General features: G+C 40.0%; 4 protein-coding genes across 12 annotated transcripts; 1 reads left to right on the forward strand and 3 right to left on the reverse strand.

Moving 5' to 3' along the window:
* Positions 1 to 363: 363 nt before the first annotated feature.
* Positions 364 to 12,741, reverse strand: LOC119743003. Of its 8 annotated transcripts, none has more exons than XM_038219306.1 (7): positions 12,615 to 12,741; positions 9,567 to 9,800; positions 8,455 to 8,619; positions 7,121 to 7,240; positions 4,943 to 5,147; positions 1,274 to 1,356; positions 364 to 681 (listed from the first exon to the last, which is right to left on the reverse strand). In XM_038219306.1, exons 2-7 carry the CDS (start codon positions 9,723 to 9,725, stop codon positions 502 to 504), a joined length of 912 nt encoding a protein of 303 aa, XP_038075234.1. In that variant the 5' UTR covers positions 9,726 to 9,800; positions 12,615 to 12,741; the 3' UTR covers positions 364 to 501. The 8 variants fall into 8 exon arrangements, with proteins under 8 accessions (XP_038075234.1, XP_038075232.1, XP_038075231.1 ...); XM_038219304.1 differs by having other exon boundaries at positions 12,567 to 12,663; XM_038219303.1 differs by lacking the exon at positions 12,615 to 12,741 and adding an exon at positions 12,258 to 12,389.
* Positions 12,736 to 25,237, forward strand: LOC119743002 (WD repeat-containing protein 20-like). The gene is made up of 4 exons (XM_038219302.1): positions 12,736 to 13,013; positions 21,620 to 21,805; positions 23,108 to 24,274; positions 24,672 to 25,237. Exons 1-4 carry the CDS (start codon positions 12,768 to 12,770, stop codon positions 24,708 to 24,710), a joined length of 1,638 nt encoding a protein of 545 aa, XP_038075230.1. The 5' UTR covers positions 12,736 to 12,767; the 3' UTR covers positions 24,711 to 25,237.
* A 12,402-nt stretch (positions 25,238 to 37,639) lies between these two features.
* On the reverse strand, positions 37,640 to 83,007 carry LOC119742595 (MAGUK p55 subfamily member 5-like). The gene is made up of 15 exons (XM_038218704.1): positions 82,877 to 83,007; positions 81,926 to 81,983; positions 69,213 to 70,117; positions 67,480 to 67,603; positions 66,421 to 66,629; positions 62,532 to 62,609; positions 53,967 to 54,113; positions 52,376 to 52,537; positions 51,740 to 51,823; positions 50,230 to 50,429; positions 49,801 to 49,919; positions 49,427 to 49,591; positions 47,653 to 47,855; positions 43,420 to 43,530; positions 37,640 to 40,610 (listed from the first exon to the last, which is right to left on the reverse strand). Exons 2-15 carry the CDS (start codon positions 81,939 to 81,941, stop codon positions 40,431 to 40,433), a joined length of 2,703 nt encoding a protein of 900 aa, XP_038074632.1. The 5' UTR covers positions 81,942 to 81,983; positions 82,877 to 83,007; the 3' UTR covers positions 37,640 to 40,430.
* A 48,026-nt stretch (positions 83,008 to 131,033) lies between these two features.
* Positions 131,034 to 143,846, reverse strand: LOC119743625. Of its 2 annotated transcripts, none has more exons than XM_038220037.1 (3): positions 139,129 to 139,287; positions 132,979 to 133,234; positions 131,034 to 131,277 (listed from the first exon to the last, which is right to left on the reverse strand). In XM_038220037.1, the coding sequence occupies exons 2-3, from the start codon at positions 133,147 to 133,149 to the stop codon at positions 131,146 to 131,148; spliced, it is 303 nt and encodes a 100-aa protein (XP_038075965.1). In that variant the 5' UTR covers positions 133,150 to 133,234; positions 139,129 to 139,287; the 3' UTR covers positions 131,034 to 131,145. The 2 variants fall into 2 exon arrangements, with proteins under 2 accessions (XP_038075965.1, XP_038075964.1); XM_038220036.1 differs by lacking the exon at positions 139,129 to 139,287 and adding an exon at positions 143,711 to 143,846 and having other exon boundaries at positions 131,036 to 131,277.
* Positions 143,847 to 144,179: the final 333 nt, after the last annotated feature.

Raw genomic sequence — 144,179 nt, forward strand, 5'->3', positions numbered from 1 at the left:
AAAAAAGTCTCCGGTTTCTGGTATGGAGCTTGCCCAAAAGTGGTGCGGCGACGCGGAATGTTTTTTTTTTTTTTTACCTGATTTTTTTGCTTCAAATGTCGGCTGATGACTGCAAATGGTGCCCGACTAAACTTATTGCAAATATATGGGAGTCCAGAGAGGCCACATAAAGCTTATTCTCGACCATAACCCAATCTAAAAACACGTTAAAATTGTGCAGCAGCAGGATTCCAGTCAAACCAGTGAGTTTGGCGGTTTTGAGACATCATCTTTCATTGAAAAAAAAACCTTTTTTCATTTTGCCGACTCGCATGGCTACGGCGACGCGCGCGCATACCAGAAACTTTTTGGGGGGCCTAATGTGCCGAAACACAGTTCTTGTCAGACTCCAAATCCACCATCCACCATGACGTTGAGGCTGTGTTCAGACCATGAGTTCTGTTGTATGAGATCCATTAGTACATGATGAAATGTACAGTTAATGACTGAGGCAATCCATTGCTATGTAATCCCTGCCGCAGCTGGAGCGTTACGATTCCTAATCTTACTGTCTATTTCCCGAAGGATCCACTCGTACTGGTAGCCCTGTAGACTGCTGGTACCCGCTACCGGGTTACCCATCAAAAAATCAAATGCCATCCATGTGCCCGACAATGATCTGAACTGGCCCTTGCTGTCGACCTGGAGCAAAAACAACAAAGTGGCATAAGTGGAATATTTCAAAAGCATCTGATTTCCAAAGTAAAATCTTTCAATTTGTTATTTCCAATTAATTATTAAGTATATTTTATATGGTGGTATTCTCTTTTATCTTTGCTCCATAAAGGCCTTCAAGGGTGAATCCAAGGGGGACGGTTAGGGTGGCTAACCCCCCCCCCCCACCATATTGACCATTGTTACCATCATACAAGGACGTCCCTTTTCATTTCTATGGTTCTCCTATTTTTTGCCTCTGAAGTAGGGTCGGTCAGTCGGCAAAAAAATAAAAATCTTGTATAGATGCTAAAAATTACGTTTTTGATGTAAAAAAGTTTGATGTAAAACATATTGGGTAAAACAGAATCGATGTAATTTTCTGTACTTTTTGTTTAACTTGCGGATAAAAGTGTAGGTTTAGGCCGTAAAAATAGGGTCAGTCGGGTAACCAGAAACAGAAGAAAACTTTGGGGGGGGGGGGACCTGAGGAATACTACGCTACAATGATGTGGAATGTCTAAAGATTATTGTCGGAAGAATGTCCATCAGGCTTATATCAACATGGCCAGCTAAATACCTCCAATAGGTTCTCTACTCTGATGCTGTTCTCTCCAGGAAGCAATGTTCTTGCAATGGGTTCAGCCTTCAGTCTCTGGATACCTACAACAACAAGCAAAGTCCACAGGATTGTAACAAATCACGCATATATATCATTTTTAAGCTAGTACCAGCCTAGTGTCCTCTTTGTACCTATCTGACTGACAGAGCTATGCCTAAATGCCAACAAGACGAAGGATATGTACATTGGAGACATTCCACATACTGCCATTTGTACAACAGCCGGCGTCACCCTTGCAGCATGTGATCACCTAGGATGCAACGTGGCAGATAGCAGAAGTGCCATTCAGCGGCGGCGACAGCTGGCGTGGGTCGCGGCATGAAAACTCACACCTGTGTGGGACGGAGTAGCCAGCGATAGTGCCAAAATGCAGCTGTTCAAGTCCACAGATGAGACAGTGCTACTGTACAGTTGTAATGCCCTAGCGATCACCGAAACCATGGCCAGGCATCTTGACGCTACCCACCGTGCTCTACTACATTACTGCCTTGGTGTGCACTTCCCAGTACGGCTATCCAACGTCGACTTGTACGCTCCCACATGCGTAGCACCTGCCACAACCACATGCGTAGCACCTGCCACAACCACCCTCCTGAGAAGTCGCCTTTGCTTAATTGGTCACGCACTGCGGAGACCCGAGGTGCCTCTTGCTGTCTTCCTGAACCCCAAAAACCAACCATCAGAGCCCTTCCGACAGGGAGGAGGCCTGCGTCGTACCTACCTCTCACAGATCATAGACGACCTTAACGCCATCGGCCTCTTACACGATCAGGCTGTTAGTGCTGCACAGGATCGGGCTGGATGGCTGAGATGAATCGCAAGCATTACATGTAGATAAAACATTGGTCACAACGTCTCGAGTCGAGTACGACTCCAGTAGCGTCAACTAGTAGACTGACAGACTCGCTGACTTAGTCACTGACTGGCTGTCATTTGTGAACTGGGCAGTGCCCCATTCTGAATCAGTCGAATATAATTGAGTGCACTCTGGGACCAGCTTACTAGGCTTGCCTTGTCTTCTTTCAGGTTTCTGTCTCATTGGCAGAGGAAATTCCAAGACTTATAAGTCTCTCTGCAGTATTTTTCTTTTTAGTTTCAAGGATAAAATGTGCTGTAAAAAATTGAGGAAATCAGCTGATCCTAGGAAAAGTTGCATACCTGGTAAATTGATTGAGCACAGAAATTATGTGGCCAGAAAATAATTCAGGTGGATTTCTTTTTTTTTGCATTAGAGACACCAAAGCAACAAAAAATAAAAGATTTTTAACAGAGGCTTTCAGATGCTCAAAATAAAAGAAAAAGGGTTGTTAAAATAAAGCATACAAATTGAAAAAATAAACCGCAACAACATGCAACAGCATGCAACACATATTGAAATGAGAAGCCTACTCAGAACCCTAACCCCCAAGTACTTCCTCAGGACTACCCTGCTAAATCCAACAGAGTCCAACCGGACTTTCCTGCTCAATTCACTGTGCCTCATTTTCAGTTGTCTGCTGAATCCAACGGAGTCCAACATAGCGTTATAATGCGGTTCAGTTGCCTGCTGAATCCAACATTTTGCATGAGGAATGTACACAAGTCGTTAGTTAACTGCTCAATCCAATAGGCCGTCTGATGAAAGTCCCGATTGTCTCTAATGCATTTCCATTGACATTTTCATTTCTAAGTCGGCCTTTGTAAGCCGCCATTTCGCCTATGTCGGCGTGTTACTTTCAGTCCCATTTCCTCAAAACCACGAAAATTCCTCTGTATAAGTCGGCATCGTGCTCTGCGGTTTGCAAGAAGTGTCGAGTGAAAAGTCCCACACACTGCTAACTGGCATCTGTTTATCAATGGCATGGCCCGTGATTGATGCATTGGCCAGCACGTATGTACACTAATCGCACGTACTGTTTCATGCACAGTCTGTACATTGTGTGCATCGTTCGCTTACACGTGCGCGATCAAAAAGGGGTTTCCTGATAGCATGATCAATACCAGTACCCCCTCTCGACTGCACGCATGCGCTCTGTTCATTTTGGGGGTCCCCTTATTGTACCAGTACCATGCACACATTTAATTTGTGACTGTACGTACGTGCACAATGTACACTACATGTACATGGACGTACAGTATGCAAGCGATCTGTATATCGTACCACTGTTAACCTTGCTTCGTACGTACGTACATGTACATGCATGACTTTCTGTGATCAATACCACAGCCTGTTTGTGATGATAAACATTGAGGATATATTTGGTGGAATCAACCATGGATGTAGAAATAAACCAGGGTAAATCAAAGCCTTTGAATTTCAGCCAGGAATCTTGTTTGCATGATCCAGATACAGATGCGCATAGGCCATTAACCCTTACCCTACTAGACCCTCCAACGCATGCCAATATGTGCCTCAAGAAAATCTGCTATGTTTTTTGCATGGCCCTCCAATATCTGCCATGTCATTTCAAGGGTAACTGGACAGGCACTCCAATACATGCCACAGAGAACAATGAGAGTCCTCTGATAACAAAGTGAGTGCCCCCAGCTGGTCAGTATCAGGCACCCTCCAGGGCCTCCAACTCCTGCCAATTGGAGCCTTCACTGCTACATCAAAGTATCCTCCAATAAACTGCAGCTGGAGGGCATTGGCATAACCAACTGACATGCAGTAAACTACCCTCAGAGAGTAAGGGTTAATTCAATCTATTTTTTTCACTCCGTGATTCAATTTGTGTATTTGTGTAAGTAGGCAAAATGACGACTTGCAGCAGAAGCCGACATTCGCGTAAGTCCTCACAAATTCTCTGGTCCCGAGAGTGCCGTCTTAGCCGGAGTTTACTGTAGTTGGATCCTGTTGGATTCAGCAGGGTTAGGGTTATTTAGTGTAGCAAGATCCATCAGGTCAAAAATCACAAGGCTACAATGCCTCAGAGTCTTGGTCACCAACTGTAGCAGGATACAACTGTGGCATCGTTCAAGGGGAGTCAGGTTGGCACAGTGGTACTTGCCTCGCCTTCCACCGTTGTGACCCGGGTTTGAGCCTCACCTGGGTCAATATGTGGATTGGGTTTTCAGTCCCTACCTGATTTGCTGGTTTTCCCAAGAATATTCTTCTGGGGTTTTCCTCCCACCTCTAAAACTGTTATTTCTTCTCATTGTCTTCTCTCTTCAGGTTTCTTCAAGCTTGCGAGCTACAGTACCTAGGGCGCTTTTGAGGAGTCCTTGGTTTCATTACCAGAAACAATTAATAATAATAAGGGACTAGCTCTCAGTGTCTCAGAATTGGCAGTTCAAGCACTGGTGTTAATGGCTCAATGCAGCACGGTCCCACATACTTTTAAGGCATGCAACTGGGAATTTAGAAAAACAAGTAAATTCCAAACCACACAAGACGTTGTACGATGTTTTTCAATTTGTAAAGGCCTTCATGAGATTTGAAGGTTTGCATGGTGGAAAGATACTAAGACAAGATAAGTTTGCGGTAGCACCATGTGAATAAATCTCCTTTGTGAGTATGGCATTCATGAGAAGTAAAAACCAAGAAAATCAGCCGATCCGAGGAAAAGTCGCATGCCTGACTTTTACACCCGCTGCAGCACTGTAGTGCATCTGGCTGGATTAGGGTTCAAGAACAAGGATCCAAACCTGGGAAATTGAGAGCCTGTTGGTTCAAGACCCTCCTCTGCTTGGCCTCCTTGAGTATCAAGCAGAACTGCCGGAGTTTCTTGGCTACACACTGCCAGTAGGTCCTGTTGAAGTAGACCCTTTGGAGACTGATAGCCCTGGTCTGGGTACACACTGCCATGAAGTCACACCAAGGGGCCTCACAGATACCCATCTGGCCCTGGATCTGAATCCAGAAAAAGAGACAACTTGTTTGTGTTAATATAAGATGGAATTTTGCGTCGGGGTGATATAAATCAAATTGGGTTTTGCCCTTCACCGACGTTTAAACACTGTATACTCAGTGTGTTACATCCCAAGTGAAAGTTGGAAAAAATCACTCGGGTAGGACTCGAACCCACGACCTCCTGCTTTCTAGTGCAGATGTCTTACCACTCGACCACCTAGCTAAAGGGATCAGTTCGCTGGTTTTAATCCGATGTACATAGCAGCGGGTACCGCATAAACTATTATAAGATGGAATTTTGCGGTCAGTGGTCGAGTGGTTAGACATCTGCACTAGAAAGCAGGAGGTCGTGGGTTCGAGTCCCACCCGAGTGATTTTTTCCAACTTTCACTCGGGAGGTAACACACTGAGTATACAGTGTTTAAACGTCGGTGAAGGGCAAAACCTAATTTGATCAACTTGTTTGTGTCCCATCACCACAAAATGAGCATAAATTCTGACTGACATATACTTTTCCATAGGTTTGTGCACTAACATGGAAATACATGTATAGTGAGAAAAAAAAGAGGAAAAAAATAGACACTTTTGACTGGTTCAAGGTCCCATATGCTTGTGCATAAGTTGTATTGTTTACATACAGCTATATTAAATTACTAGAGCGCTAACTCCTCATTCTTATGTACGGAGACACTTTAAAACTGTCCTGGACGCAGACATGTTGAATTCATGTGCATGTTTGCAGAACATAATGAGATTAGATGGAGTGAATGGATGAAGATGGAGTGTACTCTAAATGCAACGCGCAAGTACAACATACGCAAACAACTTAAGCACGTCACGACGGTAAAAAAAACGTCACGACAAAAATCATCTGCAGCGGACACGCGCACAGCCCGGGTTTGCGTTGTTTGAGCAGAGCAAAATGAAACGCTCTAGTAATTTAAAGCTATAGTCCATCATTTAAAGCCATCCGAAAAGTAACTAGCGTAATTATTGTTGAAAAACAAACTTGGTTGAAAGATAGTAAGGGAACTAAACTCCCTGTGAAATTATTCTTTCTGGGAAGCTGTCATTTTGAAGTAATCAACGAAAGAAGGCCTTTCCAACAGTGCGTCTTAAGACGCACCGTAGGAACATTTAAATTAGTAGTTCGTTTTGTTAGTCGGCGAAGCGTGCGCAAGCATTGGCACGACGCACACGCGCGCGCGGTTGCTATAATTCGTCGGATCAGTGCGCGACGTCGCGTATAGCTGCAATTCAAAACATGATTCAGTAACTTTTGATTTGAAATTGAGATCCTAGAATGCTGTTTTTCTCGGAATATACAGCTGAAGCTTAGCTGAAACTTCATCAGGTTAGTTGTTCAGTATCCTTCATTAGATTTTGAACACTTTTGTTGCTTCAAACGAACAAAATGCACAAATTACAAATGATGGACTATATCTTTAATATAGCTCTCTGATTGATTGTCATTCATGTATGCTGTGGAGATGTCAAAAAGTTTTCAGGCAACATGTATCTTTCAGCAAATGAGGGCGCTTATAATTAAAAAAACACCCTTTTTATAATCTTTATTTCTATGAATGAAATAAAGTTACTAAACTGCTTCAACTGTTTGTAATGTACCCAGAACATGGAGTTGTAACAGCCATGGGCGTCAATCCTGGGGGGGGGGGAGTTTTGAACTCGTGCCTCATTTACAGGGCCCTATTATGTACTACAATGTATCTTTTGCTTAGAAAATATTGGTTAAAGTGGTCAGAAATTGCCTCAGATCACACCACATGAGCATCTAGAATCCAAATTTTTTCGGGCCCTTAAACGGGCCCCAAACCCCACGGTGTAAGGGCTTTGCACTTCGCGCTTGCATTATTTTTGATCAAGGTATGTCCCCCCCCCACTTTTGAGAAGCGATTGACGCCCCTGGTAACAGCCCCCTCGTTCACTGGAGAATATGACTCATTAGCCCTAACCTGCGCCATGTAGTGTCTAGGTATGCCGTGTGGATGTTTGGAGGGATCATACATCCGGTAGAAAGGAGCTTTGTATTCCACTAGTCCCAGGAGCTTCACTGGCTCATCAGTTGACAAAATCTGAAAAACCAAAAAGTCTGTTTTCTCAAACTGTAGTCACATCTGAGCTAAAACTTTCACAGGTTAGTTGTTATGTACCCTATTTAAAGCCCCTGTCACACTTTTGCGTATCCCAATTCCTTATGAGTTCCTTATCAAAATTGTTCAATATGCAGCCGTACGATCAAAAACGTCGAAATTTTTTGATTACTTTGACTTGTGTGCGACGCACATCTAGCGAACAAGTAACGAATTCAGCGCATCCACTGCGTATGAGATGCGTACGAGTTGCGTATGCAGTGCGCAAGTTCGCTATCTGTGCGTTTTTCATAAGTTACGAATAAGTATGAATATTCTGTGCTGTTAACTACAAAATAATAACAGTCATTGGAAGTAACAATCCTGATTTATGGGATGGCATAAAAAAAATGCCAACATCCATTTTAAGACACTGTTCATTTCTGCACTAGGTAGCAATCACCTTTAATAAATATGTTTTATCAGCTCACATGGCTGAGGGGCCATACTACGTGGCTAGAGTTTTTTTGCGTAAAATTTAAATGTACACATTTTTACCATGGACACTACCATTTCCAGGAGATTTTCATGATTTTTCCACTCCCACCCCCTCACCTCTAACGAACAAAATTTTGCTACAGACCAATCTGGGCATGCTGTCATTTCTATCACGAAGGCTCCATTCAGTAGCAAAATCAGTGTGCTAGCTTTTTGTTTCTTCGGATAATCCGTCACGGGGCAGTAGCTTCAATTCGGGCGATTCACAATGCAGACCGCCACCAATAGTTTGCCACGGAGAGTTCATTTTTCCCAGTGCATTGTGGGAGATGGTCGACAAATTCGCAGCGCGGGACATTTGAAATTGTTCGTTTTTTCCGGTCAGTAGTTTCGTAAGCGTATGATTCAAGTATATGTTTGCCCTTTTCTTTTCTTTGTATCAATATGGTGATTTTTGGTAATGCCGCAGAACGCTATGCCCCAATCTATAACAAATTAGCTCAAGTGTCTACTGACACTCATTCAAATGGGCCATATTTTGTCGACCGTAAACTTGAAAAGTTGACTCTCCATGGCAAACTTTTGGTGGCGCACTGCATTGTGAATCGCCCGAATTGCACAATAATTTGCAATGCATTCACAACTGAAGGAGCCGTGTGTGTGTACAAAGATCACATGCTGGGATTTGTCTTCATGTTCCTTCCATGAATTACACATACTTTGCCATCAGGTGTTGCTCCGCACAGGCCATGCAGTATGCTGCCCTCTGGTGGCTGCCAAAAGCCAGCCGCATGTGTCGTGTTTCCAGTCAAGAGCTGATAGGCCTCGTCTATGATGGGCTCCATTTGCGTGCCGTGCCTTGTGTGCTCGCTCTCTTCATTCTCCTGTAGCAGGATTGGGACAAAAGACATCAGGCTTACACCGCTGCTTGAGCTGTGCCTTGTTTTACTATTAAGTTATTCAAAATGGAGTTGATCAACAATTAACCCTAACTCCCCAGGCATTTTTGCTAGCATGCAACCTCAATCCTGCTAAATCCTCCAACTGTCTCCATGTAAAAATTGCATACTGCCTCAATCCTGCAAAATCTTTCAGCAAACACTGTCAGTATGAGGCTTCAAGTATAATCTAGGCCTAAATTTATGCACGGCTGAGCATAAACAACACAAGGTCCGGTTTAAGACCTTGAAAAAGCGCATCCTCCAAAATCAGCCACACATTTTTGCCATAAAAACCTAACTCCCTAGGGGGTGTGCAAAATCATATTGAAATTGGAGGATTCAGGACTGTTAGGGATAGATCTCAATCCTGCAACATCCTCCATTTTGCAAAGTGGATCTCAGAGGATTGGGAAGGTTAGGGCTAACCCTAACTCCAGGCCTTTTTGCTAGGATGTAGCCTCAATCATGCAAAATCCTCCAATTGGCCTCATGGAAAAATAGTATATAGCCTCAATCCTGCAAATTCCTCTATTATTTCTTGAATGTGGTCTGTGGAGGGGGATCATTGCCTGAATCCTGCAGCAGTGACTGTCAATATGTTGAGGCTTGGCCAGTGACATCCTGGAGCAGTACGGAGGATTTCAAGCATAATCCAGGCCTATATTTCAGGCCTATATTTATGCATGGCCGAGCAAAAACAACACAAGATCTGGCCCAAGACCTTGACAAAGTACATCCTCCGAAATCAGTAATGTACTTTTGCCATGTGACCTCAGTCCTCCAAATTCCTCCACTTTGGCAAAGAGGATTTTGAAGGATTCAGGGCAGTTAGGGTTAAAAGAAGTTAATCTGTCATTCATACAGCCATTTCCACTCTTTTTACCACTTACCCGAGAGCAGGCATCGTCTGAGAGCAGCGATAAGAAGAAATCATAGGGTCGTCCCTGTCCCACACCGATTGCGTCTCCAAACTTGGAAGCAGTCAGCTGCATGTGTTGCCTCAACTCAAACCACTCGGAACTTCTCTGGATCACTGAAGTCTCTGGCATTGTTTGGTTGTTACTACATGTACGATGTGGTGTCTACGTGTCCTGTTTTCTGGCATTCAACGTCCCAGTTTGCGCCTTAGAATCAATAAAATTATATCAGAATCAATTAGTTATAGCTTTTATCAACATGCATTTGCTGTAATTTCAGAAACGGATGTATGTTGGGGTTAGTATTTTATAGCAAATACGAGTATCATTCCACTGCTCTGTTTAAAGTCGTGTGTTCATGGATGCCAAAAAATATAAAAAGAAACCATTGTTCTTGTTCCCTGACCCGAAGACTTGTGGAACAAAATTGTTGGAAATTTAAATTTTTTACTTGTTTTGACTTTTGGACCAAAAAGTCTTGATTATAGTTTGACCGAAAAGGTATTCATGAATGGGTATAAATATATACTTGGCCGGTATCAAACACTTTGTTTAAGACAAGTTGGAGTCTGGATGCTGATAATTACCCTCGCAGCATCCAGACTCCAACTGGTCTTAAACAGAGTGTTTAATACTGGCCAAGTACACATTTATTCCCTTAATCAAACACATTCATGCAAATGTCTGCACCCAGGATGCACCCAAAACCATGAGGAAAGAGTTCCATACCTGGACTTCACTTAATTGACACCCTTCAAACAAACCCTGTGAGACTGGTCTAAAAAATTCAAAAGGTTTTCTCAGTAAATGCTAGTATTTTCCCTGCTAAGTTTGACTTTTTAGGACATGTTATCGCTTTCTGATGACTGATAGGTCACTGCAGGGAAAAAAATAGTGATGTCCATGAATGGAATTCTTCTCAAGCAGGACAGAATGTAGTTACGAGCTCTGTTCCTGTAAAAGAATGAAAAACCATTTTCAATAGCTCTTCTTCTTGTTCTTCTTCTTCTTCATGTTCTTCTTCTATAAAGTATATCCCTCTCAGGAATTAAATAGCTCCTGAGGATTATCATACTGGATACGGTGCAAAGAGTGCGATGTGGGGACACAAATTCCCAAAAAGATGAGTGCCAAAAAAGTAATGACGAAAGGCAAGTAAAAAGGGGATGATTACAGAATTTACGTAGAGACAATGGACTCCGGAAGACCTCCAGTGATGGGCAGACCAACTGAGTCTGGTAGTACATTTCACGAGCATGACGCTTGGGAAGAAGGTGTTTTGCTATGATTGGATTGTAGTGTTGTTGTCTGAACTGCTGAGTGTGACCTCTGGTGAAACCGGTAGTTGGGAGAAGATCAGACAGGGCTCTGGAGTGCTCTGAAACGTGCAAAACTAAATCAGGCCCACTTTACTCACCGTTTAGCCAGCAAATATCTCCAAAAATTCCCCTGGGGCAAAGAAAATGTTCTCAGTATTTCACCAAGTTTGCAGACTCAATTCAATTTTTAAAGGAGACTTTTCTTCAATATTTTGCACATGAGAGGGAAGTCAAGTGATTTCAAAATGGGGCTAAATACTAGACTGGTACATGTCCAACCATGGTCCAACTATTTGTACTTTAGACTAAACTCTTCATTCAGTGTCAATAGTCTGGTGGCTTGACTATGGAGAAGTGTGAAGTAAATTGAGACTAGTTCCCGCTTCATGCCACATGTTTCTTCAATTCTTTTGGTATGATTGATTGATGCAGTGCTGAAGCTGTGTTGGACTGGTTGTTTTAGGTGCCAGTCTATTTTCTTGTTTTGCATGTTTTTAATACCTTAAGTTTTGGGACTCTCATACACAGTATTGAGAGTCCCAAATTTTCGGACTAGGAAAAGATATGATGGAGGCATGGGATGGCTACAACAAGTCCATGGACGATTCTGTATTTAAAGCATAATGACCTTGTTGTGGGCATGACGTTCACACAGAGTTTGCCAGGAGGTCAGTGAGCATCTTAGTCACGCTGTGTCTTGGATGGTAGGTAGTCTGATTGAACACCAGGTCTTTAGTGTGAGTGTCCCACACTGATGAGGCATACGCTATAGTCTATAGAGCTGGCCCGACGTATGTTTTTTTTAGTAGTCTCACCCAACTGTTAGTTTAGTAAAACGTTGGTAAAAAGATGATGATGACAAAACATAAGAAAACAAACGTGGCAAAGAGGATATGCAACGCACGGCATGGCATCAACTTACAAATTTGTCAGAAAATCACATTTTCTACCAAAAGATTACCCCCTATAACCTAGAACTATGGTACCAAAAGATAGGGTTACTCTGCATTTAAAGGCCAAAAAAATAATAGTTTTGCTCCGGTTACCCTACCTACATGACCTACCCTCCCCCCCCCCCCCCCCAAAAAAAAATAGGCCAACCATGCCAACCTCGCAAAGTGATGTCATTCAACTCATTGGCAGCCATTGGATAAAAAAAAGGGCTCAAACCAAACATCAAAACTAAGTTATAACATAGGCCTAACAGCAGAAAGGCACCCAGTATCTACATGATCTACTGTGCATGTAGATCATGTATATATATACAAATGTAGATGCCACGAGCGAGGCCCACGCACGACCGACGACTTGTTCTTCAATGATCCATCTTTAAAAAAAAACTTACATTTGCGCTGGGTCGAGTATGAGGCAAAAGACGTGGGGGGGATCGCTCCGGCCGGGTGCGGGTACCGGGTACACGCGTACGTCACGTACGTGCACCATAGAGCTGTATAATATAGCTCTATGACGTGCACGCACGTATTGAAGTTGGCGGGCATTTAGTGCGCAATCGATTTATTCGCTGGCGATCCATTCCGCATTACGCATCCACTTCCTGGTTTTAGCACGTGGTTCAAAGGTCACTATCGTACGGAGGTCACCGCCCAGCAAGCTTTTCTCGATGGATATGGCAAGCGAACAAGAATCATCATACCAAAAAGTGTTAATTGTCGATCATTTACGCTCAAACTTGAACGTTTACCACGTCTAGGATGATTGTTCTTGGCCGTGCCATCTTCAGTTGGCATTCTGATCGTCAGATGGCGGTGTAATAGCGGCATTTTATGGAGCAGATCTCGGTCGCCGCTGCGCCGATCGTTGGACACACATCCGGGAAATTTGTGACTCTCCCAAAATGGCGGCTTCGGAAGGGGGTGGAAGGGACGAAGTCAAGACCCAGTTTGGGACTCGGGAGGGCACGTATAAATTGATGACTTTGTCTGAATATTCCTGGCCGTCTAGAGCTCCATATAATGTCCAGTGCTGCCACCCAGTTCGAGTGTCATTCACGAGTGTGGAGGATGGATCAGGGTGCAATGACAAAATCTGTTTCAATGTGGGCCGGGAACTTTATTTTTACCCGTACAAAGGTGTACGGAAGGTGAGTTGCGAATACCCCCGTCATGCCCATTGCATTGCTTGCGGCTTCTGTGTGCTTTTAACTGAGCTGTTTGGTCGTTGGCTCTAGCCCATTAATATTTTGGGTGTCATTATTCCTTAGAAAAAAAGAGGGGACCAAAAGCCAATTCGGTAGGGCCTATTCCAACTGCGAATGTGCACATCAAATGATCAAGATTTGACAATTTTTCAGTGATCCTGTTTTTACAGGCCCCTCTTTAGTTTCGATCAAATTATGCGCTTATCAAATTGGGGTAGAAATTACAATTATCGTACACGGTTTATGGTTGGTGTTATGGTATTCAGTGCACCTTGCGCGTTCACGGTACATCGCGGTGATGCCATCTCTATTTTCATGTTACTTTTTGTCATGTTTGTCGCCATCATCACTTTAACCCCCAAATTTCCCTCAAATTCAAAACCCTGCCCTCTATCTATGCATGTTCTTAATGTCACCAACTAGTTTGGTAAGTCAAATAGATTAAAGGCAATGGATATTTAGCCGGAAACGGCAAACCTTTAGTAAACGTTAGCTTGCCAGATATGCACTGAACATGCGCAGTTACTGGTTTTTTTTGTACTTAGACATTTTCAGGTGACAAATTTTAGTCTGGCTCCATGCCAACATTATCGTTGTAACTTCGTATTCACAAGATGGGAAACGACCATTTTACAATTTCAGACTTTTTTTCTCCAGAGCCACAAATCTGAAAAAGAAAATGTAATACTCTGCAATAAAATGTTTGAGACATGTTAAAATAATAAAAGAATAATATTCTTATTTTTGGGGGATGAAGAAAGAAAACCTGAGAAATGTCGCCAGCGGGGATTGGGATCGAAGCCGGGTCTTCCCGCTCATGAGATCCGTTGCTTATCCACTACATGTAGGCCACAGTTGCTACACAATCGTTGGTGGTAATTTAATATATCTTATAATTCAGCCCTATCTTAGAGAGTACAGTGCCCTCTGTTGATACGGATTGCCGCCAGCAAACCTTTAGTAAACGTTGGCTTGCCGGGATTACCGCCGGCAAAATATCCACTATCTAGATTAAAAGTGGAGTTTGTTCTCTTGTAGGGAACCGGGCCCGTAACTACCTGATGGCCTTTTCTTTCAGGATAAAAGCATCTCATGGTATGCATGCAAAGGCATAGCATTAGCAGGGTCCCAGCGAAATTGAACAGATGGTCATGTTCTGAAGTAACATTTTGCAAAAAACATTTGGACAGCGAAGTGTTTTTAGGTGTCTTGTCTGTCCAAACTTTTGTGCAAACTTTTGTGCAAACAAAAGTTTCCATCTCTTTTCAATTGCACGAAAAATTACCCTGAATGCAGATTTGGTTACCACGTCCCCATAGTCTGGTGTGCATTTATCTGAGTCCGAGAACCATTCAGTTGATAGTCTGGTTCCAACAGCCAAAGATTTTGACCTTGAATACTATTAGGTCAGGGAACCAGACGGTTTATACAGATTTGCAATGATGTTTTTGCAATGCCATAACGATAGCGGTTGAACATTGCGTTACAGCTGCCGTAACAAAAACCAATTTTGTTTTAAAAATACTAAGATTTTTTTTTTTGGGACTTTGTTCACAATCAACCACTAATGTTGTGCGGGACACTACATAGTTTCCAAGCAGACAATTGACATTGAACATGAATGGTGAATCTCCCACCTCCAATGCCTTCATGTCAGATTCAGGGTTTTACTTTGGTCAGCGTTTTGATGATCATTCTTGGATCTTGGCTATTGGATTTATTACTCCGTGAAGAAGTTTTAACTGGAGGTGCAGTTGGAGTGGTCGACTAATTTTTAGGGTTAATTTTTTTTTTTTAAGGCTTTATTATTAGAAAGAGCTGTCTTGAAGGAGGGAATTTTCACTTGTGCAACTGGGGGGAAAATGGGTTTGCATGCAGGAGGGTAAGCCTGTAAGGTCAGGGAGGAGGAAACACACAGCGGTTAGGGTAACTCTTTATCAAAATCCTCATTGTGCAGTGACCCAGTCGTATATCAGAGTACCAAGCCCATAGATGTGAAATGTTTACCTACTGATGTGGCCAAAATGGTCACGGTGTTTGGGTTTTACAACTAATCCATCAAGTTCATAAGTAATGAAAGGTTTGCGGAAACACCATGTGCGAATAGTTTCTCAACTAAGAGAATGGTTCTGAAAAGAACCAGAGGTATACAGACGTTCCGGTCAGTATGCTCTGACCGTCTTCAGGAGAATTCTTCCTGAAGACGGTCAGAGCATACTGAAGACGGTCAGAGCATACTGACCGGAACGTCGAGTTTATACCTCTGGTTCTTTTCAGAACCATTCTCTTAGTTGAGAAACTGTTCGCACATGGTGTTTCCGCAAACCTTTCATTATTTAGTATCTCCACCATGCAAAGCCTTAAATCTTACTCATCAAGTTCATGCAAAAGCAGTCGTTGAATTTTGAAAGAATCTAAATAATGGGGGGGGGGGGGGTTGGGGTGGGGGGGGGTTGTTCTTGAAGCTTACATTGTTTCTTGGATTCTCAGGTTTCACATTAAATTTAATATTTGAGGTTCAAACCACATTTGTACATGTCTGAACAAAAATGCAGCATGCTGAATGACACCCGGCATCTAAAGAGTATGTTTATTAATTAATGGTACATGTGTGTGCATGTAACATAACAATTACAGACTTTTACATCGAAAAAAGTTTCATTTACATACTACCGTATATATTTGCTTTCATCTCACGCATGTGTGCACATGTACTATGATGGGTCACTCAAACTTGAGTATTCATGTGCGTACAATGTGCCAGTATATTAACACGTGCAGGTACTGGCGATAACCCGAAGATAGGGTAATACAGAGTTCATGTGCATATAAAATAAACATTCTAATAATAATAAATAACCTTTAGGGCAATTCCGTGAGAAAGTGGACATGCTTGAAAAGTGGAAAATGTAATGAAATCATCACAACCTCAATGTTCATTTGAGTGGGGTACCAGTGAGATGGGATATGGTTAAGTGGTTGTTTTGTTTTTATTAAATAATTCAGAACAGGTTTCAAGCAAAATTACCAAAGAAGTTGGGGTTTAAGGTTTTTCCTTCAGTCTAGCTTGCCAAATTGACTTCCGAGAGCCATTTTTTTTGCTAGCTGATTCAATTGAAGTGTGGCATTGCATTTGATGACATGAATGTGAGGATGGAGTTTCCATTCAGTGTCAATGATGTATATTTCGTGTGCTCTTTGATGCGAATCCACCATAGAGCAGATATTAAATTATACGAGAACGCTGACTCTATGTACAAAGTGATGCCTGCTGGGCGCATCTATGTTGCAGAAACCCTATGGAAAACTCAATATTTTGTACAGCTTCTGTATGGCTATTTGCATCTGGGTTTGTATTCTATACAGGTGCGTCATCGAAGCTGATAAACCCAAAACCTGAAATGCACAATCAGTAAATGAGCGTTTCGTTTTGCTCTGCGCAAACAACGCAAATGTGTGCAGATGATTTTGCCGTGACATTTTTTAACCGTCATGACACGCTTAAGTTGTTTGCGTACATTGTATGCACGTTGCATTTAGAGTACACTTTCAAAATTCACTCCATCTACTTGATAATGAAAGGTTTGCGGAAACACCATGTGCAAATAATTTCTCATTTAAGAGAATGGTGCTGAAAAGAACCAGAGGTATAAACTCGACGTTCTGGTCAGTATGCTCTGACCGTCTTCAGGAGAGTCAGAGCGGTCAGACGGTCAGAGCATACTGACCGGAACGTCGAGTTTATGCCTCTGGTTCTTTTCAGAACCATTCTCTTAGTTGAGAAATTATTCGCACATGGTGTTTCCGCAAACCTTTCATTATTTAGTGTCTCCACCATGCAAATCCTCAAATCTTATCCATTTACTTGCATTATGTTCTACAAGCATGCACATGAATTCAAAATGTCTGCGCCCAGGACGGCTTCAAATTATCTCCGCACTTAAGAATGAGGAGTTAGCGCTCTGGTAATTTAATATAGCTCTATGGAATCCACACACTTTGCATTAAAATGAAAACGTCTTGCTCATGCAATGTGATCTCCAGGTCTATGCTATGGTTAAAGGAGCACTTTTGAGAGTAGTTGTGTGAAGTGAAACACGGATACCTGGGTACCTGTAAAAGAAAGCCAACCCCTAAGTTCAAGGACTTCATACTGGCAGGTTTGCGGGTTAAACTGCAACTTTCACGAGCGTCATCTGTCATGCCTTAAAATGCACATAAACGTGAAATCTGTATTGCTTTCGGTTTTCCATGTACAATGTACATGTAGCCTGGTTTTCATTTTGAAAATTCCCAACAAATGGCATTTAAAATATTCCTTTTACAGTGTCTTAGAAGTTGCTAAGTAATTTGCAAAATTGGGTGAGGGTACTCGATTCCATAACCTGGAACCGGTTACCGACATCAGCAGTCGGGTACTCGGGTACCCGGTTCCGATGCACACCCCTATTCGAGAGAAATAAGCCCACATTTATCAATAATGACAGTTACATGTACATGTAGTTTTGACAGTTGAGTGATTTTCCTTGATAATGGAAGCTCTTTATTACGAGATGATGTACAATCTGTGCTTCTTCACCTGATGAGGTTTCAAACTGAATGTTTTATTTTAACAAAAAAAATACTTGTTTTCTATTTTGGGTGCCTGCAACCCCCTGCCAACAGGCTTTTTTTTATTGTGGAGTTGACTGGTTCCCAGTCATTGCATTATCCATTCAGTTAGGGGTTGGGAACCAGACTGCAAATAATTCAAAAGCTCTTACTTTATTTTTCCATAACCAAACACAGGCTGATTTTGTTTGTGTTGCTCGATACAGTCAAAAGTGGAACACTTTTGCATTGCTTTAAAAATAGCAAGTAATAAAAATATGTTTTTGAGGTGAAAATAGCACAGACAAGACATCTTTAATATTCATGTCTTAGTGCTATCAACCAAGTAATTCCCTGGTCGATAAGCCTTCTTATCAGTCACCTGACCCCATGGGACCCAAGATATCACATAATCTGTCTCAGCTCTCAGTCACTTAATGTCTGTAATATTGGGGGGGGGGGGGGGGATGTGGTTGGCTATCTTGTCTCTGTTTCATGTTATCTATTGTGCGGTCTTCATCCATACTATACTTTCTAAACAATGCATGAGCAATTCTACAGTTATGTCCATGCACAAACATGTCCATACATACACAGATGCTCATGAATTTATCTAACAGGGTACGAAAAAAAAAATGACAGCAGACTAGAAGCATTTTTACCAGGGCACATGCCACATTCACAGTTCGTCGTATGCCTGGCAGAAGGATGTATGCGCTTACGCCCCTACGCGCAAACGCGTTATCACCAAAATCTTTCCAGCCAAAGAATACTGCCTCTATTTTAATGAAATTTAAACATTTTCATTGGAAATGAATATTATTATTATTATTATTATTATTAATCATTTCTGGTAATGAAACCAAGGATTCCTCAAAAGCGCCCTAGGCACTGTAGCTCGCAAGCCTGAAGAAACCTGTGGAGAGAAGACAATGAGAAGAAGTTACAGTTTTAGAGGTGGGAGGAAAAGGCCAGAAGAATATTCTGGGGAAAACCCACGGAATCAGGCAGGGACTGAAAACCCAATCCACATATTGGCCCAGGCGGGATTCGAACCCGGGTCACAGCGGTGGAAGGCGAGGAAAGTACCGCTACGCCAACCTGACTCCAAGTTGTTCCAAAATTATGATTCATACATGTACGTGTGACAAATTAAAACTTCGAGCGTGGGTGAACATTGGATTCATAATACGCGTGGGGGGATATTGGAGCCTTTCAATGCAATTTTCTTGTAGTGATTTGTCACCACAGAATGCTCATATGCCCTTCTGTCGGGCACCCGACAAGTTTTAAATGGAGAAAGGTGTGTGTTTGGAAAGGTTGAAGTACTGTACAAGAACATTCTCTTTTATTGAAAATGGTTAAATTTCATCCAACATGCACATGCATGCAGTATTAGGAGAGTGGAAAACATTAAACCATTGATGTACAGTAGATAAGACATATAGAAAGCACTAGACCGACGCTTAAACCAGTCGACTCGGTCTAGCAGTCCAGTGGATAATTCAAGCCTTGTCTACATGTACACATACACCTGTAATATATACCGGTATAGAGTGTGCCGCGTATTCTGGTTCACGCACATGTAAACATGTAGCTTAAGTGTGTGAAGGCATCAGCACGTGTACCAGCGCGTGAGCCACAACAAAGACAGCTGACGTCAGACTTTAGGTAATCTACATTTTTACAAGCAAAGCAAAAAACCCAAACATCAACAACAATAAACCCCCCCCCCAAAAAAAGAGAAAAACAGAGAGAAAAAAGATTTATACATGTATGTATGCACATGTACAGACACAAATTCCATTGCATTTGCATGTGTTTACTGTAACCAGTGCCCACTGGTGCCGATCGTCTTAAGATTGTTGCAGTTACACTCAGGTCGAAAAAAAAAATCTGCGACTGATATGTTCCCAATGGTTGTGGCTCAGACGCAGCTTGATCCTAAAAAGTCAGTTGCCGACTGTTCTGTGTCGTCCAAAGGTCGACCTGAGGGCGGCCTTAGTCTGTATACTTCTATGTAAATTCACGTTTTATAGTAATGTGCATGGCAAGCGACTATGGTATGCATGCAGATCATGCAAAACAACACTGCATCGTGACCTCCAGATTCTGGCCACGTGTCTTCCTATGACCCAAATCATGGCAGCTATTGACCAATCAACAGCTTTGGCCGACTTTCTTCTCTAAATACGTCACAACTTCTAAAGGCGGCTCTGATTGGTTGGCGCTCTGGGTCGTATACATTTTACATGCACAGATATCAGATGTTCAGAGTGTGGCTCTCCGCACGTGAACGTCTGATCCTCAGACTAGCGTACGAGTGAACTGCAATATTATTTTTTGGAACGGTGTGCAAAAAATTTAATTTCTTCCCTTGATATGAGCTATTATGTGAGATAACTGTAAATTTGTAACAGCTTTCATCTGTTGAAAACAGAGAAAAATGTGTACAAGTTTCAGTGCTGCCTGTGGACTTTTTTTTTTGGGGGGGGGTGTGTCCTGTTGTGGTCTTTTAGCATTACATTGTATTTAGAGGTAATGTACACATAGATCATGCCCAAAAAGGTTTTTTTTTTTTGTAAATGAAATTGTCTTAAAATCCCTAGCTCAGCCCCCCTCCCATGACCAATGTTGATTAATGCAAAAAAAATCCTAATTTCCTTCAGTCTCCTCATGTTGTCATTGCTCCATATTGCATATGATTCATTGCTTGAGGCCGTTGCAACGTTAACAGCTCATCCCCTTCCCTCAACACCCCACTCCAAGAATCTTGGACTTCAACACCCTAGCCACCCTCTCGGTAGACTTGAGGACAAGTCCCTTCACAGTCTTGTTTTGTCTGTCGGCACCCCCAGTGTTTACTAGCACAGCGCTGTGTGTCACGTTTATTATCATTGGCTGGCCTCAACATGTCTAATGACTTGACTAATATGATTTCGGACTGATATTCATTTATGCGCCCTAAAAGCATGCAGTTCGTTTCCATAGAGGGCCAATGCTAGCTCGCATGTGCCACTGAGGAAGCATCCATTATTTGAGTGGGGATATCTTTCTCTTGATCAGTGTACATTCTCCCTTTTTTGTTAGATTTTCATTAGAATATTATAAAACTCAGTGGAATTATAATGTATAAGACCATATAATATGCCAAATTATTGTCTTGAGGAATGGGATTTGCTCCACGTTGTATTTTATTAATCACACACATAACATGTAGCGTGCATGTGCAAATAGGCATAAACTGTATGGTGTAATATGAATATTCATATTCTCCTGATTATTAATCAATCAGACCGCTTCATCTACATCTGGTAGCGATTGCCATACATGGTGTACATGTGTAGCCGAGAGCAGATTATTCAAGTTGGTAATTTATATAGTACACGCATATTGGGGACGAGGATGCACGAACCGTCCCCGCATGTAAGTGCCATACCGCACGCTACATGTATACCCTGGATGGTATGCTGTATCTGTCCATGCAGGTGCGGCGAACTACACCCGATCAATTACCGACTTGATTACAAATCTACCCCCTTCTGAAAATCCTGGATTCTCCACTGTAAAAATGCACATCAAGTCCTTTGTGAAACCATCATCATGTATTTTAATAGTGGACTTTGCTCTTCAGTCCAAGTTTTTAATAAACACTGTTAGTGCTGTCCGAGGGCTTAATTCAGGGGAGAGGAGGGGGGTGGGGAGGGGGGGGGGAGGACAAGGTGAGCATGGAGGCACCTTGTCCACCTATATGTACATGTACCATGCCATTAATCATCCTTTTCATTACTTGACTTTCCATACAGGCTGCCGATTTGACCAAACCCTTGAATAAGAAGACCCACAAAGGTGGCACCTTGCCCACCTACATGTATACCTGTACAAAGGTGGCACCTTGCCCAAATACTGGTACCATGCCATCAACCATCATCCTTGTTATTTCTTGCCTTTCCATACAGGCTGCCGATTTGACCAAACCCCTGGATAAGAGGACCTACAAAGGTGGCACCTTGCCCACCTGCCATGCAATCAATCAGTTCACAGCCAGCGCTCAGAGCATCTCCTTATTGGTTGGCTTCTCGGCTGGCCAGGTGCAGCTGATAGATCCTATACGCAAGGACATCAGTAAGATTTACAATGAGGAGGTAGGTTGGTCGGGGCGGGGGTAAGAGTGTTTGGGGGATTTGAAGGTGCCCTGGTGGTGAAAGCTTCATGTTTCTGAGAGTTGCAAAAGGTTAATAAAGTCACTTCACCAGTGACAATATTTTGCAATTGACATCTGTGGATGTAGATGGCACTGGGGGAAATACTGTTGAAGAACACAATACACAGATCCATCAAGCTCCGCCCAACGTGTGCATACGCGCATGACATGCAGTGTGGCATTGAAGAGGCGCACATGTTGTTGCCTCATGTGCGCAGTGGGCGGGGCTTAACGGATCGGTCTATTGTGCACACAGTAGTTCATGCACATGTTCTGGTGTACATGTTCTACATAACCCCCGAGGACCGACACACAAAGGGAGAACAACAGATCCTTTCAGTCCTCGGGAGTCGGGTCTTTTGTTGGAAACGGTCCTCTGTAGTAAGTCTGTGTGCATAGTCTGTGGGAGAGTGTTATTTTACAGGGACAAAGGGAAACACAAAGCATTGTCCTCGAGAGTATAGTAAAACATGACTATGTGTGTGCCTGTGTATGTAAGATTGCCCATCTCCTTACCCTTCAATCCCCTGTCTGGGATTTCCTAGTGCATCTTCAGGTCCCTCAGCTGGATATCGTAGTTAATTTTGATACAACTCTCAATGTATTGACTGTGAGATCTGGAGATGTACTGAAAGGGTTACAGTCTGGATTAGTATAGACTTGAGACATTATGACGTCACAGTTTGTTTACATGTGTGCTTTCCCATGGGAGCCATGGGGATGAGAGCCACTAAGCTCCCATTGAAGAGTGTGACGGTTTTATGTCTCAGGTCTATTGGCGACTGGGCATATAGTCATGAGATTTAGGCCAAAAAAAAAAATATGTCGGTCTCTGGTCAGCGCGCGCGTCGATTTAAATCATGCGCGTCGATCTTTTTTTTTTCCAAAATGTTCCGCGGTAGCTCCAACAGCGCCCCCTATTTCCGCACCTCCTCAAATTTTTTTTACCAAAGAGCACCAAGGAATGGGAAATTGCACCAAGGCAAATGATTGAAAGCACCAAGGCAAATTATGGAGGACACCAATGTACATGAGGACACCAAAAATACAAAATAGTACCCACCTTGTCTGTACAATCCAAGCTTGGAGAAAAAAAAAAAAAGCAAAACAAAAACAAAAAAGCCGCGTGGCCGCGTCAATTCCGGAACTTTGGTCTGACCAGAGACCGAATATTTTTTTTTTTGGCCTTACTAAAGGCAAACAATAATTTCGAATTTCTGTCTATTTGTAATTGGCAATGCAGAGGCTTATCGACAAGACAAAGGTTACCTGCTTGTCCTGGGTACCAGGAACGGAGCACATGTTCCTAGCGGCCCACTCCAGTGGCCAGATGTACCTGTACAACGAAGGGCTTCCCCCTGTGAACACACCACCCCATTACCAGCTCCTCAAGCAAGGAGACGGCTACCAAGTCCACACCTGCAAGAGCAAGTCCACGCGCAACCCCGTCTTTAGGTGGGTTCTGGGGGAGGGCGCCCTCAACGAGTTTGCCTTCTCGTCAGATGCCAGGTACATTGCTTGCGTGTCGCAGGACGGATTCCTAAGAGTCTTTGATTATGACACCATGGACCTGCATGGCAGTATGAAGAGCTACTTCGGGGGACTATCGTGTGTGTGTTGGAGCCCCGATGATAAGTATATCGTGGTTGGCGGTGAGGATGATCTAGTGACAGTGTGGTCGTTTCATGAAAAGAAAGTGGTGGCCCGCGGTCATGGCCACGGCTCGTGGATCAGTGTGGTAAACTTTGACCCCTTCACCACCGCCGTGCTGCAAAACGAAGCAGCGTTGTACGGCAGCGACGATGACTTCAGTGGGATGAACAGCCGGGAGCGGACATACAGCACCCACTCAAGAACTTCTATCATCAGCGGGGAGAACAGTGTCCCGCAGGTGTCGTACCGCTTCGGATCCGTTGGGCAGGACACCCACCTCTGTCTATGGGAGTTTACGGAGGACACCCTACGCATGTTCCAGCCTCCGATACGGGTACGGACCAACACCGCGCTGTCGGTGGGACAGACGTCCATGTCACAGTCTAACAACATCGCCTCTCATAAATCCATCGGAAATGCCACAGGGCACCATACAGAGACCGGCAGCATCAGCAGCAAGTTCTCCAACCTGTCGCTGTCGGACAAACACAAGGACAAACACAAGAAGGACAGTGTGAGCAGCAAGAGCAGCGTCCACTCCCACGGCAGCAAGATGCACCTGCGATTACTAGCGGAGGAGAGCTACCGCGTGGGCAGCCAGGCCTGCCCACGGCTGGACGAGGTCTTGATGCTGGAGCCCCTAGTGGCCAAGAAGATTGCCCAGGAGCGACTGACTGCCTTGGTCTTCAGGGAGGACTGTATAGTCACAGCCTGCCAAGAGGGCTTTGTTAGTACGTGGGCACGGCCGGGGAAAGTGGTGAGTATCAGTAACTGTACATGACCCTGCCAGATCCTTGAACCATTACCCTCCAAGATCCTTGAACCCTTAACCTCCAGGATTCTGTAGATTCTAATATGTTATGAAACATGAAAATGAATAAAACTACTGCAAACTGTTTAATACTGACCTAATTCACCTGAAATGTGTAAACCAACAAAATTAGATGGCCTAACGTTTCAATGACAGTGGTACAGAAATGAACAAGTAGGGGACAGAAACGAACAAGTAGGGAACCCCTACTTGGTTGTTTCTGTACCACTATCATTTTGCCTCTGAGAAACATCCTACAAAGGATTGAAACATACGGCCATCTACATTTAGTGATTTATATGTTATGAAACACTCTGTTGATTTTTTTTGTTTCAACTCTCAGGGAGTTGTACATTCAGCGACGGGCGGGACGGTTGTATGAAGCAGCTAGACACACATGTAGGTACTTCAAGTTTAATACAGAGACAGTTTTGTCGACAAAGCATCAAGGGAGGAAGAACCAGGCACTGAAGCCTGGTAGACAGACGGATGACCCATGAGACAACAAAACTTCAGGACGTGAGAGGAAATTCAGCAGGCAACAAAAACCACCATCAGATAGATATGCAAACAGTAACAGAGTCATTAAAATATCCTGGATGATTTGCCGACAGGTTTAACCGCAACAGGCCAACTGTTTCGGGTATGAATTGCAAAATTCTCCTTGCAATGAAGTTATTGGCATTATTTGGATGCCGATAACTTCATTTCGGTAAAAATTCTACCATTGCGGATAAATTGTTCAAAAGTTATCCCAGATGTTTAAGGGAAGAATGCAAAATTAAGCAAGGGGTAACTCCAGGTTTTACCCTGAGGTACCCCACAAAACCCTGTTGAACGTGGTAAAACATTGAGGTAAACCTCAAGGTTTAACCCTGACGTAACCCACAAAACCCTGTTAAACCTCATAAAACCCTGTTAAACCTCATAAAACCTTGAGGTGTTACCCTGAGGTAACCCACAGAACCCTGTTCAGCCTGGTAAAACCTCAAGGAAAACATCAAGGTTTTACCCTGAGGTACCCCACAAAACCCTTTTAACCCTAATTTCCTAACTCCCTAGCATGATTTACTAGGAACCATATCCATCCTGGTAAATTCCAACACCATATGGGAAACTGCACACACATATTTCTGACTTTGATTCTGGAGGTGTGCCAACCCAGTGTAAAAGGGGTACTGTACCCATCCTGACAGATTCCAACAAAACATGCCGTTTGGGTTTGATGGGTTGAGTTCTGTTAGGGTTAAGCCTGGTAAAACTTTGAGGAAAGCCTCGAGGTAAACCTAGAGGTTTTACCCCGAGGTAACCCACAATACCCTCTTAAACCTCGAGTAAAACCTCGAGGTAAACCTCGAGTTACTGCCTGTTTAAGTTTGCATTCTACCCTAATGAGAAGACGCCCAAGTTTGGAAGGCCAGTTCGTGAGTAGGGTTTGTGTTGGGATACTCTCGGATAATTGAATGATTGATTTTTTCTTTTCAGCACGATTGTCAGTTCTGTCACCACATGATATGAATGTAGAATATGTTGTCTCAAAGCTGTAAGATCGCAACTGAAAAATTTGGACAAAAGGTTGTTATTTTAAAAATTTGGTTAAATTAAATTGTCAAACTAAGCACCCCCTTCCACACACAAATATATCCAAACCTAAGTAAATTGTCCAAGAAAATATAGTTTAATAATTGTATTAGTCTGAAAGTTGTCCCAATTCAATCTTTCTTAAGACTTAATATTTGAGTCAAGAGCCTTTGCCAGAAATTTGCTGTATAAAGGCTTTTAGCTCTCAATCCATGAATTGTACCATTCCTGGCTGCATTCTGTATGTTGATGGCAACTTCACCCCAGGATTTATCCGCAGTAAAATAAAAAAAAAAGTACAGTGTGCGGTCCACTGAAAGCTATTCATATAAGCAGTTCCTTAATGTATGGATGTTCCACATTAACAGCGCAATTTGAAAATTGTGTGTTGCTACCGTGAGAAGTCAAATGATTCTGGACACTCTGGCCCTGCACACTAGGGCTTTACCTAGGATTTATTAAACTCGACCAAAAAAATGGGAATCCAAAATTCAAAAATTAAGTTAAATCATCCTTAACCCTTGTCAGAATCGTTTGTCTGGTCCTTCATATGTCAAAACGACAGAACTTTACTTCAGATTTTTTTTATTGTAAAAAGTGCACTGGTCATTGATTTGCTGTATTTCAAGATGTTCTGCCTGTGCCACTTGTATTGTGTAGTTTCATGCCGAAAACCCAATTTCGTTTTTAAATTGCTATTTTTTGTAGCAATACAATACAAACATTATTTACTTTCACATCGGACGTCTATTCAAAAAAAAAAAAAATCGGCTCACATTTAGATAAAATAATTTTGTTACAAATTGTTGAATTATTGTGACCTGATGATAGTCGCATGGTAAACTGGTCCCTGCCTCCTTTTAGAATCGATAAGGGGAGGACGGGAACCAGTCTACTCGCAGATGGATCTGTTTGTGCACAAAAACAAGTCAAATAAAAAGCATCTTTTAAGGGGTTAGAATTTTTTTTAAATTTTTTTTTGGGGGTGGGTTTAAATATAAAACCTTCATAGATCAAAAATGTTTAGGTTAAAAAAATGGATTTGTTGAAGAACATAGACAGTATACATATATCTTTTAGACCCATAACTTGAAGTAAACCCACCAACAATCCTAGCACTCGATGAACAAAGGTTAACAAGGGGGCTGTTCAGACCAGGTTGGTAGAGCACCGATGCGGAAACCCGGAGGTCACAGGTTCAAATTCCATGCCTGTCACTTTCTTCGTCGTTCACCAGATGCTGAACAATCAAGGCTATTCACTCTTACAGTCTAAATGTCAACTAATTAAGGATCCCGTGCATGAACAGTCGGGGGACGGATCGCTTGTGCGCACTGGTACACAAGCATATGGCGCGATGTAGGCACAACTTATTTAATTTTGAATGTTCACAAACCCATGGGGCGTATTCACAACCCCGTTCTCTAGTGACCCCCGAACAGTGTTTTCGGGTTGCCGATTATGAACGCCCAAGTGCGTGTGGAGTGCAGCTGGGCGAAAATTCAAGATGGCTGCCACCATATAAAAATGCCAAATGACAAGAAGGGACAATTGGTGATCTTACAAAACTACTTGAAATCCCGGAACAGCTATACAAATTGGAACAGACAAGGCTCACAAGCCCACTCTATGACCATGTAATTTTTTTTTTTAACATTGCTGCTCCTGCACCGAATGAGTGCTTTAAATTTCATGCACAAAAAAATAAACGCAAGTTGCGGTACAGTAGGGGCCTAAGTCCGCCATCTTTGTTCTTGGCGTTCCTCATCTACTCCCCAAGTGAAAATCCTGTTCGGGAAAACCGTACGCGTGTTGGTTCCCATCATTCGGAACACCATTCTCCTGTCCATTCAACACGAGAGCGGGGTTTCTAATATGCCCAATGTATCTTGACGTGAGCATCGGGTGCCATGTGGTACCAAGAGTCCCTCCCAGTGGTCTTCCTCGACTCCCTCTTGGGAACCGCTGAGGAGGCAAGTGTGCACGGAGTCCGTATTTCCATAAATGCTATTGTCACAAGCTTGCATTGTATTGTGCAAAGGGCGGTCTTTGCCCTTATGCCCAGCTACGCACAGAAGACGTGACGCTTGCTTGCTAAGACAAACATCGGAGGGAGGGTGGGGGGGGGGGTGGAGGTGTGGGAAACAGACTTGTAACAAGTCAGTCACAAGTCACCACAAGTCCTCCAGTCTCTAGTCAGATCACAAGCTTTTCAAATGAACTGTGGCAACAGCATTCCTCTGTCATTGATCATCCCCTGCTATGTGACGTGACTTGTGAACTGACATGTAAATTGGCTCAATTACAATTCTTGGGGGAAAAAAACGGCAATAATGTGGCATTCATTAGTAACTTAATGTGCAAAAAAATTTATATACCTGTACAAATGTGAATTTATTAATTTTATATATCGGTGTGATATCAAAGATGTAGAGAATTCATTATTTTATGTTTTAGTTGGATATAAGACACTGAGCTAGAAAGTTTTTTTGTGTTGATTATTTCTGCTTAATTATGATAATCTAATAGTGCCTGTGATGATTTATTTAAGTGAAAATATAAGAAAATGGAATTAATAGCTTTTAACATTTCTATGCGGTTATTTCAATGAAATCATCAATGGAATGGGAAGTCTCTTTGTTTTCTTTCCTCTTTTTTTATTTTGGGTTTTTCTTTTGTGTATTTGCTTTAGTAACTATTAACTGCTCATTCTCAATTATATTCATAATAATGGCAAGCCAACAAATGGTATTAAATCTCGGTCACTCCTTGACTTGCAAACAGTGTTGAAGAAATCCCACAAAATGAGTCTTAACGACACTTTTTTATTACACGTACTCAAATTAGTTTGTCCTGTTCATCAAGGCCTTTTCTTGATTTCTCACCTACCTGTGTTGAGATCAATCAGGGTCAGTGGGGTCAATACAGGCCCAACACAGAGATAGTGGACTGCGTGAAAGGGTCATTAGCGTGTTCTGCCCTGTATTTTGATTATCACTGCTTGACATCCTTATGAAATATGTGAGGCGTTTTGGCAAAATGAGACGGACAATTTTGAGTGGAGAAAAATGCGACACACCAAAATGGGGCGATTTTATTTTTTCCAGATTTATTGATATTTGTAATCTTTGATATGTTTAATACTACACACATTTAAAAAAAGAGTATCAACATTTTTGACTAAAAGTGTTTTTAGTAGGAAACAATTGGCATCTTTCATTTCATGACACCCCCCCCCCAAAAAAAAAATGTCGAAATTTTAAAGGCCTTTTCTCGGTATTTAACTTTTTGATATGTTGATACGTGCAAACTTTAAACAGCCGTGACTTGTCAACGGAATGTCCGATTGAAGTGCAACAAACGGTACTGTAAGGAAAATTTCATGTTTACTAATACCTGCAAACTCTCATCGCGACTTTCTGCCCAGTTCTGTCCCATTTTGCCAGAACCCCTCACATATGGACGTTGTGTGGATGATATTTTTCATAGTTCCTGTTGATTTCCATATTAGCTCTTATCTGGTGACTTCAGACTGATGTATGGCTGGGTTGGATCCTGTTTTTGATTTCACTAAATGTACATAAACATGTAGCAATTGCGTTACAGAGGTTTTTCGCAAACCACGTCTTCAGCTTTGGCTTCACAAGATTTAAGACACCTGCTTTATGAACATGAAATGAGGGCACAGTTCCCAGAATGTCCATTTTGGTTTGGAAATTTCATGATTCTCAAGTGAGAGATACACTTGTAGCCGGAGACGAAGCCAGGGTTTGGAAAACCTCTGTAGCATTCCTTTCGTACTTGGTTGGTTCTCCCCAAAGCTTGTTTGATCTCTGGTTCTGTTCTTGTTTCTTTTGCCTTTTACTTTTCTATCTTGGTATGTAGTTATTAAATTTTTTTTTTAATTTCGAGTAATTGAAATCAAGGATTACAAACAGGTATTTCATAAATGTGGGTATTTTGTTAAAAAAGAAAAAAAGAAACACCTAATGTATGTACATGTTCATGAGACAGCATATGGTTATAAATCCTTGTGCTATGCATCGGTATAAAGTTAGTTGATCTGCAACGGTCATTTTCACGAAACTAATTAAAAACACGAAATTTCAGCGTTCAGTAGGCACTTTTTATGAAAATACGTCGGTGTCGGGCAAAACCCAACATTGAATTTACATCACCCTGATGCAAAATTTCATCTGCTGAATACATGTAATTTGGCTGTGGTCCCCGCTACTAGGCCTATATCAGATTTGAACCAGTCAGTCGACCCCGGCAAATTTGGTGGTTGAACGGTGAGACATCTGCACTAGTAGGCAGGAAGTCATTGGTTCGAGTCCCAGTCGAGTACTTTTAAAAAAACAAATTCTCACAAACACTCGGACAGCACTGAGCATGCAGTGTTTATAAAAAAAAATATGTTAGTGACGGGCAGAACCCAATACTGAATGTACTGTACATCAGCCAAATGCCAAATTCCATCTTCTGAGTCGTGGGGATTTTGTTATAAAGGAATTGTTCATGGTATGCACAGTTTTCTCAAAATGCAGTCTCCAGTACACTGCATTGCCAATTTAAATCATCCTAAATTTACATTTACATGCACCTACATGTGTTATTGGAATATGGTGTGCAAGTCTCCCCAGCTCTTGTCTTGGTACCAAATGCTGACTGTATAGTCAAAGGCTCCTGCATTAGAATTTACCCAGTTATCTGCGTGATTGATTAAATGGAAGTTCCCGTCAAATTTTGATTATACCATTTGTCATCAATTTGCAATAATTTCAGTATGTTGTAAATTTTAACGACTTCTTTCCTTAACAGAGCCCATCTATTGCCCTTGACTGGATCCGTCCAGTCAGGACACAAAATCAATCTAAAATAGGACGTTGCAAACTTTGTAGATCCTATACATGGTGCCCGGGTGTACTGTATTCCTGAAAATCTTGCAGGTGTTTGAGGTCAACTTGCACGGTTTATTGCACATGAACCATTGGTGTTTTTTTACCTGTACTACATTTTGTTACATTGTATTACACTGTATTTATTCCCTGATGAATTCATTAATCCCTAGAGTGCTTCGTTGGTGTGGGGCAGTACAGTAACAGGCAGGGCGGTTGGGGGCGGTACAGTAACTAATGGGTCAATTAACAAATTGTGAAAAGCCCACCAGCGTGTTACTGCCAGTTTCCATGTAACATATTAAATTAGGGTTTTTTTTCTTTATCTTTTTCTTAATCACACCTGAAACAGAAAAGTATTTGTTTGCTTTCACTTTTCTTTTTCTTTCTGTAACAGGTAATTTTACGTGAATTTTGCCATTGTACTTAGGCGTCTATGCTTTTGGAAGCAACAGATTCTGTATTCTTAATACTACAGCTGACAGTGAGTGACATTGTATTTAAATGTCGTAGCAATGTAATTTACTCAACTATTTTTTCAAAGAAAAAAAAAAAGATTCAAATGATTATTTTTTAATGTAATGTCGTCTTAGGGTCTAACTTGCTGAATGCCAAAATTACACATACTGGATGTGCAGGCTATGTCCCTCTGCTTATATATGTACATATACTAAGTCACTCGGTTGTTATTTAAAATTGGGGGGATGGTGGAACAATAAAACTGAAAAAAATGATGAAGAAAAAAATGTAAGCCGTTGTGGTTCTTTGTGTCCAGTATGTTGTGTGGTTATTTCCTTGAACCTTTTCATGAAGAGAACTATTTAATGTTAACAGGAAACGAATTATGCCCCTTCATAAATCATTACAGTATCATCAATCTAACATTTTTTTTCCTAAATCGCACTGGCATTAAATTTTGTGGGAAAAAAAATCTGAAGGTTTCCTTCTCCAATTTCAATTATTATTAACTAATGACTCATTTCCCTTGATCTGGCCTTAAAAGTTCCTCTACGCAGAGTTTCGGTTTCACAGCTTGGCAACTTGATCAAAAAATGTCTTTTCAAATAATCGGGTTCTGAGCATTTTCAAAGGGGAAAAAAGACAAACCTAGCAAAGCTAGTGTTACAGTCGAGTACTTTTAAATCCTAGTACAAAGTACTGCCGAGTACCAAGCTATTGAGTACCACTCGCATCCAAGTTCTTTGACCGTTGAGAACAAGTACAGGTACCAGAGTCCAAGTACCTGGGCCTTCGAGTAAAAGTTTTGTAAAGTCCGAGTACGAGTCCGAGTACTTAAACATCCGAGTTAAAGTACGAGTGCATGGACCTCGGAGCACAAGTACTTTATGGAGTACCCAAATGAAAACAATTAAAATCTCAAGTAATGAGTGGAAACTGAAACTGCCAATTCAGCAGCATGGATTTATGGACTACTTTTGGGCGATACATTCTGAAAGCCAAAACTACTTACTTGATTCCCCCCCCCCCCAACTCAATTCAGAATGGCTACTCAATAGAAGTGTTTACATGCAGCAGGTCTACACAATGGGTGGAATTCAGCCCCATTCATTGGTGTTACAGGGTAATCCTACAGACCATGTGCCATTTGTTCATAAAATTGGATGTGGTGGTGACATGATGCAACTTTCAGTAAACTGTTTTCTTCTTCCCTTCATGTACATGAATATCTCTTGAAATACGAGCGGTTTTGAAGTGTTTACATAAACTGTTTGATGTGGGCAAAATGACATGCAAAAGATGCTTGAATGTTGGATTGCTTGTCGGTATGATGTCACAGGTGGCATGGTCCACAGACCAATCCAAACATGTTATCACTGTTTCACTGTTGTCATGGAGGCCCCCTTCAATGGCGGACACCTTGTGCTAGCTATTGTTCAGATAGTACATCATGGGCAGGTTGCTTTGTACAATAGCTGATTCAATGCTTTTCATATACATTTGCAAACATCAAAAAACAAAACTAACAAATTATTATGAAATACCTTACTTGACTGTATTAGTCTCAAGCATTCTGTGAAATCATGGCACCTGGTGTACTGTCATTTTCAAGAAAAGTGGAAGTTTTGTATCGATTTTCAACGATGGTCGGCCGTTGGAAAAAAACTGATCTTTCTTTTCAAATACAACCCCCCCCCCCCCCATGTACCAAATTTAGTTAGTCCACATTTTGTTTGCAATCGGTTACAAATCTATGAACGGTTGCAAGCCAGCTAGTCTGGTTTGCTGACCTGACAATTCCCCAACATCTATAAATTGCTCCATTTCATCTGAAGTAGGGTCAGGGAACCAGACTACAAGAACAGCATTGTTTTCTTTGTTTTTCCAGCATCTAAGAAAACAAAACTTTAAACAGGTCAGTGTAACAATAGTTGCAATAAAATACTAACCCCACAAATCCATCCATTTCTGAAAATTACAGCAAAAGCAAAATGTTGCATATTCCGGGGACCTCCGTGAAAGTGACCGTCAATCAGCCAGTCAGATAGTTACAAGCAAAAACCCCAAAGAGCAGACGGGATCCAAAGATGAACTAGAGCTAGGGGACATGATTTCTTCCCCTAAATGGAAACTTCATTTAAAAAACACACACAATTGCTTATAACAGACACAAAACAACATGTTCAAATAATGCCTGCACTGGTTTTATTGATATAAAAATTTGAGATCATCAGGAAAAAAATCAGTCTATACAAACATTTTACAACTATAACGTGTATAAATGCTAACATGAATGGCCCATACAGAGCTAGATAATATAATAATCTGTCCCAATACCGATTATATCATTGGTAAAAAAAATTGTCAATCCTTAAAATATTTTTTTTTTTTTATTCCAAACAATTTTCTTTTTCAAATTCTCACTCGGTTTTGTAGTCTCAGACCGTCTTCGAAATACAATTTATGAAACAATGTGAATAAGCTCTTATTTAAAATACAATCTGAATCTTCCCAGAAAAAAACACTATTTACAGATACAGATACCAATATTCTGATTTAAGCCCAAATATTAGTGAAACATTTCTTAATCTTTGAATATCATTAAAAACAAAAATATGCTGAATACTGTTCATTTCTTAAAAAAAAAAAAGTATTACACATGGATCAACGAAGAACAAAAACAATGTTGAATACTCAACAAAATCATAAAAAGGGGGATTTCCCTTAATTCTCGCATTATTATGTACTGGTTTTTATATTTGGTTGAAGTAAAATTTTAAAAAGAAATTTCATTGTAACTTGGATAAATAACACTTGACTGAATTTCGAATACAATGAATATTGAGCATTAACACGCATTTTGTAACTTGCTGAAAAGAATGATTTAACAAATATCATTCCAACCAAGAACATGAACAATGGAATACAAACATGACCTTCACGTCAAAACACTTTTCCTCTGAATTTACCTTAAATTAATATCAATCAAAGATATGTGTGCTCTAGTATAAGTCGAGTTGAGTTACAGTACTTGTATTAAATGTGCATGCACTCTCTGCAAAGAATTAACAAGTCAATAAAGTTGGCCCCTCTAGTTTGGACATATCAATATAACTAAAAAAAGCGGGATCATTTTTAAGAAAATAATGAATGGCCTCAAATGATACTGAATGAAAGGTAAGGATAACGCAATGTAAATGTTTGTGAAGACTTGTACGCTGACAAGATATTTGCTACACAAAGTCATTGATGAAGGCTACATGAAGTTGAGTGAAACCAAAAATGTTTTACATACTTCACATTTTGACTCAAGTTCAGTAGAATGTCGCTATAACAAACACATTGGCGTCTGCAAAAGATGGTTCAGTTTAGCGATTAGGCCGGTTTCTCATTGTAGTGATCTTTGGTCACTAATGCTCGTTATAATTGCACATAAAAATTGGGAGCCCAGGGAATGTATGTTAAAAGCCGAATGTTTGGTATGGCAACATTCTACTGTAGCCTCTTCAATCAGATAATGTGGTATTTCAACTGTGCCTGTGTTAAATATAGCAGTTCATAGGTCATTCATGATTAAACATAAACAGTACTCCAAGAAAACGAAGCTGTGTTGGTACTCTGTGGTACCTGCAGTTGGGCTTGGTTAGTGCCATACTTAAATTTTAAAGTAAGCAGCAATGTTTCGTACTTTAGATAGTCACAAATCTTTATCCTGAAAGACCTTTGACCCAAACTGCTTCATTACACAGTTACTGAATACCCAAATTTAGTTTTAAGCAGTACATTTCTGCCTGAGTTTGAGAGACAACCAATATCGAGTAGGTCGCGCTGTGAAATTGGCTGGCACATCCAAGTGAAAAGTGAAAGATTTGTGTAACTTTATGTTCCTCAGATTGATTACAGTAGAACTCCGACATTGAGTTTATGTCACTATTAGTGGTACCGCTTCAGTGGGAACACGTTTTGGCCAGTAATTTACAGACGCCGTAAACTACTTAGTTCCGGCCCATCACTCCAGGTAAGTATTCCATTATGGGGTTATATTTCCACTTGTAAGGCAAGTAAAGCTCATCCTAGTCCGGGGAAATCCATTAGCTGTCAAAGACAAAGGTGTCTACAAGATGCATAATGACACACGATCCTATCACGAGTGAAAACTACAGAGAGTTTGGCTAAAAGGACCGGCTCATATTTCACACAAAAACGAAAGCGCAGTGAATTTTATATCAACAACTTAAGTTTCATTGTGAAATTCGCTGTTACCCTGACCAATTTGCCTTGCATGGAAATTCACATGAAATCTGAACTTTTATTTTTTGAGACTACTACTACTTTTGCTGCACAGATTTCACAAAAGCAACCGAGTACTCTTCCCAGCTTTGACAACAGAATGCATTAAAAAGTTTCCCCTTGGTTTTCCCTTGTTTTTTTTCTAATTTGTTACTTTATGGGGCTTTCACACAGTTAGAATGAAAGTAAGACATGCTGCACTGATATTAAGCTTAAAACAAAAGAATGGGTTCTTATATAATAACTACGTAAGTACCGGTGTTAAGTCCAACATTTTTTTTGTTACAAAATATTAGCTCCCCTGCAAACAGCAAAGAGTACTTAACAGCAACATGGCTGAATATGCACTTACTGGGTTTTGGAACACAATGGATGCTAGAAATGCATAACTTGACAGAGTTGTAATCAGGTCAATCACAAGTCTTCATAAGTCATCATAAGTCAATCACAAGTCAATCACAAGTCAATCACAAGTTATCATTAGTCAATCACAAGTCATCATAAGTCAATCTCAAGTCATCACAAGTCAATCTCAAGTCATCATTAGTCAATCACAAGCCATCATAATGCCAATCTCAATTCAAGTCAAGTCCTCAGCTATTCAAATTGTTCATCTAATGTTATACTGGGTAAGTCCAAGAAAAAGGCCCCCTTTTGTCCCATACGTAACGCCATGTATTCTGTAATTACATCATCATCGCAAAGACTAAAAACAGAAAAAGGGGTATTCTTGTTACAGATGCCAAACAACAGAATAAGAAAACCCCCACTAAAACCCATGAATATCTTAGAGGGTTAAACTTGCGTTACGTGTGGGACAAAGGTTGCGCAAATTCTTAGAGTTGCCCTACTCGTGACCTGACTTTTGATTCGGTTTCTGATTTGACTTGAGATGGACTTGTAATTCGGGCGATTCACAATGCAATGCGCCACCAAGAGTTTGCCACGGAGAGTTCATTTTTCGCATTGCATTGTGGGAGATAGTCGACAAATTCGCAGCGCGGGACATTTGAAATTGTTAGTTTTTCCGGTCAGTAGTTTCGTAAGCGTATGATTCGAGGATCTGTTTGCCCCCCTTTTTTTTTTATCAATATCTTTTTTTTTTTATGTAAGGCAGCAGAATGCTATGCCCCAATCTTTAACATATTATCACAAGATGTCTACCGACACTCATTCAAATGGGCCATGTTTTGTCGACTGTAAACTTGAAAAATGGACTCTCCGCGGCGAACTCTTGGTGGCGCACTACATTGTGAATCGCCCAAATTGATTCGCTTACAACCCTGAAAGAGGAAACACTAACACAGACTGCTCAACCTGATACAACAAAGTGAAAAAAGTACTCCAACTCCGTAGCACCTTGCGTGTATATGACTCCCAGTTGTAGGCTATCCAAATAAAACTACATTAGCAGATAATATGACAATAATGTAATGTACATATTAAACAATGCAGACAATTAGGTGCTACACTTTGTACATGAATTGTGTCAAATGTTAATTCTATCTGATTTGGGAAAGCTTATCACATTACTTATGGTAGTTAATATAAGGCACTGGAAGACGTTACAAAGGCTATATTTATAATGTAGGGTACATGGCGATAAACTCTCCACATTAAGAATACATTTTCTTGCAATAATCTTCTTACAAGTAAGGTTGCTCGCAATAATCGCATCTTAGGGGCTTTGCACACTGTCGTCTGGCCTACCCAGGTTGAAATTGACATGGGTCCACCCTGAGCAAAACTGGGTCCCATTGAACACATACATGTAAGGCAAAGCATACAGTTCACACTTACACGATGTTTTTCTCGGGTCAGCTGCAGAGGTTTGGATTATCTAGCCATGTAGAGCGCGCGCTGGACCCATGTACAAACTGTGTTGGGCTCTTCCTAGTGTGAAAGGGATTCCTAAAATCTCCATGGTGGAACCAAGTCCAACGCGGAGGTTTTGGACAGTGTGAAAGGTCCCATGTTTCTGTTGCCAAACCATGATCTTTACTATAAACATTTTATTTTTTTTGGATTCCAAAAAAAAACCCGTGTTCTTTTCCTGATGTGAAACATTCGTGTTGTGTTCAGGTTTTTTTTTTTTTTAAATGTTATCAATTTGTCAAGCCACCTGTGACAAGTTTTAAGTATAAGGCAAATATAGGTGGGTTTCTTTTCAACAAAACGTACTTGTACAAATATTGACACCGAAAACTTACTGTACATGTTCTCAAACTATGAATTAAAGTAAACAAGAGTGAGTTGCAATAAATTAGGTTCACCATCGTCAGGCCGATTATGAATAGTATTTTATTTATGTACAAATTCAATTGTTTACTGTTTATCAAATATAATTACAACCGACGGCAACTCAAAACTAAACAACAAAAAAAGCAAAAGTAATAATAATAAAATATTGTTGAAACCAGGCAAATATATTGATGACTGCCAACTGTTTATAGGTGATACAATAACTTAAAAGTAACATTGATGACTACAAAATACTTATGGCTACATATACATGTACAGCTGATGGGAAAATTAGGAATACGATGTCTGTACAAACGTGGCTCAATCAGCCGATTTACAATTATGATAGTACCTTCAAAATTATTGGTTTATCGCAACTCAGTGTTGGGCTTCACACTTGCCAAGTTGCAATTTTTAAGTCTATACAGCAGTTGTTGGAATACCTTCAAGTAATAGAATTGTGTTCAAAAGTTTACACACTATTTCATTTGAAACTACACTATAATGATATCTTGAAACAGTATCAGCGGATGTATATATAAAAAACCCACTGAATATTTTCAGTAAGCAGCACAGTATATGGAAGACGGTATTGGCACATTTTTTTTTTTTTCATCATCAAACACGTTTGTAAAGCTAAATGTTGATAATTGAATTCGAATATTTTTTTCGGAAAATAGTTTTATCAGCAAACTTGTCTTCATTTACTGCTGCAGTTATTCCTATACAGAGTCTTTGGAATATGAGTGTTTTTGCAGGCTTTCAGTGATGCTAGACAAGTGTATCAACTTATGACAAGCTAGGGCGCCCCCTTTTGGAGATTCACAAATACAGCATGTTTTTTTAACAAAGACATTGACCGATGGGGAACCGCTAACATAGATTAGCCAGCTGGATAGCTCAGTTGGTAGAGCACCGGAACGCCAATCTGGAGGTTGCAGGTTCAAACCCCACTCCAGTCAATTTCTTCGTTCAACTTTGAAACAAATTACACCTTATACATATTCAGTTTCATGATTACAAATGGAAACAGTTCTGTGGGAAATCTTCTGAAGGAATGTGCATAATCAATTAGTCTACCGTGACGGTTTTAGCGTGGTACCACCAACCTCCTCATTTGCGATCATGACTGTTGCCTAGTCAGGAGTCCAGGAACTAATCCTGAGGAACTACTTCGAATTCCCCAATGCATCAGAACATTGGCCAATCAAAGCAGGGCAAATGATTGGTTCATAAATATGTATGAAGTGTAATAATGAGAAATATTTCATAAACAAGCAGGTTTGCAATAATGTCGAAAGTCATTCCCGATGGCAACAGCCAGGGGTTAACACAGGCAAAACATGGCGACTGCAGGCCTTACACATCTCTCAACACAATATCTGTTGAATACGAACTTTGTAAGGAGACTTAGCCATCATGTGTCTGTGAATTCCTTGCCTTACGTACCAATACAAAACACTGCCGATGGGGGTAATGTTAAGCACTGTGTTTGCATGACTTGTTCCAGCTCAAAATGCGAGTAAATCACCAAGTACCATTTCAAACTATTTCCTTTTGTACTTCTAGAATTTAAGGAGTATCAACCCCATGTAATGTAACATGCTCTAGTCCTAATCTGGCCAAATCCTCAAAATCTTGCGGTGGGTAATGGTTCTGGGAGAATTTTACAGACCTTATTCATTGTAGGTATCTCAGAGGCTGTTCTTTGTTTATTTTTTTTAATTTAGTAACCATGAATTCAGAAAAGGTTTGATAATGCCCATCCAAAGGTTTGATATTGGAACCAGGATTCATTATCCAGAGATCTTAAGCTGTAAACACAGTAAAGAGTATCCTTACAGCAGGCTTTGGCTTGAGAAAAACTGCTGTCAAAATGTTGCTGTCAATTTTTAACACTCGGTGTCTGCCTTTCCTGATGTAATCTTAGTAGCACTGTAAACTCAGGGACGTTGGACAGCTTGCACAAAATTGACACGCAGAATTCCATCGTACAGAAAATGTGCGGCAAAAGTGGACCAACTTCTGCGGAATTCTCTTTTCAGATGTGGCACGGTGCACTAACTGGCGAAGTGCTAAATATTGGGCTCCATTAGGGAACTGTAGAGGGCAGTGTACAGTTGACGGACAAGACTACAGTGAGAGCACCACCTTTGCTGGCCCATTCTCAGCATCACAGAGCCGTATCATGATCAACGTGTACCACTTGCCGATGATTGCTTGCGGGGAATGTACGTGAGGACTGGACACACTATGGTGAAAAAGTTCACCAAAATAGCTGCATTGTAGAGAAAGGTTGTTTTAACCATCAGAAATCAAAGTCGTTCTTCCGGTTCGTAAGTGACTGCCTCATATACGCGCATGCACCACTGATTACAAGTGCTCATTGGCTAAACACGCTACCTGGCACTACTTCCGGTTCCATTGGTTCCAACGCTACACATACACATGGTTTAGTTGAAATGACGTCACACTTATGAACTGGCTTGAACAGATAGCTTGTCTATGGTTTCCGGTAATGATAAAAAAAAGGCCCATTTTCACAAGTGTATAGCTGTCGGTGGTTGTCAAACTCCAAAGCTTTGATTATTACTGGAACTGTTCTATCCTCGCTCAGAGTGGAGCTCGTTCTTCTAGCTCTCAAGCCACGACAGGGGCACCCACTGGGGCTCCTGCTGTATTCTGTCAATCTCATGAGTGAGTTCTGTGTAGGCCCTATCATGGTCGTAGTGGATAATGACGTAGTCAAAGTAGTGGCCGTAGGTGTCCTCCATGGCCCGCCCCATCTCAATGATTTCCCTCAACTCCTCCTCCTGCAGGAAGGGATAAGAAGCAACAACCAGCTTGACAAAACTGGACATTTTTCTGACATTATCTTTTTACTGAATCTGGGGTCATTCCATGCCAACTCACTCGAAGGGTTGGCTGGTCCATGTCTCAGAGTTTGTTACCAATCAAGTACGGTATATCAATAGAAGTCAAAAGAACAAGTTTCACCCAGCAGGTCGCAACTCTATGTTGTTTCAGAGAAATGAACCCTTGTACATTGGGCCTGACATTCAACAGGTGTTTTCTTGAAAACGAGAAAGTGTCGAGTCCAGCTTTTTGAAATTTGTCCTTTTGGCTTATAAAGCTTATTTGTAAGTCCAATTTTGTAAGCTACTTTGGAATTACAGGCTCTTCAAGAAATCTGTGAGAAACTGTCAATTTTTTCACCACATAACCACCACATTCAATACTCCACAGCTCAAATTAATCTTCCAGGGCTTAGTTCTCTCAACTTACTTACTCCTCCATTTGCCAGTGTTTTCTTTGTATGACCACCACAACTGCTTTTCTTCTCTCAACACTAAATGACTATTCCCCCCCCCAAAAAAAATGATCCTGGATCAGAGACATACATGTAGAGCTACAGGGTGAGTCAAAAAAGCGAAACCTAAACCCCCAAAAATATATTTCATATATAAAAAAAATATGTTGCACCAAACATAATAATGACTGAAAAGCCAATTTCATAAGCTACTTTTAGATGAAAAGATTACTGAAATTGCTTGTTCCATTCAAAGAATATCACTTAAACACAATGACCCTAAAACCTCTTTCGTTCAAAAATGCGATTTCAAGAATCATCGTCACAATTGTCTTCAAGCATCACCTGCGATAAAACCTCAGTTTATAAGTTAACAATTTTCAACAAAGTCCTTTTGAAGGCTGGTCTTTTAATAAAAGTGGATTGTATAATTCATATTATTTAGCTAAGCAGGGTATAAAGATAGTGTACTACAGTTGTTGAAACAAGTATTCTGTGTCATTTTCTTTGTTGTTCCAAACAGTCAGAACACACAACTAGAGATCTATGTCTGTTTGCAACAGAACATAGGGCTTTTCCGCATTATGATTTTTTTTTTATCAATAATACCCATCCCTGACTATGCATGAACATAAAATCTGTCAAAGTTAGCCGAAAATCGGCTAAAACGGTCACTGTGGACATGATTTGACCTCAGCAACACGTGCGCTGCGGGCTGACTGACATACGATGTATGTGCGTATGTACAACGTACGTGCATGTGCTATACACATTGTGGAAGTCCTGTGCATGTTTTACAGCTCTCTACCGCAACTTGCGTAAGGGTGTTTTTTGCCGACGTCGCGTCAACTGTGTGAACAATTTGACAAGCTGGGAACTTGGCACTGTTGAGGCAAATATTTACGCTATCATTTAATGGGCAATTCAAGATTATATCTGTATTGATTGATTTGTTAGCAATTTTTGAAAAAGAAAAGGTCTTTTCAACGGAACTTCCGGTCTGATGACGTCATACGCCTAAAACTTCGCACACGTCTTAAGTGGGTCAAGATCATCATATACACCAATATTTAGGCGATTCTGACAAACTTCGCCACAGACATTTATTAAAAATACAATTTTGAAAATTTTCAACCTGTCGCTAGAGGGCGCTCGAAGATTACATGACGTCATCAGTAGATGATTTGAAGAATACTATCAGCCAAGAGACTAACACCGTTAAAAGCAAGTTTATATCTATTACCACTTTCAAATGATAAGCCACTTCCGGTTTTGGCCTTTTTCGACTGGAAGCAAGGGTCACGTGATTTCACGCACACTGAATGAAATAAAGACCTCAACCTATTCTACCACTTGCCGGCAACAAAATGCTGCGGACGCGTACGGTTGATTTCTTATGCATTTTTGATTATTAAAAGTGTCACAATTTAATTGCCTATAAATACACACCTGATGACGTCATCATGTACATCAGGTGTACACAAATTTCTGTGTACAAAGTCTATGGGAAAAATTAAATATTCAAAAATCTATAATAAATTAGTCAATGACGTCACCATGACGTCAATCTTCGGGACACATCTGTGCTATAGGGACTATGCTTATGCTAACTTTGAATGATGTATGACAAAGATTAATGCCAAAAGTGGCGTTGAGAAAAAACGTGCACAAAGTCTATGGGATTTAGGCGACAAAAAGAAGAAGCCAAAAAAAAAAAAAAAAAAAAAAAAAATGAGAACAAAAACAAAGGCTTTTCCGCAACTTTGCGGAAAAGCCAATAAAGTACTTTTTTTGGACGAAGGGGTTTTAGGGTGATTGTGTTTAAAAGGTGATATTCTTTGAAAGGATTGAGCAATTTCAGTATTTTTTTCATCTAAAAGTAGCTCATGAAATTGGCTTTCCAGTCTTCATTATTTTTGGTGCTACATATTTTTTAAATATGAAAAATATTTTTAGGGGGTTAGGGTTCCGCTTTTTTGGACACACCCTGTATGTACGTGAAATCTCTAAGGTGTCGACTCTTCATTCCCTCATGCAGAATACATTAAGATTATGTGTGCAGACGTTTTGAATGAATGTCCAAAACGAAATGAAGTGCTTAGTTATTGTGCATTACGATTTTGGGTGTATTGGCTTATTCACGCATCGGTTTTGAATACGAAAGCAAATATGCGAACCGCCGTACAAAACCTGTACAACATTTTGAGTTTTCTATAGGTCTGTGCACAAACATAGATGTGTCCAGCAGGCTACACTGTGTACTGTGCATTGACTCTCTAGTTATTAAATAAAGCTCTACGATCAGAACCAACCTTCAAGAGTTCTCCCGCTTCTGTTCTCTGTTGTCTGAGCCGGTCCAGAGACGGTGGGCAGACAAAGATGAAGTACGGCCTCAGGTCCGAATTCTTGAGGACTTTAAGTGACTGCAATACGAGGTCAAAGGTCATCAAGTTACAATTGGAAACGAAGTCAAGACCAAGTATGCATTGACCAAATATGGAAAAACATCACTGCAAACGACACACACATACTGATTAAAGGTAGCACTGCATAGCAATAGGCTGTGAAAATTTTCAGTGAGAAACTGCACTGCAAATGATGTTGACGTTTATGTTACATTTGGGAATGGGCATTGCATATGCAAATACATGAATGATTGACAATTCTAAAATGGTCAATTACAATTCTCTACATTGAACATTGAATGACATTGTATTTATTTCCAGAAAAAAATCCGTAGAACCACAGAGAGCTGGGGTGGTTTTAGGCAGTACAGGGAGTAATAGGCAGGGCGGTTCGGGCAGTAAAGGGATTAATGGGTTAAGTTATTGTAGGAAAATGTCCATTTGAGCAAAGGTACAAATTGGAACAACACAAAAAACCTTGGGAAATGGCTGCATCTTGGCATGCTGCTGTTTACATGAAGCTTGAATTTGCCAGCACAGATTAGCATTCCCGACATCATGCATTTAATGTTAAACTGCGCACGGTTACTTAAGATATGACATCGTCCCATCAATGGAAATTTTAAGTTTTCACTGTTTGGTTGAGCAGAGTCTTTCACCATTTGACGTCTAACTAAAAAAAAAAAATATTGGACTGAAACATTTTAAACCTTTGCTTTCAAACCAAGACTTTTTTTGGGACTCCTTTGTACCAGACAACTTTTGTGGTTGTTAGCATCCCTACACTTTTAGGACCCTAAACTAGTCCCTGCATTGCAGTGATGTAGTCAAGTCCATCACAAGGCCCTGCAAATCCTCACATGTCCATCACAAGTCCTCCAGTCCCACGTTAACTTACAAGCTATTCAAATGAACTTTGAGAAAGGCAGTATCTGCTGCTATGTACATCAGATTCGAACCAGCCAACCGATCCGCAAGCTCAGTGGTCGAGTGGTAAGACGTCTGCACTAGAAAACAGGAGGTCGTGGGTTCAAGTCCCACCTGAGTGATTTTTTCCCCCCAACTTTCACTCGGGAGGTAACACACTGAGCATACAGTGATTATACGTCGGTGAAGGGCAAAAACCTAATAATGATTCACATCACCCTGACGCAAATTCCATCTTATGAACAGTCTGTCTGTTGTCCTTGTTCATCCCCTGTTGCCTGTGACTGGACTTGTGATGCACTCGACTACAACGCTGCTGTATTGATGTTCAACCTTACAGTCTGAATGACTTGCCACAAATCTTATACAAATACAAAATGAGCAATCTACTTTGAGCACAGGCATGGAGCGTGAACAGCTAAATGACATTTCCATTCTTCAATGAAATGAAGAGAATTGACTTCAACTCGATGTTGGCAGTCTCCAAATTTGTCAAGTCCCTGAAGTGCTAGACCAAAGTCACGGATATCAAGTAAGTAATTTAGCTAGGGCTCGTACGAAAGTCAAAATGCAAGCAAAACACGTAAGTGGGGAAAAGCGCAACCTGGCATTGACATTTGACATCACCCACAACACGAGTTCTGGGTGATGTCTCCAACTTTTAAATTTGAAAACGTGTTGGCAATGGGATGACATATTGAAAAGCAGAGGGGTTGTGGGGGGGGGGGATTGGGTGAGGGGAGGGGTTGGGAGGGGGTTGGGAGGTGGAGGGGGTGGGGGAGGAGGGGTGGAGGGGATGGGGAGGGGGGTTGGAGGGGGAGGGGGGTTGGAGGGGGAGGGGGTTTGACAAAACATGATGATGGGGTGCATTCACAACATTTCTATGTACATTCTCAATTGACACGAACAACTGCGATTCAGGCTGCACCAGCAGTCTCTTATGTTTAATATATGTGACAAATTATGTGGCTTTAAGTACAGTGGAACACCACTATAACGAACATTTGGCTATAAGGAAATCCCCTTTGGTTCCCGAAATAGTAAATTCTATTATAATGCACAATCACTATGATGAACGACCACTATAAGGAACATTATTTATGGATCCCATAGTGTTTGTTATAGTGGCGTTCTACTGTATTGGCATAAGTATATTTTCTTTTTCTTTCTCTGTTTTTTAATTTTTTAATTTTGCTTTATTGTTTTGTTTGGTTAGATTTTGTATTGTTTACCGAATAAAGGGAATTTGCAAGGAAAAACTAAAAAGCACAGCAAACGTTTAAGAAATCTGTGGTCAGGACTGGACCATTCTACTTCTCGTGAAAACTGTAAATGGGCATTATCGCATTAACTACACATATTATGCACATTTTGTATCAACAAATAAGTCAATAATATAAATATCTAACAACTCAAAAAGTACAAGGAACATGCAACATTGGGTTCACAACTTTGTGCGTACAGCTATACTAATTTTGCACGGTATTACACAAGCACTGTCAGCAAAGATTGCATTTGCTGTACGTTTGACAGGAAATCTGAACGGCAGGACAAGGTTTCACAACGGCTCATGCATATGCAAATATGTAAAGGTGCAGTGACTATTATGCAAAGCAGGGCAAGCAGAGTATTAAATATTAATGAGCTCAAAACACACCCTCAAGAAGGCTCTGGCTTTTCGCATGCCATGCTTGAACTCTGCAGCCTAGAGTCGAGGATAAGATAAGAATCAACAGTGCAGGGTTAGTGGTATTATTGTCAACAGTAACCAAGCAGTTAACCCATTATGACTTTTACTACATCGTACTGCAATGTATTACAATGTATATACATCGTGCTACATTGCATTACATTGAATTTCTTCCCTGAAGAATCCATAAGAGCCTAGGTGGTTTTGTTGCGGTACAGTGAGTAATGGGTTAACTACAATGCTGGTTAGTTATCTGTTCGGATGGTGATGACTACATCTATCTCTGGTGACATTCAAAGAGTAAATAAGATCTATAGATATGTTGCATTTGGCAGCCATCTTGGATGTGCCTTCATTATTCTAATTCAGTAACAATGAATGCACATGTCTACCCATGTAAATCTCTGAGGAACAAAAGCATGCACCTCAAAGATGGCTGCAATGCAAAGGATCTATAGTGTTCAGGCAAGCAACTTGGAAGTACATAATGTAGCAAAATAAGAGGAAACTCTTTACCAGACTTTGTACAGTGTTTTTCAATTTTTAATGACATACATTTAAAGTGTGAAGTGAAAAATTAGGAAATCGGCTGATCCGAGGAGAATTTGCATGCCTGAGTGTTGTAGACTGTACATTCTAACCATTCCCTCCTTGTTTTCGCGTGAATTGGCCGTTTATTTCTCTCTCAATATTCTGTGAAAGGCTGTAAGGGAAATCTGGGCAAAAGGCAACAGCGCTGCAATAATGTCTGCAATCCTACAGGGTGGACTCGAACCCACAACCACATTATTTAAAATTTTGGTGATCCTGGTATTCCACTGGCAAACAAATATTAGTTCTTTTGAAAGTGTTAGTGCTTTTACCCAATCCCAAGAATGAGGTTAAATTATCCTCCAATGTATTGGTAGCTCAAACGAAAGTATTACTGTACTGAATAAGCCATTTGTGAGTCAAATTCCTTTTCTTCTTGTACACTTTGTGTATGGGTACACTATTACTTTTGACTCCGTGTCCAAGTACGCCCGCAACAGTTTCACAGGGACTCTTCAATGTACTATCGGTTAAACCTGACACTGATGCAAAGATGCCTCGGGACTTTGTGCACATTCAGAATAAAAGTATTTGTGCGTACTACATGCAAGAGGTGCACCAACTAGTATGTGTAGACTGCGTGTCCCTCCCACTTTCGCTTTCGAAAGTGTTCACAAAACACCCATCTACTGTTCGTACAAAGAGTACACATCACATGAATTGAGTAACGTGAGCCTAATGCCAGCAACCTCCACCTATGGAATGGTTTAGTGTTATTTCTGCTATTTCTCACCCATTGTAACAACAAATTTGTCTAGTGTTTAAAAAACAAACTTATTCAAATTTACCTTACAAAGAGCAAAGGTCAATAAATTCATACAAAACATGAAAACCATCAGAGACAACACTCCATTCCAAAAGACTCAGCTGTGCCTTTTGTGGAGTTAGGAAAGTTACGCCACCTAGCCTGGACTCACAAACTGCCAACCTACCTGGGGATGGAGATTTAACACGCATATCTTGCTCTCGTTCACCACGCCGCGTATGGCCTCCAGGCTGGTGCCGTAGATGTTCTTCTCGTACTCGCCGTGTTCCACAAACTTCTCGGTCTGGATGTCCTGCTCAAAGCGTTGCCTCGTGGTGAAGTAGTAATCCACGCCGTGGACCTCGTGGTCCTTCTTTGGTCTACTCGTGTCTGTGAGAAAAATTGACAAAACACAGAAAAGTCTTTCAAAGATGGCTCGCTGTACAGACTTGTAATATACAGGGTTCCTAGCACTCTATGAAACCAAAATTCCCTGCATTTTCCAAGATATTTCCCCGAGAACTTTTCAAAATTCCATGAGAAATATTATACCGGTAAATAATACACAGGCAACTTGTTGACAAGCGATGGCCTCCCTTCTCTCCTTATAGCCATCCTTTCCTCACCAAATTCCCCGAGTTTTCCCAGATATTTCCCCGAGAAATTTCCAAAATTCCATGAGAAATGTACTTCTGGTAACTTGTTGACAAGCGATGGCCTCCCTTCTCTCCTGGGAACACTAAGTATACTCCACAAAGTCTTCACATGGATATACAACCCCCCCCCCCTCCCCCAATGCTGTGTCCTTCCCACACTGTCTCTCATGGGCTGACCACACATTGCCTCCTGTTTCTGGTTAGACTCATTCCGAGACCCGTGATTGAATCCCGGACGGGTCCACTAGCGGATCGGGTCTTCAGTCCCTACCTGATTCCATGGGTTTTCCTTATAGGATATGGTACCCGTCACTGCGTAATGACCTGCCATATTGCAGTACATGGGCAAAGCAAATAGTTGAAGGGCTGGTTGATTTTTTTTTATTTTCAGGTGAACCTCAATCTGTAAATCCTGTTCTACCTTTCCCCACTTTGTATCAAAAGCAGCTTTAAAACCCGTTTTCATCCCGTTTTATTACTTGACTGCTGTAATATAATAGCGGGATTTTTAGATGCCATTTTCTCAAAAATTATTTGTACGACGTCAATTTAATTGGCAGTTACTGAACTCAGTACCTTTACCGTAAATGTTATACACCATTAGAAAGCTCTTGTTCTGCAGAATCCAGGAATACAAATATATCACTTCTCAAAAAGTCAGACTTTTTGCTCATTTTGTGGGGATGGGTCCCATAATTATTTGTCTTTTGAGTTTCGTTTCATCCTCTGTAAAAGAATATTTCTCCAGAGTCGTCTCTCAATGGGGTTTTTCAGGCTTGCGCGCCACAGTGCTATGGGCACTTTGGAGAAAAACTTGGTTTCATGATAAAAAATAAAGTAATAGTAAAACAAGACCCGGCAAGTCTAGTAAAGTTGGTCCCAGAGCACATGAAATTCCATTCAATAGGGCTCGCTCAATGACGGCCAACTCTGTAGGACAGCTGCAACTGCGTATTTTACGAAATCAAGCATGCATTGTGCAGTGTTGAAAATATTCCAAACATGCACGCTTGTTGCTCGAAATGTGTTTGAAATACGACATAGCCGATGCGCGGTATGCAATGTCGATGCACGTGGATGGTCTGTAGGAAATGACGTCATTTGAACGAGACGTATTCAATCAAGATGGCTATCCACTGGAAGTCTTGTCAAGCATCTGGTCTACAATGGGCCAGATTTAGCCCATTGATTGGTGTTACGGGGTAATCCTATACAATAGCACTGCCCGGCTCACAATTGACAGTTAGTCAGTGAGATAGCTACAAAGAGGACACTCTGGTACCAGCAATGATAATTAACACCTACGTGGTACAGCAGCTGCAAATCTGGCCTCCGACTCCAACAATCTCTGTCTGAGCTCGTGCCGTCCAACCTTCGGCGGCCCAATCAGTACCACAGGTCTCTTCTTATCGGGGTTGGGAACGTACAAACCCACTTCCTCGTAGGTCAGAATCTCATCGCTACTTTGATCTGAGGGAAGAAATCGGAAGACGGCAGGTGCTAAAATATATTTGCTTTTCATGCGTTTTGTTCATTTCCAGTAATAACACCACTCAAAATCCAAAGGAGAATGTTCAAAACCCAACCTGTTGAAGAATTTCTCAAAATTCAGAATTCTGGATCCCTAGCTCGACTTCATCTTGGTTTTAAAAACAAATTTTGGAAGAGCTGTGTTTTACCATTTCCATTTGCATTGTAGAGCTTTTTCTTTTTCTTCTTTTTCTTGGATCTGCCGCCACAGAAAAACTTCTTCTTGGGTTCCTCGTCATCGGGCATCGTCTGCTTCATGGCCTCTCGTCTGCCGAAGACAATTTAAGACACAGAATGGCGCTCAAAGGTATATACAAACATCGGTTAGTACGCAGAATGAACCGCCAGATTTAATGACACAAACCTTGCTGAAAGGGAATATAGGGCTGGTATCCAATATCCTGAGAAATATTATTCCGCCTTCAATCGTAACGTTCGGCAGAAAACAATCATTCAAGCGTGCACTTACGTCAATAACCTTCAATACACGTCAGTTCGTTGGTAACATTATGGCCCCCTCGTTTGTTCAAGAATAAGGCCGATATAGGTAACTGGCTTAAAGGTCAAAGGTCACTTACCGCTGTTGGAAGCTCCGGCTGGGAATCAGACCGGCCAGCGTTTGGTCCTCCTCCTCATCACGGTACGCCTGCCACCAGTTGGAGTCGTCCTGCGCTATGATGTGCAGAATGTCCCCCTTGTGGAAGGACAGGCCCAGCTCCCGGCACGGGATGTACATGTCGTCCTCGGGGTCGTAGTCAAAGTGCGCCCTCATGTGAATCTATGCAGAAAGACACACAAAACAAGTGAAATTACTTTTTTGAAAACAAATCAACCGATGGTAATGCAGTTAAAGATATAGTCCAGCTTTAGCTGTATATTCCGAGAACAACAGCATTGTAGGATCTCAATTTCAAATCAAAAGTTGCTGAATCATGTTTTGAATTGGGCCTGAATTCAGCGTCCGAGACACGTTCTCACCGAGCCGATTGCAGCTACGCGATGTCGCGCACTGATCCGACGAATTATAGCAACCGCGCAAATAACAAAACGAACTACTAATTTAAATTTCCTACGGTGCGTCTTAAGAAGCGCCGAATAACAAAACGAACTACTAATTTAAATTTCCTACGGTGCGTCTTAAGAAGCACCGTTGGAAAGGCCTTCTTTCCTTGATTACTTCAAAATGACAGCTTGCCAGAAAGAATAATTTCACAGGGAGTTTAGTCCCCTTACTTTCTTTCAACCAAGTATGTTTTTCAACAATAATAACGCCAAGTTACTTTTCGGATAGCTGCAAATGATGGACTATAGCTTTAAGCAACCATAGCAAAATAAATTTGAATCACCTAGTTTGTACTGCAATTAGAAAATAGCAGGCAGGAGATTGATAATTGAATCTGTTATCTTTCTGTACATTCGAAGAAATAAATGAACCAAAATGTGCCTTGACAAAATGCTGCCGCAAAGGTTTTACTTTTTGCTTTTTGTCTTTTGGTACCTTTGCTTGCTTAAATGTTTTATTGCAGATCTAACTACAATTAGGAAAAAACATAATAATGGATTCTGGTTCTTGCTCTGATGGTTACTGCGCAAACACCTCCCAAGTGGTTATCTGGCACAGGTCGGAGTGGTTGGCGCAGTGAACTAAATCTTAAAGTGGGCCTTGTTTAACTAAGCCGAGGAGATCTAGGTGCTCAATTCCCTCTTTTAAAAGCTTCGGGAGCAGAGCAAATGTTGTTTCAAAGCAGAGAAAAAAAATTCAAATCATTCCACAAACTTTCACTTCAATATTCAACCAATATACATGTAAGAGATGGACTTCATATGCAACCAATCCTGACAATTGTTTTTACCCATGTAGTTCATGTCAATATGTGTAAGACCGTCAGCTCAGCCGGGTGCTATGACACTCAAGAGCAGGGCATGCTATTTATAATGCATTATTAAAACAAAAACGTCCTTGAGCCTCATTTGTTTTTTGATCCAGTCCCATATGGGCAAAGTGTATTGGTCTACCTCCCCCCCCCTCCAGGAACCAAGGTTGGACAATCTCAGTTGGACTGATGAAATTGCTTCCTTAGTACTTACCAGGGCATTGTCTTTGGGCTGTTGCCTGACGTTAGGCTGCTTGGTAGGCACTATGAGGAATGTAAGTGTTCCTGAGAGATTACTCTGGACAAGACAAAAAAGGGGAAACATCTGTTAACGCGAAAACCAAAGCACTAAGTTAAACCGATGAAACAGATGAAAATATTCAGTGTGAAAAATATGCTAGTGCTATTCACACACTGTCACAGAACTGATAGAAAAACTTGAATTTTGACAAACTGTCACTCACTGTCACTTCTCAGACGGTAAAAAAGAAAACTTTTGAATGCCAATTGTGGGGAATTTTTGAAATGAAAACCAGGCTACATGGAAAACCAAAACAGATTTTATGTCTATCGGCATTTTACAATTGTAAATTCTTTATAGCCGCACTGTGCGAACTTGTCGCTTGCTGCATTGACGAACCAATGTGGTAGTGTTATTGTGAACACCTTTATGAACGATTTGAACAGCAAATTCTGGAACATGAATTTTGGGGGTTGGGTTTCTTTCGCGGGTACCCAGGTACGCATGTTTTACCCGTGTTTGTTCCTAAACCCGTAAATGCACACCACTACTGTTCATGTACGATCACAAAAAAACAGTGTTTGGCTCTTATTTGGGAGTATCCCTCACCATGACATCACAGATTTCGTTGACCGATTTGCCTCGGACGTCCTGCCCGTTTATTTCTAGTATCTCGTCCCCTTCATGCAGCATTCCGCTCCGTTCAGCCATGCCGCCCTTGATGATCCGACCGATGATAATAGCATCTCCATCGTTCAGAATCGTTGCTCCCTGTCACAAAAACAAAAACTTACATTCAGTCACGTGTTAAGACGTTTCCTTGTAACCAAGCGTTTGCCTTGCAATGGCTGTTAACCCTTTAGTCACTGTATCACCCCAATCCGCCCTGCCTACTACTCCCTGTATTGACCGAAACCATCCGAGCACTCAATGGTTCTATGGATCCTTCAGTGAAAAGATACAATGTTATACAATGTAGTACATGTCCTAATGGTTATCATCTTGTACCTCATCCATGCTGTATATACACAATACTAGCACAAGTGCATTAAGAAGCCATGTACTTTCAAGTCATTGTCATTTACAAAACCGGGAATCATAACATCTATATAACAAAATGTCAAACAGCAGAGTTGTTTTCCCCAGTGTGAAAATGGATACTGTTTGACAGCATCCACATGAATTGGATGAAATACAAGTGATGAAAACCAAAAAAGGTTTTTCTTAAAGTCAAAGTGGAATGATTTTTCTCTCAAGTTTGGGTCTTTTGTATTATACAACCCCCCGACTAAATCCCCGTGATCTGATTGGTTGGTTGTTGATCACATGTCATTAAATTATTTGTCCCAACCAATGGTCCCAGCCACACCCAAAAAACAGAAGTTCCATTCCAAGTTGAAAAGAAATTCCACTCCACAGTAAATAAACTTCCATTGCACGGTCACACAATTACCAATCAGATGACGAGGATTTATTGAGGCGTTGTATAAAACAAATAATGAATGTTTCAAATTCATGCAATGGAAAGAATTATTTCATTTGGTGACAGATGGAATGTTTGCCTCAGCTTTGCCTCGTGGAATGGAAGATTCCATCTGTCGCCTCATTAAATTATTCTTACCATTGCACTAATAATAGTTATAAACATTTGTGATGACATCAAGCTAAATGAGTCGTTTGTCGGCCCTTATCACTTTTTTTTAAACATTTTTGAATAGAGCTATCTTTCAGTTTATATTGGTGAAAAGCCCATGTGAATACGACCTTCCGTTCATAAGTTATGGGACTTAGAACACAGGCAGATCAGAAAGAAGAAAACAGAGAAATCAAACCGAGAAATCAACGGTTCAAAATTGAAGTGTTTATTAAGCAACAATAAACATGGTTTATTTCAAGTTATTGAATAGTAACTCCTTGGCAAAAATGTCACATTTTAACTACTTTATGGTGACTTTTTCTCGAAAAAAAAAATAGTTGACATGAAAGAGGAAATATGTAGCCTTCCAATTTTACCAAAAAATCAATTTTGAAATGTCCACCCCTACTGACCTATTATGGGCTTTATCTTAAAATCATAATTGCTGACAAACGACTGATTTAGCTTGATCGCATCATATTTGGATACTAGACATAAGAAACTCAGAACACAGAACTTAGGATCGATAACACAAAATAGAGAATCTTTTGTCTTTAAGCCTACCAGAGGTTCGTTGGACTTGTCAATCCGGACTATTTTGACGGAGTCCTCCTCTACCATGTCGCTATCGTGGTCTTGTTCCTGGTCTTCAGGTCCAAGCATCAACGTGGGATCCCTGGAAGCGATCTTGTCATGGGCTGACAACAAGGCCTGTAGATCATCACCAAGAACAAATACGCGTTAGGTAATAAACTGGGCTCCGTAATAAAAAGAAAACTGATCAATAAAAAAAAATAATACTTATCAGAGAGAAAAGTGACTCTGTTATGCTGTGACAGAACTCCCAGTTGTCACTTCTTGATCTGATAATAGCGGTTTACTCTCTGTACCATGAAAGTCAAATTGTGACTTGCCAAATACATTAACATTCCAATGCAGTTAGCAAAATTCAATAATGTATTCTACATTCACACCGATGTGACAGCTTGAAAGGGTTCAAGGTGGTTGTTTTTCCAGAGTGGAAAATATTATTGGTTGAAATGCAAAGAAGAAAAAAGGAAAACCTTATGAGCAGCATTCCAAGCTCACAATCTTCATTAGAATACCAAGGGCAAAGATGCTGAAGAAAACGGGCCAAAGGGCTGTACCAAATATCTGAATAGCAAGATTTTTTATTTAAATGTTTTAAAAAAACGGTTTGAGGTCTCAAGGAGAAAAACAGCCACAATGTTCTGTTGCGTTGTTTATTGTTGTCAAATGCCACACATTTGTTGGAATCCATGAGGAATATTAGCTCAAATTTCTTCGTTAAAATTAGTCTTTAAAATCGGTCAAATATCAGCCATTCCGCTGTCTCTTCTTCAGATTAGTTTAATAAGATCTTTGTCAATTTCTGACAACTGCAGGAGCATGTAAATCCAAATTGGCGGCCAGTTTAGTCTGGCAAATTTTAAACTTGATCAGCGCATTTGGAATATTGCATTGGCAAGTGATCTATCAATCAGGCATGGAACTGTAAATTAAAAAAACAAAACGAGGAAATTCCAAACCACACAAGACTTTGTACAGTGGTTTTTAAATTTGTAATAGCATTCATGAGAAGTAAAATACGAGGAAATCAGCGGATCCGAGGAAAAGTTGCATGCCATAAATACATTTGTTATCAAAGAGAATAATTAAGTGCCAAAAATACAAAGGAAATACACGCTCAAGAAAAAAAATAACACTTTAAGTGCTACCGCCTTTAATACACAGATCTCCAAACAAAGATGCTGGACAATACTTATTTTGCAGACCCTAAAACTAAACGGCTAACATTAGATGTGTGACATATGCCCACCCCTTTTTTCTTATGGCAAAGAAACCGAAAACATTTCCCGCTAAAAAAACGAAGAAATTGTGGCCGACTGATTTATGACAGACTGCCATAATCTCAGAGGAATATAGAAGTGACTTCATGTATCCGCACTCTTAGGCAAAAGATTTTATCAGATGTATAGAGTGCGCTGATCTCACAGGCAATATTTGCCACGGACACTGAATGTAGTTCCCTTGGTGGTTTTTGTAGTTTGCCATCTTGGATGGTTTCTTGTCGGAATTAAAAAAAACCTGCCAACTTGAGTCAGCTGAATCAAGATTAACTGTCAAGATGGGTCAAAGAGCAAGGCAAAGCTAAAAAGGGTTCAAAGCTCGGTAACAAACCGCAAATTTCTTCAAAACCACCGAGGAAACAATTAATATAACATGAATGCCCCAAAGACGCATAACTTCCGCAACAGAAGTCATGACCACTATTTTGTACTTTTACATGAACATGTATACGAACCCTCACATTTTAGATAACATACACCACATGTACTGGTATGTACATGTATGGCTGGTACCCAAACGTTGTTTTTTTTTTTTACTTTTCTCCTATTCGTTTACAGTCTGCTTCCATCCCAACTTGATATGGATCACAAGTTATTTGGATTTTATCTGGATTAGTTTGACACAAATTGAACAAGACTTTATGCTCAGTGGAACGTCCGTGAAATGTCTGTGATGTCCTTATCTAAATTCCACAAGGGTACTGGCTAAAATACATTTAACACACAACATTTTGCAAGCGTACAGATAAGGTTAACACGCCATTTAGGCAGGGGAGAGATGAATGAAAGATCCAGGAGATAATTGGCAGAGAGTTTGAGGGTAGCTGAGGGGCTCAGAGCAACAAAATGGGTATCATCCCTTAAACTACCGGTACGTCCCTTTTACGTCCCATCGGAAGGACGAAGCAATAACGGTTGAGTGCCTTGCTCAAAGGCAAAAGTGTCCGGGCCCGGGCTTGAACCCACGCCACTGTTGCCTCTGAAACACCAGAGCATGAGTCCAGTGTTTTTAACCGCTAGGCCATCTCACCCCATGTACGATGACCTACCGGTACATGTACATACAGCACATGTCACTCCACCCTTCACATGTTTAGGAGAAGTAACTACACTACTGACAGTGCACACATTGACAAACATGTACATGTACATGTACATGTACATCCCAAAATCTACAGTAGGTACATTGTATGCACAAGACTGTCGAGACTTGCAGCATCCTATTAGTAACACAGCTAGTCTGGACACTTCAGGACCACACCCTACATTCAGACAAAACCTTACCTGCAGACTGAAAACAACAAGTAAATTTTCATTCCATTGGGTCTAGCCAGGAGACACTGCAGGCATGGCAGAACAAGTCACAGACAAGAAAAAAACCACCAGACTTGTAGATGACAAGTCTGGAAACTGCTTGAGAGGATCTGCTCGGCAACCAAGACCTGAGCAAGGCTGAGATGAAAATAAACAGAAGTCTGTCCCCCGCCCAGGATTGTCAACCTTTGACCTTTGCATCCCAAAACCACCACCTTAATTGGAGACTGGAGTATTGTGTACAAAGAAATTGTAGGTTGACATTGTCCCTGGATTCAATGTGCGAGAGCTCACTTGACCTGAGTGACCCTGGAATGTGCAACTCAGTAGGTCTGGCATATGGGTCTATTCCCCTGCTTTTTAATGGCTTTGGCCCTCAATCTCTGCAGGGTATTGTTTCTAATTTTTATAACTTGGTAATAGTGCAATGTTATATACAGTGTAATGGATATATACAAGTACACTGCGACTGTGAGGGCACAAACCAAAGTGCTAAAAGATTCACAGATAATGCAAACAGCAACAAAGAGAAACCAACATTTCAACAGAACAGAAAATGAACACTTGCTTCAATGAAAGGATGTGAAATGTTCAGAAAAGCCAGCAAATGACAAGAGGAAAAATGTTCATGTTAGAGAATTTACAGGGGCAATGTACATGTAATGCGCATGGATTTCTTGTTCAAAATTAAATGCTTTTCCAATTTAAGTTAATCACATATAATTTTTGCAACGGATGAAAATAGATAGGAAAGAAGAGAAATTTATCTTTAAAAAAAAGATAGAAAAAAAGAAGAAGAGAAATAAGGGAGCAACAATTCTCACCAGAATGGGAGACTTTTGAGAGGCTTTAGTGGCAGCTAACACACTGGTCCTTTTGAACAGTTTGCATCACGTTTAAGCTAATGTGTGCGTGTTCAAAATGTCACAAACAATGGAAATGGACTGGTGTGTTTGCTGCTACCATTCGCTCTTTTCACACTCCGCCATTGGGCATGCAGAACCTCGATCTGGCAACTTTACACAATAAAAAATAGCCGGTTCAGTGATCTGAACCCCGACACGGGAATCACTATATTTATTGTGTAAAGTTGCTAGATCGAGGCTCTGCATGCCCGTGGCGAAAGTGTGAAAAGAGCTAATTACGTGTCAAAAAATCATCTCATTGGAGGACTGAAAGCCGAGAAACAAAGATAAACACAGGCACAAGAGGCAGTATTGCTCTGTTGTTTAGAAGGAATGGGAAGGGCTGCGACAACAAACGTTAACCCTAACCTTCCCAAATCCTCCAAAATCCTCTTTGCAAAACAGAGGCTTGAGGCTTGCACCGAACCTTGAGTTGTTAATGTTCAGCCGTGCATAAATTTAGGCCTAGATTATACCATACTTGAAATCCTCCACACTGCTCAAGGATGTCACTGGCTCTGCCTCAACATACTGACATTAATTGCCGGAGGTTTTGCAGGATTGAGGCAGTGGTCACCCCTCCAAAGACCACATTCGAGAAATACCGGAGGATTTTGCAGGATTGAGGTTGCATCCTAGCAAAAATGCCTAGGGAGTTATTGGGTTAACAGAACTTGGATCTTTTACAGAACACCTGGTCACGGAGTGTGGGCTCCGTGCATGCATGAATACTAGATGGTGCTTCATCACCACTGACAACAGCTCCAGTGGGAGGAACACACCACGAGCACGTACTGTTTCAGGCACATATGCCACAAAGCATTCATAACTAAGTTTATTCTGAATGTTCACCTATATCTCAAGCACAGGCCTATACAGAGGCAATGCATTCATAAGCCTCTCCTAGTAGTCCCTCCCAACTTAATACTCTTTCTAACTGTTTGAGGGGCTAGATGTACATGTACTCCATTGGATGGCTAGAAACGTGACCTGATCTTAAGATAGCGAGGGCGAAGGAGTGGCAACACTGCTTGAAGGTCCAAACCCACCATGGAGAAACCACAGCCGGCTTGCTACATGTCAACTCCATGCACAAGAACCCCCTCAACGGTCTTTGCACTGCTTATGGCACCTTATGCTCACATAAAAAGCCATGGTTTAGGCACATTTAGAATAAAATCAATAGTGCGAACTTCATGCAATATGAATGAGAATCCAAGCACGTTCGCTGTGCGTCCCTCCTTCTGGGGTTCTCGAAAGTGGTCACCAGGTGCCATCAACTGTTCATACTTGTGAGTCCATACTTGTGAAGCCACGCATAGACGGACAAGATGTTCTCGAACATGTGGAGAGCCAGAATGCGGTAAGAAACACTCACACAAACAGTCCGCTCCAGACGCTATAAAAACAGGATCAGCCTTTCAGCTATCTCAGCAAACCGCTTCCCTGGGTTGATTCCACTAGCATACCGTACATGTAGAACTTCTGGCCAGGGAGTGCCTTGACAATTTACATAACATGAGCTAGCACATACATGTACCCCTTGTTCACTCACCCATGGGTACAGTATGAAAGAATGACATATTTTTGCGTATTCGCATAAAGGGAATTACCCTGAAAGCCTACTTTAGCTGACCTGACCCAGGAAGGAGAATTAAATATCCACAACTTACATGTACAATGTACATTACTTAGTAGCTACCCTAACAAAGTCAGAAGATGTACATGTGACTGACTGCACGCTCCATCAACTCTGTCATGACCCTGTTATGGATCAACTCAAACTTGCCCTAGCCAAAGAAATTAAACTACTAAACTTGCTAAATGTACAAAAATGATGTACAGGTACAAACTGTACATGTACATGTACATACAGGTTCTCACAGCACCACAAGAAGTTCAGGCTGCTTTGTCATTCACAAAAAAAAGACCTTTGCTTTGATTCTATATCTTAGCTCTTTCTCCAGCTGAGAGATGTAATGAACTTGTCTCCCGTCCTCTCAATTTAAGTCAAGATGGAGTTCCACCAATGCTTTGAATAAGCCCACTGCTCCGAGGTATCATTCATAACCAAGGCTTCATCCAGCTACCAACTATGAAAGATATCTAATGCAGGCAGTTGCTTCCATCACTTTCAATTATCCACTCTCCAAGAAGGTCTGACTAGGGTCAAACCTGCTGGACTCCACAACCCCTAAAATTAACTTCCCGGAGCGCAAGTTCAACTCGGTGGGTAGTCTACATTATTGAAAGTTCAAATAACGTCATTTGAATCTGTAATTGATACATTCTTCATTCTTCCTCAAGAATGTTTTTCCATATGTACAAATGAGTGCTAATCTATCAGTGGTGCCATACAGGTACAAATGTACATATCATGTACATAATATGTGTATTCTTCATGGCTTAAAGGGAATATACAACATTTGCAAACATCGAAAAATAAAACTACCAAGTTTTTACGAAATACCTTACTAGGATGTTGGTAAATGACAGTCTCAAGCATCTTGTAAAATTATGGCACCTGGTGTGAAGTCATTTTCGAGAAAATGGTATTTTTGTATACATTTCCAACGGTGGTCGGCCGACCAGCGTTAGAAAAACCTAATTATTTTTCAACTACTGCTCCAAATTTACCATTTTTTCAGTCCAAATTTTGTTTGCTATTGGTTACATGTTCATGAACGGGTGCAGGCCAGCTAAGACTGGTTCCCTTGCCTTACAATTTTCCATCATCTATAAATTGATCCATTTTATCTTTTGTGGAGTCAGGGAACCAGACTACTTGAACATTTTTGTTTTTCTTGGTTTTTCCAACCTTTTCGAACACAAAACTTAAAAAATGTCAGTGTAACAATATTTGATCTATTATACTTATCCCTCAAATAGTTCATTTCCGAAAATTACAGCAAAGCCAATGATGTACATTCCCTTTAATAACGCAAGCACAAAACTAACTTTTTTGCATGGGTGCATTTTACAACATTCTTCACTTTCATTATTTTTTCGGACATTTTTCTAGTAATTATTTCAATAAATGACATCACAGCTTCCTAAAATGACACCACAGTAACAGCCCCCTCGTCAAAAAAAAACATAATTTGAAATGTTAAAAAAGTGCACTTTTCAATGAAATTAACCCATAAGGGATGTCAAATAGTTTTCAAAAATTTCAGAGGAGTATCAAGTTGCACAAATATACACCCAAGTAAAATTCATGTCATAGGCCCATACATAAAACAGTACACAAGCCTTCTATTTCACATGTAATCTTACATGGGTGTACATGTAGGTGTGCATGGTTTTGGTAGATACTGATGCAAAAAGGCCAACAAGCTATTTTTACTGCAGGTTTGATAAATTACTCTGAATGTGCCACTTTTTTGCTGGACAAGTGTTTGATTGTTTTGTTTTAAGATTCAGACAGGTTCTGAGTGTTGGGAGGGGAAAAAGGTTTCGGGTCAGTGCTGTCACTGAATCGAAATATCACAAAACATGACGACTCCGACTTGGCTAATTTTAGTAATACCGTAATTAATGAAACGGCTCACAACAAAATCGATGCTATCTGCAACATTGGTTGGCCCGACAACATTTTGCAAGCCTATTTAAATCCAGCCCACAGGAACCAAACAATTATGAATTAAGGTCATCTGGCCTCGTGAGATGACAAAAAAAATTCAGTTTTATAATAAAAAAGTCAAATATAACAAGATACTATAATTTCTATAATAAGGAACTTAATAATATTTCCTTTCATGTGTGCTTCTATTAAAAGTGCTCGCATGATAAGTGTGTCTCCGGCCTGAGATGGGCAACTTCCCCTGCAACTTCAACTTTTTTTTTTTAAATACACAAAATTGGAGCATACATTTTTGCTGGTCCCAGAGAGCCAGCCTAGTGTCCTCATTGTAACTGACTGACTGACTAACTGACTGATTGTCATTTGTGACCTTAACTAATTGTAGACAGGTGAAAAGAGCCGGGCAGTGCTCTTGTATAGGATTACCCGCTGCGCTATCGTTACAATGAATGTTAAAACCTCACAATTAAAGGAAAATTCATAAATATTACATGCATAAGGATGGAGCAATTAAGTTTGCAGACTTAGCAAAAACCTTCATTTTTTTATCGCGTTCCAAACAATGTTTGCTTGGCATTTCTTTTTTTGAATATTTCGTCGCAAAAGTTTGAAAAGCACGTGTGCATCGATCGGTCGATGACATTTGCGTAGTGGCCGGTAGTGCAGCAGATTTGGTTCTGCTAGCATTCAGCCTAGGATATTTTTGGTGGCAGGAACCAGTATATCCAGTGCACTGTGGATGCGTTGCACGAACACGCAGTACATACGTGTACAATTGAGCAACAAGCTTGTAGCAACGCTGTGCGAAATGTATGATTATTCCTTTCTCTCTGTTTGGTCCAAAGCCAGGATTGCAGTGAAACAGAAGCTTGATGTTTACTAAATGGAGGGCGAACATTTCGTTTTGAAATTTTAATTTCATTTTTTTGGTCATCAAAAGTGGCATTATTTTTTCGGAGCCGATTTAATTTTTTTTTTTTTTTAAATCCATTTGTTTTCTGCGGTGATTCCATAATCCAAATTATTTTAAAAATTGCCTAAAGACATCAAGAGAAAAGCCATTCTGAATGTACTATACATGTGCTGAATATACCAAATATAAATTTGGGGTCCACTTTCTTTCCTGTCCCTGTTCCTTCTGACATCTTTGATTCTATAATTCTGATGCACTCTATAATGCAGTCATCCTCCAAAAGAGATTGTGAATAGCAAAAAACCTACCCAATAAATAAAACAATTGTTTGAAGTCATTGTTAATGACAGTTGAAAGGCAAAACAAAACAGAGCCAAGCTTCAGGGGCAGGAAAATGTCGCACTTTGGATCCTAAATGTATTGAATGGCCCATATAAGTTTGAATGATCTGGGACCTGAGTTAACATGCTTGCCATGGCCATTTTTTCAACGGTATGTCCATAAAAAAAATTCTCACTCTCAAAATCCAAAGAGATTCCTTACCCTGAATTCCGGAGTCTCAAGTATCCTGATGAGCTCCTCTGCTTCATCACTCTCATTGGCTTTAGTCTCGGCTTTCACCTGGAATGCAACAAAGACAAACGAGGTATGATAAAACAAAAAGAGAGCAATAATGAAACATGACTAATGACAAAATGCTCCAGTCTCACCCGGGTCATCCATCATGATAGTTGCTCTGCTAGGCTTGGGCAAACAATACCACTTTTTGGAACCAGCTTTGATTATGCCCAGGAAATCAGGGGTCACACTTTCATTCTGAAAATGGTCTGCCTGTTATAAATTTTATATCAAGACCTTTCAACAAGGCCAGCCCAGTGGTGAAAATAAATCAGGTGACTGTTTTTAACAGTTGAGTGCTCCCTGCCTTCATAAAGCAGGATTGACTGGCTGTGCTTGTTAGGAAACATGATACAGCTATGTTTTGGCTGTAGGAGATTGATAAGCTGGATGTGCCTACCAGTCACCTGCTATTGACTGTTAACAGATTTTGACTGTCACAGTGCCTACAAGAAATATGATCTGACTGCTGGTGACTAGCCTGTGTAAAAGGCATGGCAGGGGACGAGGATTGACTTTTTGACTGTCTGTGACTGATCAAACAAATGGAGGGTTAAACAAACCAGAGAGGGAAAACCATATTAGGGAAACTGACAACGGTAGGTGCACATATAATATAACAATTATAAAACTGAAGAAAGAAATAAACTGGAGCAGGGTTTGACCCTGCGACCTCTGGGTTACTGTACCGGTGCTCCACCAACTGAGCTATCCACCCCTGTATATTTTCCTTTGAATGAACATTGGGAATGTGCCTACATGTACTTTTCCTGACTCCATTGGCAAGTTCTCACAGTTCACACACATTTTACAGTACATTTTGCCCAGTCCAATACTCAAAACAACAGCCAAACGATGCTCCGTAAAAGACTGGTCGGGGGAACAGTTTTATTATTGAAGGGAAAACTACATGTATCTTTGATCCAAGGCTTAGTGAGACGTAATGGATATTTCCACTACAGCCAGACAACAGGATTTAGAAGGGGAAGCGAAATGACAAATACACACATGGAGGATTGGGGGAGGGGACATAAATATACCCAATTTTTCGTTTAGTCTTTTGTTTATTGATTTGTTTTTGTCCAACTGGCTTTCCAAACCAATCAAAATTGACAACAGTGTCCTTCTAACTTTATCAAAATAGAAACATCTTTGTTTATTCGGTCCACCAGACTTGAAGGATTCTTTATTGGCGATTTCCCAAGTCAAGACAGATGTCAATGCGTGGTGGTTCCAGACCAATCAAACGAGACAGCTGTTGTTGAGAGTAGATTCCAAAATAATCAAAGTGTGTTGACCAAACAGCAGGCGCATCCCAATTATATGACCTTGCTTCAGGCACCACTTAAACTCTATGCACAAATTCACCTGTGTTTGATCATAAATACATCTATTCTAACACTTGTATTACACTGTAATTACTCCTTGATGAATCTAGAAAACCATGTACTGTGTTTTGGCAGTTTGGGGCAATTTCAGGAGTAATTGGCAGGGCGTATTGAGGGCAGTACATGTACAGGGACTAGAGGATGAAGCCAACTTGCAAAGTACCTACATCCATGTCCTCACGCTTACCCCTACTTTCATCTTGGGTACACATGTAAGATGCACATGCGCAATCTGTAGCAATAAACAAACGATCGCGGTTTACTTGAGGTCAAGCCATAGCAACCTGGACCGGGTCAAGAGGTCATGTGACGATTGAATCCCCTTTGCAAATGGATTCGAGCCGTCGAAAGGAAGCCACGGTGGCCACTGTAAGGGTGTACGGGCTCTTCCAAAGAAATGCCGGTTATAATGTTTAAAGTAAACGGAACTTTCCCTCTGTCATCTAATACTAGTGTGAAGTGAAGCTGACATACTTTTAAAATCCCCTGCCGCAACAGCGTTAGACTTAGCCGCTATGTTTTCGCATTGTATTGTGGGATACTTACCCAAGTAACCTGCTCAGCGGGTCGGTTACTTGGGCCAGGCTCGAGTAAAGCGCAAGAAGTCACGTGAGAGTCAAATCGAACGCAGTCGTGCAACAAATTCAGAGAGCCGTGCCAGTGGTATCCCCCAACATTCCCTTTTGTAAGTATTGAGGGGGAACTTGTCCATAGTAGTCTGGACCTAATTACCAGTATCTACATAAGGTCACAAGGATATACACGTACATGTACTATTTTGTTCACATTAAAACGGCATCTACCATAGATGGACCCATGTTTATTTTGTTCTTTACAAACTGACCCCCATTGGCAAGACGCCAGTTTATCTTAACTCGTAATACCCAGTACTTCAGACAGGAAAAAAAGTGTCTAGAAAGTTGGGTGCACAGCCTGTACTTACATGTCCGATAACATTCCCTAGGGCCGCACAGAGCCTTTGCCCTGATCAGGACACGGATACTCACTGCCTTATCAGACACTGTCTGCTCAGACTGGATCTTATCTAAGACATACTTGATGACCATGTACTGGTACTGTATGCGATAGGTTTAGTATCTGGACTGCAGCCAGTTCTCTAATATCTGTACTCCGCGAGTAAACCAAGTTCCAACTTGGCAAATTCCGACATAAGGTTAAAGGGAACGGACACGTTTGCAAAGAATGTATTTTTGCCGTTTCAATGAACAATACAATAAATCTGTAGCAGGTTATTAAAAACTAACCCTTTGAAATTTCAGCTCAGTAGCTTGATAATTTTTTTTAGGAAACTGTGGAAATGCATCTCAATTTTCTCGACGCAAAGCAAGGTTTCCGTTGAAAGCCCTCCTTTCCAATATGTTCATTAATACGTTTTGACTTGCACCCTTTTGTGGTATGATCCCCAGTTTGTCACTCAGGAAAAATAATTCAAATTTACGGACCTGAACATGAAACCAAAATTTGCAAATCTAAACTGCATTCAAATTTGGTCAATCTGGGGCAATATTATATAAACATGTTGTCTTGCGATGGTTTGGTCCTATCCATTGTGAGGAAATGACGGCAATTTCTCTTTTATCAAAACTGACAGCATACAAGGCAATCAGGTACCGGTAGGATATTTCGTAATGTTTTGGCAGTTTGAATGATTTTTGAATGTTTGTAGATGGTGTCCATAACATGTAATTATGTACTCTACAAATTTGTGAATTGATCGAAAATTTGAAAAGAGAACTAGGGTTGAGAGGCTCTACACAGGTAGAAAATCCAAAATCTACAGCCAGCTCACATACATGTACACTCCGGTGTAACATGTGTAAGTGTGAATGATATGCCTTGCTGACCTGTGTTCATAGGATCTGGTTCTGCTCACGGTGGACCAATGTTGGTTTCAACATGGGCAGGCAAAACGTTAGTGTGAAAATGCCAAAAGACATTTTGGACAGTGTAAAAGCAAAGAGGATTGCACTGTGTGGTGAATACATGCTTGTAAGTTCTCTTCCATTAACCCCAACCCACCTCAATCCTCCAAAATCGTCATTGCGGTTTTGGAGGATTGAGGAGGATTGAGGATGAATGGTGTTTGAGAAACACGAGGATTTTGGAGGATTGAGGATGAATGGTGTTTGAAGATGAGGATGATTCTGGATTGAGGATGAATGCATTTTGAGGCAGGACTGTCTGATGATTTTGAAGGATTGAGGCATTGGTTATCCTTCATTTGAACATGAGTGCACAATTTTGAGATGAGGATTTTGCAGGATTGACAATGAATGCATTTTGAGGCAGGACTGTCTGACGATTTTGAAGGATTTAGGCGCTGTTGCAAATTTTGGAGGATTTTGGAGGATTGAGGATGGTTCCTAGCAAAAAGGGCCTATATAGGGGGTTGGGGTTAATCTCACCTCGGCTGCAATCTGTTCCAGACTGCTGCAGACTGGTAGGGGCACCTGGCTTCGCTGGTGAACCTCAGTCACATGGTTGTGCACCTGGAGCGCCTGCTGGAATTCCGGATTCTGAAGGAGGCTGCCCAGGAAGTGCACAGTCTCCGCGTTCCCCGGGTCTCCCAGTTTTGTCTGCATCAGCGCCAGGTTGGCGTTGAATTTGGATAAGTCTGAAGAGAGGCAAATAAGCAATGAACTGGGGTTATTTCAGGAGAATCACTACATTTTTGCACATAAATTTAATTATTGGGTAAAGGAATTAGAATTCTTCTAAATCGGTATTCAAAAAGAGGTCGACCGTCCTCAGGAGATTCCACTGCTTTTTTTTAGACATAGAAGGGAAATTTATAGCAAAAATGTATTATTTAGTAGAAATATTTTAACGGATGCATGTGGAGATGTCTCACATACTTCCAGCACTATTTATAGAGAAATGATTTATTTATAAAGACGGAAGGGTAATTAATGGCTATATGGACCATGTAATCTGAAAGACAAATTAAAAACCAGGCTGCTTAATTGGATGTTTCCAGAAATGACACTAATCCTGGAAGAGTGTAAGGTGATTTCCAGCAAGAGTGCATTGCACGGTGTATCATCAAGATGACACAAGTTTAAGCTCATTCGGAGTGGCATGTGATGAATATGTTACCCGGCTAATGTGAATTTCCCTCCCAGTAGATATTCCGGTCCCATTTCCCGCTCCCAACAGTCGGAAACTTTTCATCAGTTGATTTAATCTCCAACTTCCCGCATATGCGCGGAGATTTGGGGGGAAGAGGTGTCTCCCCAAGGAGTTAATTCACAAGTTTCCGGCACACTTACGGTGACGGGATGGGAAGCCTAAGACTGCGCAGCTGAGTTGGAGAAGCCAATTTTCGAACCCCCCTCATCCAACTTCCGAACATTGCGTGACGCTAAAGAGATGTCAATCAAAGAGATGCCAATCAAGGAGCTGCAAACCCTAGCAAGATGAATTACATCTTCAAACCTGACCCAACTGCGGGGCCCACTACTCACCGACTGTTTTCCTGTTGTTTGTTGGGGCCGCTACGCTGGCTTTAGGGTCATCTTCAAAGAGGGCCTTGGAGGAAACGGGCTGGAATGCAAGCGTGGCACCCTGACTGTTGTTCTGACTTGCATTCTGTGCGGAAACAACAATAAAGTCTTAGCAAGTCTCTTTGGGAAATAAGAACAATTAAACTGCACTTTAACCCTTTAACGTATGTACATGAGGAAATACACTTTATTCAGAAGTTCTACAAGGTGACCCCCCCAAAAAGCAACCCTGAACTATTTGCCTTTTTTTTTCCAAAAATGTAATAGGTCCTATGTGAATTTTTATGTTTTGGATATCAGATTAAAGCTGAGAGTTTTTCTTTCAAATACTGAAACAAAATTGTGTAAAAGCACATTGGGTTGCTGAGAAAATGCAAATTTTGTAAAAGAAGTGATTTTTCACTCTTTCCAATAGTGCTTCAAACAGTGAAACATGTTACTGTACATTTGTGCAATTTCTTTAATATTTCGCCATATTTAAAAGGTTTAAAATGTCTATAACTAAGCAGGATAAGATACCAGTACAATAATGATGTAGCGCTTTGAGCACCAATCCTGGTGGATCTGTGCACTTTATACCGGTAAATACCCACTATTATTATTACATGTTCAGGTGAAAAACAAACACAAACTTCATGTGGCATAAAGACAAACTACATGTGGCATAAGCATTTATGTACCGGTATGACACTACATGTACAATGTACATGTACATGTACACAGACAGGTGGTGTTAATATGTCCGTCCAGTGGTCATCAGTGCTTCATCAACACTCTACAACTGTTGTTAATTTGAGGACACATTTGTCAACGGGCATCAGCTTTGAAATGCTGATTCACGACTACTCTACATTATTGTATTCCTGTACATGTGTTTTTCAGGCCTCTCCTAATCTACTTTTGTCAATGCGTGATGGTCAAATCCAGCAGGGGGATTTTTCGCACACAACTGCCTGATTGGTTTCCTGGACTGTTTAAATGTCTCAGTTAACACACTGAGTCATCACACGAGAGAAAACAACACTTTTGCCCTTTAAGCACATCACCAGCAAATTCACTTCTTCATTTTTAATAGAGAGATGCCAATCAAGGAATAAATCAAAACCAAAGGTTCCCGACATCTTCTTAAAAGTGAAAACAGGCCTCAGTGTCAACCCTCAAAACTGATCTGGGGTGGGGAGTGGGGTGGGGAGTGGGATGGGGTGGGGGTATTGCTGGGGGGGGGGGGGGGGGGGGGCTCGCTGATGTGCAATGAAATGTTAGGGCTTTTAATTGAATTGTAAATGTTTTATTTAGAACTACACGTACATGTAACCCCAGCTACGGTACCGTATGCTCAACCAAACATGATCTTTTTTTCTTTTTTTGTTCTGCACCTACATGTACACGTACACTTTGTAAATGTGTTAAGTCTACACTGGTCCACACCGTGCACGCCAAGCAAATTGATGAGATATCCAATTGGACGCACTGTCAATTATCGATGTTGAAGTAGATCTTTCAAGATCCAAATTCAGTGGACTCATCTTAATCTCGCCAGAGAACTGTAACAGTTTTTACCTCCCCCTCCCCCCAACTGGAGTCTAACAATGTGCTGCACTGTGGTGTAATACACAAAATAGCACCAGCCCCTCCCCCAAAAAATTAAATATTATGTAAGAGATTAAAGCACTTAGTGCAAAAGAAACACCAACCTGTTGCTCTACTCCCCTGTCCTCTTCCATTCGCTGCTTCTTAGAACTGCCTTTTTTCTTCCCATTGGGCATAGCGTCCGTCCCGTTCCGCACCACAGCCGAGCCCCCGTTCTGATGGGGTGCGCTCGTGTGGTTGTACTGCGGTGGGGGGTTTTTCATTCCGCTGGCGGCCACAAAGCCGGGCGGGCAGTCCACGGCCACCTCCCTATGCATGCCTCTCTCCTGCTTCACTGGTTGGAGGTCTGCCTGCACAACCATCTCGCTGGTACTCTCTTCAGGCTGTTCAGAGGAGGACTGGCCGGGCTCCTCGAGTTTCTCAAGAGCCAGTGGCGGTAACTCTACTGGCGCGACAACGCTGCAATCGAGCGCGGGCTCCACAACCACCGCACCTTGTCCGTTATAATCCGGGTACTCGTACGACCTCACACTCTCCGTGTCCTCAACGTTTGTGAATGGCTCGACGTCGGCACTGGTGGTTACCACATTTACGCCATGATTCTGCAGCCCAAGATCCGGCAGGCTGTCAGTACTACTGCTGTAGGCTTCGTTGTGAACACCGTTAAACGCACTGAAATCAACCCCGGATTCTTCCCCGCTGAGTTTCACGGCCTCTATTTCGGGCTCGTGGATGTATCCGCCGTTCACAAAGGGCAGCCCCACGTCGGGGGACAAGACGTCCTCTTCGTCTGTGGGTCCGCTAGAGAAACCGTCCGGTGTGGTATAACTAGGCTCGATGTAACCATTGATTACATCGCCGGAAGCATTGGTGAGAGGTGGGAGACTGGACAGATCCACAGCATTGACCGAGTTGTGGGCTGCGAGTTTGGCTATCTTATCCTTAGCCTGTTGCTCTACGGCAATCACATAGGCTTCCTGAACTCTATTCTTCTCCTGGTCTGGCTCGCCTGTAGACCAAAAAACAAAAACAAATGATGGTTGTTTAAACAAAGAACATGTAGTTCTTTAACGACAATATGATTGAGACTAGTACCTGTGCATAGATGTCATTCTCAAGAGACTACTTGAATTCAATTCAATGTTTTACCACAACAGGATGAAAAAGTAAATCCAATCCTGCAATGATTTGATAACATACAATGTACTTTCGAGCACTTACAATACAGGACACTAGACATAGATTTCGTTGTCACTGGGCATGTGTAGCTGCACACCATACAAACCTTACAGAAGACCAACCTGTAAGTGGAATATTATTTCCAATGACGGGGCCAGGTTACACGGTGACTGCAGGCACCAACTGAAGCGCAACATGCAATAACAGTGATGGATACAGCAATACTAGATAATATGTTGGCCAGGCCGCCACCAAATCAAATCAATTCGTACAAAATCATGTGGAAAGTGAAACTGACAGAATTCCAATTGACTGGAATCTCTTACCGATAGGGAGCGGTGCGTGAACACCGACATTGAACAACACAGCCAGGGCTCTCGAAGCCTTCAGACCCATCTTACCCAACACTAACTCAGCCCCTCAAGAAATTAAGTCTGCTACATGTACTACGTGTACAGCCAGTTCCAAGTATCCTATCTTGCCCGACAGAGGAAATAAGGCAACGGCATGTTTATGCGGAGCTGGCTGCTGCTTGACTGCCTAGGGAGACTAATGCTCCGGGATTTAACCCAGATTTAGTACCAGAAATGCGTAAGGATCCATGACAGCAATCTCCGATTTTTTTAACTTCTGAGTCACGTGACTGGAGATGTATGAGTTGTGGACAAGCAAAGTGCGCGTAGGAAACCAGCAGGACGTGAGTCAATGACTATCCTGAAATTCCAGGCAGCCAAAACAAACACAGCAAGGCAGACAGCACGTGTAGTAGTGTACGGATAGTTGCCGATACACAGTGGGACTATAATGTCTTATCACACTTCACAGAAACATCTCCTCCCTGACACCAATTTGAAAGAAGACAAGAGTGACAAAATACACGAACAGAAAGTGTAAACAAACATGTTTACAAGATGCAGGAAAAGTACCGTAGAACTTAGGAAATGCAAGTGTAAAGTGCTGGGATACATACATGTGTATGTTACTTGTAAGTATGTATTTTTGCGGAGATGCTTCACGTATGGTACAGCAATTTGTACAAAATGTACATGCACATATTTTTTTCCCATGGGCACACTAATAAAAAAATTAACATTGAGATTACCTGACAACTACAGAAATTAAGCCCTACCTACATGTACACGTATGTTCTGCAGTATGGTACTGTACATGTACATGTACAATACATAAATCCCCCTACATGTAATTGTGGACAATAATTGGAAATCAATGTCAGCTAATCGAAAACAAATCTAAAAGTGTACAGACATCCAGGAATGACTAGATGTCTGCCTTAATTAAACCAGTAGCCCAAAAAGCTGCTAGATCACGACAAACAAGGAACAATAGAATTATCCAATATCCCTCACTTCATAATAAACACACACTGGTTTCTATCAGGATGCATCTGATTATACGTGGCCTAATCACCTGCTGTACCTGGGCTCTAGGATACTTGCCAAGTGTGTCGCCTTGGCTAAACCTGGAGACAGGTAGCAATGGACTCTGTCTGTGTAGGAACAGTAGGGCCTAGGTGGTTCTTCCTGAAAAGGGTTTTAGCCAGAGGGGTGTCTGGGCGTCTTTTGGACGACCTGTAGGCCACAATGTATATTTGCAAACCCAATTTTGAAATGAAAATGTGTGTTAAAATTGGGTAATTTGAGAAATAGACAAGGATGTGTTATAAATGAAATTGTATGTGACGTGATGATGACGTCATCAGGTGTCATGTTACATCACATTAAAAGGAAATATGAAGCCCTAACCACAAGGTCAATTCAGTTGAAACTTTCTGTGTCAATAGACAGGATGCGTTATACATGTACAAAAATGCAGAGGAAAATTGATGCAACATCATGACCTCATCAGGTGTCATTTACATCACATTAGGCGAAGTAAAAAAACAACAAGTTTCTCGTCCCCGCCCGCTTCCTTTTTGGAGGCCGCCTGGATTTTTTTACTATTTTTTATTTTTGAAAAATGTAGTAGAAAAACACCGAAAAAGTCTACAAATTCATCGGAAAATAAATACCAATACAAATACAACTCTAAATGACACTGTAAATATGTTCAGTTCTCTTGTCCAACTTGCCTTTCATCTTTAAAAGTGTCTTTGAACAGTGGAACACCAACGGTTGCAGGAAATTTTGAAAAGACGGTCATCTTGAAAAAAATAAAAAATAAAAAATAAAAAGCCCCGCTTCCTCCCTTTTTTCAAAAATCCCGGACGAGAAACATTTTTTTTTTTACTCAGCCTTACAGTGCATTATATGAAGCGCTAAATTTTAGACCACAGGTCCAATTGGGTTGAGATTTGCACAGGAATATTCATGACAAAATACTCATTCTTAGTGTTATCAAAACATTTTCTCATATTTAGCCATAACGCCCCTGGGTTCTGTTGGAATTAACAGACACATTCTCTCGTTTTGAAATGAAAATGTATGTAAATTTAAATTATGTACATGTACATAAGTATCGGTATGTACATGTACATCCCCTTGGGGTCTTTTAAAAACAAAAATCCCTCAGCATGTTTGCATGGAGGAACACACCGGAGCTTTGGTGGTACATGTTTATGATGGGAATGATATTTGTGATTGTCTTTCAGTAAGTTTTAAAGTTCTACCTTGCATTTTACCAAAACAAATATTGTAAGTAAGTGCTGCAGGCGCAGTTCCATACTCAGTATGTAAATTTTATACTTTTACGTTATCAAATGTAAAGAAAATGTGTTTTTTAAATCAATATGGAATGAACAATGACTGTGCTACATGTATCCTAACATATGAAACCTGTTTTAAGATTTCTTCTTTCAATAAAATCTACATGTGACACTTTCAGTGGCTTGCAACTATTGCACACTGTGGTTCTGTTGTTTACTGATGGCATGGACGCCTGTTGAAATGTCTTCAATACAGTGATACATGGTCCAAGGAACATGATGAATCCTGGACTAAATTTAGGAGAAAACACCTTTACAAATACAGCTGACAGTCAGCCTTGGTTGTTATGGTAACCAAATGGCACCCTGTCACTTTGACATGTACATGTACATGAACAGGGTGACTGTACATAAATGGCAGCTTTGTGCATGTGTTGCGCTGTACACATGTCTGACATGTACATGTACTTGTAGGCCTTATTCATGAGTTAAATAGTCATTTGCTTGCACATGCACCAATTTTTAAGACAATTCAGTAGGCCTAATGATTACAGTGTTTGTATGTTTGTCACATTTTCAACAAATGTTTGCACTAGCTGTTAGGCAAACCACAATTCATCACAGCACAAAATAATGTGTACATGTATGTAGGCCTGAAAGTAATTCACCCAGATATGTATCCGGTACATTTGTACTTCACTGTACATATTCACCATTGAGCAGTGTTACTGGGACCGTCTTTTTGGTCTATTAACAGTACAAGATCATTTTCTGAGTTAATGTAATGCTCCTGTGTTTCAGGATATTTTTTAATGAAATTCTACTCTTGCATTGCAACCTGCAATGTGTACATCACTACATGTACATTTTTATACATTGTACATTTTTCACATGGACATGTACTGATACATGTACATTATACCAGTACATTTGTATTACAAAAAAGTAATTGTTTCAATACACGTATGTATATAAATCTCAAGGGCCAACTTCAATACATTGTTCGTGTGCCTCATCAACGCCCCTTGCCAATATTCTGTCTACACATAAATTTGGCAAATGTATGCAACTTACATACATTTCAGAGAGCCACCTGTTTTAATGACCAGTTCACATCAATCACTGTACATTTCATTTCCCTGATCACTGGAAGCAGAGACATAGATCACACACAGTGACAAGGGCTGCCTATTCAACTGAGTACTGATCATGAGATGTGACAGCTTTATCCTGTACAGCTTTGTACATACATGTACACTGTACACTTCAGTACATGTAAAAGGCATTAAGAAGAGATCAAACAAGTGATACAATTCCATCAGGCCACTAACTCTTACTCATTTTCATGTACCGGGTACCATGCATACACTGGTATTCATACATGTTGTGTAATCTGTCCTTCCGAAACATATCAGACTCTATCTTTCTAATTGCACAATTAAAGTGTACCAGCACTATTGTGTACAAATGTATTTTCATTCAACCTGTCTACCTACATGTACATGTACATGTATGTCTGTTAACCTCGTTATCAAATCTAAATACATGCAACTTTCTATCTAATAAACATTCTTTGAGAAAACACTCGAGGGAATTTTTGGGATTATCGTTTAACTTCTGAAGACAGTGAAGAGCGAAGTAAGCTCTGTTGTCTGTGCTAAACAGATAACAACTTAAAAATAGCGCTGGATCTGTGCAGATAACATGTTAGATTGCTAAAGTAAAACTTCAAAGGTGTTTAAAAAATATCAGGGTTCAGCCATGGAGGTACAATGTACGAAACATTTGGACAGTATGAAAGGGCCTATACATACTTGTGTTGAGCTACATGTAACTTTGCTTAATAAGATAATCATTATAATCCAGTTTACATACATGTACATGTACATCAAATTCTGACCTGGTGAGCATTTACCTCTCGATGTTGTTGATGACCTGAGCACTTAACAGAAAACCTTTCTGCATTTCAGCTACATACATTTACATGTACCAAATAACAGGTGACTTAAAAGCAGGGTCAAGCCAATCAGGGATTATGGTATGATGTACATTATTGTGTACGCTTGTACACAGAATACTGGTCGGTTCATGTAAATGTGCATGCTATTAATTGGTTCATAAACAATGAACGCCATTTTGTATGGGCATGTAAGATTTGCTCTTTTGACGATGGGCAGAGTACACTGTCACATACATTGAGAATCCCCCAGATCTTTTCAGGACCTCACAAACTCACAAGGACATTTATCTCACTACTGTCTTTATCAAAATAGCACATGGGCATAAAGTTAAGCCGTGGTTGGCAACAGATTTTGCCAAAAATTCCATATTAACACCCTCAGTTCTTACGAGAACGAGGTACTCTTATGAAGTCTTTGGTAGCGTTTGTTTGTTATTTTGTATTATCAACAATCCAATGAGATGTTTGGAAACATAACATGTAATAACTCTGTATTTTTGCACCATTGGCCTTCCATACTATACCAACCTGTGGTTGGTAAAGAAAGGTTTACAGCTCCATGAACTAATCTCTTTTTTTCAGGGCCAGACCAAACAATTCACCTGCGAATGCCAGTGCCCTGACACATTGCCCTCAGGAATGTTACTGGTATAAACACTAACCTCAAACTATTTACACAATTCTCAACTTTAAACAAATACTATTTAAACAAACATGCTCTCTGGTCGTCGTAATAACAATTAGCATGCCAGACAAGCAAACCTTGTTAAAAGTTGTGTGTGTATTCTTTCATGGATCAATGAGCTTCAATATGTACTTTGGCTTGTATCATGTACTTAGTGTACATGTTTAAATTCAACTAAGTACATGTATACAAAGTAGCTAATTACAAGATGTCTTCATTCAGTATAAGTAATAAGTTGAACAAATTCATAGTTCATAGCATGTGTACGTGCAGAACTGCAAGTAGGCTTGTTGCAGTGACCTGACTTGTTAAGGGTTGATGCCTAATACTACACAGTGTGTATTTTCTTTGAAAGTTTGTCTGCTTGTTCACAGTTCCAAGCATTTTTTGTTCAAATTTCCAGCACAACATTCCCCTTTCGAGAATACAAATTATAATTTTACACTGAAAATTGTTGAATGATGAATGCTGTCAAAAACTGATTTCCAATTTCCATGCATTTCATTTGCCTTGTCAAAAGTGTAGACTTTAGATTTTTACCAATTCAGGATCAGCGACAACAAATACAGTAATAAATTTCAGTGTTGTAGTCGAGACCATATAAGACCTTCTCAAGACCACACAAGACCATCACAAGACCTCCAGTCTGAATTCAAGTCACAAACTATTCAAATGAACTGCAACAAAAGCATTCCTTTGTCATTGTTCACCATTTATTTGTCTTGTATCTGGTCTTGTGTCTGGTCTTGTCATGGTCTCGACTACAACACTGATAAATTTCTACAAGACTCAGAGACGAGTTTTCCGAATTCTGTTTCTGTTCTGTCCCGTCCTGCAGAACTGTACGAGTACTTTAACTTGATCCTAACCACCCCAACTCCATCAAAATCCATCCCCCCATTTTGGTGGAATTTGGGGGACTTGGTCCTGCAGGCCTGGTTTGACTAAATATTGATGGAATATGATGGACTTGGGCCTGGAGGCCTAAAGCTTTAGCATGCATTAGAAGCAGTGTGATTGATGGATTTTGGCGGGCTTGGTCCAGTACTTAGTAAAAAGACAGTTGGGAGTTAGGGTTAAGGTTGTCCTTTCACACCGTCCAAAATCTTTGTGATGGACCTGGGCCTAACTGTTGTAGAAAATTGAAAATCTCCCGCCAAGCCCTGCACACACTAATACACCTTCCCTACCCGTGTTTGATGGGATTCGGTTCCCTTTAATACCACGACCCGTGTTGATTTCACACAGGTAGGCAAGCTGATAGTGTAAAATTTAATGGATTTTAAATTCACTATATAGGCCTATACATGTACACACATTTGTTTATGGTGTAAATTAAGGATTTTCTAATGTTCCTCTTCAAATACAAAGCAACGGCTCTCATTGGTTTTGTACACATTTTCTAACCGAGGACTCAATTTGGTTCCTATCCTTGATTCATCCATGATGTTGCGCCTGTGTTTCCTCAATTTACACCATAAATAAAGGCATGTACATGTATACATGTACACGGCAGTGGAAAGAGAACAATTTGAAACCTAATTAATGACAGAATGTTATTTCCTGATTTACAAACTTAAAACTACCGGTACAACTGTTCGCACATACATGTAAATGCATGTTCAGCGGGGGTTTTCTAGGCCAAAAAAAAAAAAAAAAAAAAAAAAGTTCTGCTTCTGGTTACACTACCTATTTTGACAGCTCCCTAATTTTTTTTTTTTTGGGGGGAGAATTAGGAAAAAGCCTGAAAACCATCAATTAATACCTTTTACCCTTGATTACACGCAGACATCTCCATATGATCGTACCAAAATAAAATTGTCACAAAAAAAATCCCCTATCTACCTACCCCATTTTCAAATGCCATGTATGGTACCAGTAATCGGAGCAGAACTATTTTTTATTTGCCTTATGTACAGTGTGTACAGTTTGTACATACATAGTACGCATACTTTTTTCTTTGAGAATGAATTTGTTTTTCAAGTACATGTATGTACTTCCGTTAACAATTATTTTACACAATTACAGTGCACTCATTGTTAACTTCACGGTCATACATGTCCTGAATTCTTAGAAAACCAATAGGGTATGTAATAAAAGTTTCTGTTTTGATTTGCATCACCCTGAAGAATAAATATCCGTTGAGTTTTACAGTTTACACATGGATTCACACATGAGTCATGTGTTGCGAATTTTTGTTGGCTTTTTATTGTGTAAGTAACAATAGAGAGTTGATTCTTACTCAAATGTGGTGAAAGCCTAATAATAACTTGTCAAAGCGTGTTTTGTTGGTTTCTTACATTTACAAGATGGGTTTCGTTTCATGTAACAAAGATTGTTGTTGTATTTTCAATTACCTGCATAAAAACGAATTACATGTTGCAAACGAAGTAAAAACACTATTGTTGGTGATCTTTGGCATTTGAGGATTTAATAAATCTGAGCTGGTATACATGTGAAGGTCAAAACACGATCGCATTCTGTTCATATTTTTGCATAAATCTATTTGTACAAAAATTATGAAAACTAAAATCAACCCACATTTTAATATTCCCAGTTTTGAACTACATGTAAGTTCCGGTACTTCCCCCATGCATCGCTTCCAACACATTGGGAGTGGGGACCAGTAATTTAGCACTGCTTCCCCTCAAAGCATACATTGCATTGGTACATAGCACAGGACACATGCTGCTCTTTTTGCCACCTTCACTTCACACCTGGGCCATTTAGGGACAGATGTTTAATGCATGCATCATACCCCATCATAAAACGTCATCAATAGAAGAACAATCCAGGAAAATAACCATTATCAGAACAATCTACATGTAACAAAAATGGTACCTTGGTTCAAGATTTATGGAAGTAAAAATTCAGTGAAAACTGAGTCAATTCAGTCAATAGTTGACTTGCATATACCGTAGATGTGTATATTTAATTTGTGTGAGTGTACCGGCACCCGAGGATATCCAACACATTTCTTGCTTACAGTTACACATACCGCTGTGTATTTTCTCGTTCTATAAACCATCTTGAAATGGACATTGCATCAACATGTGGTATGTTTTGTCAATGCAAGAGCCACTCGTCTCAATGTTTTCTGTTCAAGGTGGAGGTTGGAGTAGCTTGATACTTAATGATAGAAAAATTGGCGATTGCAAAGTTACGGTCACAGGACCCATCCTTAAGAAAAGCAAATCAATTTTTAGGTAATTGGACTTGGTTTTTAAACCAACGTTTATACTAGTTCTGAGTTGAAAACCAACAAAGTTATTTAAAGAGGGGAAGGATATGATTTTTTGGGACCAGTTAATGCCGGAGGACGTGTGAACACGATCTGGCAATGTATATTCGTACCGGTAGGGGTGGGTGGGTGACTGGTTCCATCATCAAGCTTTCCCCTATTCTCTGGAGGTAGATGGGTACATACCGGTACACGTCAGTGGTTCGTAACCACTGGTTCCTAATGCTTTTATACACAACATGTGTTGAACTTGAACTTGGCTACTGTACACTCCGTGGCAGGCCTCGGAGTGTTGCAAACTATGAAGTTACGGTGAGTATGAGGACATCGCACAAATGACCCTCATGAGTCCTAACTTGTGGTGTTTGACTGGATTTAAAACTGGTCTTTTCTTTTTTTTTAAATGGTAAATGCGGCCGAAAAATAATCTTGTTATCAAGTGGTTGGGTCATTTTGGAAGTGAAAGGGCAATGCCAACAACAAAACACACAAAAAATGCATTACATCAACTACCTGTAGATCAAATCAGTAAGAACATTTCATTAAAAAAATTCAAAATTACAAAACAAAAGTCGTTAAAATAAATTTAAAAAAATGATTGCTCATTAAAGTTAAAGGCTGCAGAAGTCAATTGCTGTAAAAACCTACCGGTACCCCAGTCAAGCCAATAAGATATCATGTACATTTGACATGTAAATCATCCATCTGTGTGTGTACATAATGTACACACATACTGGTACATTGTAATGAGGAGTTTAACATTTACAACACAACAGGTGTTGTGTGTACACAAGTGCATATCTTCACATCCATAACATGTTGTAGAACTTATACCGTAGTTACATAATTAATATAATTTTACACATGAATGGCATGGATGCAAACAAGATTAGTGAATAAGAGATGCAGATTTTACTTGTATTGAAACAATTTACATACGTAATCAGAGGCTACCGGTCATGCCGGTAGGTTTCAAAATAGGCCCCAACATTGTACAACTAGTACAGTGGAACACTTCAGTACTCACCAATCTAAATGTTTGAAATGATCTCTTCTCAGAACTATATTCCAACGGCCACCATTTTGACCAGCATATATCCAAAAAACACGTAACCGTGCATTGTACAACTGGGAACAATACCAACGTGTGCGCACAATGACATGTATAACTGTCCCATCACAGCCTACAGAAGTGGCTCGAAAATGTATTCATCTGTGGCATGCAGCAACAGGCAGTCCCATACAGTCCTATTCATACCTACAGTTCCGCCTTCAATATGTACACACACTCTTCTGCAGTGAAAATCAGTGCCCCAACATCAGCAGTTGGCAGTAGGTGACACACTGGCCCACACTCTTTTCACCCTCCCTAACCACGGAGTGCAATGGGAGGCAGCCATCCAAGTGTCTGACCCCCTTTGCACACTAACATTCCTGGCATTCTTGACCTCTTGGGTGATACCATTCCACAAAGAGGTTGCACACAATGGCTCTCTCGGTCGGTCGATGAGTAAACACCGAGGGGCACTGAACCGTGATGTGGGAGAAAAGTGGTTTTGGGAGGTGAGGCAGTGTTTTGGGACACTGCCAAATTGTGCCCATTGTTGACGCTGGGTGAAGGGATGGTTTTTGGCTGAGTGAAGCATGAGTGAAGTAACAGGATCAAACGTGAAGGTTATGTGTATTTGTATAGAGCTGATTTCCATTGTATTTGTTGAAAAATAACAACAGGAACTTTGCACTTTCACTTTCAAAACTGGATGCAAAGTTGACAAAATTATACTAAGTAACACTGGAATCATTTATACATGTACACTTACAAATACATGTACAGTAAGTTGCATCAACAACACACTACAGTCCATGTATTATTGACATGGGCAACATTTTGGCAAAATATGCAAAAAAGGGTGCGTACAGTCACATCATACAAATGCACCCAGCAGTTGACTTGATTTTCAGTATAAACAAGAACAAAAAAGACAATTTGCCAAGGGGTGTTAATCATAAAATGACACCTGTCAAAATAGCTTACATCTGTACAGTTCGTTACAACAAGCAGGGTCCCAAGTTTCATTTTTTTTTTAGGCTTGTCATATACCGTATCACTCCGTTACAGGAGGTCTAGCTTTAATCCCTGGCTAAGCTAGCAATTTCCCCCCTCGGTATCTTGACAATCTTGACGTATTCCTCCCCTTGGTATCTGGAAACAAACTGGCCAGGGACTGGTAGCTGCTAAGTTTTAGATGGTGCACTTCCTTTAGGATGCAGATTATGTCCTGAACTTCATTTTTAAGCAACAATTTTTCAATTTTTAAAGGGAGGGGAGGAACAAAAATAATCCATTTCTTTTTTCTGAAAAAAAATATGAATGGATCTCTTCCTTGCCAGATTTCCTCTCTTATCTGATCCTTGATGAATATATCAGATTGAATATATATTTCATGACTCATAATAAAGTTTAATACTCTATTAAAATTCTAAATATTCCCCAAAGTACATGTACGTGACATCCCGGGGTAAAGTTCACACGTACCCCCTGCCCTGCAAGCAGGGTGCTGGGAAGGGCTAATTTTTGGTCATTTTTTTAGTCTCACGATTTGACCATGGTGATATTGGGTATGTGGCCTATTTTCGAATAGTAAAATAGGGGTGTAAATGGCGCCACCAACATCAAAATAGTCCGTCCCCAAAACAAATTTATATAAAAAAAACCAATTTTTTTTTTCGTGGCCAAAAAATTTCGGCAATTTTTTTTTTAATCCAAATTTCAAAAAAAAATTGGAAAAAAAATTGTGAGGCCCCCCCCCCAACCAAATTCTGGGTGCACCACTGACAGCTACCACACGCTATGCATGACAAACACGTGTAGCCAGTTTGTGTGCTGCATTCTACGTCACAGGTCGCGCAAAAGAGATCAGGCCTTTTCAGCGTCCCGTTTGTAGGGTGAGGGGTACGAGCAAAGGGCTAAAGTTGCATGGACAATTTTGGTCATTCAACTGTTTTTCCTAATGTGGTCAATAGAGGGCGCTTATTGCAGGTTACTGATTGGCACATTGGAGGTTGTAAAAATTCTTTAAAAACCCTTACCTCCAGAAAGTCCCATTCTTCTCCTGACCCGCAGTGAAATTGTCCGCGACCGTACACACTTCAAAGAAAGAAACACAAGGAATATTTGGAAAATGACCATACATGTATATGCAAATATGATACAATAGTTTTGGATTTCTTGCACGGAAGCAACTTTGTGAAATTGCCCCCCTCCCCTTTTTTAAATGAGATATCACCACCATGTGTGTTACTTTTTTGATGTGGCCTTTTGATTGGGGGGGGGGGGGGGAGCAAGGGCGGATCCAGGGGGGGGCCAAAGGGGGCCATGGCCCCCCCCCCCCCCAAAACGAAACCAATTTTTTTTTTTTTTCATGACATCGCAATAAAGGCAGGCAATGAGTACACCACCATCTTTTCCTCAAAAAAAACATTGGTTAGAGTGGTCAGAAATTGCCTCAGATCGCACCACAGAGCATCTAGAATCCAACATTTTTTCGGGGCCCTTAAGCGGGCCCCGAACCCCACGCCATAATTTTTGGGACCCACTTTTTGGGGGGACCACAAATTTTTTTGGCCCCCCAAAAAATTGTGTTCTGGATCCGCCCTTGGGGGGGGGGGGGGGGGCGGGGCGGCGCTACTGTAGGTACTGGGTGTGTATAGGATAGAAGGAGATTCTGCCTCCCGCCACCCCCTTCCAAAGCTGTGCGATGGAACAAAAAATCCCTAAAATTTTAAGACAGACTCATCTTGTTCAATCTGAAATGTTCTTGAGAAATAACCTTGGGGAAAAAATTAATCTTTTCATAAAATTTATCTCCACAAACATATGAAATGCATTCTTTCCATTAAAAAAAAAGTGGGGTTAATGGCAATTAAACCCCCTTTAGATACGGTAGTTTTAGTGAATAAAACAATTTAAACGTAATTTTCTATGACATTTGAACAACAGTAGGAAAGACATAGACAAACAAAAAATAAACAAAACCTTACCTGATGAATGTGGTTGATGACTTCCGAGTGTGAAGCATTATGAAGGGACTTGCCATTGACTTCTAGAATCTCATCTCCAATATCAAGATCAGATCGATCAGCCGGGGAACCTGAATCACAGAAATCACAAAGACAAAAATGGACAAATAACCATTAGATATATTTAAGTAAAAACACAAGACAGGCCTAGTGAAAGTGGTCACAGAGTGCACCAACTTCTAATCGATCTGAATTCACTGGAAGTCTTTTCATGTATCTGGTGTTGACAACGGGCAGATTTAGCCAATCCGTTGGAATTATGGGTCATCTACAATGTATGTCAGACTTCTGGGCGAAGGTGAGACATATAGCAAGTCTAATTCACAAGCGACAGTCAGTCAGTCAGTCAGTGAGTCAGTCAGATGCAAAGATGACTTTAGGACTGCCCCTCTGTCTGCAAATTAAATCCGACGATTTCAAAATCATTGTGCAAACATACTGGTTTCCATTAATAAACAAACTGAAATTCATTACTTAGAATACGTTCACGAGTCATATTCTAAAAGCGATTTTATCCTTCAGGATTTTTTCCCCAAAGTAAAGAAGTTTTCTGAATTGATCAAAATCCAATGCTGTGCACACATAAATCACACATTTTGTGTGCTTGGAAACTAAATTAGTAGTAGACTCTTTCATGCGAGGGACGTACACATGCATTATGAGTAAAAAAAATCAGTCTCCGTGTTGGACCATTCCGTGTTAGAAAGACTCCCAACAGTCACTTCAAATCATTGGCTCAATGATTTCCTGCAGGAATTCCACAAAACAGGACCCAAAATAACAGAGGACAATGGTCATCCTGACAGTAATGTAAACATGGACAATTGTGATCGTGAATAAATCACTTGCATCACCAAATATATAAACCCTTTTTAAATTCAACTGCAAACATCTGTTACATACCGGTACATGTATGTATGTAGAATAAAATAATACACTCTGGATTGTCAACAGAGGGCGCTGTTACACTTCAGCAGTGTTTTCACTATGTCCACATGTCATGTACAATACTTGCACGTACCGGGACAGGCTGTACACAACAGATGGGTCAACTGGAAAGCTGCTTGTTTCAGATATATTCATCATCACAAAGTCAAGGTTTTTTTTAATGCTTTTGAATGTTTTAGTCCGTGTTCTCACATACCAGTACTCTGGTCTGGAAGGATAATTCTGCCAATATTGCTGGCACGTATCATGGAGGCTCCATGCACGTACGGTATATAGGCTACACGCAACGGTAGACAGCTTACATACCCCCTCATTGAGTCACATTGTATAATCCCATTCTCAGGGTCGTTTGAATAGAATTACTTCTCGTCATGCCATTGTAACCCGAGCATGACGGAACATCGCTATACCCCAAAAAAATTCCATGTGACAACAACTGCAATTATCTCTTATTTACATTGTACAAAAATGACCTTGAGAATCACTTAATACCACAGGTACTGAATGCACGAGACACCATATTTGAAGTGATGCAGGCAAGTGAAGAGAATTTTCATCTAAATTAGTGCTCCTATAAAAGCACAAGATAAAATCCCCCTAAAAGCAAACTTAATTTAATTTTTTTTTCATTTGAAACGATTATCAAGTCTCTCCAACTAATGCTCAGATTATAGACTCGGATTTGGGTGGGAACCAAACCCACAGCCTCCTGCTGTAGTGCAAACGTTGTCGCAGCACTTGACCGACGAGGCTGTCGGGGTCAGCAGTCTCACCTGGGTAAGCTTGTTCAGGGGTGAGAGTGACCACTGATAAAAATAGTTGAAAACAGCTGAAAAAGGTGTAAAAAAGCTGAACTTTGGAAATCTCCTATAGATACTTTTGTACACAGCAAGTGAGGGAAAAAGCTGAAAAGAGCTGAAATCAAAAGGAGAAAAAAAGCTGAAATCAGCTTTAAAGCTGAGATTTCACACCCCTGCAAGTTGTAAACGGTTTCTCCCCAGCCCTTGGACAAAACTGGGTGTGTAGGTTTTAAAGAAATTCCATTCTACAAATCATGATGTTATAAAACAAACAAACTAACAAAGTCCCAGAGTTGTAATGACTCGAGTCAATGACTCGACTTGAGTCACAATTTTTGGTGACTCGACTCGACTTGAGTCCCTAAGGGTACATGACTCGACTCGACTCGAGTCCCTCATCAGAAGACTCGACTCGAGCGAAGGCTAATAAGACTCGAGTCCCAAAAATAAAAGCACAACTTTGCGAAAAGTATTTGCAATGACTTACGTGTCACATACTCCCACCTCATGATTCTAGAACGCACAAAATACTATTCAGGAACCAGATTTTTAAAAACATTTTCTAATTCGCTGTTTCATCATTGGCTTTGGGCGATTTCTTATAAAGCTCTTGGATTCAAACGCTGGCTAAACTTATGGCCTCCTTTTATAAATTTTGGTATACATATACATGTACATGTAGTGTTCAAATATTTGTGACTCGAATTGACTCGAGCTAATTCTTTGACTCGACTCGACTCGACCTTTCGACCTAATGACTCGACTCGACTCGAGTCACTTCTTTAAAATGACTCGACTCGAGTCACTTCTTTAAAATGACTCGACTCAACTCGAGTCGCAAGAATAAGTGACTCGTTACAACTCTGCAAAGTCCACATGAATGTCAAAGTGGAGAATCACCCTCAAACGATCACCAATGAACAATACAAAATTCACACACAGACTTTAATGTAATTTGGTAGACCCGTGGGAATTACAGTACTCACTGTGCATGGCATGCCGGTCAATGAGGAAATGAATAGACACGCCCCCTCCCTGCCCCTCCCCCATCCCCCAATGTGTCATCATGTGCCCCCTCTCTACTAACAGCATGTTGATTGGTCCTAATTAAATCAGGTTCTTAGAATTAGTTCCAGACTCCATGCTGAAAAACAATTAAAGAACTACAAAATGTAACAAAATTAGTTTACAATGTAACCAGGAATCAATTACAGGTAGATGCTCTTATAATTGGCCTCAAGGCTAATGGATTGTATTGCATTCAAAACATAAACTAATTGTATGCAGCCCAACAAATTTATGCCATTACCGAGTACACATGTAGGTACATGTACGTGTGTACAGGTACAGTACATAAATACTGGTAGACTAAGCCTTGGAGCCTTGCAGGATATTAAACAAATTAAGGGGATATAGACTTAAATCTGTTTTTTTAAGGGGATAAAACAAAATGATTATGGCAGGTGTTTTGGGTGACTTGTATTAAGATAATTTCCGCTGGCACTTTCCAGGGCCTCATGTACATACATGTATATATGCTGTGAGATCATTCATGACACTGTTCTGTACCGGTATGTGTACGGTACATGAATGTCAATTTCTTAACATTTTGATAATTCTGTGACTCTTGTTTCAACTACCGTATTAGACATGGAATTTTGTGAAAATCCATCTTGGCTTTTATTTGAGATTTTTCATCCCACCTTTCAAGATGTAAAGTCATCATCAGGGAGGGTTACATAATCCCCAAAATATATCGTGTAGCGGTCCGACTATAGAGCTTGAGGACCGTTCCGACGATCCTCCTGACCCTACATGTAGATGCCTCCAGCTGGAAGTCTACCGGTATGCCACTGGTCACTGATTCCCCCTTCCCGATGAACGGCAAATCGTGAACGTGGGATGTGATAACTCTATTTTGAGGAAGTTTACCCCCAGGCACCACAGAAGACCAGAGACAAACAACACTCTCACACTCACCCTACTACGTACGCTCACTCAATCGTAGGACAATAAGAATTCACAGTGGCCCATATAACATTAAACAGTGGTTTATATAGGCCCCCTCTCCCCCCCCCCCCCCCCCCCTTAACAGCCGACTCCTAGATAATCTTATATTTGCGCTGTTAATCTAACTCAAACTTAGCCAGAAGTTTGGCTGCTTCAAGGCTGGTTCATACTTCATGCGAAGGTGATGCGAATTTGACGTCACCAAGCATTCGCTGCGAAATTCGCCAGAGTTGAAATGTGTTCAACTTACATGTGTGTGATGTCACCAACTTCAATGCCTATTCAGATTCAGCATGTCGTGGCCCAAGTAAAATTTACACCCTTTCACGTAATAGATTGTATTTCTTGAGAAATAGTCAGGCTTAATGTAATATATAATTTCATTGAAGAAAAAAAGACATGAAACTGAGTTGTACTTTTTTGTTTTCTGAATGTTGCACTTTTTGGGGGCACACTCTGTTCATGTAGTGTATTGTGTAGCTGCACATCAGCCGGAAAAACAAGATGGTGATTGATGGTCAAGATATCCACACTACTGTCTTTTGCCATTGTCCTGGGGTTAAGTGGTAAAAAGCCTGAAAGTCGCAACTGATTTAGTCCTGATTTAGTCTGAGAACGCATGAGCAACAAATCTTGAGAAGAGACATCGTTTGTGTTCAGCACAAGCAGACACCAAAATGACCAAGAGTATCAGAAGTGAAGTATTAATTCAAAATTTGTAAGGTTAGGCCCTATTATTCCAAAACTAAACTTGGGCAGATCTGTTTTTCATTGTGGTGTCTCAATCAAAAGAATATAACTAGAAATATAGTAATTTAAAATAAAAATCTTTTTGGGGATTATACCGTACTTAAAATAGCTTCGAAGTTCATTTTAAAAATATGCTTATAAGAACTTGAAGTAAGAAGGATGGAAGATCAGGGATGCCAGTGGGTTTTTGCTCCAGGGCCTGAACAATTGGACATTTGAAAGATGGCAATCATGCACCAAACGAACGCAACACACCATTGACTCACTGCAACACCACTACACATGTTGATGGAGGACAACAACAATTAAACGCACTCTCCTGGTAAATGTGACATATAAATTGCATATAAATGAACTGCGTGCATGTTAAACATTGAAGTGCAGCGAATTGTGTCCATCGTTGCTAGGTGATTTGCATAACGCATCCCTTATAAATAAACAGTAGTTTACATGGAAGTCACTGAAGTTACAGGTGATGGTAAAAAAAAAAAAAAAAATGGGACCGCACAATAAGCTCTGGCCATCTTGGAAAGTCACAATGCAAAATAATAGTTACTTTCATAACGCAACTCTCTCCTCACCTGTATACGCCCTCGAGACTTATAAAACTGACACAGGAACAGAGGTAGGGGTGATGTATAGTCACAGGTGTGTGGAAGCCCTTTAAGTTCCAAGCGCATTACATACCACATGACTATAACATGAGCACATTATCTTGCCTCCATGTACAAAATGTTCATAAACAACGTCACAAATTGTTACAAACAATTAGGATTATTGTCAACTATTTAATGTATTTTGTTTGCTTTTTGTGGACAGTTAACATTTGGTACTTACATGTACAGTTTTATGGGACACTTAGGGGGTTAGTTTTTGGTCAATTTTGGGGGGACCGACCCTTAAGTGACTTGTAGACGCTCTGTTGCCAGAGCTTGAAAATGTGCTACATGTAAAACACACGTCGGGTAAAAACAGACATTTTCCATCCACTCAGCTGCCCCAGATACAACATACATAGTTATCATCACGTACATGTAGTCAAGGGCATCGCAATGCTCTTGGATGCAGCTGATGCACTAATTGAATCAATTGTTGATCTTCTTAATGGGTAATCACTCCAATATTGATTCCTGAACCAGATTTTAAGGGTTACACAACTTGACTGGAGATATGCATTATAGTCATATTCAATTTCCAGATGTACTCGTTCCGAGGCCATTGTACACTTTTTTTAGCACACGCCAAAAAATGCACTTAACGTAGCGGTACCTAATAGCCATGTTATATAGATTATGGAGAAAATGCACATGATGCACATAGATTAATAATAATAAACAAGCACAGACTGCACTTTCCTACTCAATAATTTGGTTGGCATTTCGCAAAGTTGGAACGTTTAAATTTTTAATCCTAGACTTTACAAAGGCTTTCCCCTGCCCGAGTAAGAGTTCAGCGGCATGAAGCATAAGGGCAGATTGAAACTGACATGTAATAACCCCTCGGGCAAAAAACCCCAAAAACGACACGTGTATGTAGAAGGTTCATTTTATACATTTTGGGTCCAAAGTGCGACATTATTCCTGTGCCTGTATGCAGAATCTTGTATCGAGCACGGTTAGATGAGGTTCATGAAATACATTTTGTACAGGTAGAAATCCAATACACAAAGCTGTCTCCTGTCAGAACCCTCAATTAAGTTAATGTATACAAAACGTGCAGGTAGCATGAGAATTAATGAGTTTTTCTATCAACTTATGGCCAGGTACACACGTACATATACAATAGCCTATAACATTGTAGTGATGCATCCACTTTATCTTTTTTTTTCACTCAAACTCAACACAGTACACGTGTTTGTGCAAAGATCGTAAAACATGGTCCGTGAGCAATTTACATTGCAATCTTTCGTAACGTGCAACTTTTTTTGCAGATTTTCTTAATTACTATTACAGATTTTTAATTTCACACGTACATTACGTTTTTATTTGCATGTACACAGTTGAATGGGAAGTACACATGTGTACATGTACATGCCCTTGCATACTTAAATATCACGTGTGCCTTCTCATTTAGTTTATTTAGAAAGTCGTTTGGGGGTGGTGGTTTTGTTTTGTTTTTGTTTTGTAAAGTGCTGCGGAAACTGATTTCATGATGTGAAATTTCAGGAAATTCCACTTTTAGAAGGAGTGGTAAATGTCAAAGACAGTTCCTGGCTCCACAAGACTTGGCTTGCCATCCATACCCAAGTGGCTGTTGTTCCCCCATGAGTGGGATCTTTGTGGAACTCGATGCCTGAGGCTTGCTTTTCCTTGTCCTATGATCTCCTCTCCTTCATAACAAAATTGTTAATTCCTTTCTTCTGAATCTCATTTCTTTTTTTTTTCTTTTCATTTCTTTTGTTCCATCCGCCTACACTTTTCTCTGTAGCCAATTAGCTAACATGTGAGTGGCTTTCAACCTTTATAAGGCCAAGAACAAAATAAAAATGGTTTGTCATCCCCGCCCACTTTCCTTTTCTCCTGGCTGCCTCCATCCCCCCCCCCTTTTTTTTTAAATTCATACATATGTCAATATATATTGTCAATATATACATGTACACATACATTTTTTAATTTGTTTCCAACAAAATTGTAGCAAAATGTATGTAGAAAGGGTTACAGCTCCTTCGGACACACGTTTGTATCAGCAAAATAGTCAAGAAAATTGAAGAATCCATCTGTCATCTTGGAGAATCTGCCACCTGGGGGGGGGGGGGGGGGGGGGGGAAGCACCCGCCTCCTTCATTTTTAAAAAAAGGCCTGACGAGAACTACTTATTTTTCTACTCGGCCTAATGGGCAACTTACAATAACCCCCCCCCAAAAAAAAACCCCAAATATTTAAAAGTCAATCAAATAAACTAACTAAAATTTCTGCCCTGAAGGCTTATTGAGGTCCTAGGATCAATTGGAATATCAGCTTGATATCACCAGGGTCAATCAGATGCAACCTGTGATACCTAAAGACCTGGAATTACAAAAACACCTGCACGCTTATTCCAGTGTATGATGTAAACAACCCCTGTTGTGCAATAGGGGAATTCAACAGACTCGTTCACATCAATCTACATGTTTCCTACCTCCCTGATGTAAATGAGTCCTAGCCTGATGTATGAGTGACGTCAATCAGTTTTCCCTCAAAACCACACTTTAATGTAAAGCAAAGATTTGTCCAAGAAGATGTTGATAATACAGTACAAAGCCAACTTTGACTGGTTTTGTTTCAAGTCAGTTTCTTGTTTGTACCAGTAGCATATTCCCACTTTGGCCAACATAAACAGCCTAAATATGCAAAAGACTCAAAGCTGACTGAAAACAAGATGGTGTAAACTTGATCGCATATTGGCAATGAATTTTAACCCACGCATGCGTCTACACATACATATCTACACATGTATCGTGTAACTCAGGGCAAGATCAGCAGGTTGTTGCTGGGCCTGATCAATGTACATGTTTATGTGCTACCACTGCAGGATTTTAAAAAGTCTGGCAAAATGCCAGAATTAAGTAGTTATATTTAAATGTAATACATGTACATCATTTGCTTTTGCTGTAATATTCAGAAATGGATGGATTTGAGGATAAGTATTTTATAAATAGCAAAGTTACACTGACATGTTTTGAAGTTTTGTGTTCATAGATGGTGAAAAAAACCAAGAAAAAATGATGTTCTTGTAAGTGTTCCCTGACCCTACTTAAGATGAAACAGATCAATTAATAAATATCAGATGAATTGTCAGGTAAGGGAACCAATTGCAAACAAAATGTGAACTACATGTACATGTACATGTAACTAAAATTGGTAAATTGGGTGCAGTATTTGAAACAAAGTCAGTTTTTTTTACTTTTCTTGAAAATGACAGCACACTGGGCACAGTGATTTCACAGGGAAATTTCACAATAATTTGGTACAAGTTTTTTAAGCTTGCAAGTGTTGTACATGTATGTATATTACATACCTTTAAAAGAGCATGTTTCAAGAGGATTCTCCCCTTTTGGGTGTTAAAAAATGTGTTTACCACAAAAACATAATAAATACATTTTGTCAATTTCTTGTGGTCCACACCTTTGTAAAGGTAAAAAAAACAATATTTATTTTAAAAAAAATATAATTTTTGCAAAATCTGGCCAAATGTACATGATGTACACCTTTAAGGAATCTACAAGTACATGTAAACATGTACGGTAACATTCATACTAAACTCTGCAGAAAATAACTCCAATGCAAACCACCGTCTGCATTGTCATCATGAAGCAAGTTGGTTTCACTGAGGCGGTCGATATTTCACTGGAAGTGATACGCGGACACATGATGGAGTCAATGCTACCCAGTCTGCACAATATCGCTGCCTCTGCCAACCAGCGCTGAGATTATCCCATGGTTCGTTAGCAGCAGCTCTTGACATGGACAATCAAGGTGGACAATCAAGGTGCTTCCATCATAGAGCAAGGCTATACATGTGCCGATTATACCGAATATTGGATCATATCTGCCGAATATCCTAATCAGCATGTTACCAAATAGAATATTCTAAAAATGTAAGCTTTCTCAACCAGATTAAGAAAAATATCTGCGAAGATTCATTTCAAAGTTGTGAGGTTTCATTGTTTGTCAAATGTGACATTTTTGGTGGGCAGCCACTTTACACGTGCATGATTTGAGAGCTTCCCTTAGGGATGTACATGCAAGCTGTAATCTGCATCTTAAAAATCTGTCAAATATCCGAGCTAGTCACCTATCTCAGAAAAATATATTGGTACATGTACATATAAGTGTTTATGATATTCATAAAAAGCTTTTACACATGTACCTCAATATCGAATCCAAGTTTCAGAATTCGAATACTAAATTATTCAAAAATTATGTACAGCAAAGCAAGGCTCCATCATCCAACACAAGACAAAGTCTGCATGGATACATGAATATGTACAGTACATTGTACAATATACAAATAGCGTATCCGGATTTTGGGTCCAGAGGGGGCACAATTTGGTAATTGTTTTGAAATAGCGGCCCCACTTTATTATTATTTTTAGTGCGCAATTATTATTTTTAGTGGGGGGGGGGGGGGGGAGGGGTGTCCCTGCTCAATACCCCATTGCGCTATTCTGTTTGTGAGCACATGTACACGTGTACGTTTTAAAAAGAACGCCAGGCTTTTTTCCTTTCTTTGTTGACCACAAATTATTAACTTGAACATCACGATACATGTATTAGTTTACACGTATATATTGTACTTAGCATTTGTTGTGCCTCTTAAAAGGGGTTTTCAAGTGGTCTTCAAGATGTCAGCGCTAGGCCAGTACTTACAGAGTTCTGTAGTTGACCTGATCTTTCCCTCACCTCAGCAAAAGCCATTGAACAAGCACTTACATGTATTAAATTGTACATTTCCTAATAGATTACACAAGACACGGAGTAGGGTTTCTTGTAATTTAAACAATTTTGTTGTTGTTAAAATACACTTCAATTAGTGATATGGATGGCAGTTCACATGTTTGTTTGTTGTTGGTGTTTGTTTGCTTGATTATTTTTTTATTGTATTTTTTAATTAATTTATTTTTTTTTTTTGGGGGGGGGGGGGTGTTTTTCGCTCCCAAGATTGTTAAATGCCACATACTGAACTTCTGGCCCTGCCTTACGGCACTGCAGTGAAGTGTGTCCAAGTACCTGTGCATGTACAAATTTGTGATATGTCTGTTTGTTTGTTTGTTTGGTTGGTTGGTTTTGGGGTTTTTAGTGGGTTTTTTTTTTTTTTAGGGGGGGGGGGCGTTGCTTTTTGCTCGCAAGATTGTTAAATGCCACATACTGAACTTCTGGCCCTGCAAGGCACTGCAGTGAAGTGTGTCCAAGTACTTGTATACATGTATGTACAATACATGTACACTTCAAATAGTGAAAAGGATGGCAGACACTATCACCAAACATCCATCTGCAAATTAACATCATAATACAATCTATAAATCCCTGCATCATACATGAATGTAGGTAGTCGAATGGTGATACACCAAAATAATGAAGCCACAAGAATAAAAGAATTGCATGCGTACATGCAAGATTGTTAAAAACAATGTTATTGTACAGGTACCGGTAATTTATGTAATTGATATATACAACTTAACAAAAAAACTCAATCCCGGAGAAATGTTCTATAGATTTAAATATCAAATTTGCCAAATAGCTATCCCTAACAGTCCTGAATCCTCCAATTTCAATATGATTTTGCATACCCCCTAGGGAGTTAGGGTTATTAATGCCAATTACCGGTACATACATACATGTACAGTTCATTTTTTAGGCCCGTTGCCAGCAAATTTGTGACTCAGTGTACATTCCATTCAATTCAACTTTATGCCAACTTGTTTTTTCATACTGCTGTCTGCAGTATCGCAATGCGACATTTTTCATTGGGGAGGTTAATCAAATTTATTTCCTGAAATTTCAATTTGGCTGATGGCTGTACTGATGGTTTACATCACATCGTATACGGTGTGCCACGGACAAACAGGCCATGAGAAGACAGCGCAATTAGTGCGTTGATCAGATGCACTGCTATACCCCTCCCTTCTTCACCTTCCCTTTTCCCTTTTTTGGTCATTTTTTTTTATCTCTCCCCCCCCCCCCCCCCACCCCCTTGGTACACCTCTGGCAGTTTGTTCAGGCATGCAACGGGGAAGGAGGAAAAACGAGGAAACTCTGAATCATTTTGTGCAATAATTTTCAATTTGTATTTGGCATTTTCATGAGAAGTAAAAAACAAGGAAATCAGCAGATCCAAGGAAAAGTTGCAAGCCTGTTTATTCTGTAAAACAATGTGATGTTTTATTTAGAATTACACTTTAACCAGTTCGCGCAAAAGTTTTGCGGTATTCGGAACGGATGATGGATAAACACTGAGGGACCAAGGCCGGAAATATCTGTCAGCGACCCGCTGCTCCAGTGTGCTGCTCCAGGGTGATGGCTTCCCGCTTGAGGTCGAGTGAAAATTAATTCTGCGCCTCATTTCTTTCTCGTAAAAATAATACCGGCGCGAACTGCTTACTAGTGGTCCAACTGGACATGTTTATGTAACTATGTGTCGAATCTAGTAAAAAGGGCCATACGTACATGTACAAGGTTACGTAGCTTCACATTGTGCAAACGTCCGTGGTCGACAGTTGCATGACAGCCCTACTGACCGTATAATCATTTGCGATGGCAACATGTGACACACATGAAGTACATGTACAATGTACATTGCGCAACCAACTTTCTCGGCTCGTATCTTTTTGCATGCAACACACACCGACGTCAATTCACCGTCCATGATCGATCGTTACATCGCCTTTCTTCTCAATGCAGTTACGTGGAAATCAAAAGCTTTTCCAGAAAGTATTTTGGAAAAAAAATCAAACAGAGAGTGAATTATTGCCGTTTAGATTTAGATACAAACTTAACATCATTGAATGGCCCAGAAAACTAATAAACAAATCACTATGACTTTCCGATCAGCGTCGCCGTCCAACCCCGAAACTTAAAAGACAACTTCCGTTGACTTTCACTAAACAACCGAGGGTGTAGTCAGAACTACGGAGCACAAAAATTGACCCGCGCCTTAAATCATGTTATTATTTTACGATCTGTTTTGCCGAGATGCCAATCTCGGCACACTGTTATTTGTTGGAATGAATATGAATTTTTCATATCTCATCTGTAGGAATAAGATCTAATCGTACTGTTTCAAGTATCCAAAAATACATGCAGTATGCATTAGGCTGATATCTGGGTGTTTTTTTTCATTGGCTTTAGATAAAATCAGTGCGATATGAGGTACATATGTATGCAATCATCCACGCTGCATGGTCAACCACCTATATAATTAATTAATTGAGTATCGCAGGTGAATTAGAATGAGCTGTGCAACAACAGTCGGAGAACAGTGTCACAGATGGTAGATTTTGTTATATTTTTGCTGGAAGGGTCATTTCAAATAGATTTTTTTTTTTCATTGTACTTATATACAATGTAGTCACAGTACAGGCCTACTAAAACTCAAAGTTCAATTGCATTATAGGGCATTGCTATTTTTGGAAAGTCTGTATTTGTCAAATGCAATGTAATCATCAGCACATGGTTGATTTTCCATCAAGATTTTCTTCTCGCATCTTTCCATGTGTCTGATTTTACTTTTTCAATTTTTTCGAAGAATTTTTTTTATTATAAATAAGAAGCCTTTGTGGATTTAATATATTTTACTTCAAATTTTTAATTATATTTTGCATGCCGTTTTGTCTACCTAAATCACAAGAAATTTATTTATTTCATATTTTAACAAATGTGTAAAACAAATAAAAAGTTTGTTTATCAAACCACAGACCCAACTTCTGCACATAAAGTTATCCTTGATTCAACAAACGTCGATCCACACTGTTTTCAGAAGTAAGACACAATGGAGACTCCAAAGAATGACGTTTTACCATTATTTGTGCTCAAATTATGGTCACGTAACTTTCGTGGCAGCCAAATCGACTCATTTGCAGACGACGATGTTCTCAGTGCTTCAGTTATGTTCGATATTACTCAAATAGTTTTCCATGTACAATATAGTAATGCTTACAACATTTAAGTCCAAGACTGTGTAGGGTTTAGCTTATTCAGTAAAAAGATCGGTCAAAGTACTAAGTGCGCGAATAATGGTCACACGAGGATACATGTATTAAAATTGACTCGTTGTTCAGGCATTACAAATGACTAAATTGATACCCAGACAACTAATGACAACATCAAGGAAGCTGTGATGGTTCGCTTGAAAGCTTTGATCAATTAGGCCCTACCGGTAGATGGATAATACCTGGGGACGGTATCGGTAACACATGTAGATGAGCTGGGATGCCAGTACCTCTGATCAGTAACTCAGGCTTTTGGTTGGCCTGTGTTACATGTACATACATTGCACATACATGCACATATTCATGAATGTACTTTTTTTCTTTAATAAGTTGCCCGTTGCATAAACACTTACAGTGATTTAATACACAGTTGAAAGCCACAAAAATAAAAGGCTTCAAAACTAAAGAGTGAAGACAGGCACAACAAGGTTTCAGCCAGAGGGGTATCTAACTGGACACCTGTGGGCTATTTTGTACACCCGAGTTTGTTAAAAAAAAAAAAGGCAAGTTTGTAAGTGTAGAGTGCCAGTTATGTATTTGCATGCACCCTGATTTCAAGCCATGGCAAAGTTAGACACCCAATTTTCAAACGCTAACTTAATCCCTTGAACTTAATCCTGCTTGCCCCTGTAGCCCAAAATCAAAGCTGAGCAGGGCAATGCGGTACATGTAGGTACCGGAAAGTCAGCGTCGCCATAATTGTATATACATGTAGTAGGCAAAGATTGTTTAGCGCACCATGTTGGGTAGTACCGGTAGGCAAGCCTTCATATCTGTGATAGATGGCAAAAACCGTGAGAAAATCGAGGAGCCATCACCAGTGCTAGCTGGAAGTGACATGCCATTTGATAAAGAATTTGCATTTATTTTACACTTAGGGCCTATATAAGCCCTAAATATACAATGTAAACCTACTCTCTAGTTACAACGCAAAATATGGTTGCTTAGAACCAAATGCTTTCTTACTACAATGTTGGCCCATCACCATGGAAACAAGATGGTTACCTGGTGATAGAGTAATGCTTTTGTCACAGTTCATCTGAATAGTGACTTGACTTGAGACTGAAGGACTTGTGATGGACTTGGGATGGACTTGCAGGGACTTGTGATGGACTCGCATGGTCTTGCAGGGGCTCGAATGCAACTCTGCATAATGATGCATAAACTTGATGGGAAAAAGTTTGGGAAAAAGGTGTGTGCTGATTTTTACCGGTCAACTCCTTGCATTTACTGATGTCAGCTACCGATACCTGTATGAATGCCATCTAATGACTGAGCAAGTTGCCTAGTAACTACCAACCGGTTTTCTTTCATCCTGGATGACGTTGATGACCAGTTTATTAACAGAACAATACATTGGCAATTCCGCGCAACAGTAGGCTAAACATGGCCGAACAGAAGAACTTTGAGAAATCTGCCGAACTACAAGAATGACCAACTCAAAAAAGTGGTATGAAATTTGTAAAAGAGGACAAGAAGACCTTCCATTTGAGTGGTGCTTCAGAGAGATGGAGTAAGATTAAGTGTATTTTTTTTTTTTTTTTTAGGGCAGAGTGACTTTTTTATAAATTATTTAGTGGCTTATATGTTTTAACTTGTACAAAAGATAGGCAGATGAGGGTAACCAGCCTTTTTTTTTCTTTCAAGATCTAGACCTGTACTACAACTGAATTTTTTTCTACGTGGGGATCTTGTAAAAATACTCATCTGGTTATTGCAGTTCCACTCTAAGGAATCTGCTGTATTAATTAAGAGAAAGGCAGTTTTTGGCATGTTCTTTTGGTGTAATGCGAGCGCCGAGCAACCACATTTCCAAATGAGGGAACATACAATTTGTTTGTTGTCATCAAGGAAAAGCCTTGAATATTGGGTATGTTTGTGCTAAAAAGAAAAAGAGATAATCCAATTAGTATGAAGACCACAGCAGTCAGAATATAAAAGGATGCAAAAAAGTGCAATACCAGTGACCGTGGCATTGTCAGCATAGTCTGCAGTCACGGTCATGGAAGAAATAAGACGATATCAGGGTTCGACCTTCACTTTTTTTCACTAGCCAGCCAGGCTACTGAAACAGACTCTTAACTAGCCCGCGGGCATTTTCACTACAGCCCGCATGTATGTGGGTGTTTGGTTTTTTTTAGCTCAATTACAAACTGGCGTACTTTCAGGCTCAATTCTGAGGCAATTTGGTCATTGTTTTCAAAAACAGATCTAATAACTTAACCTTTTAAAACAGTTGATAAAAATATGATTAATGATTTATTTCTTCCTGTCCTTTTATCTTTGCCGTATCCCAATAAGTTTTTGACTCGCCAGCCGGGCTACTTAAGGAATAGTTTGACTAGCCCGCCGCTGTTCTGACTAGCATTTGGCTAGCGGGCTACCGCTAATTTTGAACCCTGGATATTCAGATTTGGGACAATACACCGGGGCTTTTTGGCAGTGAACAGACATTGCTATTTTTGTCATCATGCCCACTTCATACTATTAGAAGTGATGTGGCTCAAAAACAGTTGTCAATCACATCACCAGCGTATAATGTGATTATTCCACCATGCCCACATACCGATACACATGTATACGCATCCACGTGTATTACATGTACCAGTACCTGTCTCTCCAAATCGTAATGTGAGATGCCTCATTATACATAGAAACAACCATACAAAATGGTGACGTGACAGGTAAATCCTCCTCCGCTCCCATCATTTCTAGTTGTCACTACTGTGTAAGATGCGAAGATTAACGAAGCATCACCACTGCTGAACTACCTGTACCGGTACATGTACCGTACATGTAAAGTCATTTATTGTTTCTACGACTGTTGTTACATGCAGATAATCAATTTATATCAATGTTCTGACCTTTGATATAACGTTCAGACAAAATAATGAATATAATACCGGTAAGTATCTAGCAATCCATCTTCAGGCATCAGTTGAAATATTGCGATGTTAACAAATTACTGACTGCATATGGCGAAGCATATTTGGAATCAGTTTCTTGCTCAACCTTATACCATCATCAAAGGGTAAAAATATCTTTGAAAGCTCTGCACTATAGTGAGCACCGTTTGTCTGAAAATTGATGAAATGTCTGAAAAATGCATATCTTTCCATACTACTAATGCCTTTCTCTCAGATTAAAAAAGTCTGATTTCAGACTCAGACAAAAGTCTGAAAAATGTCATGCCTGCATAGCTTCCCTCCAGAATTTAATTACAGAGAAAAAAAACAGCAAGATACATTGTACATTCAATCACTCACTCTTTGACAAGTGATTTTCAGATTTTTTTCTCTTCCTTTTCTTAATTCTTTATTTCTTCTGTCTGGCTTGCTTGTTGAGGTAATGAGATTCTTTTCATTTTTATATACATTTTTTGGAGTACATGTATATTCTTTGTGATGTTTTTGTTTTTATATTGTGTTTCGAAGACTTTCCTTTAGAAAAATCTTGCATTAATCTTACATGTATGAGATTAATTAAATAATAATTCTAACACACTTACAGCATGAACACTTAGTTTAACTTTTAACATGTACAATGTATGGTTTCAGCTCAAATTGCAGCTTTATGATCTAATAATACCTAAAATCTATCACTCAAACGGGAGTTAGTCTTTTAAAAGGTCATCCTTCCTAAGCAACTAAATCTTTTAAGACTTAATTTCCTGGCCATGCAATTGGCATCCTACAGATTCTCCGGAAGGGTATTAGCAGCGCTAATATTCCAGTTCCAAGGATACTTATGCAACCTGACAAAATCTATAGTCCCAGGCTTGTATGATCCTAGCTTTCAGTGTTCTTATAAGAGTTCTTTTTCAAAATTAATCTAAAATAATAACATTCCATTTGAAAACATAATGCATTCACTATTTAAAGGTATAGCCTAACATTTGGAAACATAAAAAAAAACTAAACTACCGTACCAAATTATAATGAAATACCTCACTTGAATTGACTGTATCAGTACATAAAGTCTCACTGAAATCATGATACCTAGTGTGCTGTCATTTTCAAGAAAAGGGGAATTTTTCTATCAATTTGTTACGATGGTCGGCCGACTATCGTTGGAAAAAACCCTGACTTCTGTCAAATTTGCACTGCCCCCAATTTACCAAATCTAGTCCACATTTTGTTTGCAATCGGTTACACATCCGTGAACATGCAGGTGCAAGCCAGCTAGTCTGGTTCCTTCACCTGACAATTCCTCGATTGCTCTGATTCATCTAAAGTAGGGTCAGGAACCAGACTACAAGAACACCAATTTTTCTCTTGGTTTTTCCAGCATCTATGAACACAAACTTTAAAAAAAGTCAGTGTAACAATATTGGCTATAAAACACCGGTACAAATCCATTCATTTTTGAAAATATCAGCAATTTAAGCAAATGTTCAAAAGTCAAGAGCTCTCGATTAGCACTACGCATATAGTGCACATAACACAACATTTCCATGAAAAAAAATTAATAAACTTTATATCACATAAAATTCCATCACATTTGATACAAAATACATGTACTAGTGTCTTCTACATACCAGTAACTCTTCTAATGCACTGGTGAATCACCCTAATTAGACTCAGCATTTCCTAATATTGATCATTTTAAGTATCACAAATCTTATTTGTGCTTGATTTATCAAATCACTACTTGTTCAAAGAAAAAATTATACCCCTCTTTTTTATAAAATTTGTGGCTCTAAATGGAGAAAGCGTATAATTTTTTAGTATCACAAATCTCATTTGTGCCAGATTTATCTAATCACTACTGGTTTATTGAAAACAAAACGTATGGCTTTTATTTGAAATATCTGTGAAAGTTGTGTTTTTTACCATTCGGACCTGGTAAATATTTTCCAAGTCAAGATTTCTGGGAAGCAATTGGTTGGACTTCAAATGCTTGTAAATGTACTGTGCATGTGGGGAGATGTTATCATCCTTATGGGTAGAATCTACATGTAGTCAACTTGTCTGTACTGTACTCAAATTGGTCAATGAACAAATACGACCCCTTCTCCCCCCCCCCCCCCCCCCCCACCCCCACCACCCACCCACTTCCCAAAAGCAAGTCCAAAGGTGTCTACGAGCTACATGTACATAAATTTATGCTATTGGCGAGACCATTTACTGTGTATCTTCATGGAGTGCATAAAAACGTGATCGTTGCATATTTTACTATTCTTCTTTTCCACCCAAATGGTGGCCCAGAATTGTGACCTGGCTTACAGTACATTCCAGAGTGAAGTTGAAAGGTATTTCCTTGTCACAAAATTACATGGCCCATTTGATGGATTGTTGTTGGTGTCTGCCAGGTGCACTGAAACTGAATGGGGCAAGAGAGTTGAAAAGTTGACAATACAGGAGGCCCTTTCAACACTCCAATCTCAATGTTGGCCAGTGTCAAACCTGAAATTTCAGGAACCCCTTTCACACTAGCAAGAATCCAACATGGCTTATGGATCAAACACTCATCACGGGTAAAAGTCTGCCCAGGTTGGGACCAGGGTTGAGGGGCTCTGCCCGGGTAGAAAATCCAAAATCTAGGGCTGACCCATGTGCAAAGTGAAACAAGTGTGAACAGTTAACACTTGTTGACTGATGTGATGTGGGATATGACGTTTTTTAACACCCGAGGGGCGCATAGCTAGGTATGTGCCCTGAGGTCCCAGTTTTCAATTGTTTTGTTATATGGTGCCAATAGCTCAAAAAGATAAATGGTTGTAACTTACTGTGTTAGAAATTAAATCACTGCGATGTAACCTTTGATAACTGAAGGTTTTGACGTCCTGCAGGACATGAGGCTAAGCGTTTGACGTTTCAGTTCTCATTGCGCAAAGCTGGCATGCTGGCTTCCACACAAGCGCGCACCGCGCGCAATGAGCGCAGTGCGATATGACCTTCACTGTGTGACATGCATTTTTATTCTCCAGACACGTGGCCGTCATAGACCAATGAAATTACAGTTTCCAAGCACATGATGTAACAATGTGCATTGTGGACCATAACATGATAACTATGGCCTCAAGTATCTGCCGCATGTACCGATACATGTACCAATGTCCCCACGGGCTCAGGAAGCATACAGTGTACGCCTACACACACCAGAGATTTGACATACATACATGTACATGTTATGTACATGTAAATGTGTGTACATTGTAAATGCATTTTTACAAAATGTAAGCACAAGATTTGAAGTGTATGATTTCCCAGTTGCATGCGGAATCTTGAGTTTTTCCCAAAACACTTCATCCTGAAATACATGTATGTAATCTGATATCCGTTATCCTGTGATGCCCTGTATTCTATTGATCTGTGTCTTAAGTTAGCCAACCACTGTCAACATTGTTGAGTGGTCTGAATATGTCAGAAGAGGCCCCTAGTATACATGCACATACATTTACGTACATATACATGGACATGAATTCTACATGTAACTTGTTCAGACATTTAAGGGATGTATTGCGTCCTTTGGGGCTAGAAAATGCATTTCTCGTCCGTTATGATACATGCAATTGAAGGAAGGAATGATCATAAGCTGATCATAAGAACATAAACATTCACACAAAAATACCCTGCAAACCTATGGTTTCCGTATTTTTTTCAATTTTTGTTGCCTTTTCCACATTCATGACATTGGCTCACGGCATATTTTAGCCTTTTTTACCCTTCCGGCTATTTTTTCGTTTGTTTTGTTGTTTGTTTTGTTTTTGTTTTGTTTTTGTCTGTTAATCTAAGTAATTTATACTTTTGGTTCTTCTTTTAGTCTTTGTTTTGCTATGTTGTTCTCTGACCAAAATCTCAGTAATGTTCCAATTGAGCCTGACTGTTCTTATTTTGAGAGTAATGATTTAAATAATCTTTCCCTTAATTCTGCAGATCATTTTTCCATTTTTTATATGAATTCTAGGAGTTTGTGTAAACACTTTTATAACATCCAAGATTATCTTTGTTCTCTAAACCACTCTATTTCTGTGTATAGTGTTACTGAAACATGGTTCATAAGCACTCCTCCTCTCTACATGTATACTAAAATGGATGGTTGCCATCTTGTTCACTCTTCCAGATCAATTTAAAGGGAATATACATCATTTGCTTTTGCTGTAATTTTCAGAAATGGATGGAATTGGGGGGTTGGAAATATATAGCAAATATAGTTACACTGACTTTTTTGAGGTTTTGGGTTCGAAAATGCTATAAAAACCAATCATTTTCCTGTAGTCTGGTTCCCTGACTCCATTTAAGAAGAAACAGAGCAGTTTACATATATTGTGGAATTGTAAGGTCAGGGAACCAGTCTAGCTGGCTTGTACTCGTTCATAGGTGTGTAATCGATTGCAAACAAGTGAGATGGTCAACTGGGGCCAGTATTTGAAAAAAGGCCAGCTTTTTCCAACGCTGATCGGCCGATCAGCGTTGGAAATTGACCACTTTTCTTGAAAATGACAGGTGCCATGATTTTACAGGATGCTTTACCCTGTCATTCACTAACAGTCCAGCAAGGTATTTCAAAATGATTTGGTAGTTTTATTTTTTGATGTTTGCAAATGTTGTATTTTCCCTTTAAACCGGAGGAGTGGCGATCTTCATTAGTGATTCCTTGAATTATCATGTTTGTGACGATCTCATGCCCACATGTACCGACTTTGAGAGTATTTTTTTATTGAGATTGAGCGTAATCAAGCTGCCAATCATTGTTGGTAATGTTTACAGGGCCCCAGGAACATCTGTCAACACTTTTCTCATTTCTTTTAACGCTTGTCCGAATTTAATTTCACAGGAAAAGAAATTGTGCTACATGTCGGGTGATTTTAATCTAAACATAATCAGTTGTTCCACTCATCAGCCCACGGAGGATTTTGTGAACACTTTTTATTCGTACGGTCTGCGTCCATTGATTGATAAACCAACACGTATCACTCTTAACACAGCCACCCTTATTGATAACATTCTTACTAACAACAATTGCAGTAACATTTCTTCAGGAAAACTTTATTCTGGCATCACTGATCATTTTCCCCTTTTTCAGATTACCCGGAACTGTCTTCAGCAATCTCATTCTCCTCCACACACATTTTCCTCAAGGATTATCAATGATAACACAATACGATCTTTTCTTGAGGCTATCCAAATGACAGATTGGAGTGATGTCTTTGCTTCAGATGACACAGAATCTGCTTACTATACCTTCCTTTCTATTTTTACTGATCTTTACAACTTCCCATTTACTACCAGAACTATCAGCAAATCTAGGAAGAACCAGCCAATGGATGTCTCCAGCAATAGTGAATTCTTGTAATCACAAGAACAAACTACATAAACGGTACTTGCACAATCCAACAGTGGCGAACGAACGTACAAAGAGTTTGGTAATCGTCTCACTACAATCATTCGTGCAGCAAAGAAGAGTCACTATATTCGGAAGTTCAATGCCAATAAAAACAATATTAAAGGTACCTGGCGTGAGATTAACAACATTATTGCCAAACCTAAGAAAGCTGAACTTCCGTCTGACCTCTCTGATGGCCGGCAGGTCTATAACATCGCTCCTGATATTGCTGAAGCTTTCAATACATATTTCTCCGGCCAGCATTGGCTGTTACAACTGATAATGTAGTAACCAACGGATAATGTATCACCAACCGATAATGTCACACAAATTGACCGATACTGTATCATTAACCGATAATGTAACAGAAATTGACCGATAGTTTAGTTAATGTTATACATGTACTGAGCAGGATTGAGGCTATATTGCAGAGTGTGTGGCTGATTTCGGAGGATGCACTGTCATGACTGTGTGAAGGTCTTACGCCGGACCTTGTGTTGTTTATGCTCAGCCATGCATAAATTTAGGCCTAGATTATACTTGAAATCCTCCGCACTGCTCCAGGATCAACACATTGACAGTGATTGTCAGAGGATTTTGCAGGATTGGGGCAGTAGTCACCCCTCCAAGGACCACAATCAAGAAATAACAGAGAATTTTGGAGGATTATTAATTAATTAAAGGCTGCATGCAGGCAGTTGGAGGATTTGCAGGATTGAGGTAACATCCTAGCAAAAATGCCTCTAGAGTTTAAAGGGAAAATACAACATTTGCAAACATCAAAAAACGAAATGATCACATTACCACGAAATACTTTACTGAATTGTTAGGGACGGACAGTCTAAAGCATCCTTTAAAATCGTGGCTCCTGGTGGGCTGACATTTTCAAGAAAAACTGTATTTTTCCAACGCTGGTCGGCCGACCAGCGTTGGAGAAAACTGTTTTTTTCTTCAAAAACTGTTCTTAATTTTTCATATTTAGTTATTCTGACTTTTCTTTGCAAATGATCACACACCTGTGAAGGGGTACAAGCCTGCTAGACTGATTCTCTGACCTTACAATTCCCCAAAGTGTATTAATTGCTTCATTTCATCTTAAGTGGGGTCAGGGAACCAGACTACAAGAACATGATTGGGTTTCTTGGTTTTTCCAGCATCTACAAGCCCAAAACATGAAACAAGTCAGTTTAACAATATTTTATATAACATACCTGTAGTAATCCTCCAAATCCATTTATTTCTGAAATTTGCAGCAAAAGCAAATGTTTGCATTCCCTTTAAGGGTTAAACAAAGATCACCATGATACATATAGAAGTCAGAACTAGAGTGGTACCTGGCGTGACACAGTGAATTGTCAAGTGACATGCATTCTATGTGACACCAGTCTTATGGTGACAATTTAGCTAAAAATGTAATGGCCTTATCCCCTGCTGGAAATATCTACAGGCAAGGCAACAAATCGCTGCTGCATCAAATCATGGACAATTAACACAGGTCATTTTCTCCATAAAATGAAACAATTGGTATTAGTAGGGTAATATGAAACACAACATTTTGGCAAGCTCTGCTTCAGATGTAACGTATTTCATTCAACTACACAGCATCACTCAATTTTCCTTTTAACCAGTTCATGCTGGGATTATTTTGACAAGAACAGAACGGGGCGTGGGATTACTTTTCACTCGACCTCAAGCCAGGCAGGTTGAAGCCTTACTTTTGGGATACGATCCTATACGCTTTTAACGTGAATCCTATGCAATTACATGTATACGGTTGGTCAAAAGTGTGCGTACAGTGTACATTATAATAAAAATTGCCCTTTAGCCGACACAAACACCTCGCTCCAAAAAGGAAGATAATCATCTATCTCAGCAAGCTAGCTAGCTTGTTTTCTTTGAAGATTCCATTGTCTAAAATTTCAAAATATCTCCGATTTTAATCACAGGTCATGTAATGAGTACTGAATGGTATTGTATACATGTACAATTCACAAGCATGCCTGAGGGTTTAATCAGTATTGGTTTGAATATCCTGCCAGCAAATCACCTGCTGTCCATGTCATTTCTCTCATGCTCTCATGACAAAGAATTTGTCTTTTTTTTTCTTTTTCTGACATCCTCTAGGCGAGAGAAAAAAATGTGATTATCATTACGAATTGGTCGGCCCAGAAATATGTCAGATTTCCGACCATTCCATGCTTGTTTACAAAGACTTGGATGAGAAAAATTAATTGAAAGAATGAGATGTTACACTGTCCATGCTATAATCAAGTCTCGCTCCTAATTTTTTAATTTTTTAATTGCCGTAAAGAATGTGCCCACGTTTCTAAAAAATCTTGGATTATCTGCAGCTAACAATAATTCAGTCTTTCTGGGCAGACTGGTTCCTGATCTCTAAGCCTATATGTCTTTTCTCTTACATGTGTGTGCTAATTTTAAAAGTAGTCACTTGTCATGTGCTTTTCTGTATCTGTATCTGTATGCTACTGCACAAACGCCTATGGTGGGGCTATCACGTGCAGGTAACGCTGTCATGGTGCTGGTTGATGACTAAATTTTGAAGTGCGCATGTGTGGAGAGTTGGCCGATGTTTATCTTGTCTAGTTGGGTTTTGAAGGCGTTCAGTGTGGGTTGGTTTTTAGTAGCGTCAGGTAGGAGGTTCCATTCTGGGATTGTCCATGGGTATAATGAGTGGAGATAGTTGTTTTTGTTTGACTGGATGCGTTGGAGATTTAAAGTGCTATTGGATTGTCTGGTAGTACGTCTGGTGGTTTGCTGGTCACTGGGTAGATGAATTTGCAGGTGGGAGATATTACTTGGAATTATACCGTGAATTTCTTTGTAGATGGTGCATAGTCGGGCTCTGTTGCGTCTATCTTCCAAGGGGTCCCAGCCTAGTTCTTTGAGCATTGCAGTGACGCTCGATGAGTAACTGTAGTCCCTCAGGACGAACCTGGCTGCACGTCTCTGAACTTTTTCAAGCACGCTGATGGTATTCGATTGGTGGGGGTCCCATATGACTTGACAATATTCCAGAAGTGGTCGAACAAGTGCCTTATATGCTATTTCTTTGGTGTGTTTATCACAGCTGGATAATGTTCTTTTGAGTAGACCAAGGGTTCTGTTTGCTTTGACTGCAATTTGGTTTATGTGTCGATTCCAAGTCATATCAGAAGTAAGTTCAACTCCCAAGTATGTGTGATGATCGACTTCGCTAAGTATATCATCACCCATCGTGTACTGGTTGGAGGTTGGTTTCCGTTTATGTGTCACTCGCATGGAGAAGCATTTGGACCGATTAAAACCCATCTGCCAGATAGATTCCCAAGTACATAGGTGGTCAATGTCCTTTTGCAGGATTTGAGAGTCCTCAGGAGACTTTATTTCCCGATACAAAATGCAGTCATCAGCAAAAAGTCTGACGCATGACGATAGTTCATTCGGCAGGTCGTTGATGTAGACTAAGAATAACAAGGGCCCCAGCACTGTTCCCTGTGGGACCCCCGACACAACTGGTGATGGTTGTGAAGATTCGCCATCAACGACCACCTTCTGGTGTCGTTTGGTGAGGAAGCAGTCAATCCAAGTATGAATGTTGTTCCGGATTCCTAAATGATTAAGTTTGGCCAGGAGTCTGTGATGAGGAACAGTATCAAAGGCTTTGCTGAAATCCATGATGATGAGATCCATTTGACTGCGTTTATCTAAGGTTACTTGTAGATCGTTGACCAAAGCTGACAGTTGTGTTTCACAGGACCTGCCTTTTCTAAAACCATGTTGTTGGTCGGCTAGAATCCCATGCTGTTCAAAGTGACCCATGATATGTCCATGAATAATGTGTTCAAGGATCTTGCAGATAATCGATGTTAAAGAAACTGGGCGATAATTTGCAGGATCAGACCGGTCATTCTTTTTGTGGATGGGTGTGATGTTTGCAGTCAACCAGTCGGAAGGCAAAGTTCCTGTGGAGATGGATTTATGGAAAAGTTTCCGGAGTATTGGTCCTATGCTTGTTGCACAGGCTTTCAGCACTCGAGCTGTTATACCGTCTGGGCCTGGTGCCTTGTGAGGTTTTAGGTCAGCCAGTAGTTTCTGGATTCCTTCGGTGGTGAAGACCAGGTCGGAGATGTCAGGAAAACGGCTTTCATCTAGGTTTGGGATGTTGGTTCGATCCTCACGTGTAAATACTGAGCAGAATTGGTGGTTTAGAGCATCGGCTTTATCTTTTGCACTTGAGATGATACGGTTTGCAATGTGAAGTGGTGAGACACCAGATATTTCCTGCTTCTTAGACTTGACATAGTTCCAAAATGGTTTGGTGTTTTCTGATTTAAGACTGGCCCCGATGACGTCTTTGATGTAGGATTTGTGGGCTCTCCTGATCTTTCTGTCAACTTGTCTACGGAATTTTTTGAACTTTGACCAGTGGGAGGTAGTACCATGCTTTCTTGCTCGGTTGTAGAGTCGCTTTTTGATGTTTATGTCCCGTTTGATGGAACTGTTGACCCAGGGGTAGGTAAACCGGGAGGAGCTCATTTTAGATGGAATATGTTTATCAATAGAGTTCCTCAGGGATTCCTTGAATGAGGCGAACAGTTCGTCAATGCTGTGAGAGTTCAATATGTTATCTGTTAGTCCTTTGTTGAATTTTGACATGTCTTCATCTACACCAGCAAAATTTGCCTTGCTGTAGAAGAACACTTTACGCTTGGGTGGTCTGGAGATCTTGGGGTTGATTTTCATTCCCATGATGACCATATCGTGGTCACTAATTCCGCACTGTACCCGAACGTAGTCTACAGATGATGGGCTGTTGGTAAGGCACAAGTCGAGGATCTTTTGATCATTATCGTAATACAGATATTTCCATGGAAATGGTTCCACCAGTTTGTCTGACTTGATTCCTCCTGTGAGTCCTGTCAGGGTGTTTGAGCATGCAACCAGGCTCTCTGCTTCCTCTCACCCATACACTCTAGCTGTGCCGAGATGTAGAACAAAGAGCTACTATAATCAGGCATGCAAGTTGTTCCATCAGTTTGTTTGACTTGGTTGCTCCTGTCAGGGTGTTTGAGCGTGCAACCAGGCTCTCTGCTTCCTCTCACCCATACACTCTAGCTGTGCCGAGATGTAGAACAAAGAGCTACTATAATCAGGCATGCAAGTTGTTCCATCAGTTTGTTTGACTTGGTTGCTCCTGTCAGGGTGTTTGAGCATGCAACCAGGCTCTCTGCTTCCTCTCACCCATACACTCTAGCTGTGCCGAGATGTAGAACAAAGAGCTACTATAATCAGGCATGCAAGTTGTTCCATCAGTTTGTTTGACTTGGTTGCTCCTGTCAGGGTGTTTGAGCGTGCAACCAGGCTCTCTGCTTCCTCTCACCCATACACTCTAGCTGTGCCGAGATGTAGAACAAAGAGCTACTATAATCAGGCATGCAAGTTGTTCCATCAGTTTGTTTGACTTGGTTGCTCCTGTCAGGGTGTTTGAGCGTGCAACCAGGCTCTCTGCTTCCTCTCACCCATACACTCTAGCTGTGCCGAGATGTAGAACAAAGAGCTACTATAATCAGGCATGCAAGTTGTTCCATCAGTTTGTTTGACTTGGTTGCTCCTGTCAGGGTGTTTGAGCGTGCAACCAGGCTCTCTGCTTCCTCTCACCCATACACTCTAGCTGTGCCGAGATGTAGAACAAAGAGCTACTATAATCAGGCATGCAAGTTGTTCCATCAGTTTGTTTGACTTGGTTGCTCCTGTCAGGGTGTTTGAGCGTGCAACCAGGCTCTCTGCTTCCTCTCACCCATACACTCTAGCTGTGCCGAGATGTAGAACAAAGAGCTACTGTAATCAGACATGCAAGTTGTTCCATCAGTTTGTTTGACTTGGTTGCTCCTGTCAGGGTGTTTGAGCGTGCAACCAGGCTCTCTGCTTCCTCTCACCCATACACTCTAGCTGTGCCGAGATGTACAACAAAGAGCTACTCTACTAGCTTTTTCCCACGTTCTGTATCTCTTTGGAACTCCTTGCCTAGTGCGTGTTTCTCTCTATTCTATGATCTGGCCTCTTTTAAGAGGAATATTTAATTCCTACCTTCAGCTCTCCTGATTAATTTTTTTTCTCTTTTCATCATATTTTTCTTCTCTGTAGCCCTTTGCCAAGAGTGGCTTTTACAGCCTTGCTTGGGGCAATATTCCATAAACAATTTTTTTTTTATTATAAGATGGAATTTTTTTTTAAACGCAATATATATTTTGTATATATCTGTATTATTGTATTATTAATTATTACTATTGTAAATATTACCATTTGGGAGACACCTTAGCGTCAGAAGTAAATACCTTTGGTGTCAGAACAAAAGTAAATACCTTGGGAGAAATGTGGAATTAGGGAGAGATTGAAATGTCTCCCTAATGCCTCAACTCCTAATTAGGCCGCACAATTTCACCATCGCAAATACATGTAGGCAAAATCTATCGCTCTTGGTCCAGATGGTAAAAAATATTTGTGGAGGTCAGATGAGGTAAAATTGGGGTTAGGGGTCAGGAAAGTCAGGGAAAAAACCTGTGCACAGGTCTGTGGGCATGTCTCCATAAGGCCACAAAAAAAAGTCTCCGGTTTCTGGTATGGAGCTTGCCCCAAAAGTGGTGCGGCGACACGGCTTTTTTTTTTTTTTTTTACCTGTTTTTTTTTTTTTTTTTGGCTTCAAATGTCGGCTGATGACTGCAAATGGTGCCCCACTAAACTTAGTGCAAATATATGGGAGTCCAGAGAGGCCACATAAAGCTTATTCTCGATCATAACCCCATCTAAAAACACGTTAGATTCCAGTCAAACCAGTGAGTTTGGCGGTTTTGAGACATCATCTTTCATTGAAAAAAAAACATTTTCATTTTGCCGACGCGCATGGCTACGGCGACGCGCGCGCATACCAGAAACCGGAGACTTTTTTTTTTTGGCCTAAGGGTACCATTTTTGGATATTTATTATTACTATTATTATTATTATTATCCCCATTGCCGAACCAGTCCACTTGCAGGGCAGATCTCTTTGTTTACATTTATAAGCAATCCAAAATAAAAGCCTTTTTTTCAGAGGGTTTGCATACTCAAAGGTCAAAATCTGTTAGGAGAAAACATCCAGTAAGTCGAGGAGCATGAACAGTTCATCTTTAAAGATAAAAGGAAAACCGACAGACCTGTGACTGTATAAACATGTTGGGAGGAACGTAGCTTGTGTTTTCAGTAAACAGGCTAGGTAGTGCGTGGCTTCCTGCCACCTATACACACAACGCATGACCTCCTTCTGGCTCAGCTGATAATTTGGAGTGCCTACAAAAAAAAGCTCTCACAAAGTCCATTTGTGCTTTCGAAAAGTCCATTTGTGCTTTCCTTATATGCGACTCCGAGAATCTCTAAATAAACGTGTTCGTCAGATCCGGAATTTTCTGAAATTTGATACCGACAAAAATCAGACATACCGTACTGTACTTGTCGCTATGTAATCCAATCTATTTAGGCTTGATATTTTAAAGGTAAGGTTACCCATTTTGCTACATGTAACTGCGTGTAACGCGTACTGGAAGCTTAGCATTCCTGATCATGTTCACGGAAAAGAAATACTACATGTACATGTATTAGGGCCTATGCAGGCATTTCAAACAATCCCTGTACACTAACCTTGTTTAAAAACATTTTAAACTTTTTTGTTTTTTTAAGTTGATTTAAAACTACTTCTGTTTTAAAATGAGATGATATTCTCAAACCTCTATTGATTGTGACAGTTGTTTAATTGACCTCTTATTAAGTACTTCCTTACAATCTTACTAAACACTTTGCATGTGTGAGAAAAAAAAGAGGTTTTACAAATGTACCTCCCTTCCTTCACGTTAGGAGCAACGCCAAAATCACTTGTTTGGCCTCACGTACATGTACAACAAGCCAGCAGTTGTGTGTTGCCAACGCGTATTGTGGTTTGCCAACGCATGCATGATGCAACGCCGGTTCTAGCCGTACGCATTCTTACGAAAAATCCTAACTTAGCCTCTCTTATTACAGTTCAGGGGCAACGGCTGAGAAGAAAATATCGCTTACTGAATTTATGAGCATGTAGGCCTGTCACTTGAGAACAAGCAAACAAGCAATATTCAGTTTGGTTGGTGACTTGTTTGCCAAACAAAAGCAAATTTCGGAAGTACCGGTAGTACACCATAGAGCAATTTCAGACGAGGACCATTAGTCAAAAGGTGGTTGATTTTTGATGTACATGAAACTTACGTGTAAGCCTATGCACTAAGCAATGTGTGAAAGCCTCTACTAGTCAAGTGATGGTCAAAAGTCCTTGCTTCCACTGTGCTTGATGATGCTCGTGGCTATTGGTAACCAGTGATGGAACCGTGCTCCATGCTCCGGTTCCAAATAGTCAACTAGAGTAGTCCAACAATCCTGCGTTTGAGCGAAGTTAGTCAAACAATGGTTAACTATAGCAGGTATGGATGAATCCACGCCGGAATCGAATAGAATCAATTCCAAATTCAGAATCGGAATCGTGATTCCACTTTTATGAGGAATCGATTCTCTGATGTAGCCGATTCCAGTTGCCCGAGCGTCAATAATTCCAGTCTACGCTCGACGATTTAGTTGGGTTTTTCTGATTTTTGAATTTTTTTTTTTTTTTGGATTTTTTTTTTTGGATTTTTTTTTTAATTATTTTTTTTGCAAAAATTATGGAATCGATTCCGAATGGAATCGTGATTCCAAGACGGAATCGGAATTGATTCCAAAAATGCTGGATTTGCCCAAGCCTAAACTATAGTTTGCGCCCGAACTTGCTCTTCCATGTCAAAATGCTGCAGAGTCTGTGTCAGCAATACATGAAGGCCATTTTTATAAAGCGAATGCCAATGTGACACACATTTATCGTCATCAATCAATCACATGCTTCATTCCCTTTCACCTCCACTTTTTTTAAATTTGCCTCACACTCAGGTGACTGAAAAAAAATGATGAAAATTTTATCAGTTAACAGTTTTCAATCAAATTTTCAAATCAACCACAAGGCACAAAGGTATAAAACTGTCCAGGTTCATTATTATAATTTACAACCATCACTGTGCACACACAATCATGAAGATTTCGAATTTATACTTTGGAAAAAACAAAATTTATTAAAATAGTGCAACTATGATATTTTTCCATTATATAATCATGTAAAATTTCACAACCTCTTATTATCACTTTTCAATTTGGAAAAATAGAGCAAATATAGAGCAAATATAACACGTAGGGATTTCTGACATTAACCTACAGTAGCAGGAGCTGTCCACTTTCGTTGAAACTCATTTCCTAAAATACGTGACTTTGTTCTGATAACCGTATTAATACACCGCAGGTGTTCATGCTAGGCTGATTCATGTTGCAAATCGAGGCAAATCAATCAGAAAGGATTTAGTTATCTTCTTCCTGACAAATTTCACTCCGTGACAAGCACGGTCCACGGACGCTCTTATTTTTTAGGCTTAAAGGGGCACTAGGTCCTGAAATCCCCGAAAATGTTATGTTTTGGATTGTTTACTTAGCCTACCGTATTTCAAACCATCTGGTTGAAAGGAAACCAACCTAATGTCTTACCGTTCCCGAGAAAAGACAAAAAAACCCCGCTTGTTTACATCGGACATGACGGAGTACGAATACGTTTTTCATGTCGTTCTCATGTACGCTACACATGTTGTGTGTCTTGGGAACAGCGCGCGGTGACCAATCACCGATGCAAAAAAATTGTAGTTTCTTCAACGTCCGCAAAAGGCGAACACTTTAAGCGTACGAATGAAATCACAACTAGCATCCTACCAGCTCAAAGTTATGGTGTCGCAAAAGTGGACCCCGAAATTCGTTCTCGTACGCATAATACAGGAATAACACAAAACGCCCAGTTTTGAAAGGATAGTTGTGTGGATGTTTATATCCTACTTTTAAAAGTTATTTCCGATTATCATCATCTCGTTCAAAGCGCGTTTTGTAGCCCAATTGGGCTTTTCCAGGACCTAGTGTCCCTTTACGGCTTTTTTCACACTATCGACTCGCCTACCCACGTTGAAATCAACCCAGGTCCACAGTGAACGGAACTGGGTGTGATTGATCATGGGTTGGCAAGGCATGCAGTTCAGACTCACACCAGGGGCCCATTTCACAGCGCTAAGCACAAACATTTGCTTAGCACAAAAAAGTCTGGCTTATAAAAGCAGCTTACCAGCCAAAACTCCATGTGTTTCTCGTGATCAGTATTCAGCTGTTGTTTGCTTAGCATGAAAATCACATGGAGTTTTGGTTGGTAACCTGCTTTTATAAGCCAGACTTTTTTTGTGCTAAGCAAATTTTTGTGCTTAGCAGCGCCGTGAAATTGGGCCCAGGTGTTATGTTAAGCGGATCCGTCGTAGATTTAGGACTTTGTTCCCAGGAAGAGCCTCTAAACCCTGGTCCAGGTTGAATTTGTAGACGGCTGGACAGGTGTAGAAGCTGTATTGGATTCTAATGGTAACTGAAAGGGGGTTCCTGAAATCTCAAGGTGCAACCTGGGTCCTACAGAGACATTTTGGACAGTGTGAAATGGATTTTTGTACCTGGGCTGTGCCGACTGCCGAATATCCCGAAAACTTGAATATTGGATAACCAACCGAAAATCCGAACAGCATTCATGTACATGTACATGAATTTTCTTGCCTACTACCGGTAATTAATATTCAGAGTTTTGGAAAGTAAGATTTTCACATTTGCTGTCGGCAAGGCCATAATTATGTTCCTGGCCTAGACATCTGTCCTTGTACACGAATATACGTGTACCGGTACGTGCAGACATTTATTCTCTACCATACCGGTAGCTGCAGATTTATTAACATTTTTCAGCTATTGATCATGACCACTCTATTTTACGCATGTCAGCATACAAGTAATTAATTAGTATACCATACAAAATCAGCACAGTCAAGCACAGTCAAGATTAAATTTTCCTCTGAAGCTTAGTTTTCTCATTCAGGCAAAGTTTAGTCAAAAGCAGTATACGGAGAAAAACAATTTGTTACATAAAATAGATTTAATAATAGACTGTAATAATACAAACTTGGCACGAAATGGAAAAAAATAATAAATTATATTAACGAAAAATATGCCATTAGGGAGACATTCCCACAAACTTGTACACAACATTTTGGCCGACTTTCCTGACCCCTAACCCCAATTTTACCTTATCCTACCCCAACAAATTCAAGTTGGTATTTTTACTAATTGGACATCGATCTAGCCTATTTGCGATGGTAAAATTTTGCCTCTAAATAGGAGCCGAGGCATTCAGAGTCGAGACACTGAAATGTCTCCCTAATTCCACACGTCTCCCAAAGGTATAACTTTGACGCTGAAGTGTCTCCCAAATGGTATGATTTATGATAGTCATAATAACAACAAAAACAGCCATACACATGAAGCTTGGAAAGAAACATGTATTGAACACGTATACTGAATATCCCAATGTAATGACTACAAGAACGAATCAGCACAAATGGACATGTGTACTGTACATGTATATATCCTCCTACTCTCAAAGTCTCCGGAAATCCAGAATGTAAGAAAGCTGGGCACAAAAAGACTTTCGAAAAAAGGCGAAGGTAATATAAGGAAATCCCTCACTACAATCAGCTTATTGTAAGCTCAATGAATAGAGGAACTTTTCATCAGTAGAAGCACAACCCCAGGGCACTGTTATCCTGAAGAATCAGTTCAAACATCAATGAGGTGAAAAGGCGGGCTTGCAATGAGCTATTCAAATCCTGGCGTACCGTTAACTGCAAATTGTTGGAGGGGCTCAAGCTGCCCCTCGAGCATCGGCAGTTTTGTAGGGTCGCCTTCCCTGGGCAGTCGCTCTGAAAAGCTTCCAACAGATTACAACTCAGTACACTGTCCGTACAGGGCATGTGCTTTAACCATAGATAGAGCAAGATTGTATGCGCAGTAGTTTGGCTGCTGGGGTTCAGATTTAGTACAGGGCGAGTTGATGTACAGTCACAAATTCTAACTTGTACGCACAGTGTGCAGCTGCAATTGAGGTTATCATTAAAAAGATGCGTACTTGAAAAGGTTAAAAGCAATACAATAACAAAAGTCTCTTTCACTTCTGCAAATAAATATCATATGGGAAACAAAAGAGTGCTATTTAAAAAAAAAAGAACATCTGACTTGTAGAACAGACTACACTAAGCATGCTAAGTGGAGACACGTTCGTATTTGTGGGGACCAAAAACGCTGTGGGGAGAGCACAAAGTCCCCATAACTCGGTCCTAATTTGTCTAAAACACTTCCCCATAACCAGGTGTAGGCCTACCCACAAAAACAAGTATTAGATACACATTACTGTAGTGTACAGAGAGGAGGAACAAACACTTGAGAATTATTGCTACAGGGTTCCCAGCACACTATGAAAACAAGTTTTCCTCGATATTTCCCTGAGAAATATTTTCACTTTGGGTTGCTGGGAAGTCAAGTTGCAGTCAATGGACACAACTTGGACACATGGCACACACCGGTACGCCAAACTGGCGATAACCTTTCCTTTCCAGGTCACCATCAAACTCCCAGGGTTTTCCCTGATTTTTGTAGTGTTCTTCCCCAAATTCCCTGAGTTTTCCCTGACTGTAGAAAAATGGAAACTCATTTTCAAGGTTTTCCCTGATTTCTAGAGTGGCTGGTAAGCCTGCTAATCAGTAATGAGATAGCAAAGTAGGTGGCTCTGGTTTCTCAAAAACAACATGTTGGAAAATAACAGTTCATTTTAAATTCAAAATTGTAGACAAATAAGGTGATATCAAAGTCCTGCACGTACCGGTACCTTGGTTGAATGTATGGTATGCCTTTTGACACAACCAATTTTACAAATCTGGCTGACAACTAAATTATCTATTTCACGGTTTCATTGAGTAACAAAGGGCAAACCAATAACAAGTCCTTTCACAGCCAAACAGAGATACCGGTATGTATGCAATGTCAAGGACAAAATTCCCACTATGTCAGTATGTACATGTATATCTAACACCAAACTCATGAAGTGTAAATTAGTCAGAGACATAAACTGTGTTGGTCTGCACTGGAAACTCGGCAATGTTGAAGTGAAGATAACCTTTTTCGTTTTTAGTTCTCAGAAGCGCTTATCAGTTCAAAATCATTTCAGCAACCTTCGGCAATCTTCTGTGAATTCTAATGACCCCAGGAATTTTTCTTTTATCCCCACACAGTATTTTGGGTGAGAAATTTTGACAGTTTGTTTTACACATGGTGTTACGTTTTGGCGTCATCTTCATTTTACCCTAAATTTCCCTAAACAAAATCAAAAACCCTGCCCTCTGTCAACAACATTTCTGTTGCTTTTCAACACTGCCAGTTATTTAGGTGAGTCAAGTCAAATACAATGGATTTTCGTTCACTTTTAATTTATACGGGGCCCTACACTTATTAATCGCTGAAAGCTAGGTTTTGAACAGTCAGTATATTTTGACGTACACGTAAGTACACTGTCATGGAACTGGCTACAATTTCCTGTGAAAAGTGGTCAATTATATTGTCCAGTAAATTTGGGCGGAGTTCAACAGGATTTGTTCAGATTACTGTTCTGTGCATCATCACACTATCAAACGTCTTTACTTCTGTAGCCGACTTTTAATTTGCGAACTTAAGGACAATGAATCATTTGGGTCACACCCACATATAATGGAAACAATAAATTAACCTCCAATTGTTGGCGTCTGGCTGGGAATAATCCCAGCGGGGATTAAGGTGATCTTCTCCAGAAGGAGTGGGCAGTTAATTTGCCATAATTGGCATTCCATTAGGAAACAAATGACCAAAACCTTAAGGGCGTGGTCTGAGGGGGAAGTTACATGGATTTCTGTAAACATGTAAGAAATACAATGTACATGTACACATGTACGTGTATGACTACGAGTACCTACATGTACATAAATACACAGCTGACAGGTACAAATGTAAAGGTATACACAAATGTACATGTACTAGAACTGCAGAAAAAGTTGTTGGTTCAAAGTCTGCTTCAAAATGTGGGACACTCATCAATGTCAACAATTCTAAAACTTGAGCTAGGTTGTGAAGTGACAAAAAAGAGGGCAATTCCGCAGTGTCAGACGTACGAGTACATTGTGGACAATTCAACTTTGTGCATAATTAAACTTATAATCGCAAAGTGTTATTCTGATAAAACATAGATCAGTCAGTCACTACAATCATTTAAAAAAAAATCAATCAGTCATCCAACTTTTTTGCTGTAGACATGTAGCAGAAATCGGCTCGAAATACCATGGTGTCAGATGTACTCAGGCAAATTGATTTTTCTCAACCCATTCATTAATTTTTCAGTTGCAAGTATTACATGAAACAGCAAAACTGTTGAACAATGTTAGAAATAAACTATATTTCAATAAAATGTAGCTTGAAAATGACATGCATACATGTACCGGTGTGCATGTTCCATTTGTAGCGTTTGGACCATTTTGAAATTTAGGTATTGAGTTTTACAATTCTGTGGAATTAGATGCATCATGAGTCGCACACTTCATCAGTATTGCACAAATAAAGTCATTTAAAGCTACATGTAACTAGTCCGGTACCAAGTCTCCGTTTCTAAATTTGTCTAAAAAAAGTCTTTCCATTAGTACGAATAATCCATTATTTAAAAAAAATAACATGTGCCTTTTTTAATGTTGTGGTTCAAATTTCACTTATTTTGTTTCACGGGGTGCAAAAGCTTGGGGGAAAAAGAAGAAAACAGTCCATTTGAAATGTGACTTAAACTGTGGCTGATGTACTCAAGTATAATGGAAATTGGAAATTCAAGCGATATAATTTGGCTTTTTGGGTTGCATATTTCTCTGTGCTTCTATTGTTTCAGTTTACATGGAAGCTTTTCTTGTTGAGCATGAACACTTATTATATGGTCTGGGCTTTGTGTGTGTGTGTATAAGAAAAAAAAACATTTTTGTTGTTAGCATTGCTCATGCATACACAATAGTAATGTGTACTTTAAATAATTCAGAGAATTACTTTCAAATATTTATCATCTTTCCAAACTGACAACTGACATCGAGACACTGCCCGAACCCACAATGAACACTTGTATCGGATACACAATTCTCAGTGCCTCATCTTCAGTTATTTATCACCATGGCAACCTGAAGGGAAAATGACAATTAACAGTCCATCTCTTGGCACTTGATGGATGAGACTGCCTCTTTCATCTCACCTCCGGGAGTAAACAGCCAGAGGCTCAGGGGAAATCAACCCGCAGACTGATGAGAGCAGTCGCATCACAGGTGTTTTTGTTACTCAGTGTCCAATTATAGAATTGATGACAATTCTTTTCTGTTTCTTTTCTTTATATACGGTATGTAACTTCCATAATGTGCAAAATTTTGTAGCAGTGTCTAATTCATGTACACATAATACCCCAATACATGAACACTGGTTCTAGTAGTACCGGTACATACCAGTATTTTCAAATTTAAACCCTTATTCTAAAAATCATTGTCTGTAATATGTACATGAAGCAATTTTCCCAATGTACCGTGAATGCCATGTATATTAACCCTAACCCCCTAGGCCCTTGTTGCTTACAACCATCCTCAATCCTCCAAAATCCTCCAAAATTTTCCAAAATTTTGCAACTCCGCCTAAATTTTTCAAATTGTCAGACAGTCCTGCCTCAAAATGCATTCATCCTCAATCCTCCAAAATCCTCCTCATACCAAAACTTTGCACTCGTGTTTAAATGAAGGATAACCAACGCCAAATCCTTCAAAATCATCAGACAGTCCTGCCTCAAAATGCATTCATCCTCAATCCTCCAAAATCCTCTTGTGCTTCAATCACCATTCATCCTCAATCCTCCAAAATCCTCATGTGCTTCAATCACCATTCATCCTCAATCCTCCAGAATCCTCATTTGATTCAATCACCATTCATCCTCAATCCTCTAGAATCCTCCAAAACCGCCAGGAGGATTTTGGAGGAGTGAGGTGGGTTAGGGTTAAGGACATTTTGCAATTAAGTTTCAATCTAAATGTATCTTGGCGTGCATACGATCCTTATTCTGTTCTGTACATAATTCAGCTGTTATTATAGCAACCTTTTAATATTTATACGTACTAAATAATATTATAAAAGGACTGACAGTGTGAAGCAGCCTGTTGGTTTTTTTTTACTGTCAGAGCAATCCAAGCCATTAATAGCCCTGAACTGTGTACAGGTATCAGTCTCGTGCAGCTGACTATACACTGCAAAGCCATTATCAGACTGCACAGTTTTTATGCTTTTACAGGAGGTTTTAATTGACACAAACTGAATACATAATGTACAGGGACATGTACAATAACCTGACTGTAGGACTGGGTTTACATTGGGAGGAAAATGATAAAGTTACACTACATGTATGCCAAACAGCAGATTAGTACAGCAAAACCAGATCGGATTAAGTATGTATAATCAACAATGTGAACAGCAACTTATCAATTAATAGATAACTTATCAGCAAAGTTGTAGTTCAGTCCTTTTCTGATTGACCATGTATACATGACCTACATGTACATGTACATTAATTGACAAAGATGTTTGAATTTGAAATAAGTTTCCACACAAAGCTTGAAACACAGCCTTCCAAGAAATGTACTTTGTTTCCAAAAGGAATCGGCCTCAATTCCAAGACCGTTTACAATTATACTGGTACCGTACATGCGGGTCATTCGATAAATTTGGGGACATTTTTCCTGTCCCTACTACATGTACCTCAGAAATGTGTAGATTGCCATTCAAGTATCAAAAAGAATGACTTTGTTGAATAGGTACCGTAGTTTACCATTCATAATCACTCTGGGAGGATGACAGCATTAATGAATGCATCGAGATGTACATGTACATGTATACAATCGGAGATGTAACAGGGACAGGAAAAAAGTGGACCCCAAATTTCTGACCCATGTGCATTAATTACGTAAGTATTTTTCTCCGATTCTATTAAGCAACCACAATCAAGACCAAATTCTTTTTAGACAACACTCTCGTTTTCCAGACTGAATTCATTATGTCACTTTAGGCATGCGCTTGTGACTTGTTGGACTTCTTTGAAAAGAACCAAACGTCACAGGTTTTCATTTATACCTAGTGCAATACACCTTTTTAACAAACAGTTTGTAAGATAGCTCATTAGGTCGTTGCTATCGGTAGCTGGGGCGAAAAAAGGGGGAGAGGAGGGGGTAGTGTACAGTGCTAGAGGTTGTCTAACGAAATAGTGAATTTTTTTTAGTGTTTTTGATTGTGAGTTATGGTAACTGTTCCACTGTGTCTGGTCTTATGAATTGTTGTGTCTATTGAGAAGGTCTTGCATGTTTTTGAGATAGTATATTTTATTTTAGTGTATTTTGATCGTTAATTGTGGTAAATGTAGTCTGTGTCTGGTTTTGTGAATTGTTTCAAATGTCTTCTTTTGAAGTTGTTCTTCATCAAACTGTTCTTCATCAAATTGTTCTTATCTTTTTACTATTATTATTAATTAAGCTCATAAATGCAGTTTAAGTAATCTGTAGTTTTTCTTTTTTTTAAGCCAACTAGTGGTAACTGTCATGACTGTGTGGTTTATCGTAATATGTAGATGTTTTATTGTTTTACAGTACACCAGGAAATGAATTTCATGTTTGATTTTAACTCGAGAACACAACTCATAAAAATTTGAATCTTGATTCTTGAAACTTGACTATGTTACTGGACAAAAAAATACATGTACATGTAACTACACGTATGTACCTGTTCTTCGAACATGTTTTTGTTCATTATTTTAATATCTTCTTGAGAAGAACCATTATGTACATACCGGTAGCTATAAATTTTGCAAGAATATTTTTTATCCATTTTAAACTTGACTGTCAAATCAAAACAAAAAAATATAAGCTTAAAAAACGAGTTAGCTTACCGAAGAGTTTTATCTGCTGATCCTTGGTTTCTACGAGTAGTATGACATATCCCCCAATGTCAGTCATGTCGGTTGCTCAAGAGATATATCCATAAGAACGTATAAAACAAATATTGCTATACTTCTGGTACAGGTGGCAGCCTCATGGTGGTTGAAGCAACAGTGATAAGGCAACGTTAATGTTTAGGCAAGGTTTGATAGCAGCATGCTCTATGATTCAATCAAGTAGAATATGATGAGACATTGAGGTTACTTCAAGCATGCTTGGAGCTGTCCACATGCAGCACGGCGCGGTGGCAGGCTTTGTACCTCATCACCCAGCACTCACACTCGACAGCCCTCCATCGACAGCCCTCGATCGAGACCATTCGCTGAATGATGTGTCCATTCACGTTGACAGATGTGTAAACACCCACAGAAACACTGGAGCAAGACAAATCCTTCACTTGCTTTGGGCCTGACTGCTTGCACGGTGTATAGTAATCCTGGCTCTTTGGTGTGTGGTGTGCAGGTGTGAGACCATGATGTGAGTTGTGTGGAATGACCCAGCACTGTGCTTGATGATCCAACCAACACACACACAACAGGTTGATTGGCTCACTGTACACATGCTATCTGACAGGTCAGAGAGACTTTGCTATTGGCTGTCCCTAGCTGCCACAAGTCCACAGGTTGCAATGTTGCTGTGTGAGGAATTACAGGCACTAGGTATACCACTACAGCCAGGGGCAGTAATTATCTTCCAGGCACCAATCTTGGATGTGGTTGATTCATGGAAGAATAACATCCGATCTAAATGCACATTATAATTACCGTAATATTAAAATAAAGAAGAACATGGTTCACTGCAGATGCAGTTCAGAGCAATGTGCTGCATTTCCATCCACGGACGATGAGTTTAATAATTTTGTTGCGGTTAACAAAAATGACTTGAGCTCACCATTTCACATGAAATTAAAAGTGGTGCTGCTGTTAATTTAAATTCTGAAATTAACTGGGAATTAGCAAAAAAATGTACGGTATGTAAATTTAAACACCGAATTTATATTAGAGTGAAGTAAAATATGGGTGTATAGACAAATTAAAATTTGAACTACCGGTATTTCCATGTGCCGATCATCTTTACACTTTCATGTACAATGTATACATGTACTTCACTACACACAGCCATGTTCTTTGGATTCATTACCAATTATAATGTTCTTGTGTATTAAACATCAAGCAATACATACCAGTTGCAAGTACCGGTGCAGTGTGCACTTTCATATACATGCACATAGATGTACCGGTGTAGCATGAATTTAGAATTTATGAAATACGGACTCATTGGTGGTATTGCGCATGCTCATGCATAGATAATTAGGAGAGGGACCGGTCACGTGAGAGGGTTTAACCAATACAAGGGAAAAAGAGTCCGATTTTCATACGAGTCCGATTTTCATATGACACCGGAAGTGACTATTGTATATTTTTGGACACTAAATATACATGTACATGGGGCATTGCAATCGAAGATGGGTATTCACTTGTGTGTGAACGTTTTCCATTGTTGTTTTTTATTTCTTCACGCTATTTTTTCTTTTTAAGTTTTGAATATAGAACTGTTGCATATAATGATGCATATAGTAAAGTACATTGTACATGTATGTTATTTTTAACTGTGTCTGTATAAAGAGCAACAACATGATTTACATGCAGTTTACGTTCATACATTTTTACGTGGGCTGAAACACCTCTGCATTGTACATGATACATGTACCGGTATGTTCCGGTAGTTTACTCATGATTTTATCTACGAAACTTGATTTGATCTCATCCTTCTCAGCCTATACAAATTTTGAGTGAGAACAAAACAGGCACAAATCACGATGCTTTTAGTAACAAGACAAATACGGTAGAGTACAAAATTACACTCAACACATGTACATGTAAATTATGTAGACACTTGTGGAACAAATTGTTTTGCATTATTGTTAAGCAAAACTATGAAGACAGAATATTTTACGTGAATGAAAATGTACTGGTACCATTTAAACTGGTAATTATGATGAAGCCGTAAAACCCACAGCATTTCTTCCTGAAAAAAAATTGCCAGAAGAATTTATCACCATAAAGACTGGCCATATTTTGCTTCTTTGCTTTAAGCATACATGTACCCGGTAGTGTACAGATTTGAACATCAAGTAGAATTTATTGATAAATTTCCAATTAGGCCCAACAGATCTGTTTGTTTCCCAATGAAGGCATGCAGCTTCCCCCCCCCCCCCCAGCAAAAAGACCAACCCCCCCCAAAAAAAAATAGAAAAAAAAAATATATGTACAGAGCAAAACAACACCAAGGTTCTTTCTATCATATTCAACCAATATACGAGTATAATTTTTTTTTAAATGTCTCAATTGTATCAATGGATTTGTCTACGCACAAAAGAAAAAAAGAGCAATAATTATGGCAACTTGGAAAGATATTATCCACACAGGAATTACTTCAGCTAATGAAACTGAAACCTTGATGAAACGGCCTTGGCAACCATGTAACTGCTTATTAAAAGCCAAGATGTTGGCCATTAGCTTACAATTAAAAATGGTGGTGATCACGTAATGGCTGCAACAATACATAATTATGGAGATTCCGGGGATAAAGAAATGATGAATAAATTATGGCTGATCAAATGTTTTGCATGTACGTACCCGGTAGGCCATGTTGAATTGTCAGCCAAAAACATGAAACTATTTGAATCATGCAAACTTCAATGCTTACATTTGCATGCATTCAGTAACCGTAATTTCATCTAAGTACATAATTTGAAGACTGTACTACATTTGTACAGTATATCATGTATATAAATTTCTAAATTGTATGTTCATTTTTACTATTTATCCCCATAAACAAAAGACATTTAAATGTAATTTATGATTAACTATGTGTGCACAGTAATCCAACCTATGTACCTGGATTTTTTTTTAGGCTGAATTACCAACCGCAAACTTTTTATTGCCACATTTGGCCAAAAAAAACCACCAATAAAGTATATTTTGAAATTAAAAAGTTTAAACAATTAAACAGGTCACTTAGACAAAATGCTGCTAAAAATAAACAAATATAAATGACCGACGGACAGACCAACATGAAAAAGTCACAACTACGGTGCACCTACATGTACCTGGATAATATTTAGACATTACCGTAAACACACAATTTTTATTTTTACGTCTTACCAAAGAAAAACCATTGAGATTCATGAATTAGCTAGTTTAAGTTTTTTTTTGAAGAAATGTTTGAAGTAAAAATGTGTGAAGTAAAAAAAAAAAAAAAGGGTTTGAAGAACTGTATATACAGGTACATGTACAGTAAAAACAACCTGTACTGCAAAATCCTAAAAGGACATTTTTAAAAGCGCAGTATACAAGTCCCTTTTTAAAGGCAGAATGGATTTCTTCAGCAGATCGCACACACCGGCAATGAAGATTGACACCCAATACATCACCTTCAGCAAAGCATTAAACCTTCAACGCCACACGTTAATGACAGTTGAAAAGGACACAGAGCATCACACCGCTCACAGTCAGTCAGTCACCCACTGCCTTGGGGACATTTCCCGCGAACAAATCCATAAAAATTTCACAAGCCTTTAAGATTGGAAACAGTGCTGAAAATTGGCTCCAATCTCAAGGTGGTCTCAAAGGGGCAGCTCTTCTGGCATCTATGCAAATCTGTGCCACAAGTGGGCAGCATTATTGCGGGGGAAATCTCAAGGCATATCATCGTCGTTGGGATACTGTTATCAAATTTGCAGATGCGCGAGAGTGTTTGCCAACTCTGGAGGGACACATACATTTACATACATGTACTGTATCACTAAGAGAATATTGTATGTAGATTTACAAAAAAAAGGAATTTCCACCCTTCACATGTACCCTAAAGATCCAAGGGCATTTACCGGTAGCTTACTCAAATACATGTAGACCTATGATCTGATAGATGCAGCCATGTGGTTGCGAAGGACTTAGTGTCACTGTTGTTAGACAAAGTTAATCCGATTTCATACTTATTGGACGCTACAGACAGAGCAGTGAAATTTATGCACCCCAAAAAGCATGGCCTTTGGAACGTTGTGTTTCTCAAAAAATATGTTCAGTATGATTGAAATTATGTTTAAAAATTATAATGGGAGAAGAAATTCTCAGTAAAATTCATATCAGTGAAAAAAATCGGCGTCATTGATGTTGAAACGTCAATACTGGTTCCTGGTAAAATGTGACTGGCTCCACAAAAATGGGTATGAAGTCGCGCTGAGCATTATTGTGTAATGGCCCGCTCAATGTTGAGAGGGTGAAAAACTTGTAAAAATGTGATTTTCATTTTTTTTTTATGTATGACATCTTTAATACCTACAGTTTCAGGTTTCATTCACAGAAATGTTGATTTTGATGAATAAAGTAGAAAAAAAACAACCATTTTATGTGCATTGTTCTGTTGTTCTACAACAGAGCCAGCTTATTTCAAAGCCTGTTTTCTCAGTTATACAATTCGAACTCCAAGGAAGTAATTATTATGCAAATACGTCATATCTCCAGAACGGGAGGGGCTATGGAGCTCTATTGTATACCAAATGAAAGCATACGTTGCTCAATTTCACTTTTTCGCGACATAATACTCTTTTTTTGTGGAGCGGGTCACAAATAGCAAGTGCGCTCTCTTATTTTTTAAATATCTTTGGCTTAATCTGCACCACTGTATGAAGTAGATCACATATGAAGAGACTTCCTGTTAACAGCATGTTCTGAATCAGTTGAATAGAATTTCATGCAGACTCAACTGGGATCAGCAGGTATCAACAGCCAAGAGTCTGATGGAATGTCAACATGTGATTGGCTCTCCGTCTATAGTACACGTCGTTTTGGCATGTGGACGTTTGTGATCTACGAGTAGGCTTAATGCCTATTCTTGTTCGTTTGATCATGGAGAAATGTTTTATTTCTCCATGGTTTGATACAGTTTATGGGGGGGAGGGTGTAATGAAAACCTGGCATTTTCTCTAGCTTCGGCTTTGTCTCCACACCCCCCCCCAAAAAAAAAAACACACCAAAGGACCAAGAACTGTACTGGAGTCTGTCAAGTAAAATCTCCAAGATGGGAGCTGAAACAAAGATGAAGCCAAAATTTCATTCCCCTTCCAAACAGATGCTATTTAAATGTTTTTTTTTATCACAGCAATCCAATACATGTAGATTGGTTTAAAATTACCGGTAGCACCTGCTCGTACAGCCTACACTGTATAATATCACCTCATCATAGAGCCAACACTGTTTCAATGAATATTTATACAAGTTAATAGGCCTACATGTACTTAAGGCAGTATTGGTCAAGAGCCTGTCACGTGGCCCATCATAAACAGTTGATAAAACACCGGCTGGCTGGTCTTAAACACTTTCTGGTGTCACATGAATTTTTGACTCCTATGAAGTCTGGTCCCTTTGACCCTTTTATTGATTGAACGTTCACAATCTTCCCATAGGCATGCACATTACTCCCAATGAGTCCATATTTCGAGAGTCCTAAATTCACACTACACCAGCACTGCTGCATTCTGCGCCACATCGCACAGTACACACCACGTGCCCGCCAATCTCCATATAAAGGTGTTGTTTACGACTACTCGCGAGTGGGGCATACCATAACATACCGGTGGCTAGAGGGGTATTTTGGAGAAAAAAAATGAAGTAAAAACCTTTGAACAAAGTCATCAGAAAGTTATAATTTTTTACTTGTTTTTACTTTTTCACCGAAAAGGTATGAATGGAATTAAATATGTGCTTTGCCGCTTCTAAACAAGTCTGTTTAAAGGGAATATACATCATTTGCTTATGCTGTAATTTTCAGAAATGGATGGATTTCGGGGGTTGGTAATATATAGCAAATATTGTTACACTGACTTTTTTACGTTTTGGGTTCGTATATACTATAAAAACCAAGAAAAGCAATCATTTTCCTGTAGTCTGGTTCCCTGACTCCATTTAAGATGAAACGGAGCAATTTATTGACGTTGGAGAATTGTAAGGTTATGGAACCAGTCTAGATGGCTCGTACCCGTTCACTGGTGTGTAATCGATTGCAAACAAAACCAGACTAACTAAATATGGTCAACTGGGGCCGGTTTATGAAAAAAGCCAGTTTTTTTCCAACGCTGGTTGGCCAACCAGCGTTAGAAATTGATACGAAAATAACACTTTTCTTAAAAATGACAGTATACCAGGTGTCATGATTTTACAGGATGTTTTAGACTGTCATTCTCCAACAGTCCAGCAAGGTATTTCAAAATAATTTGGTAGTTTTATTTCTTAATGTTTGCCAATTTTGTATTTTCCCTTTAAGACTGGTTCTTCCCTTCTGAAGGATTCTTGTAATGGAAGTCCGAGAACCATTTGGTTGACAACTGATGATGCGCACTATATCATTCACTTCCGTAAAATTAGCAACAGCCTTGTTTTAAATCTGGCTAACTGAGGCAATCATTTCCGCAAGAATCGTTGTGTCTCAATACTACACGTGATGCCAATTCTTCTCCCTCTCTCTTGGTCAAGAGTTCAATCAGTCAATTACATGTATCACCAATTTGCAACCTACCGTAAGTGCAACAACAACTCTGAGGCCTCCATGTCAATGATTACCACAAGAGGGCAGCATTCCAAACACACAGTAGAACTCACACGTGTCAACAGGCAGCTACTTTACCTGTATTTAAACGCTAGAGGGCGCTACATATGATAAACAATCATCAGCAACAGCATGCTTTTACACTGTAACTTAGCAACAAGTCAATGGACCGTCACTTGAACTTTGGACATTGAGCATTTCAACCAAATGCCTTAGATTTTTTCCAGCACTGATTATGGTTTCCATTGGAAGAATACACTGGCACATACTGTTCATGGCACACCCTTGTTTATTGTACATTTATGGATGCAATTTATGTTTGCGTAACTGAAAAACATGAACATGAATGTGTCTTCCATTATTTTCTCAAAATGATAATGCTAGAACAAGTATTTTGTTTTTTACACCTGTATTTACAGTGCAAGAAGCTTAAGGCCAAAAAAAAAAGTCTCCGGTTTCTGGTATGCGCGCGCGTCGCCGTAGCCATGCGCATCGGCAAAATGAGAAAGTTTTTTTTTCAATGAAAGATGATGTCTCAAAACCGCCAAACTCACTGGTTTGACTGGAATCCTGCTGCTGCACAATTTTAACATGTTTTTAGATTGGGTTATCGTCGAGAATAAGCTTTATGTGGCCTCTCTGGACTCCCATATATTTGCACTAAGTTTAGTCGGGCACCATTTGCAGTCATCAGCCGACATTTGAAGCAAAAAAATCAGGTAAAAAAAAAAAAAGCCGCGTCGCCGCACCACTTTTTGGGCAAGCTCCATACCAGAAACCGGAGACTTTTTTGGGGGGGGGGGGCCTAAGGGGGAACTTTTTTTTTAATGGAATGTATGCATACTATGTAAATTTAAAACTGTGATCAAGCTCCGGGTTATAATGCACACATTGTACACCCATACTTGTCCTGTGGAAGGGACCACACACCTGGTGAACAATTATTATAGTGGGTACCAAAGACACTCTGCAACACCCTTGTTGTTTCGCAGATGCAAAGCGGACAGTTTATGGACAAATCTTGAATGATCAATTTCAACATCTAAAACTTTCTAATAAGACGACGACGACTAAATGGACAGGCATGCAACTGGGAATTTAAAAAAAAAGAGCAAACTCCAAACCACACAAGACTTTGTACAGTGTTTTTCAATTTGTAATGGCATTAATGAGAAGTAAACAATGAGGAAATCAGCGGATCCGAGGAAAAGTTGCATGCCTGAATGGACTTTGTGGAGTACATTATTCTCAATTTTTTACTGAATATTTCCGTCCCCCCCTGCTTTGCACAGCACAGCTAGAACAGACCCTGGGCACAAGGCAGTAAAAGGTACATGGTACCGGTGAGTGATGCACCCGGGCGTGTCAACACAGATGTGCATTCACACATATCACCACAGAAATAAGTGTTGGGCTGTTTTACTTACTTTTAATTATCATTTTGTTATTTTTTAACCCTAATCGCCTTGAATTCTTCAAAATCCTCTTTGCCAAAGTGGAGGAATTTGGAGGATTGAGGTAACATGGCAAAATTGCATTACTGATTTTGTAGGATTCACTTTTTCAACGTCTTGGGCCAGAACTTTTGTTGTTTTTGCTCAGCCACGCATAAATATAGGCCTGGATTATGCTTGAAATCCTCCGTACTGCTCCAGGATGTCACTGGCCAAGCCTCAACATATTGACAGTCACTGCCGCAGGATTGTGCAGAATTCAGGCAGTGGTCACCCCTCCACAGACCATATTCAAGAAATAATGGAGGAATTTGCAGGATTGAGGCTATAGGCCTACAATGCTATTTTTCCGTGAGGCCAATTGGAGGATTTTGCATGATTGAGGCTACATCCTAGCAAAAAGGCCTAGGGAGTTAGTGTTAAGATTCAAAATGTTATAAAAAAATTACTACAATGGTACATGTATTTACTAAGACAAGTGTCTGTTGTGATACTGTCATAAGTTCTGTACAATCTTGGGGGCAAATGGCGCCCTTGGCAAAATACCATGGACTACATCACAGCAGACAACAATGTTCAAGGTACCAGTATCTCTACAAATTCAGACAACTCTTACCTGGTAAGATCTCATCCACCTTTGGTAGGAATCCCTCCTCAATTCCCCCCATAACGGAGAAGCCAAACCTCTCATCATCGTCCAGCATTTCAAGCACAACAGATGCCTCCTGGATACAGGAAAAATGTTGCCAAAACAGCAAGGAATAAAATGACGTTGTAACATTCACATGGGTGGTTAGGAAAGAAAGATGTAACGTCTTCTCACAAAATGAGGAGCCACGGGGGCCATTTCACATTTTTTTTCCCCTGTGATAACTTGTATGTATTTGATTCATAATTTTTCCTGGCTTTTGAGATTTTTTTATGATCTGAGGATTATACTTTCATTAGAGTTTGTACAATAGAGCATGCAAGTTACCCTCTAGAACCTGTAAGTTTTGTACAGGAATACAGCACATCTGGGCTCTACAGCGTGTGTAACGTCCTACATTATTTTTGCATTTAATAGTGTCCCGACTAAGGCTTCCAATCAAGGGCAATAGATGGACTCTTTGGAGTGTGGAAAATACATATATCACGATTTACAACATACTGAAATTATTGCAATTTGATGAATATCATTAAACATTTTGACTTTAACTTCTAACTTGATAACACACACATACATGTACATGTACCGGTATGTATGTAGATAACAATTTGGTAAATTTATTCAAACACAGGAGCCTGTGACTAAATAAGGCATTCTCATGCAAATTCATATACTCGTATTCACTGTTCTTATTCCTTAAAGGGAAAATACAACATTTGCAAACATCAAAAAATAAAACTACCAAATCATTTTGAAATACCTTGCTGGACTGTAAGTGAATGACAGTGTAAAGAATCCTGTAAAATCATGGCACCTGGTATAATGTCATTTTCAAGAAAAGTGGTATTTTTGTATCAATTTCCAACACTGGTCGGCCGACCAGCGTTGGAAAAAACTGGCTTTTTTCAAATACTGGCCCCAACTGACAATCGCATTTGTTTGCAATCGATTACACACCTATGAACGGGTACAAGCCAGCTAGACTGGTTCCCTGACCTTACAATTCCCCAATGTATGTAAACTGCTCTGTTTCTTCTTATATGGAGTCAGGGAACCAGACTACATGAAAATGATTGTTTTTCTTGGTTTTTTATAGCATTTTCGAACCCAAAACCTCAAAAAAGTCAGTGTAACTATATTTGCTATATATTTCCAACCCCCCAATTCCATCCATTTCTGAAAATTACAGCAAAAGCAAATGATGTATATTCCCTTTAATTAATAAGGATAATGTATTATTGTCAGACCACAATCCAGTCAATGCAATGAATGTGTTTGCCCCAACCATCTATGCTCCAACTATGTAAAGCATCATCCCAGTACATGCACCGGTACATGTGCTGTCCCAACCACAGTTGGTGCCACTTTCTATAGTTGGTCCGTAATAGCTTCAGTCTCCTCAGAAACACTATAAATTCATGAAAGCCATCTGTGCCTCATTTCAAACTGAAGTATCAACCTGTTCAGTCAGTTCTTGTACATGTATATGCACATTGATAATACCACTTAGAATTTTTTTTTTAAACTATGGGTAATGTACATGTATAGGAGTACAGGTGCATGCAAATTTTTATCTTTTTAAGGAAAACAAGTAGCAATTATGAATGGATTCAAGTATTTGATTGAAAAATCTAAACTGAAATTGCATTTTTAGGGAGGAAACAAACCTTAAATTTCAGAACTCAAAAATTAACAAATGTCATTCTGAAACAAACTCAAGAAAATGTTTCACATGTGAGACACTTTTTTTTATAAAAGCTCTCTTGAAAATTCTTACCTGATTATTATCATCATCGTCACCATCCTGTATGGCAAAGTTATCGTTCAAGTTGTCCTCCCCAATGCCTCCACCGGGAGAGTGGTTCAGGGGGGTGAACGTACTCATTGGCCCATTGGTAGGGGTCAGGTCAAAGTTCATCTCGACTTGCATTGGTCCGTTCTGACTCATGTTGGCTTACAATGGCGGTACATGTAAGGAGTGTGTATTTCCAGCAGTATTCTTAAGGAAGCTCCACAGATTCACACATTGGAATCTGAAAGATAGAGAAAGACAATTGCGTTTAAAACAAAAATAAGACATGGTGCTAATGCATACTGGTAAGGATTTGCAGTATCACCACAGGGAAGAATCTCTTTGAAGAAGTGGTTCTGAAAAGAACCGGTTGGTTCAGAAACTTGACGTTCCGATCAGTATGCTCTGACCTTTGAATGTAGATGATCCGTACATTTATGCAATTTACATTGTACCAAACAAAGTCCACAAATATCAGAGATTTCAGCGACATGAACTTGAACAGTTGAGTTGCGATGGGGTAGGCACTAGACAGGGTCATAAATGTGACTTATAAGTCAATAAACACCCAGGGTATGTTTATTGCGGACTGTATCAACCACCATATGCCCACTGTATTAGTTGCAGGACTCTGATACCTTCTCCTGGAATGAAGTTGTAAGCACTGCTAGCAAACTGGTAACGTCATTGCGGGAAAACTCTCGGCAACTGTTCAGAATTCTGCTACTTTACCCAATACAGCGGGCATGTTGCAGATCAACTTATCTGCAATTTTCCCCAGATTTTCAGTGAGACGACTCCGTACACATTCAGTGTAAGCCAGTTTAGTTCACCAACAGCATACATACATGTACATACACAAAAGAGTGATTTTAAGTTTCGGATCAACACAGCATATTAAACACTGGTTAATAGTCAAGATAAAGGTAATCAAATAATCCGCTTTTTTTTCTATGTAACCAAAAGATGAAAATATACTGCACTAGTAGTGCAGAACATGAGCAGGTAGAATGTACACGTACATTGTATCTCACTGTAAACACTATCTGGAATGCAAAAGCTTGCAGTGCAACATCGCATTGGAAATATGAAAATCCATGAGCTACATACATGTACATGTACATGTACATGTACGTTTGTACCACAATTTAAAAAAACTGCTTGTTTGGTGCATTGAAACTGCCAGTTTTTCCTTATTTTTTAAAATGGCTTATTACATGCTATACTGGTATGTTCCCACTAAAGATGCCAACAAAATACACTGGTTTTTCTCAATTTCTTGCTAGATCACAACTACTTGGGACAAAAAAAACCTCTCCCTCATGCCTGAATCCCACTGTACTGAGTGCCAATGGCCCTCTGACATCGACAACCAGTTAACCTATGGCATTTGCAGTGAAAATGCTGCACTTTATTGAAACAATGTGAGCTAAAAGCTACAGAAATACTTGTGCCTTATCAATAACTGTCCTGTCATCAATTATAATACCTCAGTTATTTATTAATATTTTAATAACTTTATGCAGGTACCGCACACATACACATACATGTAAGTGCTAGACAATTACCCCCATTATTAAACAATGTAAACATTATTTGATATTCTAAACATAATTATATTCACTGTACAAATGAGTTAAAACGAGCATGTATTATTGAACCTACTCTGTTATTTACAACAAATTTATACCATAACCTTGGTGACAAATGTTTTTCGGTGAAATTAACAAAATTACTAGAACTGCCAACCTTAATATTGGAATTGTGATACTTTTTTCTAGCATTTATATGTGTTCTTTGATTTGGTTCTAATTAAAATCTTGTTCTTATTTGCTGGATTTAAACTTCTTCATACAATTGTCCAGAATGAATCATTTACATGTACATGTATGCATGCATGTGTCATCCATAATCCAACGCCCTTCTTTCAAAAGCCCAAATGTACATAAGTATATGCGTCTTTTTGTGGATTTCATTTTTTCCTCAGGCCAATATGAGCTGAATACAAGTAAGAGCAAATTTAATTACAAGATTCTGAAAAATCAATGACATGAAATTATCTGTACGCGAGCTTCAAGGTTGGTTTGTTCTGATTTCATATTGTATCCTAATCAGTTTGTGCATTTGTATCATTATTCAAGCGTGACTGAACTCAATCATACGCAAAGCATATAATTATGTTCCTTTCTCAGTTTGTACTTCAGGTACGATATTCCTAGCTACCCAGTAGTTATTTTTCTCTATATTTAATTAATTTCACCCCTTAAACTGTACATCTCTTGGTATACTCTAACCCTGAGTAACCCTGGCAGATTAAATCGATCAAGAGTTTTAAACAATTTTAGAGGTGAACGTCCAACCTAGCCAAGAACACAGGTCCCGATGACCAAAATAAATGAAAATAATGAAAAAAAATGTAAACGTTTGGAAAGTTTCACTGATTTTCCTCCACCACAATGAAGGATTCAGGATGGTTTCCAACAACATTTCAAAACGAACAAGATGTAGTTGGGGATATGTATACATGTACATGTACTACATGTACATGTATGTACATTTCAAAAATTACACATAAGGTAATGTATGTACAGTACATGTACATGTTATTTCAAATATCAAAGTGTGTTACATGTACATACACCATACTTTACTTGTATAATGTACATGATGTACAATACAGCCTCTTTTTTTTTTTCAAGTTAAAATACGGAAAACTATTGTACATGCCTCTTTTTTTTTTTTTATACTTTTATAAAAAAAAAATTATATTTGTTTAGTCACTTATTTCTTCATGCGGACTAAATTATATTAAATATGCAAAACCAACAAGTTTTATAATTAAAGAAATTGCTAAATGTAGGTCTCTTTTATTTGAAGATGAAAAATGACAAATTTATGCTTTTATTCCTCATCTTCCCATCTTTCACATGTAGGGCCTATCCCTCAAACGTGGTTGCATTTGCATACTATCCAAGAGTACAATATAAAGACAAATTCAAATCAGGATCCACTGTGCAATACATTATAGATGTATGGACATTGTTACTGCATGTATACATGTAGAATACAAATCCCGCTGGTAATGGTGCAGTTTTATCTCAGTGCATGTGTGTGTGTTTTTGTTCAGGCATGATAACATGTACATTGAACATGTGCAAGGTACAATGTACCCTCCTGGATACACAAGCATTGTCAGAAGTGAATAAAACTGCAATCAATTCCTCCTGCAGTTAGTTGCATAATTTGAATCACAAAAGGATGGCCTGCTATAGACATCCATTTAGTGGTATGCTCTCACTAGATGTGCACACATGCACAATGTACATGTATGATTATCATGTACATGTAGATGAACATGTGTATGCACGTCCAATTAGATTTAAAAATTTCATTCCGCAGCTCAAAATGTCCGCTGGAGTTGCCTGCGTGATCGGATATATCGGCTTGATCGATTCCGATTGTACCGGTAGCCCAGCATTTGTTTCATCTAGAACCCATGGTCACATAATAATTCTGCGGTAAAATAAAAATTAAATTTGGAATCGGCCTAATATTTTTATCCTTGATATGTACGTCAATCTCTTGCTATTACTTGTGTCCAGTGTAATTTTGAAAATACATGTACATGTAAGTCTAAAATCACCTGGCTTTTAATGCACCATGTGTGTGTGTGTGTACTGCTCTGCATCTGGTTGCAGACCGGTACACAGGCCCTCCCTGAATGCCTGCTCTGATTTGCCACGTTTGCATTACATTTTTGTCCATTTCTCTCTCAACGACGAGTTTTGTGACCCTGCTCTTGAAAGTCTGTAGAGCAAATGGTCCCATCTTTGAACCTGGCTTTCAAAGTCTTTTTTGGGGGGTGAAACTTGGGATGAAAATGAAATTGGCCAAAATTTTACTGTATTTTGCAATGAAATGGGGGATGAGTTTTCAACATGATGATGGGGTTCAGGATTACCGGTAGGAATAATCATCTTTGGAGGTAAAAAGATCACAGTTAGTGGTTAAGCCCCCAACAAAATTTGAACATAAATTAATTTGAGAGTAATGCAAGCTTCAAGTTAATATGTTATGAACACCTGGGAGAGTGTACAACACAAGTATTTTTAGGTACACGTATCATTGGTATATACATCAGTGAACACGTGTACATGTATGTACATCCATATGTATGTACTTGTTCCGCAGTACCTTAGCTCCATGGTAGTACTAGTTGTGGGGACTACACACGAGTTGTCCCATGGTACTATGGGGACCGAAGGCCCTGTAGGGACAGCAGAAAGTCCCCATAACTCAGTCCCAATTTGCCTAACAATAAAAAACTTCCCAATTATGTGGTGAGGGCTCGCCCAGTATCATTAGTGTACAATGTATGTATGGGAATTTACTACTCCCAATACGTTAATCCGCTTATCTCCACAATCCAGTTACAAAACAATTGATGTTATAAAGGAAGTGATTAAGTGCTCATATATTGCCTGAACAATATTAGTGGAGATTTGAATGACTTCCTATTGCTGAATCACTTCACTTCATACCCTCGGTGATTTGTTAAAGCATTTCAGTCTATCTGGTATCGTTCTCGCAAAAAAAAAAAATTAATATGGGGAGGGGGGCTTACATTTGAAAAGAAATAAAGTGGAAAGTTTGTACAATATGTGGGTAATATCCCATATGAGTATTTTTCAGACAGTTTTCAAATAAACCACAACGGGACACCGGCTAGGTTCACAAAATTCACAAAATTCACAAAATCAGTCAGGTTCGATCCCTTTGTAGTTTATTTAAAAATCTGTGATAAATGTAACATGCTGTATACTCTGTGTGTGATCCCTGTCTGCTATTGCCCAGGTTTGCTCCATGTCCATGTACATATGGTTTATGGATTTTGACTAATGCCGTTGAACAAAGACATTGACCAAATGGGAAACCACCAACACACGGCTTGGTACTTAGCTTGGTTTGTAGAGTGCCGGAATAGCATTCAGGAAGTCGCGGGTTCAAATCCCGCTAGATAGATATAATAATAATAATTTCAGAGGCTAATCATCCTTACTCGCAGCTGGTTATGCTGAATTGCGAAGGACGCGGCTACAACGTGGTTGGGCTGCTGGCATGTGAAGGCGCCTATGGCTGCCGGCCACATCGACCTATTTATGACCACGGAGCACAGCCTGAGATCGAAAGTGTTTGATTTTTCCGGAGGGAGGAAAACCGGAGGGCCCGGAAAAAAACCCTCGTGGCACAGGAGAGAACCAACGCACAACTCTACTCACATGTGATCTGCGGCCAGGATTCGAACCGTGGTCACCTTGGCGAGAGGCGAGCGCTTTACGCACAAGCCACCCATGCAGTACATGTACCAGTATGTACACGTACATGTACAGTAAATTTCTTTGTTCAACTTTAAAACAAAATTCAGAAAGTTTCTGACATTCTGACTGATGCCTTGTATAGATCTACATTAAAAAGCAGATTTATGAGAAATCGGTGCACTTTTGTATGAGCTTGTTGCTGAAGATTCTTTGGGGGGGGGGGGGAGGGAGATAGGAGAAACAAGATAGGGGAAGCCAATAAATCAGATTTTAGGGCTACAAACTAACTAGCATCTCCCTCCTAGAACTACATGTACGGTACATACATGATGTACATTTACATGTACACGTACAATGTAGCTGTTCAAAATATTAACTCATTAACCCTAACTCCCCAGCCTAATTTACAAGGAACCATACCCATTCTGGCAAATTCCAACACCCACATGGGAAATTGTACACACACACTGTTGGACTTCTGGAGGTACATGTTTGCCAACCCCAGTGTAAAAGACCATCAGTTTAGGGGTACTGTACCTATCCCAACAGATTTAAACAAATCCTGCTGAAACTTTGATGGGTTGAGTTCGGTTAGGGTTAACGGTACGAGTACATCATTACAAATTTATACTTGTAATACTGTTTACAAAGTCATTGAAATAAACCACAAAGTAATAGAGACTCTGTTTAAATAAACCCCATAACAGTTTTGCATTGACATGATTGAGTCTACATACCTGTATAAAGACTCAATAAACTAGTTTAATGGGTTTATAAATGTACCAGTACAGAGAGTGAAACAAAAAAACAAACTTACAATCATAATGAGACTAGACAATCAGTTTAGTTTCGGCAAACTCAGATGCTCTGCCATATGCAGTCCCCGACCCAAACACTGCGTTTCTGCCAAATTTAGTGCCAATGCAACTGTAGGTGATCTTTGTGACGTGATGTGATAAGTATTTGTAGGCGTGAAAGCAGGTCCAAAGGTCCGGATTTCGAATGGCCGATTGATGCATCTTTTACAGTGGCGGGTCTGTCCGTTTTGCAATACAAACAAGGCCCGCTGGTTCATGTGTAAATATCACATGCTGCGCAACCCAAATATGTGGTGTATCGCAAAATAGGAATATTACCACTGCTCACCGTGCAATGTACATTTGTACATTGTACAACTTGCCCAACATGAGCATGATAATTTAAAGCTACAGTCCATCATTTGTAATTTGTGCATTTTGTTCGTTTGAAGCAACAAAAGAGTTCAAAATCTAATGAAGGATACTGAGCAACTAGCCTGATGAAGTTTCAGCTTAGCTTCAGCTGTACATTCCCGAGAAAAACAGCATTCTAAGATCTCAATTTCAAATCAAAAGTTACTGAATCATGTTTTGAATTGCAGCTATACGCGACGTAGCGCACTGATCCGACGAATTATAACAACCGCGCGCGCGTGTGCGTCGTTCCAATACATGTGCGCGCTGCGCTGCATAACAAAATGAACTACTAATTTAAATTTTCCTACGGTGCTTCTTAAGAATCACCGTTGGAACTGCCTTCTGTCGTTAATTACTTCAAAATGACAGCTTCCCAGAAAGAATAATTTCACAGGGAGTTTAGTTTCCTTACTATCTTTCAACCAAGTTTGTTTTTCAACAATAATTACGCCAGTTACTTTTCGGATGGCTGCAAATGATGGACTATAGTTTTAAGATGCTCAAAATGTTACATGTATCTGGTCATCTTTTGTCAAGCCTGTGTAAAGTTTTTCATCTGGGAAGGTTAAACTTAAAAATCCTGTCGGATTGGGGAACACAATGACAAATGAACCCCTCCGGGCTAGCGCTAGCAAGCCAACCGGTGCAAATTCAAAAAAAGTTTGGGGTGGTTTTTTTTGGGGGGGGGGGGAGGGAGGGGAGTGGAACGTAGGAGGTGGGGGGGGGGAGGTACGGAGGGGGGGGGGCCGAGAGCTTGACTAATTTTACTATACCGGTACCTCATACATTGTACATATTCATGAGCAACAGCCAAATTCGTAGTTGTCTACTCACCCATCTTATGTCAGCTGCTAGTTATGATATTCACATGTACGAAGTGCGCACTTAAAGGGAATGTACAACATTTGCTTTTGCTTCAATTTTCAGAAATAAATGGATTTGGATGATTAGCATGTTATATACCAAATATTGTTAAATTGACTTGTTTCACGTTTTGGGCTTGTATATGCTGGAAAAACCAAGAAAACCATTCATGTACTTGTAGTCTGGTTCCCTGACCACACTTAAGATGACACAGAGAATTTATAGACTTTGGGGATATCGGGCGATTCACAATCCAGTGCGCCACCAAGAGTTTGCCATGGAGAGTCCATTTTTCAAGTTTACGGTCGACAAAACATGGCCCATTTGAATGAGTGTCAAACAACTTGAGCTATTTTGTTATAGATTTGGGCATAGCCTTCTGCCTCCTTCCAAAAAAACCCACCATATTGATAAAAAGCAAAGAAAGGGGCAAAAAAATACTCCACTCACACGCTAACAAAGTATTCTGTGCTGCGAATTTGTCGACCATCTCCCACGATGCACTGGGAAAAATGAACTCTCCATGGCAAACTCTTGGTGGCGCCCTGCATTGTGAATCGCCCGAATTGTAAGGTCAGAGAATCAGTCTAGCAGGTTGGTACCCCTTCACAGGTGTGTAATCGATTGCAAAGACTTCTTGCAGTTTTTGCAGCAAAGAGTTTGAAAAAAGCCAGTTTTCTCCAACGCTGGTCAGCCGACCAGCGTTGGAAAAATACAATTTTTCTTGAAAATGTCAGCACACCAGGAGCCACGCTTTTACAGGATGCTTTAGACTGTCATTCCCTAACAATCCAGTAAGGTATTTTGTGATAATTTGATAATTTTGTTTTGTGATGTTTGCAAATGTTGTATCTTACCTTTAAGGATCCATGCCCAGGGTATGTAAATACAGATATGCGCAGTCGACAATCCCTGCCCTCTACCCCACGGACGTTCCCGTTGGTTTTACACTATGCTGTTTGTACCATACATGGGTGAGTCCCATAAACTAAAAGTGGATTTTCGTTCTCTTAATTTTGTTTTTCTTTGCTTTACTTTATTTCATCTCAAGGCATAGAAAAGCAATTTCTACTTAGATATGATTTTAATGGAGAATCCAGTTTTAGAAGAATTATGATGCCCAAATCTCCCGATTCGGTCCAGCAGTTTTTGCTGCAGAGCCTATTTTGTGAAGCACACTTCTTTCATGTGGGTATTATTACACAACAGTCCCTCGATCAATTACGATGTAAGTCAAATTCCCTGGCGGAGTTTAGTAATTCATCGGGATAAAAATGACCCCCACCTTGCTTCAGAACAAAAACTACACTGGACCGAATCGGGCGATCTTGGTTTAATTTTTCTTCTAAATAAATTCTCCATGCATCGGTATAAGTGGTGGAAGTATGTCAGTAAGATTTGAGGCTTTGCATGGTGGAGATACTAAATAATGAAAAGTTTGCGGAAACAATTAGTTGAGAAATTATTCGCACATGGTGTTTCCGCAAACCTTTCATTATTTGGAAGTATGTCATTCCGTTTCTTTTGGACTACCCTGTATAAAAGCCAAAAAAAATAAACAAACAAAAAAGCTAACAAGACAATTAAATTGAAGGTGAACTTTAAAAGAAAATTAACGAATAGATGAGGGTTTTGAAACAGACAACAAACAAACAAAATAGCACAAAAGCCAAAGGCTAATACTTTAGGCTTTACAACCACAAGTGAAGTTTTGTGCGCGAGTAGATGACGATTTCCTCAGTAGGTTGGAATGCAGGCTGTGTGGCGACAGGTACAGCGCAATACCATCGCCAGGGTTAAGGCCTGTCTTGCATCAACATTGAGAACTCAACTATAAACTATACGATTACCATAACTAGGCCTATAATTCATACTTTGTACATGTAGATTACCATAACATTATAATACATAAACAAAACGGTAGTCATTTTCTTTGGGACACTTCTATTTTTTACAAGTTCCATTCAAAACCTACTTTTGCAGATGACTGTCCAGTAATTTCCCTCTCCCTCCGTTACGTAGGGAGGAAAGGGAGTCCACCTGGGCTTAGCCCCACTAGTGTGGCCGCGGTATGCTGCGCTGAACCTCTGGCCACACACCGTGGTCCGCGCACTACTGAGGACGTTTTCATAAAAATTGCAGGGAATTTCTTACATATGGTTGTATTCTACGATGTCCCATCTATCACTTCTGGGATGCTTAGGTGTAATGATGTTCAATTTTCCGAGATATTCTTGAATCTTTCTGGAGCCCATATGCACTCGTGAAACGTCCGGTGATGGCAGCCATTTTGGGTAATCCTTACTTTTAGGACACCTCTATTTTGTTTTTCTTCAGACAAACTCATGTTAGTTATAATTTTGAAAGCACTTTCAAAGAAAATGCGACTTTCCTACCTTTTTTGCAGTTCGCCATCTTGCTTTTTAAATTTATTTTCTGTTCGTCATCGTCGTCTTTAACCCCTCATGAATCAAAACCCTGCCCTCTTTCTACAAAATCAAACCTGCTGATATTCAAGAGGTGTCATTGCCAAATGTTCAAATGTGTCAATAAATATCAGAATGTCACTTTTGAGTGTCATTTAGTCAGCTGTTTTGGTGAGTCTTTTAACCTTAAGTTATAAGGGGTCCTAAAAGTAAGGATTACCCCATTTTGAATGTGACGAGATGACCTCAAGCTGTGACGTCGCGTTTATGCATGTTTATGTAAATTGCTTGTCGAGCAAGGGCGCGAGTTGCAAATGCGACGGCTGTTTCCTGTGCCGTAGATCCTGCATAGAGATCAGTGCACGTGGCCCCCAGACGATAAATGCATGGTACAGGAAACAGCCATCGCATTTGCAACTCACGCCCTCGCTCGACAAGCAATTTGCATAAACGCGACGTCACAGCTGCTTGAGGTCATCTCTCTTCACATTCAAAATGGCTGCCATCACCAGACGTTTCACGAGTGCATATGGGCTCCAGAAAGATTCAAGAATATCTCGGAAAATTGAACATCATTACACCTAAGCATCTCAGAAGTGATAGATGAGACATCATAGAATACAACCATATGTAAGAAATTTCCTGCAAATTTTTATGAAAACGTCCTCAGTAGTGCGCGGACCACGGTGTGTGGCCAGAGGTTCAGCGCAGCATACCGCGGCCACACTAGTAGTGGGGCTAACCTGGGCTAAGTCATCCTGTGGTCGTCACGGTCATGACGGTCATGACATGGGACCGTAATCGCCAATATATGATCAGTTTCATTAACTCAGGAAAAGGATTACACAACAGTACTTAAACAGGAGGAAAGAACGGCCAATTTGTAACAACTTACCAGGTAGTTTCTTTCAAAACCGCGTGAGAAAAATATCGAAAATTTGTTCCAAAACCTTCATGGGACAATCGGTAAACAACCACTGACAGCCCTCCGATCGAGTATAAAACTAAAAAGTCGTACGTACGCCCTCTACGTCATCAAAGCGCATGTCTGTATGAGAGTTTGCTAAGCCTCGGCTTCGTTCCACTTATGGTTTGATTAATGGACCCAGAGTCACTCAGAAGCCTTAATAATAAACAAAATGCTGCAATACTTTGGCCTGAAGTTATGTGATGTGATGTAAATCTAAACATGTAAAAGAATACCGTCCTATATTTTAGCTGGAGACTCCCTAAGGGGTGAAATCCATGAAGTCGATATGTACACAAAGCCCTGGTTTGAAAAACCTCCCTTAGTCTTGCCAACCGTTAAATTGATCTGCTGCCGCCAACGATGTAAGTGCATCCATGTTCTTTCGATTAGTCAA

This window comes from Patiria miniata, unplaced genomic scaffold (assembly GCF_015706575.1).
Source record: "Patiria miniata isolate m_02_andy unplaced genomic scaffold, ASM1570657v1 HiC_scaffold_6, whole genome shotgun sequence".
Classification (NCBI taxonomy): domain Eukaryota; kingdom Metazoa; phylum Echinodermata; class Asteroidea; order Valvatida; family Asterinidae; genus Patiria; species Patiria miniata.

Excerpts from the sequence above, each read along its gene's own strand:
- LOC119743003 (XM_038219306.1), bottom strand. The coding sequence starts at position 9,725 with ATGCCAGAGACTTCAGTGATCCAGAGAAGTTCCGAGTGGTTTGAGTTG. Across the intron at positions 8,620-9,566 it reads CAGACGATGCCTGCTCTCGG|GAGAATGAAGAGAGCGAGCA; the intron begins GTAAGTGGTAAA and ends ATCCTGCTACAG. Across the intron at positions 1,357-4,942 it reads ACAGGCTCTCAATTTCCCAG|GTATCCAGAGACTGAAGGCT; the intron begins GTTTGGATCCTT and ends TTGTTGTTGTAG.
- LOC119743002 (XM_038219302.1), top strand. The coding sequence starts at position 12,768 with ATGGCGGCTTCGGAAGGGGGTGGAAGGGACGAAGTCAAGACCCAGTTT. Across the intron at positions 21,806-23,107 it reads GTAAGATTTACAATGAGGAG|AGGCTTATCGACAAGACAAA; the intron begins GTAGGTTGGTCG and ends TTGGCAATGCAG. Across the intron at positions 24,275-24,671 it reads GGGCACGGCCGGGGAAAGTG|GGAGTTGTACATTCAGCGAC; the intron begins GTGAGTATCAGT and ends TTCAACTCTCAG.
- LOC119742595 (XM_038218704.1), bottom strand. Across the intron at positions 66,630-67,479 it reads AAACAACAGGAAAACAGTCG|ACTTATCCAAATTCAACGCC; the intron begins GTGAGTAGTGGG and ends GCCTCTCTTCAG. Across the intron at positions 43,531-47,652 it reads TGTTAAATCTCCATCCCCAG|TCACTTAAAGTCCTCAAGAA; the intron begins GTAGGTTGGCAG and ends CTCGTATTGCAG.
- LOC119743625 (XM_038220037.1), bottom strand. The coding sequence starts at position 133,149 with ATGAGTCAGAACGGACCAATGCAAGTCGAGATGAACTTTGACCTGACC. Across the intron at positions 131,278-132,978 it reads ACGATGATGATAATAATCAG|GAGGCATCTGTTGTGCTTGA; the intron begins GTAAGAATTTTC and ends TCCTGTATCCAG.